We start from the raw sequence: 144179 nt of genomic DNA, 5'->3' as shown, positions 1-144179 counted from the left end.
TAGAATGTTACCACTGAAGAAGCAAGGGAAAGCTTGTCCGCAGCAAGATGGCCCCCTCCTCCCTGTGGTGCTCCACCTCTGGGCTTGTCTTGTCAGCCTATACTGTTTTGTTCTTGCCTGCCTCCTCTCGTAGTAGGTAGAGAGCTCCTCCAGGACAAGAACTGTGCTTTCATTTATGTCTCTCTGTGACCAACACAGTGTCTGGTCATTTAGTGATCGTTTTGTACGTTAAATGGAGGATCATAATCCAATTAATGAGAATTGGGGACAGTGAGTGGATCAAAGCAACTGGAACAGATGGGCTGGGCTGGGGAGAAATGATATAATTGAAGATAACCATTGACGTTCTGTCTAAGTCAAGTAAGATCCATATCTATCTAGCATCTGTCTATCTGTCTATCTATCTATCTATCTATCTATCTATCTATCTATCTATCTATCTATCTCCCTCGTCTTCCTTCTTTTCCTCCCTCCCTCATCTTCTCTTTCTCTCACTCTCTCACTTTCTTCTTGGTGATAACTTACATGTGCCTTTGTCTGAGACAGTGTTTTTTTTGGTCTTATAATATAAAGTAAAAGAAAGATGGTATGGTTTAATGGAGCGTTTCCCAAAATGTATTTTATTAATATAAACAAATAGTTACTAAACAAAGGAAAAAGTACTGTAGGAAATGATGCTGAGTTAAATAAACAAAGTTTGCATTGTTGCTTTTAATTGCAGGACTTCACAGAACCTTTAACATGTGCATTATTTATCTCTGGAGGCACATTTAGTATGGGAAATAACCCAAGTATATTTGACTAAGAAACTGTTTTTACAAATCTATCTCCTGTAAACCATGGATAATTCTTTGAAAAATGCTGGTTTCATGTATTTTATCCTGGACAGAGATCTAACTCATATATTCTTGTATTTTCTACTTGCTTCTGGTATAACATTCAACACCTCACTGAGCTTTACTCTACCTCTGGCCTGTAAATGAAAATAATGAAACCTCACCTTCGCCAACCTGTGATGAGATTCAATAAAATAGACACAACAAAACATAAAAAGCAGATATCATCCTTACTCCCCATTGGACAGGCTGCTCAACAATAATAGGGCATAGAGAAGCATTTCCTAGTGCTACCTTTTAAGTCACTTAAAAACATAAAAACCAAACTGATTCCAAAAGCTACTGCAGTGTGTTTAAAATGAACATTAGAGAAGTAGGAGACAGACATATACAATTATATGTAACTGAGAGGGAAGGACCAGAAGGAAAGAGGACCACTGTTGAGTATCACTGTTTTTGCCAGTGTTTTCTGCTTCTCGGTTTGCTTTCAACTTTAGTTCCTTTCAAAGATTGCCTGAGGAGAGGGGTCACCTTGAGTAACTTTATTCTGCTGAAAGGAGAGTGCTCCTCCCTAGAACCCATTCAAGTCCCGCTGAGGCACTTTTTCTAAAGGGACTGCTTTTCTATTACAAGCCTTTATATTCACTAATGAACTGACTGAAGGATCAGTTGACTTGAATAGGAGTCAACCAATAATAAATCTCAAGTGACAAGACCCGAAAGCTGAATTTAAAGAATAAGTTTAGAGGTGAAAGTATAGTTTTTTGGGGGACTATATTTGGAGGTGGTGGAACACATTCTAATTCCTCACCCCCCACAGACAGATTTTGGAGCAAGTCCATGAACTTGCTTCAGTCCCACTTTGAATGCTTTGTCCTCTGTCAGGAATGAGTCCAATTGTAGCTCTGCTGGTGATTGGGGCCTTCATCTCTTCATCTTTAAAAAGGAAGTTTTGCTCACTTTGCAGCCTTGTTATGAGAATTAAATGAGATAACCTAGATCAACCAAGGGCACTTAGCCGGCATTTAATAAATGCTAGTCTTGGGTTTTCCTTTAGATTCACAGGGTTCATCTGATAAAGTACTTCAGGCTTGACCGCAGGAACTTCTGAAATCTAATTGCTCTTTGACAATGGGAAGGTGGAATTCTGTTCCTTGCAAGGTTTGCCCAGTAATTTATGTAGTCATTATTTCTTGACTAGTGCATTTTTATTTTTCTATAAAGAGTTTAGATTATCATTTTATATTGCTTTTATGAAGTATGAGTTTTAATTTTAATCTCCTGTATGTAACAGAATAACCCTCTGTATGTGTGCTTTTTATGAATATGTGTGTATTGTATGTTAATTATTTGTTGTGGTTATTACCCAATATAATAAAGTATTACCAAATTGTTGTCTTATAAGAGACAAGATTACATGCTTTAGGTGAGATGTAGGCTCCCATCTGTGCCAATTGTTTACTGAGAGGGAGAGTCTGAGGAGGCTAGAGTCTGAGTTTTTGTCCTTGCTCTGAGGGCCAAGTATGTCCAGGGATTGTGCTTAAGTGGTAGGACATATATTGCTATAGAGAGATAGATGGGACGAATTACAGACATACTTATTCTGAGACATCAAATCAATGTGTTTTAGCCTCCAGCCACCGCAGTTCGTAGGTGTCTGGTTGTCCAAACCACTGAACTAATGAACTAACCAGTATCCAAGCACTGGTTAATGAAGAAAGCATAGCCCTTTTACAAGCAGGGATGCATTGGCTTTTGATTTAAAACTAGGATATTTTTTATAGTCTGAAAACAAGCACTTTTGATTTTTGCAAATGGCTGGCTCGCTTGAGAAGAGCATGATTTTTCTCAGAACTCCCAAAGCAGACATTTCAGCTTGAACAGCATCCGGAAATCTATATGATGGAACTGAAATAGGAGTAAAAGGATCCACTGCAAGGAAGTTTCGTGATGCTAGGAGAGGAAAGCCCTTCTGGTCAAAGAAAGAACCAAAGATCAGGCCTTAGTGCTCTCATTTTCCCCTTCAGGGTGAATCCCAAAGAAGGAATTAACAACATCTAAGTAAGTCTGAGGATTCCAAAGACCATAGGGGCTGATGCCCTGCTTTCCCGGGCGTAGCCTGGAAAATGGAAAGTTCCACGAAGAAGTTCCATGCATCTGAAATGTCAGGAACATTGACATAACAGTAGTTGAAGGACATATCAAAGAGGGTGAGCCTGAGTGAAGTGTCACTTTGGTGTGGTTAGAGAAAGCAAATACAAAATCTTAGGTCTCCAAGGCCATTTGTGCGTGCTACATGCCTCGTGGTCAGCAAGACTACTGTACCACATAGACTGTAGAGTATGGGATCTTTGTGCTGGAGGCTAGGGCATGTCCCTGGACATCAGCAAGGATGACATGAGGCAGGACAACTTCAGCTCAGAAGGACTCAGTGGCCACATGGTGACACCACTGAAGAAGCAGCCAACTCAGAGGCCAAGCAGTGTGTGATATGTCACCGAGAGACTTGGATGCTCCACCCCTGTGTCCGAGGACATGCCATCTTCATTCTGCACCCAGATACTCTATTTGGATGGAGAATGAGAAGAATTTAAACCATCAAAGAATCTTAAGTACAAGATATAAATGTATATTCTGACTTTTGTGATAAGAAGGCACCTACATAGAATAGATAGAACAAGAGAGCTATGAAATGAAATTGCATTTTTGAAATCTGAATGTATTGCTTGTTAAATTCATATCTGTCCTATAGGCAAGAGAGGTGTGAAGTTGAGTCAGCCCTTTTAGGATGGAATTCACTTGTCTTGGAACAAGAAATATGGAAAACTAAAAGTTATTAGAATATTCTGTAACTAATTTATTTTGTTTTTTCCTTGGAAATTTAAAATTATCTTGTGTGCCAGGGTAGCGTAGGACTGAGTTTTAAAAGACATATTCACATCTTCTTACAGGCTGCATCTGAGCTTGTGGGAATCAAAGTGAGAAAATGCCGATGCCAACATTGTAGTCTGTGGAAATACTTTAGGAACTTCTCCACTCATGGAATCTTCTAGAGCTCATGTCCGCTCAATGTTGAAAGGACTTGCATGTTGCTTATTCATGGAGCCCATTCCTTAATAATCTGCCAAGTCTCCTCAGCACTGGGGAGGAGAAGCCAGGGTTGATTGTAAGTACAATACGTGGATGGCCACGGGACTGGATTGAGCCAGGAAGAGGTAGGAATTGAGGTCTCGTCAGAGGTAGAGGTCTGGAATATAAGGCCCTAGGCAGGAAGGCAAGGTGAAGTCCAGAAAGCTACTAAGACAAGCCTAGCCCTCAGTAAACCCAACTCTAGGTGAGGGGGTTGGATGGTGAGCATTGACTTAAATTTAATACTAAGCGAAAGGCTGAGGAAGTCAGTGAACCCCAAATTGCTTCTTGTTCAGCTATAGAGATGTATCGCGTATGGATGGGCCTGAAAGAAAAAAATACCAGAAATAGGTATAAAAAGTGGAGAAACCTGTTAACACGGTGAATGGCTTCCCCTTGTTTTATCCCCTACAGTGCATGTCTGCAGGCATGAATTCATCTGCCTCCTGGTTGAACGCAGACCTCCTTGCCAACCTTCAGAACCAATGTGATCCACCCAGATAAACTTCTGCTAGTGATCCCCTCCCATACTCTGGCTGTTGGCTGTTTCCTGCCCTGTATCCATACTCAATGCTGAATAAGGAACTTCTGCCTGGTCACTGTGCCTGAAGCCCTCCTCAGTTGTCTCCTAGTGCCAGGATTCTCTTCTGTTCTTACTGTAATTCAGCCCGGCCCTCAAAACGGTTTGTTTTTGGTATCCATAGTGTTGGCATGCCCTGTTAGCAAACACTTTCAAACTCACAGTGCTTATGACATTCAAATGAGGTCTCATGTGAGAGGACTGGAAAGCAAAATCACTGTATACATTTCTTAATTGCTATGTGATATTAACAGATAAAAATAGTTTTTTTGTATTGTTTTTTTTTAATTCTGTGACAATAAGCCCATTAAAAAATGAGTATTCTAGTGGTAAACATATTAGGGTTATCAGTGAGTCAATGACTAAATTGTGTTTAGTTCAAACTCTTTAACTTTTCAGAGTTCTAAGGCATCTCTTTGTTTTTCTCAGAAGGACACTTTTCTTGCGAAATGAATGTCTATTGGCTACTCCTAACCCTCTTTCCTAATTGTGAAAGAAAACCAAACAGTAAGTCACATCACTCACTGCTTCTCTCTGTGCCAACTCTCTCAGACCACACAGAAGCAAAAGCTGGATGATTTGGCAGAGTTATCAGACTTGAGGAGAGATTCAGCACTGGGGCAAGCAGAAGGGAAGTTGAATATGGTGTCACTAGGCCAGGACAGAGGGGTGGTTACAGGCAGTGATGGTGAACCCCCTACACCCTGGGTAGAAGCAGTCCATGAGGAACTTGACCCTGTGAGGAGAGAGAGGACATGTTGGTGCCAGATAAAATGCAAGTTGGAATTTTAGGGAGTTATTGAGACCACAAAGATTGCTTGTGATTGGAGAAGGAATAGTGCAGGTATGATGTTTATGGTCTATTGTAAGTTGCCTTACGTACTTGATACTGCCACTTTCTAGGATTAAGGCCAAATAAAATAATGCTATCTGCATACTTTCTTGGGATCAATTCCCAACTCAAAACAAAACAAAAACAAAACATTAAAACAAAAGAACTTTATACAATGATGCCTTTGTATATAAAATATGTCTTTGTATTATGTTTGACTTTGAAGAAGTCAGTCTATTTAAAAACATACTTTAAAGCATTTTCATGTTAGCTAAGATAGATCCTGTAAGGTATATCATTATTGGGGTGGTCATTAGAAGTAAACTTAATGTAAGTTTATAACCCTATACAATATTTTGAAATAAAAATAGTAATATTAGTTAAATTTTATTGAACACTTACAATGATCCAGGTGCTATGTTTAATGTTTGCATTTATTTTCTCTTCAAAACAAAATCTGAAGAAGGTATTTTTATTGTCACTTAACAAAGGAGAAAATTGGAACATAGAGAAGCTAAGACAACTCGTTCATTGTCACACATATAGTAGATACCAGATCTGGGATTCAGATTCATGTGTGATTCTTTTGTTAACCCTTTTAACTAAGATTCTCAGTTGCTAATTTAATCTGCTTCAAAAAAAAAACAAAAAACACCATTTCATAAATTTTTGATATTAACGCCTTATCAGATGTATTATTGACAAATATTTTTTCCCATTCGGTAGGCTGCCTTTTTGTTTTATTGATAGTTTCCTTTGCTGTGAAAAAACTTTTTAGTTTGATGTAATCCCATATGTTTATTTTTTTTCTTTTACTTCCCTTGCCCAAGGGAATATATCAGTAGAAAACACTCATTCAATTCAAACCAAAGAAATAAACAACCCAATTAAAAAATCGGCAGAGAACATGAAGAGACATTTCTCTAAAGAGGATATACAGATGGCCAACAGATATATGAAAAAATGCTCAACCTCACTAATCATTAGAAAAATGCAAATAAAAACCACAATGAGACATCAGCTCACTCCGGTAAGAAAGGCTGTTATAAATAAATCAACAAACACCAAGTGCTGGTGAGGTTGTGGAGGACAGGGAACCCTTGTGCACCGTTGGTGCGATTGCAGATTGGTGCAGACACTATAGAAATCAGTATGGAGGTACCTCAAAAAACTGGAAATGGAGCTACCTTATGACCCAGCAATTCCACTCTTAGGTATCTATCCAGAGAAACTCAAGATGCTAATTCCAAAAATATAGTCACCCCTATGTTTATTGTAGCGCTAGTCACAATAGCCAAGACTTGGAAACAACCGAAATGCCCATCAGTAGATGACTGAATTAAGAAATTGTGGTACATTTATACAATGGAGTATTAGTCATAAAGAAGAATGAAATCTTACCATTTGCAATGATATGGATGGAACTAGAGAACTTTATGCTAAGTGAAATAAGTCAGTCAGAGAAAGAAAAATACCATATCATCTCACTTATAAGTGGAGTCTAAAGAACCGAATAAATGAGCAAAGTAATCAGAAATAGTCTCAGAGATATAGAGGAAAAACTAATAGTTGCTAGATGGGAGTGGTGTTATCACATTGTGAGGGGTGAAATGTCTAACTATTACATTGTTTTGTACACCTGAAACTAATAAAAAAAAGTAAAAAAAATAAAATAAACCATTTTCCGGATGCAAATTAGAACTAGAACAATAACCCACTACATACTCACTGAAACGACTAAAATTTAACAAGACTAACAATACCAAATGTGAATAGGATATGGTGCAGCCGCAGCTCCCATACACGGCTAGAATTGCATGAAAGGGTGCAAACTATGGAGAACAATTTGACAGTTTCATGTACAATTAGCATACATTTATACAACCCTATAATTCCATTCCTAGGTATTTACCAAGGGAAATGAAAATGTACCTGTACACAAATGTTCATAGCAGCTTTATGTATAACATTTGAGAACTGGAAACAATTCAAATGCCCATCAATTGGTGAGTTGATAAACCATTTGTGGTAGATATATACAAGGGAATATTACTCAGCAATAACAAGGAATGAACTACTGAGGCTTACAACAATGTGGATAAGTCTCAAAAGTATTATGGTAAGCAAAAGAAGACAAAGAGTTCAGATACTGTGTGATTTCATTTATGTGAAGTTCTAGAATTGTGAAAGAAAACCAAAACTAATCTATAGTGATATAAAGTAGATCCGTGATTGATTAACTTTATAGGGACACAAGTGAAATATTAGATGGTGTAAATATCTATGTTTTCATTGTGGTGGTGATTATACATTGTACACCACTTTGATTAGATATTGTCAAAACTCACTGAACTGTACACTTAAAATCGGGGCATTATATTTTATATAAATTCTCCCTGAATAAAGTTGATTTTAAAATATGCTACTTCTTATACTTAAGTCCCTACCACCTAGAGATTCTCAGCCTTTATTTTTTGAACTTCCTGCCTGTTCCATTACATATATGTAAGTATGTATGTATGTTTGTAGTATGTATGAATTTATTTATGAGATTGTTTATAGACTACATCACTTTACAGAACTGAACTAGGTATTTTTTTCTGTTTAGTCTTTTCTTATGCTTGTTTAGTCTTCTTTTGCTGACTGAATCACAGTTATAACAGTTTTTATTAATCTGATTGTGTGAAAAACTATGTATCCTGCCAGAATTTCTAAAATACAGTGCATAATGCCAAATATTCAGATACAAGCAAAAAAAATCAGCAATTCATATTTATTGACTCTATTGACCAAAAATAAAAAATAAAAAACCCCAAAACCTCTTAAACCAGCACCTCACATATACAAAACAATAGAATAGAAGTCCTTAATGGTGACTTTGAAGGGTTAACCCCCGAGTTGTCTTCTCGTCATCTCATGTATATTGAATTGCAGTTTTACAAGTTTCAGTTACAATTGGAAGTCAGCTGCTATCATAGGAATAATCTGAGTGTTGAAATCAGTTCGCCTGGCTTGAATTAGAATTTCAGTTTCACCACTTACCTGCTGGGTAATTATGGGCAACTGCTTAAACTTTTTGATCATCAATTTAATTATCTGAAAAATAGAGATAATTTCATTGGATTGTGACCAATAGGAAAAGTGCATGATATATAATAGATGCTAATATCAAATATCCATGAATGTTGTTATTTATTCTATTAAATGTAATATGGTAATAAGAATGTTAATTTTAAAGTTAGTCTTAGGTTTAAGTCCCTATACTTCACTCACCAGCTTGGTGTATGGGGCAAACTACTGAAACTCTTTGATTTTTTTTATTGGCCTTTTTGTAAAATAAGGTTATAGTAATAACACTGGTTTATTTTGAGGTTTAATTGAGACTATAAGTTGAAATATATAGACTACCTGGTACACAATAGGACCCCATAAATGTTAGTTGATATTAAATCCAATATTTATTGAAACTCACCTACAGTGTATGACAACTCTATTATAAATTAGAGTATTAATAATAGAATACCATCAACTAATTGCACTTAAAGGTAGATAAGTATTTGCATAAACTTAGCTTAAGAAAAAAGAAACACTGAGATCATAGACTGAACTTTTCTCATTTTAGCCAAATCCTCGACATTTAAAAAGTACAGCTAAATAACTGGCCAAATAATGCAGAAGGCATTTTATGATCCTGTACTCCAAATGCTTGATTATGTTTTTTGTTAGTTAGATTTCTATGAAAGTCTAGAAGGTGGGAAACAGAAGGCCATGGAACTAAGAATAGTTCAGCACACCGATCACTTCTTTTGACAGCACAACTATTTCATCATAGTTGGTTATTAAGCAGATGAATTGAGCAGATGTCAAAATAGATTTGAAGCTCCAGGGACTCTAGCTCTATAAAATTATTCAAAATGCAAATTGAAATGATATTTTGCATGATGGGAATAATGTTATGAATTATTACCCCGCTGGGAATGCCTTTTTCAATTGGATATTTATTATCACAGATAATAAAGAGATGTAATAAATAATAGATAAAATAAATGAACACATATAATAAATAAACAGATAATAAATCTTGTTTGAAAACAAGAAAGTAAAGGCTAAGAAAATAAAGCGTAATAATAAGCCATATATTCTTTAAAAAGTGAACATAGAAATGTTAACACATTGTCCTGTAAAAATTTTAGGTAGCAGCACATCTTCCAAACCTTTGAGTGAGAAAATAATATATTGTTTGGCTTATTTATTTGTACCTGACAGGTCATGGCAGTAGGCCAAGCAGACTCAACAAAAGGTCTACATTTCTGCATAATACTCTATCTGCATACCTGCAGGAATAATTATTCTGATTTGGGAATCAGTCTGTGGTTAGATGTCAAAATGTGTTGGCACCATAGTGATTTTTAGTTAAATATGCATGTGCATGTGAGACCTATTAATTTCCAAGAACTTATTTTTTTTTGCATTTAATTAAGGAAATATTTTGTGTCTTTTCTTAGTTTTGTTTGGAGAATTCAGTTTATTTCATATAAAATGATAGAAGTAGAACCACTGGTATTTAAAATAATATAAGTATCAAATGCAGTTTAAATAATAAGTTAAACCTCACATATAGTTATTTTCTAAATAAGTTACCAATATAACAGCTTTCATCATCATTCATATTATTGCCATCTTTCATTTTTTTGAGAATTGTTAAAGAAATCAAATGCAACACAATATATTAGAGAATACAGAGCATTCTAGTTTTGTCATGACAGGTTACACAATAAGATAGCCATAAAGAGTTAATAAGTCATAAAGAGAAATTCATCAGAACAAAATAAGTGAATAATAACAAAAGAACACTAACTAGATAAGAATTCCCAGGAGCAGAATTAGACATACATTATATGGAGAAGAACCTTTGTTTTATGAATCTATGTTTTATAACTACTTTCCAAATAATATCCTTTTGAATATTGTGCAACATTTGAGAATAGTTACTTGCCCAAGGTTGCATAGCTATAATATAGTGAAATGTTTACTGAAACCAAAAGATTCTGACTTTGTGTTTACTGGTTGTTGGTGTTTTTTTTTTTCCTATCTTGGATAAAGTCAAAATCATGCAGAACTGGAATTGCTTATTTAACCAATAGATTATTCATCTTTTTTAAAGATAGAAAATTTATGTTTGTCAGGTAACTTGGGGGGATTCATGTTTACTATCTAGCCAATAGTTTATTGCTTATGCTCATAAGCACTTATACTCAGCAAATATACCTCCTCCTATATTTGTGCTTTAAATGAGGATCTCTGACTTGAATCACTGTTAATATTTGAATAATGGAGTTCTACCAGTTAATCACGTTGCCGCAATGCAGTATCACACAAAGGTGTGAAAGGCTTAACTTTCTGTTTCTCAGTTCACTTTAATGGTACATTTGTATGAACTAAAATCACCCAACTATTTTTTAGGTTAGAAAAGGACTTTTGATGGTATTTAAATTGCCTGTGTACAATTCAAATATAATTCAATAACTCTGACTTCTGACTAATTCCAAAAGAACTTGGAATGTGGGCATAGCAGACAGCCTTTGCATTTTTGCCTGTCCAGCATCCGTTTTCCTTTCTTCTGGTGTAAGAGTATCTTGACTTTCCCTTCGGGAGCCAGCTCTCCTTACTTTTAGTCTAGGCTCTGGAGTGGGCGCTCCAGGCCTGGTCAATCAAAATCCTTTAGGTTTATGAGAACAGAAGTGCTCTTTCTCAGATGGAAGAAACTAAGATGGAAGAAACAAAGCCTGAAGCTGTTGGGCCCATCTTGCTACCGGATGAAGAGCGCTTAGTAGCAAATGAAGTCAACGTAGAGAAAAGGAAAGCTAAAACATGGAGCGATATAGATTCCTGATAGTATTTATTCACACCAGTTGTAGCCAGGTTGACTTTAGGACGTTAGTGAAATTAGCCATTAATTAATTAACTAATTAATTAACCGCAGAAGCCTGTCTGATTTGAGTTTCTGCTACTTGTAACTGAAAATGTACTAATTGATACAATGTGTGGGTCGGTGATCATAATCTTAGTACTTCAACATGACTGAGTTCAAAGTTAACAACCCTGAAAATGTCATGAAGGTATGTTGAACTTTAAGCATGTTATCAGGGCCTTAAATATGTTGCTGTGCAATAACAGTGACTCATTCGTTCAGCTGTAGCTTCTGGTAACCAGATATGTGAATACCTATGGTAATATGTCAATTTAGTGTTACACAAAGAAACATAGGAGGATTTCCTTTGAGAATACCAGGTGAGGTCGAGAATGCTCAAATTATATGAATGAAGGATTCATCAAGACAAATAAATGTTATTTACAATTAAAATTATATGACATTTTTTCTAAAAGTAGATCCAGACCTACTCTTTGTATCAAATAATACAAAAGCAATGTGATCCCATAAAGAGGCCAAAATTTTTTTAGAACATTTATTTAATTTCTTCTCTAAGACAGCTTCAGCAATTTGCTCCTTTAAAAATGACAGTCTTCATGTTTGATTGCTAAGCCTCTCCTCCCTTCCTTTCCACTCTTCCTTAGTAAATACTTATGTTAGGCCAGTCGGCGCCAGACACTGTGCTAAGTTCAAGGGATGCAGGAATGAACACGTTTAACATGAATCCCCTTCTTATAAATACTTCTAAATTCTGTTCTAAAGTTAGTACAGAAAAGACAGAAAGGTATTCTAAGGTCTTCCAAAATTATGGATGCTTCCACTCTCTAGGCAAGACTATATTGTCATTATTTTGTTCTAGACAATGAGGTAGAAACTGCGTAACACCATTTGCATTATGGTCAAGTTAGGAAATGGATCTTTAGGAAGCTTCTTCTTAAAAAATAAGGTGGGAGTTTCATTCATGTTCTTTCATTACTCTTCTCAGGAATTTTGGTCCTGGTGACAAAAAAGTCACAACCTACTACTAAAGAATTTTGGAGACTGATAAGCAAGTTTCTCCCTATTATGCTATGTTCTTCTTTCTCATTAGATATATAGGCTATTTTTAAAAAGGGTCAGAGTTCTTAGTCATGATGGTCAATAGCACTAGTTTCCTTTGATAGAAAAATTATCTTTACATGATTTTGTAAGAGGGTTAGGTCCTTTGTAATGATTATTCTCAAGATTTTGGTTTGAAAATGACATGGTCAGAGAATGGTTACTCTAGTCCCTTGGCTAAATCCATGCTAATTAGCATTCATCTAATCCTGGGTTAAAGTGCTTGTTGATTCCTCTATTTACTTTGGGATGTCTCAGAATATTAAATATGCTAATGTAAATAATCAGTGTTCAATAGGTATAGTATATAACATTTTCCCAAATTATTTGATCACTGACTGTTTTTAGTTTTCGTATCATGGTATTTCCTAATAGTAGTTAGTTAGTGTTCTGCAGAACAATTATTGTGAAGTTAGTTGCTGATCTAAAAAATGAGCAATTTCGTTAAAATCAGTCAACTCTTCCCATTTCAAATAGTGTCAGAAGTAGTGCCATATTTAATGTGAAAATTAGACTGTATGAAAACAATGACTATAGTTCCTTTCTTTTTTTTTCTCTCCAGCTTTATTGAGATATAGTTGGCATATAACACTGTGTAAGTTTAAGGTGTACAATGTAATGATTTGATACATATATATTATGAAATGATCACCACAGTAAGATTATTTAACACCTCCTTCACCTCACATAATTACTGTTTTTGGTGTTCTTTTTTTCTTTTTTGTTGGTGGTGAGAACATTAAAGATGTACTCTCTATGCAACTTTAAAATATATAATACGGTATTGTTAATTATAGTCTTCATGCTGTAAATTAGATCCCCAGCATTTACTCATAACTAGAAGTTTATACACTTTGACCAACAGCTCCCCATTTCCCCCAAACTGTAGCCCCTGGCAACCACCATACTATTCTTTATTTCTATGAGTTTGACTTTTTTTAGATTCCACATATAAGTGCAATCCTTCAGTATTCGTCTTTCTCTGTCTGACTTATTTGACTTAGCATATTGCCCTCAAGGACATCCATGTTGTCCCAAAAGGCAGGATTGCCTTCTTTTTTAAGTTTGAATAATATTCCATTGTCTATATCTATATGTCTATATATCTATATCTATCTACCTGTGTATCTGTCTAATCACATTTTCTTTCTCCATTCATCTGTACATGAACACTTAGGTTATTGGCATGTCTTGGCATTCGTGAATAATGCTACAATGAACATGCAAGTATCTCTTTGAGAAAGTGATTTTATTTCTTTTGGAGATATATATCCAGAAGTGGAATTGCTGGATCATATGGTAGTTCTATTTTTAATTTTTTTGAGGAAACTCGATACTCTTTTCCATAGTGGCTGCACCAACCTACATTCCTACCAACAGTGCATAAGGGTTCCCTTTTCTCCACATCCTCACTGACACTTGTGATCTCTTGTCTTTTTTATTATAGCCATTCTCACAGGTATCAGGTAGTATCTCATTGTCGTGTTGATTTGCATTTCCCTGATGATGTTGGCCATTCATGTATTCTTTGGAAAAATGTCCATTCAGGTCCTTTGCCCATTTTAAAATTAGATTTTCTTTTTTTTTTCTATTGAGTTATATGACTTTATCATATAACTGATCTTAACCGCTTATCAGATATATGATTTACAAATATTTCCCTCCATTATGTAGGTTGCCTTTTCATTCTGTTGATTGTTTCTATTGCTGTGTAGAAGCATTTTAGTATGATGTAGTCTTATTTATTTTTCTTTTTGCTGCTTATGTGTTTGGTGTCATATCCAAAAAGATCATTGTCAAAGCCAATGTCAAGGAGATTTTTCCCTATTTTCTTCTAGGAGTTTTATGGTTTCAGGTGTTACATGTAAGTCCTTAACCCATTTTGAGTTAGTTTTTTGTGAGTGATGTAAATAGGGGTCCAGTTCCATTCTTTTGCATGTAGATATCCAGTCTTTCCAACACCATTTATTGAAGAGACTATCTTTTCCATATTGAGCATTTTTGACTACCTTGTAAAATATTAGTTGACCATATATATGCATGGGTTTATTTCTGGGCTCTCAATTCTTTTCTATTATGGGTCTGTTTTTATGTCAGCACCATATTGTTTTTATTACTATAGCTTTGTAGTGTAATTTGAAATCAGTTAAGTGTGATGTCTCCAGCTTTGTTGTTTTTTCTCAAGATTGCTTTGGCTATTCAAAGTCTTTACTGGTTCTATATGAATTTTAAGATTGTTTTCTCTATATTTGTAAAATTTGTAAAACGTGTTGGAATTTTTATAGGGAACACATTAAATGGCTTTGGGTATTACGGGTATTTTAACAATATTCTTCTAATCCATGAACATAGGATGTTTTTCCATGTATTTGTGTCTTCACTTTCTTTCATTAATACGATGTAGTTTTCAGTGTGCATATCTTTCACCTCTTTAATTTTATTCCAAATATTTTATTGTTTTTGGTGGTATTGTAAATGGAATTGTTTTCTTCATTTCTTTTTCAGATAGTGTATTGTTAGTACATATAAATACAACTCATTTTTTTGCCTGATTTTGTATCTTGTAACTTTATTGAATCCATTTAAGCGTTTTAACAGTTGAGAATTTTTGCATCTATATTCATCAGGTATGTTGGCCTGCACTTTTCTTCTCTTGTAGTGTACTTATCTGGGTTTGGTATCAGGGTAATGCTGGCCTCTTAAAATGAATTTAGAAGTGTTTCCTCCTTTTCAATATTTTGGAAGAGTTTGAGAAGTGTTGGGATTAATTATTCTTTAAATATTTGATGGAATTCTTCAGGGATACTGTTTCTATTAATGGTATCCCATAATTCACTCTTTTATTGGATGATTTTAAATTGTTTCTCTACTAGTTCACTAATCCTTTCTTATGCATGGTTGAGTTTGTTGTTGATGCTTCCTGTTGAATTTTTCAGTGAAGTCATTGTACTCTTCAACTCTAGTATTTCTGCTTCTTTGGTTAGTGCTTTCTATTTCTTTGTTTAACTCTAATTTTGTTCATCCATTTTCCCCCCTGATTTCATTTAGTTGTCTGTGTTTTCTTGTATGTCACTGAAATTCTTTAAGAGGATTATTCTGAATTCGTTTTCAGTTCATAGATCTCCATTTAATTTAGGGTCAATCACTGGGACTTTGTTTATTTCCTTCAATGGTACAATGGTTCCTTGATTAATCATAATCCTTGTGGTCTTGCATTGGTGTCTGGACATTTGAGGAAATAGGCATTTCTTTCAGTTTTTACAGACTGGCTTAGGCAGGGAAATTCCTTTACGAGTCAGAGATTCCACCCAGAGATTCTGAGTGGGATGTCTGGTGCCTTCTCTGGGCAAGCTTGCTGCTGGAGTCTTTGGGCAGCCTGTCCTGAACCTGGGTCAGCAGGTGAGCAGGCCTGGTGATGGGGTCCATGTGGCCTGGTATAGGTCTTGGGTACACAGGGGCATATCTAGGGCCTTGTTTCACTCTGGTGTGCCTGGCTCTTGAGTCTGTGATGATGGGCCTGGGACTTGAGTTCACATATGCAGGCCTAGATCCTGAGTCCTCAGGAGTCAACTAGGTGCAGGGGCTGACTAGAGGTGGGCCTGGTGTCTGTGCCTGCAACATCTGCTGGGGCAAGTCTGGAGCCTTGGGATCACAGGAATTGGCCCGTAGCCTGAGGCCTCAGGGGCCAGCCTGGAGACTTGGGCTATAGGAGACAATCTGGCACTTGGTAGGCCAGGATCCTGGGGACAGAGATGTCAGCCTGACGCTGGGATCATCAAAGAGCCTAGGTTTGTAGAAACCTGCCTGGGGCTGCAGGAGTAAGGCTGGCACTGGCGTAAGTGGGTGCTGTGGTTCATGGTCAAGTCAGGTGCTCATTTCACTCTCCCTCCCACACAGGGAGGATGTGTGTCTTTGCACAGGGCTGCCTGGTGTTGGGAGAGGGTGACGGGAGTAATGTGAAACAGTATTTGCTACTCTCTTCGATGCATCTTATACCTTTGCTCCATCCAGGTGCTGTAATCCTTCACCTGGAATCCTTAGCTCTTGTGGAGGTATCGTCATGCTTGGATAGTTGTTCAAATTGATGTTTTGGGAAGGGGATAAGCACTGGAAGTTCCTACTCATATACGGCCGTCTTACTGACATCACTCTCCATTCCTAAGCCTCCTAAAATACTCAGTCCTAAGATGGTTTTCAGCCTGGAGCAATAGGACCTCAGAAGAAAGAGTTTGGAAGTATATTATCAAAATCAAGTGTTGGTGGGAGATAGAGGGAGTGCTTTAATGGCCATCTAGAAGAAACTTTAACTTTTTTAAGGAACCCCTTTCTTTGGACTGCTGCTAAATATCAAATCCACTTTGAAAAGATAAACATTTGATTTCCACTTCTGGTCAGGATGGAAGAATAGGGACTGGATTATCTTCTCACCTCCCTGAGCTTATTCCTTCAGGTACTTATTGCACCTGCATTCTCTCGCCTCCTCTTCTATTCCAGGTTGGTCTCTGTTTTTCCACATTTAAAGACAAATTTTTCTGGAAGCATAAGAAGAGCCGTCTTAGAAACCTCCATACTGAAGCATTTCACATACTAGCTCTATCTCATCCTGCCTGACTACCTCGCTGGAATGGAGGTAGGTAAGAGGAGGTCAAAGCTGGGGCCACCTACAGTTTCTTACACTTACTAGTAGATTGAAATAACCATTTGTTAAGAGGAGGAGTAAGTGAGTGAAGAGTAATAAGGTAGTATTTTTGACTCTTCCTTCAAACTCTTTTTGGCGGTGACAAATGTTGCAGATTTTCAAGTGGTATTCCACTGTGTACAGTTGCACAGCCATACCAACTACAAGCAGGTCCTGAGAAGTACAAGGCTCTCTTTCAGTTTCTGGCCTTTGCATATGTTATTCCTCCTTATAAAATACTCTTTGCCTCACTTTTCACTTACCCATCTCCTGTCATTCCTCCAGTTATCAACTCAGATATCACTTCCTCCAGGAAACCTGAGATGTTACTTCTATATACTCGCCAAATACTCTCTGCTTACATTCACTTATGATTCTGCATTGAAGTTGCCTATTCTTTTCTGATTCTTCTATGAAATTTTAAGCTCCTTTGGACAAGGATTGTATCTTGTTTATTCTGGCATACCCATGCTTAGCTCAGCGTCTAGCACGTTTCAGCTGCTCAGTAAAGTTCTGGTGACTAGTCCAAGGTTCCATAGCTCATAAGTGACAGATCTGGGACTCAGATCCAGCTCTATCTGCCTGTGGGGCATTTGCTTTGTGCTGTGCTGAGAAACACTACCTCTCCCTCCCACATATACTCACTTAAACATATAGTTATTAAAATGTAATCTTGAAAGTATTGCGTGGTACAGACTGATGGTCATTGTTAGGGAAATAGCCACAGCTAAAGTAAATTATTCTAAATCCCTCCACTGAAGTGTGACAAAAGTTGGCATCACATGTGGTGTTTCTACTGCTGGCTGCTGTGGCCGAGGAATGGGCCTTGATTTGTTTCTCATGTGATGGAACAATAATAATTCCTACAATCCAGCCATGTGGAATGAATAGGTCACGAGTGAAATGCACAAATATGTCCTTCCTCAATCAAATGATGTTATGCCATAAAATGTGTCAAAAACATAGTGACTTGTTTATGTATGTTAGCAGGAATTAACTGTTTCATGGGTGTTTCTAATGAAAGGAATTACATTTTAAATAGTTTCACTGAAGTGTTTTTAACTGAATTTCATTATGTGTTGTAGTTTATAATGCATTTGTACTACAAGACAATGTGTCTTTCAGTCTCAGCCATAATGTGTATTATGCAACAGTTTCTAAGTGTTTTCTTCTTCTTAATCATTTTGATGTCCAACTGTCAGATTGTGGTAGTCTTACAGACTGCTGCAGCTTGAAGGAGAAAAGAGAATTTGACAATAATTCTACAGCGTAGAGTGTATTTTATACTCTCATAATGAGAAAGTGCTTGTAATTGAGATGGCACAGGTTGCACACATCATTTGTAATTGTTCATCCCTTTTAATGTGTTTAATGTCTCAAGACCTTAATTGGCAAGTATCTACTTAGAACAGAGGTAGTCAATCACATGGTATTTTAAAAAGCAATTGAGATAAAATTTGTCGATTAGGAGATTTAGCCTCAGGATAAATATTTTTGAGATCTTCAAAAAAATCAGGTGATCTGGAGCCAGGTGCTCATGCAACATACAACCCTGGATAGGCAGGTGTAACACCTGCCTGTCCCCTTTCAGGTGCATGTGTCTCTAGTCCCTTTCACCCACACATTTCCTCCTGTTATGTGATCTCCTTGGTCCTCTTGGAATTGATTTCTTGATCTCTCGACTAAAATATTTCTGTTTTGTCTAACTAATAACTTTTCAACAAATCAAATGGATCCAGACAAAATCTATTTTCAAGGTTAATAGCAATTGAGTTCTTTAAGTGCTGGGGAGTATTTTTTTAAAAATAGGATCACATCCCAATGGGAATAAGTGAACTTTTGGCCTATATTATTTTGCAGAGAACATAGTTTAGTTAAGAGTTTATTGAACATCTGTGGAGCCCTGGGGATGCAGCCATCTTCTTTCAAGTAACTTACGGACATTCTCTGCTTTCAGTCAACTGTCAACAAGCCAGGAACAGGACTGTGGGCTTGGGGGAGGGTAGACCAACCTGTTAAATAAAACAGAGTTGTAAGAATTCAACTTTTTAAAAGTTACCTGTTTAGAAATGTTAGCTCATAAATAAAGATCATAGAGTTATCATCAAAATTGAAGGAAACATAAATCCCTAAGATTATATTCTTTATTTTGGAAAAAAAAAAAAAGTGTTTTATGAGTAAGCATTTTTCTTCTTGGAATAAAAGAGAGTCCTTGAAAAGTAAGGTTCACTTATTGTCTCAGTGAGCATAGTTACAGAAAGTAGGTCATTGCTTTCCTCACCAAATTAACTAAATATGTTAGCCCTTGAACTGAAAGAAAAAAAAAATCACATTGTTAATGCTAGAATGTCCATGGTATTCTTCATCTATTCCCTAGTTGGGAAAGAGCTGTTTACATGTTCTTTGTCCTGCTTTATTGCCTTCAGAAAGCTTTAGTGTTTCTTCTACTTTCAAGACAGAAGAACAGAGATTTGCTGAATCCTGGCACCAACTCTCCTGGCTACGGCCATTATGTCATACTTTGACTTTGGAATTCTTCATTAGTTTGATCTGATTTTCTGAAATCATGGCAACATAATTAAATGAATCCGGAACAAATAGGCACAGTTATAAATCAGTTATCAAACTTGAAGTCTATCAACTTATTTTTTTACTCCAAAACTGTTTCTTAATTTCCTTTAAAAACTCTGTGGTCCTTATAACTAATACCTCTGCCCTATAAGATGGTCTTATAGGTAAGAAATTTTATACTTACTGGTGTCTCCCTATAGCCACGTTGACTTTCTTGAAGCCTCTAACAAGTTCTGCACACATAAATTAGTATTTTTGTTCCTGCAGTTCCCTCTGAATGGAACCCCAGTACCTTCTATACATTCAGTGAATGCCAAACTTTCTTACCACTTCTACTTTTACCATTCCACCAATGGATCTGCTTTAGCCGCCGAGGTCTCTAAGGAGACAAACATTACCAAATTCAATGGGTCCTTCTCAGTCTTTCTCTTGATCTTTCTGCAGTTGACCATCTTGAAACGTCTGTTACCTTGTGTGACACTACAGTCTCCTACTTTCTGTTTCCCTTCTTACTCAGTTTGACAGATGCCTCTTCCTCTGCTAGCCCTTAAATAAAGTAAAACACATTTTTAGACCTTTCATGGACTCAGTTCTTCCCTAAGTGATCTACACCATACTTATTGCTGAAGACGCACTCCTACGCCACTAGCCCTCAAAGCTGTATCTTCAGTCTAGATCTTTCTTTTTTGCCCCACACTTTTATGCCCAACCCTTGAATACACATATTCATTTATGTGGACTACAGTACTTCAAATTCAACCCAAATTTTTGCACCCAAGCCTCATCTTTCTTTTTTATTCCAAATCCTAGTGAAGAGTATCTTTATAGATGCAAAAAACCTAAGCTGAATCCTAGCACTGATCGTGATTTGCTTCTTCTTAATCTTGAATCCAGTCATTTACTCCGGGAGGTGGAGAAGAAGTCCAGAGAGCACTCACGTTCTGTTCCAGTGGCCTGCTGTCTTGAAATGGGCTCCTCAGATCTCTAACCCTGGCAATCGAATTATTCTTAGGATCTGACCTTGAGTTTCTTCCACCTCTACTGAATGTCCAGTCAATGACTTCTTAAAATGTAAATCTCTTCTCACTACTCTCAAAAATAAACAAAGAAATGAACAAACAAACGAAAATCAAAACCCTTTCACAGCCTCATTACCTATAACAGAGGTTTTGAAACTTGTTTCACAAAGGAAATATAAAACAGATAAAAGCTAAGAAGGTTTATTTCCCAGCAGGCCCTGAGGAGACACTACTCTATAATTTGAAAACCACTGGCCTACAGTGTAAACTACAGATTCTTTCATAAGGCAACAAGTAGGCTCTCCTTAGCTTCCCTTCCCTGCCCTCACATCCACTTTCAACCCCCTGTCCACCACATTGATCTCCTTTCCTTTCTCTAAACCAGCCACTTTCATTTGGGGCCTCTCTGCTGTTCCACACCCTCTACTGGCTGCCTGGATGTTCTTCCCACCTTTTATGACTGATAACATCTGGTTTGTCTCTGAGACCCAATTAAACTGTCCCCTCAGAGGCACATCCCAATGGTCCCCCTTCCTGCCCACACCCTGTCCCCTAGCATCAGTGATTATTCCTGTTTCTATTTACCATAGTATTTTTACATGCACTTATATATGTATATATTTATATATCCCTCTATTTTATATATACATTTATTTTAGGTTGTTTATTTGTTAAGTTCTCCCATCATATTGTGAACTCCTGAATAAAGCAAGTGGTGTATTCATCTTTGTATTCCCAGCCTGCAGCAGAATGCTTGGATCAAATTCAACAACTTGTACCTTTTACAATGATCTCAGGTAATTTTTCTTTTTCTGGATATCTTACTTACAGCATCTAATCCTTTTCCTCAAAAGCACAAATGCACTTACTCCCTTCTGCTCAGTTCTGCAGTGTCCTACTGTGGTTCCTTTAATTATGATACCGGTAAGTACCAACCAAGTGATTCACCTTCATAGATTTTTATTTAAATTTTTGGAAGCTTTTTTAGATCATCCATTCATTTGTTAATTGAAGCAGCAAGCCCTTATTGAGAACCCAGAGTGCACTAGGCATAGAAAAGTGGAGAGAGAGAGAGAGAAGCTGGGATAGCCATTTCCCTATGTTAAGTCTTTCCATGGTGACACCTTTCAACCTAACACTTTATGGATCTTTTGAAGAGAAACTAAATTTGGCTTTTAATACACGAATCCTTAGAATGGATGGTGAAATTCAAGAAAGGGAAAATAAAGCCTTCACTATTCTGCCTTTCCTCTTAAATGTGCATACCATATTGAAGTCAGTATAATTTCAGAGGAGTAGACTCGCATGATGCAAAACTAAGGCTAGAATTCATTTCTGTCTAAAATCTCTATTGTGTCTTCCTTATAGTGAGGTAACTATGAGGGTTCCTTCAGATTTTAGTATTTCATATATGTTATTCACATATATGAACAAAACGGTATTATCCATTTTGGTGTGGTGATTTAGTAACTGTAGGTGATTAAATGGGGAATTAAAAAATAATTATTGTTATTTCCATAAAAAGTCTCCTAAACCTGATTATTAAAAAAAAGACAACTCTCTGATTAAAGATTTCTCATGGTTGCCAAACTCAAGCTATTTATTGCTTGACATGTTCAATTTTTTATGCAATAAGCATAGAAAACACTTGACTTTTCTTGGAGTACTTTGTATTTTTAGGAAAAGAAAAGGAGAAATTGCTATTTATTGAATGTCTGTTATGCAGTAGGTGCCAAATGCTTTTCCTTTAATTCTCCCCACGAACCTTGTGACAAAAGACATCACCTTCATTTTCGCCAGTGCAGAAAATGGGTCTCAAGGGAAGTACAGAACTGTGACCCAGATTCCTCACTAGAAATTGGCATAGTCTGATTTACAAGTCAGCGCTCTAATGTCTAACCATACATACTCTTTCTCTGTGGAGTGTTTCCTCAGACACACATGCTCAAGACCAGCGATGAATAACAATACCCAAGAAAATGGACTAATTTGTGACATTTTAAAAAGGATGACACTTCAGGCCTGACCTTGTTGCTATTTGTCTCAGTGCCATATTCTATCTATTTGTGACTGTAGTTCACTTTTCACTATCCACAGCTCATTTCTACTTCTTTCCTAAGGCTTGTTAGAGTTGTTTTCAGGATGTACTGTATAGGACCGAAAGGCCTGCTAACTAGAAATCACAATGTAAAAAATTGTTTTGGCCACCAGTATAACAACCATATGCTTTTTTTTTTTTAAATTAGATCAAAGGCAGCATGGAGTGAATAATACCTTTTCCTGCTTTATTTGACCCTTATGCACAATTATCCTTCTAATTTCCGTTCTTTTAAATTATTTTATCTTTTATGGTCACTAAGGCTTTCAGAAATATCACATTATTTTGTGCTGGTATAGTACACTGTAGTCCAGTTTTTATATATCATGGAAAGATATTTACTGTCCAGATATGAGATTGCTATAAGGGAAGTTAGTTCTAGAGCAGAATATACTCAGGCGTGGAACTATTGTGAAGTTTGAAACTTTTTTTATGAAATGGGAAATTTTATATTATAATTTTATTTCAAAGCATTAAGATTTATTGCAGTTGGCATTTCAACAGTGGAGTACTGTATACAAATTTTGAAAGATGCGTCTGTTACCGTGATTTTCATTCTTTCTCTCCAGTTCATATTAAATAATGTTGGATCTCCAAATACTCAGATGACAACTAAATATGCTTCACTACCACTCATTCACAAACTTTCTATACTTCCACTCATCTATTATGGGAGTAAAATGTAAGATAACTAAAAGCTTTTATTAAGCAAGTAAAAATAAGAAAATTGCAGTTTGTTCTTTTCATTGAGCTTCTAAGTGATGGAAGCCTGTTATTGAAACAAATTGTGCTCTGAAATAACAAATGGGAGGAATTAGGTCTGTACTTCTATATGCTTACTTTTTTTAAATGTTTCCTTAAGCTTTAATTTAAAAGCTTAAGTTAGCAATAGTTCAAATTATAAATTAATAACCGAGTATTTGAAATATACTTTATTATTGTTTAATAATAATAAAGTTGTTTATTAATCAACTTTATTAAACAACTTCATTATTTTCTACAATTTGAATTAGATTCTGCTCTGAATACTTATCAGTTTTATTTTGCAGAACAGAAAATGAAAACAGGAAACTCATTTTTTATAGATAGTAATAGAATAACAAAATTACCTCAATGCTTATCCTGTCCTTCTCTCTGCTAGTCACCACTAAATTCCGGGCTGTAAAGATCTGTTTAAAGACACTAACTCTCTTCCCATGCTCTCCCCGCATAACCCTAGCCCCCAAAACAAACAATCTGAGTCGGTAGCATAGGCAGTTAACAAGGTATAAATTTTAGTGAAATGAATCGAGCAGAGCAAAGGCTTACCTTATCATCCATGCCATTTGCCATATATGAAAACCATACCCTTTTTGCCTAAATTCTCACCATTGGTGGCAGAACCAAGTCTAAAATCTAGATCTTCAGGCTAATGTTTACACCACATCACACTAAGTTCAACCAGTGATTTGTCTGATGTCTGTTCTTTGTGTAAAAGTATAGTGCCTCAATATTTCACAGATTTTAAGGGACATTTATTCATTCCACAGATATTGATTGAACACTTACTATATGCTAGATATATAGCTATAAATGAGATAGACAGATTCATTGCTTCACAGGGCTTAAATTGTAATAAAGAAGATAGACAATAAATAAACTGACAAATCTATAATATAATAATACATATTCAAAGCAGGGTAAGGCAATGTAGTATTTTGGATAGTAACTTTGTGAATGAATTGTTTGGCTGTATTTCTTTTTCGAGTGAAGATGGACTTAAGACATTTTGGGGGAAGTATTAACAGAAAGTATGCTTTTGTCCATCTTGGCCTTTGGACTTAATTCAGTATATTCACAAACTCATGAATACACACACAGTGTGTTAGTGAGATTAGCATAACAATGGTTTTTCTGATGAGTTCTTAAAATGCTATTTTAAATACAGACTTATTTCTTCATTGTTAGTGTTGCCATTCTCTCTTGCTCCAATTTATTTCAATGACATTGTCATCTAACAGTGTTCATTCATCTAACTGTTGATGCAAAATTTGAAAGGCTAAGAGATATAGAAAAATCACACTAGAATGACTTTGTAAAACATAAAATGTGGGACACTCAGTACAACTGTGAAGAAGCTTTTACTATTCCTGGGGAATTCCAGTGTATTGTGGAGAAGAAACTTCCCTCATATCTGCGTCTCATCCTGTTTTATCAGGGAAGAGTAATGATGGTACACATAGCTCCAGAATGGCCATGAGGCAAGTGGAAAATTTTTTCTTTTTTTTTCCTCCCTACTTTTTCCAAATACCTGGGAGTTTACCTCTGATATTGAAAAATATCAGATTGTTAATGATGATAACAGTATCAAGCCCTTACTATGTCCCAGGCATTAGCGAGATAGGGAGGGGACAGGGACTCCAAGAAAAACCACTAACAACAGCTGAAGACAAAGGACCAGTAAATCAAGAACAGACAAGGAAACCAGCCAGCTAACACCAAGATGGCAACGAAATTCACCTCCACGTAAATTCCATCCACATTATAAGATCATTGGAATACATCTCCACACTAAATGACATACCCACCAGTGTCATGACATCTCTGGAGAGGACCATATAAGGACAAAAAAGGGTGTATCCCAAATTCCAGGAAAAACCCACCCCATCCAAGTACTAATAAGAACATTCCTCTGCTTTATTCCCATATTAAAAAGTTTAATAAAAACCACAGCCGTAAGCAGGGTCGGTGCTGTCTTTTGCCTAAGGACAGCCTCTACTCTGTCTGTGGAGTGGGCTGCCCCACAACAAACTACTCCTGCTTTTTTGTTTGGTTCACACGTGAAGTCCTTCCTACGTGAAGCCAAGAACCCTCTTGCCTGTAACACTAGGAAGTACTAATCGCTAATCACTTCCTGGTACAGCACATATACAAAGTACTTTACATGAGCTATTTTATTTAATGAAAACAAAAACCCCATGAGTTAAACATGATTATGTTCATGCCATGGGTAGGAGTCCCAAAGAGGTTAAACATCTTGCTCAAGGTCACACATGTAATCACGGGAGTCAGACATGGACCCTAGCAATTGGACTCAGGGCCTCAACTTTTCAGCACAGCCATCTGGGTGAGTCTTTTATTCTGAAAAATCATCTTGTGGATCAGGTTCTCAGTGAAAAGTGAAAAGAAAAAAAGAAAGAAATGAACTGCATGGTGTGAAGCACAAAAGATCTGGGAGTAGTCATTTGTCATGGTCAGTAGGAAAGCAGTCTAGTGTGGTGAAAGATCGTGGTTTTTCTAAGTATCTGTCTACTCTTCCTGAGGGCGATCCCCATGAACACAAGAGAAAAGTTGTAGAACTTAATAGCACAGGATGACACATATAGAAACCTTGGAGAAAATTAGATAATTTTTTCATTGCAGGAGTTTTTTAGACAAGTGCTCTCAGTAAAGCATTTGTAGGTTGTGTTTGGAAAGACCAGGGAAAAGCCTTACAAATATCAACCAAAATCAAAAGGGTACTTGTGGTTGGTGGATACATAGACTTTATAACATGACTTTCTGGTGCCCCTTCTTCTTCTTTCTCCTGTGGCTGCTAAAAGTGAAATTATTCACATTTGCAGATGTTTCTCTGATTGTGCATTCATTGAATTAACCGGGGTATGCTGTACGCTGGAGAAGGGGTATTCATATTTATTGAATTATCTGTGTCAAGCATGGATCTATAAGATTGACATATATAAAAATTAAAGGACGAATTCCTGCTTTAAAAGAGTTTATGGAATGTTCCTTCTCTCCTTCCGAGAATCATTTAGCACATATTATGAAAGTAAATTGTATGCGATATAATGCTTGCTTCAGGCTTACAACCAAGAGCAAGGGAGACTATCTTCCTGAACTTATGCACTAGGTGTTCTAAAGAGGAGACAGGAAATAAGTGAACAAATACAGACTAATTATTATTACTACTATGATGGGATTAAGTAGGGTGCTGTGAGAGAGAATAATAGAGTCCCACTTTACGGAGGGGAGAGTAAGAAAACCTCTCTGAAGAGATGACATACAAGTTGAGACGGAAACATGAAGTGGAAACCGTCATTGAAACAGTCAGTCAGAAAGAAGTCCAGACAAAGGAAATGAAAGACTTAACATGGGAAGTAAGAGGAATAGGACGAGGGGGATTTAGTGACTTAATACAGATTCTGAAAAAACTTTTTTTGCAGAGGCAAAAAATAGGTTTTTAAGACACTTATTCCTATGATTTCTGTTCTACTTTCCTGTTTACAAGACAATGAGATGTGCATTACATCGACTGAAGAACCACGAAGAGGCAAGAGGAAAAAAATCTCAGATTTTACCAGGTCTTCAAGATACTAGAGGACAAGTTGTATTTCCAGAAAATGAATAACTCGCAGAATAATTTATCAAGGTAAAGTCTTAGGATACACATTTTTAACTTGCAAGAATGCGTTATTTTCCAACAGTAAACTGAGACACTGGGGATGGCAGATTTCTTATAAAGAAGCATTCTGAAACTTTAGTTAAAAGCTTTATTGAAAATATTTTTCATGCCAATACCCTACTTAATGTTTCAGAAAAGTCATTGCTGAGGTCAATATCTATGGAAAAAAGTGACATAATTTTTGTTTCAGTTCAAACATTACAGAAATAAATTTTAACTAATGATTACTTCCTCATATTTAACGAGGTACTTTTTAGTATTGTCATCGTGAGGTGCTGACACCTCATTACTTGGCAAATTTATATGGTTTTCAGAACTCTGAGTTATAGAAAGAAGACATGAAGCCCAAATTCACTCAGTTTTGTTATTTATATGGTTGATTAAAAATTAAGTCATGTAGGAACCACTAACAATGTGATTGAAACTCTGTGGTCAGCTTCTAGGTTGTCAAAAGAATCCGATGTATATGAGCTCTGACAATTTAGTTCATGAACTTGTTGCAATGATGTTGCTAACCTTTTCTGATATCAGAGGGATTATTCATTATGAATTTGTACCAACTGTTTGTAACAGTTAACCAAGTTTACTGTTTGGAAGTGCTGAAAAGGCTTTATGAAAAAGTTACAGGACCTGAACTGTTTGTCAACAATTCATGGCTCTTGCATCATGACAATGAACCAGCTCACATGGCACTGTCTGTGAGGGAGTTTTTAGGCAATAAACAAGTAACTGTATTGGAACACCCTCCCTACTCATCTGATCTGGCCCCCAATGACTTCTTTATCCAAAGACAAAGGAAACATTGAAATGAAGACATTTTGATGACATTCAGGACATCAAGGGTAATATGACGACAGCTCTAATGGCCATTCCAGAAGAGTTCCAAAATTGCTTTGAAGGATGGACTAAGTGCTGGCGTCGGTGCATAGCTTCCCAAGGGGAATACTTCAAAGGTGACCATAGTGATATTCAGCAATGAGGTATGTAGCACTTTTTCTAAGATGAGTTTGCAAACTGAATTGTCTGACCTTGGACACACACATACATGTGCACACATGGCCACACACACACACACAGACAAAGCCATGTTTTCATTGAGCACGTACGTAGGAAGGGTAAGAGGTTCAGCAGTCCTGCTTCATGCATGCACTAGTTAAGACTAATCAGAAGGTTCTTCTAGTGTTCTCCAAAGAGCATTGGAATGTCCCCAGATCACCCCACAATCCTGCCTTATGCGGCTCTGCTGGGGAAGTGACTCATTACAGGGGGCAAAGAGGAGCTCTGTCAGAGACTCTGGTTTTCATCTCTCCTTTCTTTGACACAGCTTCAATCTCTTTCTTTTTCTGATACCTAATTCTCTGTATCTTTGCTTCTCAAGGTGAGGTCTGTGAACCAGCAGTATCACCTGGGAGCTTGTGTGAATGCAGAATTTCAAGCCACACCCCCACACCTGCTGAATCAAAATCTGCATTTTAACCATGTGTTATATATAATTTAAAGTTTGAAGCTCTCCTTTACATTCAAACATGCACAGATTTTCTCTATCTTGTAAGACTATCAGACTGTCCCCGTCTTTTTTTTTTTTTGCTATAATTATATGTTTTCCTCTCTTTCCATGCCAGACTTCCATGCTGCTCCATTCCAATTCCTTTTTACTTTCTGCTCCATAACACCCTGGAATCTGGTTTTGTGTCCATCTGTGGTGCACACGTACAAGTCATTGACCCATAGCATCCTTGTACCTTATCTCACCCAGCATCCTTCACGCCTCCCTTCTCAGCACACGGGTTTCACACCCTGCCCCCAGGGAACAGCGTACCCTGGTTAAGTCATACAGTTGACCACATTCCTCCTGGTCAAGGTATTGATGCCTACAATCGGATGGACTTGTGGTCACTTTGAATGAATGAGGAACAACCAGATTGGATGAGGACTTCTGGGGAAGGAGCTTTTTGCTTTGTTTCTATGGGGTTTCAGGATGACAGGATGTATGTTCTGGAGTTTCTCCTGCAATCCTTCCTGCCTTAGATCCAGATGCAAGTGGCCCCTGCCCTGGACCCCATACTCTGGTCCTCCTCCAACTGTGTTTCTTCTCATTGGTCAATGAATCTCCAAGGCCATGGGGGTGGACCAGGCAGAGTCCCTGACACCCCCTTATCCAGGAACCCAGGACTCTGGAATTCTCTGTCCAGTTGACCCCCAGCCTCCTTGTAAGGCTTGTGCCCGTCTTGGCCTATCTCCTGAAATGCTTTCTGCTGCTACTGTTGCTGCTGCTGTGTGTAGTTCTCACCTGAGGGGTGACTGCAGGAAGCTTTTTGTGAGGGGTGTGGACAAAGCTTGCTCCAGTGGGCTGTGAGATTTCCCTCACAGGGATGGAGCTGGAGATGAAAAGAGAGGCAGCCATCAACAGCCATCACCATTCATTTACTGTTGGTAGCACATGAGAACTATTCCCCCCATCTCTGCTCTGGAATGTCACTGATGACTTCTAAATTGCCACACCTTTCCCTCTGTTTTAGTTTTCTTTGGCCTCTCCTTCATTCAGCACTATGAACTCCCTTAAAACCTAGAAAACTCTATTATCAGTACTTGTATGGTGTACATGTCCTAAACCTGAGCATCAACATGGACTTTTCCCTCGGCCTCAGGTGTCCTCTGCACCCTTATGTCCTTCCAATTAAAAATTGTTTTTAATCAGTAACATCTTTGTCTGTGCTGTAGATATCCTGGATTCCAAACTAGTCTCATTCCTCTGAAATGAATCTTCTACATAATCATAAGAGTGACCTTCTAACAGAAAATCAATTACATATATTTTTCCTACTTATTCATCATCAGTGTTTCCTCTCCACCTATTGAATACACACAATCTTGATGATAGCTTACAAATACTTTCATGCTCTGTCCCGTGCTTACGAGTCCAGCCTACCTCATTAATTAACCAATAGTTATTGTCTACTTTGTGGTAGGCAGTGGAGAAACTGGTGAGCAAGCTAGGACCCCTGCTTTCAAGGAACTACGGGGACAAATAGTCTGTAAGCAAATCAACAGATAAGTCAACAAGGGAAATGTAAAACTATTAGTAAAATCTGTTCACAGAATGACAATAGGTTATTTGCTGGAGAGTGACAGGGTGGCTAAATTAAGCTGTTAGTCTGAGAAACTTTTCTAGAGATGTGACATTTAAGCTGAGAGTTGACAAGGACACAGACCTGAAGTACAGCCTCGTGATCCTTCTGAACAGAGCTCACAGAGCGTGCAAAGCCCCTGAAGGAAGAACTACTGACCAGTCTTTGATTCACATTGTGTGCCTCAACTCAAACGTGCAGTGCTTCAGGCATGCCCGGCTGTTACAGCTTCCGTGGCTTTGTGCACACAGGTCTGTCTGCTTGGGATGTTCTGTCCTTCATTCTGCCCAGCCGAATACTACTCATCTTTCCAGTTCAATCCACCTGTTACCTCGTTTGTTAAGGCTGCTTCCACTGCCATCCGTAGCCAAGCAATGGAGGTGCTCCCTCTTCTGTGCTCCCATTTCTTTGCATGAATTTCCACCCTAACAACCCTGTTATAGTTTTGCAATTCTCTTAAAGACCGAATATTTGTATCACCTTGTTTTTCTAGAGTTTTGCATTTATCACACAGTCAATGAATATGTATGTAAATGGATGAAGGAAACATTCTTTTGAAAAATCTCTCATCTATTCAAATCTCCATGCCTCTCTGTTGTAATTCTTTTCAAAAACCTCCCAACTTCCTTATTTTTATTTTTAGTAGGGTCTTCTTTCTCTTTTGCCTCCCCATCTATCTTTAGGCCTCTCTAGGGCTGAAAACTCATAACTTTCTAGTTCAGAGATCCCTTGAATTTTCAGAACTTCAACAACCATTTCTGTGTTGATTTAAATTTTTTTTATTTTTAATAAGATGCTAGTGTTTTCTTTAAAAATTTCTTTATTCATACTAATTTAGTTGACTTTCAATTCTTTGTTTTATTCCTTGTCCTTAAGATCTTAAACATTATTGAAAGGGATAGTAGGCAAAAGAAAATCAAAGTCAGTGTATATTTTCGAGGAATCCCCGGTATTTACATGTGTGATAATCGTCAAGTAGCTTTGAATCAGACATGCTAAGTGCTTTATAAGTATTAGTCATTTAACCTTCAGAAGGGTTTTATAAAGTAGGTACTTTTATTACTTCCATTTTACAGTGGGACATATGAGACTTAGAGAGATTGGGAATTTGCACTGAGCCACCAGTCAGGGCTGCAGCCTGGATTCTAACTAATTCTCATCTGTTTGATTTGACATTCAACCAGTAGGCCAAAAGGGCATGTGAAGATGTAGCTTAAACATTAAGCATTTTATGATAAGTCTGTGCCTCCTCAATTTATCACTGTATAGCTATGTTTCAAGTAAAGCTAGGAATGCAATGGGTCTGAAATTCCTGCAACCATTTAGTAATTGGGATTTGCCAGCCTTTTACTGTCTTGTTTTGTCTCATAAATAAGCAACTATCTATATAAAAACATTCTTTCCGAGTACAGCCACAACACAGCACTTGTTGTGTTTCTTGTACACATTTTTACTACTGGAAAGGGCAAGCATAAGACTCAGATAGTGGCTTGCTACAACATTTGCTGTATGATATATGGGGTGGAAATTTGGAATTCATAAGCCTGCTAAGAGAGGTACATTTTGTAAATCAAACAATGCTATAATCAGGATTCATGTATACTCAGTGGCTTCTTTCAGACAATGTTTCTGAGATTAAATATGCTTTCCCTGGAGAGTTATACTAGAATGTGACAGCAATCAGATTCCTTGGCTGATTAAATACTTAGTGAGCATTGAAATCAACTTCACATTTTCCTCCTGCATAGTCAGGACAGAGGCTTTTGTGGGGGCATCACAGCAGCCATCCTGTGAGGATAGACACACCACTCCTGGTCACTAGAGTAATTCAGGTACACAGGAGAAACCCACCCACAAGCAGAGTGGCTTCCACCCTCCTCAGGCAGAGGTGGCACAGTCAGTTGTGCCTTGTGACAGCAAGTCATCCACAGACACTCCAAAACTTTGATTTCTGAAGAAATAGCTTGGATCCATTGTTTGTCCTATTTTCATCTGGGTATTCAAAACAGTTGACTCTGTAGTGATGGATTCTTGTGACTGTAGACGTCAGGGCACATTTGCACCATAATGGTTTTGAGGATGGTTGTGACGTTCTGTGTTGTTGCAGGTTTTGTAGAGAAGCTTGCTAGAGTAATTGTGTCTTTTTGAAGTAAAGAATGATGCAGACCATGCTCATCTCCAGCTTTTGTTCTGCCTTTCTTTGTCAGGACAGAGTGGCATATGGATATTAGGGAATATTTTGGGAAGCTGGATAGCACATTTGGGAAATCTGAGACTGGAGTTAGGGGAGCTGGATAAGAATCTTGACTCTCACTTACTGGTTGTGTGACCTTGGATGAGAAATTCACTACCTCAGTGTCTTCACCTATAAAAGGAGATGTCAAAAATACCTGTCTTGTAGCATATTGGGAGGATCAGAATAAAAGACTTACATGAAAAAGGAGAAGGCCTCCAGATGGTACATAGCACTTAGTGATACCCAGTACATGTTACTTCTCTGCAGTTGGACTCCCAGATAAAATGTAAGTAAGCTGGCTTTGCCTCAGGTCACATTTGATAGTGGTAAAGATGACAACCACATTATTCCCCATACAGGAAACACTCAGTACACATTAATCCTGTGATGTACCAGGGCTCAAAGAGAAGTATGCTGGACCCAGTTTATGTGTTTGTTTGGCATCAGCTGTCTTCTTAGACTTACATCTTGCTTTGGTTATCGAGGCCATCACAGTCATCACCTCATTTCTGAACGACACCAGTTATCTTTGCCTCCCTGAGATGAGATGAAACCTGGACTGCTGGAAACCATCAGAGCTCATCTCCAGAACCTAGGTCCAATCTGACTACACCCATGAGGCTCAGAGTTGTCCAGTAGATGCCCAAAGGGGCTGGGCAACACACTTTGGAGATACGGGAGTTCATGTCCTGTGGGGTGACTCTTGACTAACAAAAGAGAGAAGGGAAGAGTAAGTAAAGCACTCACCTTTCTTTTCTAGATGGCCTGGTCTGAAATACGGTGGTTTCACATGGTCAGTTCAGTAACAAATCACCTGCTATTTACTTCACTCGTTCCCAATCACTTTACTTTCTCCTTTACTCTTGTTTCCTTGGGGTTATACTCCTCAATAAAATGTTAGTAAGATAGCTTTGCCCCCATTCTCTAGGGATCTAGGGACTAGAGGCAAGAAACAGCATTTTTCCATAATAAACTGATAATACAGCTTAATAAACATAAAGACATTAACAAATTTTCAAAACAATGTAATAATGGCTATTCTATTACCATGGCCACAGAAAAGATGTATTCCTCAAAAAGGAAGGAAGGAAAACTCAAGCAGGCTTCCCTGAAGAGACTTTTGAAGGACGAATATTTTTGAAGCATGAATAAACATGGGCAAGAAAGACACAAGGAACAAATTGAGTGAGGGCAAAGCAAAGGTGGTTGAACAAATGACACTTGCATGTAAGAATAAGGGATCCCATATGACTAGAGTGGAGGGCGTTTAGATGAGCAGGAAGTGTCTGCTGACTCAGACTGTGAAGGGCCCTGGAGGCCATGCCAAGGAGGCATTTTGCCATTAGACTCTATACCTAGGGAGCTTTCAAAGGTTTTTAGTTGGGAGGTGATCTGATCAGAATGTAAGATATTGGAAGCAAGTGACTTACTTAGCTGGCTACTTACTACAGTGCACATGTTGCCATAAGAACCTAATCTAAGAAAGAGGAGGGACTGGAAAGTGAAAGATAAATTCCAGAGATGTTTTGGTGACTGAATCAAGGGGACTTGAAACACTTTGCCTGTGGAGTGAGAAAGGAGTGGACGATGCTCAGACGGTAGGCAAACAGCAGAATGAATGATGATATCATTATGAAGATGGAGGGCTGTCGCGTCCTGCACGGCAAGAGTTGTGAGGAGTGAGGAGGGCGGCGCAGGGTTAAGAAAGACAGTAGCCAAGATAGTGTGCAAGTGGGGCCAAGGGACTCCAGCTTCAAGGGCTGAGCCCTGAATCGGGCCAACGCATAGCTTTTATTAGTTAGGTGGGGAAGTAAAAGAAGTAAAGCTTGTCAATCTCAAGATCTGTGAATCCCATACATTATAATAGGAAATTGATTCAAGCCAATCACCCTTGCCTGCAGGCAGCTGAACTGTAAGTCTCAGGATAAGTACTTCCCCAAGGGACAAAACCTTCATGCATATGACTAGATGGAGAGCACATCATTGAGTCACTTCCCCTGCAGGTTGTGGGAAAGAATGCAGCCACACAGGCAGAGGCTCTCCTTAGCCGGGGAAAGGTGGGGGGCTGTGCCCACCTCTATCGAGCCCGTGAGTTCCCCAGATGGTCCCCACACGGCTGTGTCTGGCTTGGGTTGCCCATTCCCTCCACCCTCTGCTGTGGGGAATCTTACTCATCATTGACTAGTCAGCCATCTTTTGGGGCCAAACTTGGAGACATAGGTGTAAGCACTAAGGTGAAGCAAAGTCCCTGAAAGGATCCGTCTCACAGACTCTTCTTTCTTTAGGGGCAGGTACGAGGGGACAGATGGGTAGGCTGCTGCATGGCAACAGAGGGCAGAGGGAAAACATGGGTTTTGGGAGGGAGCTAATTTTATAATAACATAGTTAAGTTTCCCCATGAACATCTAGGCAAAGGTTCCTAGAAATTGTTGGCAGTACAAATCCAGACCTAAAGAATGTTGTTAAACTACAGATAAAGTTGACTGCTGACATTCACTGGTAATAGATTCCAAGTCTTTTTAGAATAATCAAATTTGTAAATACCAATTTAGCATGTAAGCCTTGCCTCCAACTCCCCCCACCCCCAGCAAATGCATTGAACTGCAATGGGAAGCTCTAATAAGCTTGAATAAGGATGTTAAATTATGTGATTGAGATGTGAATGATGTAAATTCACTAGGTCATTAGGTTCACTCTTACCTGAGGATCCGGGCCCTTTATAAAACAGGAGAGACAGATGTTGGCCTCAGAAGAACAACAAATTATTATGTCTTCAGAAGGACCTTTAGGGTCCTTCATGAATATTTCAAATTATGATGATTACAGTTATTTATAAATGTAAAAGACATTTATATTCAGGTGCTGAATAAAGGCAAAATAGACCAGGGATAGTTTGCAGAATGAAAACATTTATTAGGGAGGGAAGAAAACCTCACATATATTTATATTTCAGTAATGTATGTGAATTTTATAAATAACAATTAGCATTTAGTAAGACATCTTCATAATAAGCCAGACACCATAGTATGAACTTGACATGTATTAACTCTCTTAACCTTTGCAAAATCCTGGTGATATCGGAATTACTTCCATTACTTTTGAGAGGAGGGCACAGGAGGGTCGTAGGTCACGTGGCTGGTGAGTCAGGCTTAGAACCAGGCAGCTCTGTTCAGGCCCTCTTCCTGGAATCATCATTCCGTTCACCTCTCTAGTTCTCGAAGAACAGCAACGCTATTACTGCCCACAAATTTACAGTTCTTGATGCATTATTTCATATTGACAGAAAACAAACTTATAACCTAGAAAATACAAGTATCATTAAGGGGCGTGAGGCTGACAAGGTTTGTATTCTTGAAGGTTACCCAGCTTTTTCGTAGCTCTTCTGTGACATGAGCTGACTTTGAAGGCAAATACTATCAAGGCTGGAGAGTGCTTACTTCTGAGTAGAAAAAGTGAAAAACCCAAAGCTGAGTGAACCCACAGCATGGTGAAGTCAGAATAGAATCTAGGAAGTGTGATTTATCCTTCCTAGATTTGACCATATTTCCAACAGCTTCCGTGGGGCCTGTTCTTTAGGAAAGAGAGCCCCACATTCCAGACTTTTCCATTGAACACAGTGTACCCCCACAGCTTGCCAGAGGTATACATGTGTTCTGAGAGATGAATTAGAGGAGACAATTCTGCAAATCATTTCACTCAAAGGCCACTAAGACTTAGTGGGCAATCACTTTGCCCCTCACTGCCCTGTGTAATCCGGCCTCAGGCCTGCTCAGAAAATGGGACCGTTTCCCTTTGTTGCTCCAAGGAGGTTTTCTTGGTCACTTTATACAAACACAAAAGGAAATGTCCATCTTTCTTCATCAAATGCACTTCACTAACATTGTATCCTTAATGTTATTATGGTTTAGGTATTGATAATTATAGTAGAAGATGGGGTTTCACATATTTACTTAACAAATATTTGTGTCCAGTAAAACATAGCATTTAAGAGAATGCACTCTGGAGCCAGACTGTGTTCAAATCCTGAATCTGTCCCTTTACTGGCTCTGAAGTTGATCAATGTCACTCTTTCCTTGTCTGTAAATTGTGGCGAATAATAGATCATGGGCTGTTATAAGGATGAAATGCCTGGCACACACATGCTTTGCTAGTGTTAGTATGTTCCTGAGTGCCAGGGCTGCTGTAGGGACCTGGGGTACTGTCATGGTCAAAGGTAGACAAAAGCCTTGTCTTCACACATGGCCTGTATTCCATCATTCTAGTCTGGAAAACAGATAGCCCACAAGCATCAAGTTCGGTATACATTATGATTTCCAGTTGTGAACTAAATTGCATTGCATAATGGCTGTCCATACTCATATGCTTAACAACATAATACTTTATGTTAGATAACCCTCCACTGTTTTCAAGCACCTTCCACGTCTTGTATGATCACTGCAGTTTATTCACTGGCCCAGAATTTGTTTGGCACATATTATTTTCACTCCTCCCCCAAAACCCGAAAGGCAAGGACCTTAGACTTGGAGAAATTCTCTAAGTTGGTAAATGGTGGAGGTAAAATCCAAACCTACGTTTGTCTCACTTTCAAGTCAATGTCCTGTACCGGCACTATGCTGCCTCACTGCCCCGAGAAGGGGTGAGACGGACATTACACCCGTTTCCAGGTGTGTCCTGGATCAATGTCACAGAGCTTAGTAGGTGGAAGAGTTGGTGTGTGAATCTAGGTGTTTGGATTTCTTTGTCGATGCTTTATCCACTATAGCAAAATTGTAAAATTCTACAAGCATGTCAAGAATGGTTAGAAATGCCACCTAGTCCCTCAAACAACTCTCATACTTTATTGTTATTCATGTCAGCCGCAGGCTTAAAAATCCTTATCAACTGTGTGTGAGTCAATTGTTTGGAATCTGAATGCAGCTTCTCAAAAAATAATGTCTGAAATAGTGGTTAGGTTCTTAGATCAGCCCGCAAATGTCTCCTTAACATTTAGGGGCATGAACCACAATGTTAATGAAGCTACTTGGTACTAATGATTTGTTAATTCTTCTGGATTTACACCAGCAGGGTTTCCTTTCTAGGACAACCTCAAAGCCCTGAGATCAGTGCTCAGCTGGGAAAGATGGAGGGTGATTATGCAGGAGGGTCACTCTATCACCCAGTGGGCCATTTGTTAGTCAAGGAAGGCCTGCATTTTCATTCTCCTGGAACAATGCCATGACAGAATTAGCATAGATGTTTCTGATTTTTGTATGTGACAATAGTCATGTTTTGTACAATTTTTAATGGTTAAAAAATAGCATGACGGTCTATTTTAGTCTATCCAGACAGTGATCTGTCAATTCCCCGATGCCACCCCCACAGTCTCCCAGAGAGATTATGTGTGGAAAGAATCTTTGCAAATCACTTTCAAATCTTGTATTTCTTTGATACCCCGACGTTCTCAGTGATGTTGGAAAAGTTGGCCAGGAGAGAGACCAATAGGCAAATCAATTGCAGCAGCATGAATATAAAAGGAAATTGTGTGGCGACACCACAAACTATCCTCCTAAGGCCATTAATTTGGCCAGAAACATTCTTTTATATTATGTGGTTTACGTTTTGGAAATGCAGGCAAATGTATCTAAATGAGTGCCAGAGCTCTTTCATATTTCTGAACTTTTACTTTCATCTTCCCACCAGTGAATATGAAAGGGACTTTTCTCTGTTTAATTTCTTCTTTGGAATCCTAAACCATTTCTGTAAAGGGTTTTTGATCCTCAAATACTTTTTTGAAAATTATTTTTACCCTTTTAATATATGGTTCCTTTTAACCACTCATATAAAACATTTATTTCACAATATGCAGTATTACGGTTTCCATAGTATTGGAGCATTGATGATGCCAGAAAGATTATATTAAATGTCTTCATGGTTAAGTAGAAAAAACACTGAATTAGGAGCCTAGAGACCCAGGGTCCAGCCTGGTTCATCCACTATGAACATTCTCTTAGATCTTTTGAGTCTCAGTTGCCATGCCTGATACATTGTTGTGTGTTATAATGTTGTATGAATTTGCAAAGTAAAGATAGTCTCAAACCTGAGAAATTCTAAGTAACTCTTTAGAATTTGAGATTCTCTTTTTTAGACTCTACTTTAGCTCCTTTCTAATAACTTTCATGATACTTATGAGTGACTAAGGCATCATTGGAAATCTGTTCATTAGCATCTTCCCTCGATAATGAGTAAGCTATTATTCTTTTGCAAAGATGAATGGAATAGGAGTAAATCTATTTTATAAATTTTGATATTGATTTTTATAGGTATAAATAATAGAAGCAAACAATGTTCTTATAGTAGCACCAAATTTCACTATAGGCGTCTCCAAGAAATTAATGCTTTAAAGTGCTAAGGAAAGTTCAAAATAATTTAATTACACCAAGTAATTAATGTGAATAATATCCCACTGATTTTAATCTGAAACATGTTTGATATTTTGTCTTTCTTGGATATATTAAAATTCCTTTAGTCATGTTCATTTTAAAATGCGTTATTGATCATTCATGGACCTTAAACATATATTTGAATCTTAAAAAATGTAAAATTTCTGGTGTCTTGTCCATTATTGAGAAATTAACTCTTTAACTTCACATGCAAATTGTACCGTTTATGTGTGAAGAAACATAGTTATTGAACGGCATTTAAAATTATACCACAGGAATCTGAGTTAGTATATATTCAAATTGAGATAAATTATTTTCCTCTTCCTGGCAGCTTCAGTTCTTAGGATGACTACCTTAAATTATCAGCTTGGAATTTAGGGTGACACATTAATCACTTGGGTGTGGGGTAACTTAATTTCATTTTCCAGAAATTCAGTGAAATCTGCAGGCCTGTATTTATTAAATGTGGCACCCATGACTTTAAACTCTTCTTTTGGAAATTCCTAAATTTCTTCTAAAATGAAGAGGGGGAAATTATTCTACGAGTGTTCCAGTTAACTGATTTTTTTTGTTTTGTTTTGTTTTTTAAATATAAATGGCCATTTGGATGTTTCTAGTCTCTACCCTAGTATCATGTTAGAAGATTGTCCATGACATATAATTGGGAAAAGATGAGTACACTGTGTCTCTTTTATTAGTAAGGTTATTACTAATAATCTCATAAACAAGTACATTTTAGCAAAAAGTTCTAGTCCTAGAAAATATTTCTTTATGAATTTCCCTAGTGAGAAGGACCTCAGTGTCTCTCTCTCTCTCGCTCTCTCTCTCTCTCTCTCTCTCTCTCTCTCTCTCTCTCTCTCTCTTTCTCTCAGAAACTTTAAACAAAGTTATAAATATTGTTTCCACTGAAACCTAGTATACAAAAGGAATTCAAAATTTGCCATTTAGTTATACATTTAAACTATATTTAATACACATCTGCTGTATCCCAGACACTATGTTAGCAACTGGGAAAATAATGAAGAAACAAACACTGGCCTCATGGAGCTTACCTGAACAACAAACATGAATTATTTACCAAAATTATCATGGAATGAAAAACTTTATGTGGATGTTCAATGGAAGACTTTCCTGTGGGTGGGCAAGATCTAACGGGAAAGAAGGAAGAGATTATTCCAATTAGAGGGAATGTGCAAAGACTCTTTGGTGGAAGAAAACTTGGAAAATTCCAGGAAAATTCCAGAAGTCTTCTCTGGAGCAAAGCAAATCACTGAGTGTTATATTATGAGCATGAACAAATAGGAAGGAGTCAAGAAACCATGAGTTATTTTAGCTTTACCCTGAGAGCAAGGGAAAGCTATTTAAGAAATTTAAGGTGGGGGACTTGTATTTACATTTTGGAAAAAACTTTCCATTTTCAGAGTAAAGAATGGATTGAAGAACATCAAAAGTGGATAAGCAGAGGCCAGTTAGGCTGTTGTTTAGTTCTAGGCACAGTATGTGGTGCGTTTGGAGTAGGGTAATGTGTCAATGAACATGGAGAGAGGAATATGGAGTGAGTTATATTTAGGAGGTGAACCTGACAGGGGCTGGTGATAGACGTCATGAACAGTGAGAGAAGCAGAGCATCTGTCCTGGGAGTTTGACATCAAATTGAATGGCTCCTGGTGCCACTCTCTAAGGGAGGAAACATGGGCAAAGAAACCATTTGGGGGCAAGTTTATGAGTCCAGTTTTGGATTGAGATGTACAAGTCGAAATGAAGAAGAGTGGAGAGCTGGATGTCTGGGTTTAGAGCTCAGAGAAGGACTCTGATGTAAGTTTAAAATTATTAACGTATAGGAGGTAATAGAAGCAGTGGCAAGGATGAGATTGCCCAGGGAAAGAAATGAGGTGTGAGGTCAGTCTGACTAGGGGAGAATGAGCCTGCAAAGACGGAAAACAAGAGCAGCCAGAAAGAGAGGAGAAGGATCAAGTGTGTGGTCTCTCAGATGATGAGGGACAGTAAGTTGCATGGAGGGGAGGGGTCAGGGAACCTCCTTGTAGGAATTTCACCCAACTTATCAGAGTTTTCTACCTCTTCATCTATAGGGGCATGCTAACAACTACTTCCTAGGTGAGTGTGGCCATGTCTTCAGTTTTGACTGAAGAATTAAGAGCGAGAAGGCTGTGTGTTGATTCTAGGCACAGGCAACAATAGCCTGTGTGAAGTTTCCCCGGGCTCTCCCTCTACCAGGACAACAGGCAGTGTTCAGAAAACAGGCTTCTCTGAAGATCTAAGTCCCTGAGTGATTAAGATGAGCAAAGCCCTCCGGGTGACTCTCAATGGACAGGCAGAATGAGCAAGAGAGAAACCTTTGCTATGGTGAGCCCGAAGTCTTGGAGTTGTTTTTTTCTGCAGCATAATGTAGACCATTCTGACTGATTTCACTATTAAAAATCTGCTGAGAGATCAAGAAAGATAAAGATGGAGAAAAAATCCATTGGATTAAAAAAAATGGCTGTAAGGAGAGCTTGATGAAAGCAGAAGTCAGATTAGAAAGGGTTGAGGACTGAGAAGAAAATAAGGAACTGATAGCAAGTACATATAGAGAAACTCTATCGAAAGCTTATCAATGATGGGGAGCGAAGGTTATCGTGGTTGCTTGAGAATGATGTAAAAGTTTGTTGTTTTTATGAAATGGTGGACACTTAAGAGATGTGTGAATAAGGAAGGGTTCCAATGAGAGAAAGGTCTAAAATAGAAAAAAAATGCAAAGGAAAATAAGAGATGATTGATGTTAAATGTTTCTGGAACAGGCAGGATGAATATGCCTTGAGAACTACTAACAGAATTAGGCAAATTTTGCCTAACAAGTAATTCTTGGTTCCTTAAAAAGCAAATCATTTATTGGAGCAAAAATAAATAAATAAATTTAAAGTAATAAATAAACAAATAAATATTCTGCAAAGTAGTAAACCTGAAACAGTGATGAAACCTTCATTATATTTAGTTACCTCATTCTTCTTTTTTGGTCACAGTGCCATCTGCAAGAAGAGACAAGCTCCTACTTGAACCCATTCAGAATGAGAGCTCTGTACGTTTAGAACCAGTCCAAGGCAAAACTTGAAGTCATCAACTTTTAATTTGGGCCACATTAATTAAGGTCTTTCATGTTGCAAGAAATACAATAATGAGGGATCTGAGAGGATAGAGAACAAAGTAAGAGCACAGGAAGTCACTGTGACGTTTGTACAATCAGAAAGAACTGAAACATAGTTTAGGGTGTAACCCTTAGTACACAATTCACTGGAATGTAGCCTCTGTGAAGGCATGGATTTGAGTCTGTTTTTCTTGCTGCAGTATCTCCAGCTCTTAGAAAAGTACCTGACATGTAGTAAACACTCAGTAAGTATTTGTTGAATGTGAGAATGACTAACAACTCACCTTGCTTTGGCCTTATAAATGGGTCTCTAATACTTTTGAACTCTGTGATTCTGCCATTCCTGTGACTAGCCTTTCTCTTTGTTTCTTTCTGTCTGTTTCTACTCTACCACCAATCAGCAACCGTCCACCCTACTGCTCTCTCCTCCCACGGTCTCTGCATATTACTCAAGTTTTTGACTAGTTTGTGGTTTCTATTTTCCGTCTTGTCAAGATGTTTATCTTGGTTTTGCAATACTCCCAAGCCTGTAACTCTGTTTGAAGTTTTTCATTTGCATGTCATAAAAGAGATGATTTGATTGTTTTGTTCATTCGTTACTATTCAATTAAAAAAATAAGAAAATAAACCCTGATAGGAAATACCTCCATGTCAGAATACCTCATAAGACCCCTGTTTAGCTCTGCAGCTTTCAAATTTGCTACAGAAAGGAAAACATTTTGTATTTGACCCAACATTCAAACATCCATACAGACACATGCATGCACATACACACACACATTTACATACACACGGAAATGAACCCTTCATGAAACAACACTGACCTTTTTAAAATGTGTTTTCTTCTATTTATTCCATTTCATCCCTTCTATTCTGTTCTATTTCCATATATTCTATTTCACTGGAAATGTTGATGAATTGACTGAAGACCACAAACACGTCTAACACACAGTGTGAAAAACCCTGGTCTAGTTTGCATTTGGACAACTTCGGTTTGGACATTAATTTTCAATCCCGTTGTCCATGATTAATCACCTGTGGTCAGTCAGGACAGAGTCATGTGTTAGAAGGCTCGCAAAATGGTATCTGTTGCTAGAGTCTCTCGGGAGTCGGGAGAGACCCTCCTTTCTCACGTGGATGTGAGCGAAACTTGTGTAGAGTTTCTGCTACAGGGGATCCTGTTCAGTGTCGCGCTGCCTTTATCCGCCCGACTCCGCCCATTTCATCCACTAACCCCTACTAGAAAGGTGGTTGATGAATCCTTGCCATGGGAACCCTTCTAAGGTATATTTCCATTTTAATAAGGACTTATTGAATTAATTTACTTGCTCTTGAGAGCACTTCCTTTTAGAACTGAATCATGGGTCTCTCATAATGAAATAGTGGGTAACAGTGCAGAGGCAGGTGATGGTTGGAGGACCCAGGGCCTCTCTTATGCCTTTTCAATTACATACATTCTCTTAACACTGGTCCTGTTTGCACATAAAAATATTTTCTCTTGATTCCAGTGACAAGTTTGTAAGGGACCCAACTCTACCCTTAGAATACTATATAGATAACTTCCTGAAGTGGAAACTTGGCGTGGTAGCCAGAATAATGGCCCCTCAAAGATGTCCACACCCTCATTCCTAGAACCTATGAATATATTACCTGCCATGGCAAAAAGGGCTTTTTAGGTGTGATTAAGGGTCTATACTTTAAGGTGGGTGGGGGACGGGGGTTAGAATCCAGGAGGTCTCGTGTAATCAGTGAGTGAGTTCTTCACAGAGAAGCTCCCCCAGCTGTTGTCAGGGAAAGAAAGGGGGGAAAAGGAGGGAGAGAGAGAAAAAGGGAGGGAGGGAGAGAGAGAGAGAGAGGGAGAGACAGAGAGAGAGAGAGAGAGAGAGAGAGAGAGACAGAGACAGACAGAGACAGAGACAGAGACAGAGACAGAGACAGAGACAGAGAGGGAGGGAGAGTTGATGTGATGACAGGATCGTAAAGATGTGACTTGAGAGGACTCAACCTGCTGTTGCTGGAGGAGGGAGAGTCTAAGCTAAGGAACACGGATGACCGCTAGAAGTTGAACAAGGCAAGGAAGTGGAGTCTCCCCCAGCATCTTCGGAAAGGAATGTGGTCATAATGATGCTGTGGTTGCAGCCCAGTGAGACCCTGTTAGCCTCCTGTCTTCCAGAACTGTACGAATATAAATTTGCATGGTTTGAGTCACTAAATTTGTGGTAATTTGTTATGACAGCAATCGAAAACAAATACACTCAGAATGAATTTGTTAGCACCAGGAGAATGTGTGGAAATACAAACGGCCAACCTCATAAAGGCCCTGACATCCCAGATGGGAATCCTTATGTGGTAGAGGATGATTGGCTGAAGACAGTCTCCTTCTATGCTGGGGAGCACCAGATGTTTGCATCTTGTCGGTAAGCCTGTCTGTGTCTCTAGGGAGTTCAATCTCTTAAACCCAAGATAGAGAATAGATCACACTGTGGTTTAATACTTATTAGAAAGATACAAAATAAGTGGCAGTATTCCCAGAATATGAAATACACTGCTACCTGCTTTCAGAGCATCAAACTGACAGAAAAATGATTTGAAAAATTCCATTGATGGTGTCCACAGCACACAGCAGAATGTGAATGGATGTTAACATTAAAAAATGTTTTGTTTTTATGTGCAAAATTTAAAAATGTTTAAGAAACAGGTTGTGTGTGTGTGTGTGTGTGTGTGTGTGTATGCTATCTAAACTATGTTTGCACACAAATTAGGAATATCTGCCATCCCCTTGTCTTGGCTTGTAGATTATGAGTTTTAGAGAACACAATCAAAAGCTGGTATTTTATTCTCAAATAACTTACAATCTAGTATACCAGGGACTCAGAGTAAACTCTTTTATTCCCCCTAAAGTGGGTGAGGTAATTTGTATGCTTGTACACACACATCTGTTAATGGAATGCACAAATCACTATTTTAATCAAGAGACACAAAAGTCCATACATTCCTAGGACTTAGACAAATATACACTTTGAAAATTTTCTGGAAATGCATGTGAGATCCCAGGAAGCTGATGTAAAGGCAGCTGAAGATTTTTCCAAGGCGCGGTCGTGGTATGAAAGTGGCAGTTGTACCAATAAAAATACAGAGAAGTCAATAAATAGACAACTCTTTAGGTTATGAGGCAAGTACTCCATGGACGTTCCAGCCAAAACTGCACAGAGGGTTCTCTGTTGTTGATGAGTAGCAAAAGGGCAGCATGGAAATCTAACTCTTGGAAGAGCTGGCATGGATTTCCTTGTGTTACCCTGAAAGCAAGAAGTGAAAGAAAACAGTGATGAACTTCTAAACTGCAGCTTGGTGGGGGTCAATTTATGGATGACTCATCTTACAGTTGGAATCAGGAGCCAGAAAGAGGTAATGAAGGAAAATATGAAATTGTAAGAACAACTTGGCTCGCTTTCTTAATCTAGGGAAATAAGGTCGATCTGACCGAGGTTAACTTTAGCCGTAACGTTTTACTATAATTTGAGCTATTCACTGAAAGTAACTGGTAAATGGCACAGTTATTAACTATTTTTGGAAGGTTACCGTGTGATCATGACTCAGGGACAAAGTGAACCAGGATGTCAGAGGCAACATACAGACTGAAACAGGACAGAGAAAAAACTCCAGGGGGGACTTTCATATAAGCTTGCTAATGTGGCCTTTCTCTTTCCAAGATAGCCTCATACTGGAAAAAAATCTGAGCACGTGGGGAATATGGCTGTTTCCTATTACTCTTTTTGGTATATTTGTGCTACAGGGACCAAACAGGAGTGACATTTAACATAGGTCATTGAAGGATACCAGGAAAATCCCCTTTTGATTATTAAGTAACAGCATGGGCATATTTAAACCACTTTTTGTGTGTTTGATTTCCCCTCCGGGTGCAAGAATTCACTTGTTCTGTTCCCTAGTAGATACCGAGAGGGAGTCATGTCCAAATTCTAAACTAGCTGCAGCATTAATAGAAAAAAAATTACCCCTGCATTAATATGTAACTAACATAGCTAACAGCTTCCATGTGGTCAGAGAATTTTTGAGGTAGAAGGAACTTGAAGCAAAGCTTCCCCATTTTGCTGGTCAGTTCAATTTAGGTCAACAAATCTGTACCATGGGTAGGCACTGTGGAGCTTTTGGATATTTAGAGATTAAATATGACCCAGTCCTTGATCTGATGGAGTCTAAATATTGTGGGGGAATACTGCCACTTATTTTGTATCTATTACAGTGAGGTAACAGTTGCGTTAGATGTAGCAGTCAGAGTTTTTAGCTCCAAACAATAGAAATAACTTTGGCTAGTATACACTGAAGAATGACACACCAAACTCCAGTCCCACAATTGCTGGGAAGGCTGGAGAATCGGGCACAAGACTTATGAAGCCAGAGCAGCAGCCAAAATACAGTAATGCTACTGGATAAATTAGTTGTTTCTGCTGAGAAACCTCAGTGTGTATGTCCATCACTGAGAATCCTGGGCTGTAGTCTCCACGGCTGCGACAGCCACATCCAGAGCAGGGCACTGTTTTCACAGCTGCTTTTGTTCAACACGACAGTGTTTCTGCTGTCTCTGCTTCTGTGTCGCCAGTTCCTAATTCCAGCTCCCAGATAGCTGTGTCTGTTTAGCCACTTAAGTGCTCTCTTCCCCCTTATCTCCCAGGCTGGCCTGAGTCACTGGCATTTCAGCTTGCATGTTGGTTGTCACCATTAGAGTGTGGATGGGGTGAAGCAGATTTTAAACTCCCAGTTTAGTCCACCATAGTCTTTTTTCTCTTCAGTAATCTTTTGGGCAAGTCCTTTTTTATTCTCAATCTTTCAGTTTCGCCGCCTCCTCCTCCATCTCCAAGACAGTAGCTCAGTGTACGGCAGGAGGACAGACAAGGCATTATGGTATGGGGTTAAGGGGGTTTGAAGCCCTTGTGTTGCCATCTGGGTCCTGGCTGGTCACGTGCTGTGGAGGTGTGATTCTTCTGCTTAACCAACAGGCCTTTTTGGAACATTGTATAAGCAGGCCATCCATTGATGGGCGATTCTTATCATTTTTCTGGCACCACCAAGGCATAGTGTAGCCTTTTTATCCTACCCCTGGCTCAAAATTTATTTTACCCTGTCCCACCCCCAATTTTCTTGTCTTGAATTGTAAGCAATCGGAAATAATGCTGTAATATGCAGAAGGAAAACACAAAATGAGGAAATGGAAGGGAAAAATGGAAGGAAATATCATCCATCTTACACTTTAAAGCACATTTTGAAAACTCCAGGGCATTTTGGAAGATGAAGGGTTAAAGGTCTGCATTATATCGGTGGCCCCTCTGAGTGACAATTACAGTGCTGATGTAGGAGGAATCAGAAGCTTTCCATCCCCATCTGGAAAGCCCTCATCCACCTGCTCGGTGGGCAGGTCGGCAGTGAGGCAGCTTTAGCTCTGAATCACTGAAGGAGAATCTGGTGGGGCCGGTTCCACAGCTGCATGAGCATTTGTTTGCACGAAGAGTTTTCAGTTCTTGCCAACACTGAGGGTGCCTGCTTACTCTTTGGCAAACATCAAACCACTTTTGTTTCCTTTTACAGAAATAAGTTCGTATTTACAAATTGCCCTTAGATCTACCCACCTGATACGTATTTTTTTATGTACTGCTTTGCCTTTCCAGTTATTTTTCCTTCCTAGGGTGAAACTGTAGCCATCCACCCTCTTCTCCTGGTTTCAGGTGAGGAGTATGAATTGTGGGTGTTGTAGTTTTGCCTCTTAGGGTTTCTGGTCGGGCAGCCTGAAGCTACACGGGGAGGACTTCTAGTCCCAGGTGGCTCAGTAAGCAGCAGGTCAGGTGCCGCACACAGAGCAAGACACGCTTGAAGAGAGTCCTTGCTTGTCGTAGAGTGACTTTCATTCACTAACATAATGTTCCTGGACTGATGAGACTTGGGTTCATTTCCACAACTGTAAGTGTTGTTTTTAAAAATTAATATTCTCTTCACTATTGATATATGGTACATATAGGAAATTGGGCTATTTCCAGAAGAATTGAACAAACTAAATGCTTCTTCCCAGGCCCTGCCTAGAAAGGAAAAAAGGAAGGTAATTGATATTCTGTGAGTTTGTGGGACGTGGTGTAGAACAAACTTCGACACATAGAATAATACCTTGAGACACAGACTACAATAAAATAATTTATAAAAAAAGGAGAAAGACATGCAACATTCAAAATCAAATGTGAAAAAAAAGACTCTGGTTTGCTTCAAATATGTATATGGTTGAAATCCTCGGAAAATTTTAAATATTTCAGGAAACAGCCAGGTGTATTGAAGAAACTGTGGGCATTGAAGTCAGATGAAGTTGGATTCACTGGCCCCAAGCTTCAGATGTGTGTCCTCTAACTATATGCGTCACCTTGTTGAGCCTCAGTTTCCTCACTTGTGAAGTCGATATAAAACCTACTTCATTGGGTTAATATAGTGAAATCAGTATAGTGTGTTGTACTAAATAAATGGTTAGGCACTAACAGACGGAGGATAAACTTGGCTTCTTCCCAATTAAGTTTCAATTAGACTTCAAAAACAGATTAAAGAGACACAAATATTGTATGAGTCCACCTATGTGAGGTATTAAGAGTAGTTGAACTCATAGAAACACAAAATAGAATGCTGAGTGCCAGTGGGTTGGGGGAGGTGGGAATAGGAAGTGTTTAATGGGTACAGAGTTTTAGTTTTGCAATCTGAACACGTTCTGGAGATTGGTTGCACAACAGTATAAATATACTTAACGCTACTGAACTGTACTCTTAATAGTTAAGATAGTAAATTTTATGTTACTTGTTTTTCACTACAATTTAAAAAAAGATAGAGAATGTAGTGAAAATTCTGGTGCCTCCTATTTATTAAGGCATCCCTGACTCCAGAAAAAAAATATCTAAGTCCATTTTCAGTGGGTCTAATTTCAGGACCGATATTGGATCAACTATGTTCATGCCTAAGTTTTGCATAACAATAATTAGCTATGATGATGCATTTCTGGTATATTCTTAAAGTTTCCTCAACTTTTGTGGTGATCCTTTTATACCTTCCTTAACTTAATCATGTGATTATCTCTCATTCATAATAGGGATTTTTAATATGATTTCATAGGTACTGTACAGATAGAGGAATTATGAAGTCATAATTATTTGGTGCAACTTGTTTGAAAACTATATACAAGTAAATATTATTTATGCCAGTTGTCTCACATTCCCTGTAGCATTTTGTAAACAGATTATTTTTATGTGTCTCTGTCTTAAAGATAATAAAGACTATTAAGATGGGATGCGCCAAACACCATCTTATCTTAAAGTGGCTAATTTGGAAGACAAAAGACAATTTGGGGTTATATTTATTTTACACTTGAAAGCATGTCTGAATTTTTGGAAAATCTTTTCTTAAAAAACCACACATATGCCTAACTATCTATTAAAACTAAGTATCCTCTGTGGTATTTGGTGATAGCTGAAGGTGATAGCAACCTGTATTTGTGATGCATGTAGAAAGTTTTGCATGTGATGTACTATTTAAATTAAAACTCTCTGAGGAGCTATGTCAGCAAGTGTAGGGTAGCATTAGAATGAAAACAAAGAAGAAGGGAAGCTGCAAAAGCACTTGATAAATATGGTATACTATTTAAAAGGGCAGCATTGGTTTGCTGTGGAATGCCATCTATGGTTTACTCTCTCTAGGAAGTGTCATTATTCGACAATTATTTTTAGCACTTCTACAGTGTTCTTCCATTGGACAGGGCCTTGGGGTTAAAGAGTGACAGAGGCATAGCCCTTGAGGGGATCCTCTTCTCCTAGAGGAGATACATACTTATAAAAAGCTAAAGGGAGGAGATGCGACTCCATCAATCACTCATGCCATTCCCAGTATCACTGTTGGTCCGTTTATCCACTCCTTAGAAGGTGTGATGCTCAGTATTATGATTAAAAACATGCCTCCATAAATCTTTGCTTGAACTATAATCATTGGAGTTCAGAACAAAATAAATTCGAAAACTTGTTTATGGGTCACTCAAAAACAGAGTGGAGTGACTTCCCAAAACATGAAAAAAAACATGTGCCCAGATGCCAGAGGAAGGGGAGGTCATGGAAAATGAATATCAAGATGATATCCTGGGAAGTGGTGGAGCTTAAGCCAGGCCTAGAAGGATGTACAGAGTTGAAATCAGCAGAAAAAGATGAAGAGAATATCTCATCTAGAGCAGTTTCCCAACATTTTTATGGATGAAATAATTTTAGGCAATATCAATAACAATAATGTTGAGTTAGCACAGTGAGAAAGTTATATTTTTCAACTTACTTTTAATTCTTCAAGGACTAAGTTTTGTTGTTGTTGTTATGACTTTAAAATTCTTCTAACACATGTTTAATCCTCATTTTTAACAACAATAGAGTAAGTAACAGGTTTAATGATTTTAGCAGGCAAAAAGTATTTAGTTATAACTTAATAACTTAGAAAAACATTTATTTTTATAGTTATTGCGTATTTATTCCAATAGACATGAGTTTTTCCATTTCTGGTACTAATAGAAATTTGCTTTTAAAAGACTTATCTGAGCTAAAATCAGAGTGGATTTACAGAAAATGTTAAGTTAAAAAAAAGTTCAGATGGTACTTGATAATGGAAAAATCATGAGGTACTAGAATGTCTGAAGTTTGGGACACATTCAAGTAGAGGCAATGTCAAGTACAGAAATTAAGATGGGAAGTTGAATAGGCTGTTTTTATATATAGCTGAAAAGGAGGGACATTGGGTATTCTTTGAAGGGTCTCCTAGGGAACGTTGGGTGATGATGCTGGAATAAGGTTCACGTTTATGGAAGCTTTAAAGGGATTTGTACTTTAGCTTCAAGTTGGTGGCATTCCAAAAGGGTCCTAACCCAGGGACAATATGTTGAAAGCTGTGCTTGAGGAAGATCATCCAAGGAATGGCATACATGGTTTGGAGCATGGGAGCATGAATTCAGAGAGCACTTTGGAAACAGGTTTTAGTAGTCTGAGCATCAGTGGATAACGGGTGCTGGGAATGAAAATGGAAGAGAGGGATGAGGAAGTCATGCAAAAAAATAAAAAAAAAATTAAGTAATAATAAAAATGATGATGATGAAAAACAACAGGCAGGATGTTCTTGAGTTTCTCAGCTTGGTGGCCTGTGAGAATGACAATAACACTGAGTCAAGAGGTAGAGCTTCTTCTTGTGGGAAGAAACGTTGCTTTTACTTCAGGACATTTGAAATGGAGATGAATAGACCCTCGGTGCAAAGGGAAGCTTCATTGTTAAAAACGTGGGACTGGAATTCGGGAGAGCCCTCAGAGTTGGCCAGAAAAATGGGACAGCAGCACCTCCTTCACTAAAATGCAGCTTAGTTCTGCTTTTCCTCCTGCTCCACTCAAGAAGGAATGCTGAAGAAAGAGAATCTTCAGGTGTCTAAGGTTGCGAGGGGGAAGGAAGAGGAGGTTGACTGCTTCCTCCCAAGATGTTACTGTTTCTTGGAGGCTCTCTCCAGCACCTTCCTCAGAAGTGACACTTCGTTATAGGATCCTTCCTCAGAATAAACAAACACATCTTTATTTCAAGCCAGGACAATAGCCACCAGATTTAATTTCTAACAATGGTAGAGGGAAATTTGCGTGTCTTCTGTTTCCATTGGGAAAAGCACTGAATTCAGATATTTTCCTAAAAGGATTACAATACATAATAGATAGATGTTTAAATATAGATTATCAAAAAGACTTGTGCACTCACCTCCCAGCACACAAAAAATAAAATATTAGAAATTGTTTTAAAATGAAGGGTTCTTTTTAATCCTATTCTCTTTTCCTACTGCAGTGGCTACTGCTATCTGTCTTTGTGGATTTTCTCTCCATTGTGTGTTTTTATTATTTTATCTGTTTTATTTTTTCTACTGCTATGTGAATGTACCCATAAATAGCCTATGCCATTGCTTTGAATGTTAAAAAAATTTATATAAACATCAGAGTACACATTATTCATCTGTTTTCTCTCAATATTGTACTTTTGAAATTAATTCATGTTGATGCTTGTAGCACAACTTAGAGTCATATCTATGTGGTATTTTGTTATCATAAGTAGCACTCGAATAAATATTCTTATACATGTCATTTGTGTACAAATGTAAGAATTACCCTAGTGAATGTTTCTAATAGATTTCCTGGGCCATACACACATGAATCTTCAACTTTATGAAATATCTATACCAGGTTATATTTCTAGCCAAAATGAATGAGCGTTTCTGTTTCTCCCCAATCTCAACACACTTATTTATGTTCTAATTAAATAACCTTTTTACATATGTAACTGAAAACTGGGTGCTTGTGGCATCTGGGAGAGTCAGATATGTTTGGAACACTGCAATCTCTAAAATATAGTATAAAATTTGACTTCAAATCAACTTCCTTGCTTCTCAAACTATGGTGTAAGAAGTTGACTGACTTTTCCATTTAATAGACATTTGCTTTAGTATTACTTGTATTAAAAATAACAATATTGTTAACAACTGTTGACATTAATTGAATGCTTATCACATGCCAAGTACTGTCCTAAGCACTTTAATTACATTATCTTATTTAATTAATTTGGGGGGGGCATATAATGATGTCAAACAAATTTTAGAGGTGAAGAAACTGAATCACAGAGACATTATGTCAATAGTAAGTAGGGGTGGTGGATTTCATATCTACTCAGTCTACTCCAATTAAGACAGATAAAAAAGGATAGGTGGGAACAGACTGGAAAGAGAGACATCAAAGTATCATAGTCCTTAACTCCTAAAAGTTTACAATCTAGTTAATATTTAAATAACATCAAAAGAGCTATGTAAGTAAGGGGATGTATCAAATAAGTGCTATATTTCTACTGGGGAAAATTTAATTTCCCTGGGAAGATTGGGACATGATTCTTGTAGGTGATCAAACTTTATTGATCTTGGAAATGAGAGAAAGGGAGTTAAAGAGACAATAAAATGAAGGGAGTAGTTTTTTTTAGCAAATATGGGAAAGTGAAAAGTACAAGAACATTTAGTAAAGTTAGTTTATCCAATCATTAACTCAACAAATAATTTCTGAGCATCTACTAAGTGTGAGGCACTGAGCTAAGTTGTGGAATACAACATGAACAAAAAAGACACCATCCCGCCCCACAGATGGGTGTGCTTGGACGTGTAGAATTCAGGAAATGGGGGCAAACGTATGAAGGAAAAGATAGGTTGCTGCTAATTTTGAAGGATCTTCACCTATCAGCTTGAGGAGTGTGCCCTTTGTCCTGAAGGCAGTGAAGGATCAGTGTGAGTCACTGTGAGATGAGCTGCAATATTCATTTATTCAGTAAATAGTTACTCTACCTGTGCTTTGCTTAGTGCTGAGGAAATAAGGGTGGAGGAGCTCATATTACAGAGGCAGCGAAAAATATATATATAAAATTGATACGTAATACAATGTGAGCAATAAGGCAGGGGTCGCACAGGGGAGATGCCGCACCCAGACTGGAGAATTGTGGTGAGAAGACGGATGAGCACAGTGGCAGATGTTCCAAGATGTTTTTGGGGATAAAGAAAACTGCTTGAAGAAATTTGACAACTGAGTTTAGTCTTTTATAAAACAACATTTTCTTTTCTTATTTATTTTAAAAATCTTACATGTTCATTGTAGAAAACTTGAGAACTACAATCATAATTACCAATGATAATTACATCTTTACATCTTTAAGATCTGTGTGTATATCCTGATAATGTTTTTATGCCTATAATATGTTAAGAATGAATCATTTACAAAAAATGTTACGCAATCATTTTAGTCACTTGACAATATACTACACATTTCCCTATCATGACATAGTCTTCTATCACATAATTTTAAATTGCTCATTTGTTTATGATATAATTTAACCAATCCTCTACTGTTAATCCTTTACTCTCACCGGTGTCTGCTATTGTGAGTAGTGCCACATTGAACATCGTTGTACAAACATCTTACACAGATCTGATTGCTTTTAAAGGTAAATGTGTAGAATTTGAATTATATGTCATATTACCCACGAAAACTCCTGACCATATCATACTAGAGAAGGAAAACCCTTATAGAATATTAATAAGAGATTGAATCGATGAAACCTGGATTTTAGAAATATCATCCTTAAAATATTGGACGGGAGAATAGAAAAGTTGGAAGCAGCCAATCAGGTAAGATTTATTGTGGAAATCTAGGTGAGGAAAAAATAAAGCCTGCACAAATGAAGTCACATTAGCAATGTAGTGTTGTAGATTTTAGAGATATTAATTTTGCCGAAATTAGTGGATTAGAGACAGTGACTCAGAGGCAGGAAAGGGGTTAAAATTGTGGATTACTTCTCAGTTTCTGACATAGATAAGTAACCATAGAGGGGATGGTGGTATCCTTGTTCCTCTAGATAGGGAAGATGAGAAACAGGTTCAGTTGAGGCCAAGGGACTTTGACATGCGTATGACCATCCGATGGAGAAATTGGTTAAGCAATTGGACAGGTCTGGAATCAGGAGTACAGATGGGTTAGAGATAGGTAGTTGTGGGAGTCATTGATCCCTAGGCAGTGTTACAGTCATGGGTGTGGATGGGATTTCCCAGACGTGTTAAGGATTGCAGCATAAAAAATGTAGAAGGCACATGATGGTGTCCTCCGACGTAGTAATAACATTAAGGTTTAATCAGAGGAAGCCACAGCCATACTGGAGACTGAGAAGGAGAGGCCAGAGAAATAGGAGAAAATCCAATGGAGAGTAGAACGAGGGAAGATAAAAGAGAACGTTCCAAGATGGGAGAAGTTAACAATGTCACATGTCACAGAGAGGCCCTAATAAAACTGAAAGGTGTCCTTTACATTTCACTGGAAGTCTTGTCCAGAACAATTAGAGTAGAGTAGCAGGGACAGACACCAAAATACCGTGGTTAGAGCTGTATTTCAATCTGCAGTGGTAACAGAGCTTAGGGAAGGAAGAGATGAGAAAGTGGGAAATCAGTCCCATGGAGATGGACTGGGACTCCAGAAAGGAGGTTATAGGAGCTAACCCAGGGCATTGGATAGAAAGACTGTGGCAGTAGGATGTATCAAGTAGAGGGATGTGATGTGTGAGGGAGAGGACGGAGGTTAAGACAGCTCCAAGATTTTAATCTGATATGACTAACAAGATTGCGAAGCCATCAACAAAGGCAGAGTTGAGGAAAAGCAACACGCATTTTTGTTGGTAGAGAGAAGAAAGGAGAGATGAGTTAGGCATTGGATATGTTGATCTGAGGTATGTGTGGAGATGTGTAGGATATGGCAGCATCCACACGGAGACACTCTGAAGCTGTTATGATCCTGTAGCTCAGGGCAGAGATCCAAGTTAGAGACAAAGGTCATGGAGCTTTTCCTATAAAGGTGGTGTATTAAATCATGAGGAAGGCTGCAATAGCTCAAAGAAAAAAAAATCACTGCACGTGAGAAGTGCAAGAAAACCATCGGCAATGTTTAAATAAGCAGGTAAAGTAGGTGGAGCTACTGAAAACAGGGAAGGAATGATCAAAGCAATAGTAGGAAAACCACTGGGGGATAATTTAAGAAAGAAGAGGTGGGGGAGTTTTAGGAAGCCAAGGTCGTGACCAAATCAGCCACAGGCAAAGAAAGCAGGAAGAGGACCAAGGAAGGCCTTTGGGATCTGGGCTAATTTCAACTCTTGCTTTGTCCTGAAAAATACATTTTTAGAATATTTATTGTAATGCTGTAATTTATGTTGTCTTCTAAGTTTTTATTTTCCTTCTCAATTTCTTCTTACTTTTGTATGGAACTAAATACCTAACTTTGTTTAATTCTATGACACAGCTTTCAATTTCTCTTCTTGACTGAATTTACAGGAAATACTTTATGACAAAACTAACATTTCTAGAAACTAGCCAGTTTTGACCTCATAAAAATTTATCAGAGGTAAAACTTTATGTGGGTTTTTCTTCCCATTTTTTTTTTTTGTGCCATTCTAAAGAAAATAAATTGCGTTGATTCACATACCAAACTTTTTTTAATTTTCCGTAACTTTCTCCATGATTTATTTCTAGACCTTCAGACTAAGGGGTTAGAAGGAGCCTCTTTATTCTTTGCTAATTAAAAAGTAGCACGTCTCCAGCAAAGTGAGCAGTCATTCTCACTGGGCCATTTCTTTGTGGATGATTTTGATAAACTGAAAATTCAGTAAAAATATAACTTGATTTTGAATATCAAGAATCAAGGCTCATTTTCCAGGTGTAAAGGGTACGACCATGGTTTTATGTTATACCTGAAATCCAACCTATGTTTATGTATCCTCCTGGGAAAAGAAAGCATGTGTGGTATATAGCTCACCTATTTACTGAAAAATATAGACTCATTTATTCTATCTTTGATGTTTCATTCAAGTTTCCAAAGGTTGATGTTATAAAGAAGCAAGTCAGTCATTTGGGAAGTGCATTTCACTCGGGCTATGATTTAGACACAACTGTGTCAGGATGTCAGGGTTGGAAAAAAAGATGTTGGAGCCTTTGTGCCAAATGAAAATTTGAAAATAGTATTTTTAAAAATTGAACAATGAATAGAGGCCTTAATATGTACCTAAATGTATTTACAAAGATATTAAAGACTTAAAGTAGTTCTTACATACAATAAAAAATCCAAATAATATAAAAGCATATAGACTGAGAAGTAAGCTGAAATGCCAGGTTGCAGTCTGTGTGTCCTCTCCTTAGAAGCATAGCTTGCTAAGCTTTCAGTCTCTTTTGAATGCTTCCAGTTATAAATATTCTGAGCATATGGGGTATCTGGCGCCTTTCCTATTTTTGCTTAATATATTTTGGTGATTGACCCATATCATTGCATATGAAGATACCACATTATTTTTTATTATTTTTATTTTTCAATTTCAGTTGACATTCAATATTATTTTATATTAGCTTCAGGTATATCGCATACTGGTTAGACATTTATATAATTTACAAAGTGATTCCCACAATTAGTCTAGTACCCATCTGATACTATATATAGTTATTAAGGTATTACTGATTATAGTCTCTATTCTGTACTTTACATCCCCATGACTGTTTTGTAGCTACCAATTCGTACTTCTTAATCCCTTCACCTTTTTCACTCAGTTCCCCAAAACCCCTCCCTTCTGGCAACCATCAATTTATTCTCTGTATATATGAGTCTTTCTGTTTTGTTTGTTCATTTATTTTGTTCTTTAGATTCCACATATAAGTTAGATCATATGGTGTTTATCTTTGTCTGACTTACTTCACTTAGCATAAAACCCTTTAGGTCCATCCATGTTGTCGCAAATGGTAAATTTTCATTCTTTTTTCTGGCTGAGTAATAGTCCATTGGATATATGTACCACTTTTTTATCCAGTCATCTATTGAGAGGCATTTCTGTTGTTTCCATAACTTGGCTATTGTCAATAGCACTGCAGTGAACATAGGGGTGCGTATATCTTTTCAAATTAGGGTTTAGGATTTCTTTGGATAAATACCCAGAAGTGGAATTGCTCAGTCATAGGTAGCTCTATTTTTAATTTTTTGAGGAACCTCCAAACTGTTTTCCATAGTGGCTGCACCAATTTGCAACCCCACTAACAGTACAAGAATTCCCTTTTCTTCACATCCTTGCCAACAGTTTTTTGTTGATTTGATTATATCTATTCTGACAGTTATGATGTGATATCTCATGGTGAGTTTAATGTACATTTCTCTGATGATTAGAGACCTTGAGTATCTTTTCATATGTCCATTGGCCCATCTGTTGTCCTCTTTGGAGCAATGTCTGTTCAAGTCCTCTGCCTGTTTTTTGTTTGTTTGTTTGTTTTTAAATTTTATTGGGGGATATTGGGGAACAGTGTGATTTTCCAGGACCCGTCAGCTCCAAGTCAAGTCGTTTCAATCTAGTTGTGGAGGGCTCAGCCCACTGGCCCATGTGAGAATTGAACCGGTGACCTTGGTGTTATGAGCACTGCGTTCTAACCAACTGAGCCAACCGGCTGCCTCTATGCCTATTTTTAATTGGATTTTTTTTTTTTTTTTTTTTTTTTGGTGTTGAGTTATATGAATTCTTTATAAAATTTTGGATAATAATCCCTTGTTGGATGTATCATTGACAACTATTCCCTCCCATTCAGTAGGTTGTCTTTTCATTTTGTTGATGGTTTTCTTTTTGTGTAAAAACTTTAGTTTGATGTAGCCCCATTTGTTTATTTTTTTCTTTGTTTTCCTTGCCCGAAAAGCTATCAGAAAAAAATATCACTAAGAGTAATGTCAGAGAATTTACTGCCTATGTTTTCTTCTAAGAGTTTTATGGTTTCAGGTCTTCACCTTGGAGACTTTAATCCATTTTGAGTTTATTATTGTAGATGGTATAAGAAGGTAGTCCAGTTTCATTATTTTTGCACATGTCTGTCCAGTTTTTCCAGCATCATTTATTGAATAGACAGTCTTTACCTTATATATTTTTGCAGCCTTAGACATAGCTTAAATGACCATATAGGTATGGGTTTATTTTTTGGCTGTTTTTTCTGTTCTATTGATCTATGCGTATGTCTCTGTTTTTTATGCCAGTACCATGCTGTTTTGATTCCTATAGACTTGTAGTATAGTTTGATATCAGGTAGTGTGATATCTTCAACTTTGTTCTTCTTCCTCAACATTGCAGTTGGTATTAAGGGTCTTCTGTGGTTCCATATACATTTTAGGATTATTTGTTCTAGTTCTGTGAAAAATGCCATTGATATTTTGATAGGGATTGCATTGAATGTATAGATTACTTGGGGTAGTATGGACATTTTAATTATGTTAATTCTTCCTATCCATGAGCATAGTATATGCTTCCATTTATCTGTATCTTCCTCAATGTCTTGTAATTTTCCAAGTATAGATCTTTTACCTCCTTGGTTAAATTTATTCCTAGGTAATTATTTTGATGCAATTATAAAGGGGATTGTTTCTTAATTGCTCTTTCTGATAGTTTGTCATTGGTGTTTAAAAATGTAACCGATTTCTGAATATTAATTTTGTATCCTGTTATTTTACTGAATTCATTTATCAGTTTTTTGATGGAGTCTTTCAGATTCTCTCTGTATAGTATCATGTCATCTGCAAATAATGATAGTTTTACTTCTTTCTTTCCAATTTGGATGCCTTTAATTCTTTTTCTTGTCTGATTGCTGTAGCTAGAACTTCCAAAGCTATTTTGAATAAAAGTCGTGAAAGTGGACATCCTTGTCTTGTTTTTGATCTTAAGAAAAATACTTTTAGCTTTTCACCACTGAGTATGATATTAGCTGTGGGTTTGTTGTATGTGGCCTTTATTTTGTTGAGGTATGTGCCTCTATTCTCACTTTGCTCAGAATTTTTATCATCAATGGATGCTGGATTTTGTCAAATCTTTTTTCTGCATCTATTGATATGATCGTATGACTTTTATCTTTCATTTTGTTTATTTTACCACAATGGTTATGTATATGCCAGAGTTTATTTATTAGACTTGTATTGATGATTTTTAAATGTAATTTCTAGTTTTTAGCTACTATTAACACAAGTGCAGTGATCAAGGATGTTAAATTGAAGATTTTGTAGGGTATCCGATGGATACTTGTCTCATTAGGGAGACCACCTCAGGGATGATGTAGATGCCTGATCATTGCACTATACACCTGAAGTTGAAGCTGAACAATAATGAATGTCAACTACAATTTTATATATATTTATAAGAAGTGGAGTACAGCATTAGGAATAGAGACAGTGGAAATATAATGGTTCTATGCAATGTCAGGGGGTAGTAGATGGGGGGAGAGGGGTTATCACTGTGTGAGGGATATAAATGATAAATGTCTAACTATTCCATAGTTTTGTACACCTGAAACTAAAAAAAAAAAAAAAAAAAAGGATGTTAAATTGGATAATTTTGATGTTAAATTGGCTAAAATTTTAAGACAATTGATTTCAGATACAAAAATGAGAGGTATCTGACTAAAATCCCAACTGGGAGTATTTTCACAGTTCTTGACCTCCTTACCTACTTCCAGGTTATAACAAAAAATAAAGGGAGAAAAACCACTGAGAGGATTTTGCGAGAATGATTTTTGGACAGCTAACCCAATGTAGAGAGGTAGAACTATGGGATCATTTTTTTTTTTTTTTTTTTAACCTTAAGCTTAGAGGAACTGGCTTCCTTGTACAATCCTGGAAAGCTTCATATGTTTTCCTGCTAGAAAACCGGAGATGAAGGAGGCATAGCTGACAGAAGAATTAAATGCATTGTTCAATCCACAGGAAGTTGTAAGCTTCTGAGGGTCCCCCAAAGCTCATCCGTGTACGTGTGTGTACACACACACACACACACACACACACATTACATGTAGTATAAGCAATAAACATTGCAGAAGCAAAGCCAATTTTCAATCTGAGCAGTAGATTAAAAGTGTTCTATTTTATTTCTCCCTTTCCACCCTGATTCTCGAATTTTGGAGGCTTCAATAACAAGAGCTTGCATGCTGGGTGACGGAAGAGGTGAGGTAGAAAAAGAGAAGATGTGCATCGCACCCTGTCCCCATAAGACTGTAGAATTGCACAGCAAGGGGGCAGGGAAATCTGTCTTACACTGGGAGATTGGTATGCTGTTGGAAATATTGGACGGGGCATTCTAATTTATGAATCAAAACTGCATTTTGCAATTTAAAATAACCACAGGATTTTCTTTAAATCAAAGAGTGACCAGAAGCTACATGGGGCCAACTGGGGAATTTTCATTAGTGGTATTAGAGAAAACTCCCCCCAGTGAATACATTTTTAAAAAGAAAGTGGTGGGTAAAAATGCAATTGCATTCTGATTTGTCTGGCAAATTGTGTATAAAATGGTTATATATTATCTTTGCCTACATATAAGGGAAGCACTCATTCTTAAACAAAGACAATATTCTATAGGTTTTCAGAGCAGTGTAGACTCAATTAACTTGCAGTAGGAATAATTGAAACTAAAACCATATCCTAGAGCTGCATTTCCAATGCGGTCATCACTAGTTACAGGGCCTTTTAAAATTTAAATTAATTAAATTTAGATAAAATTAAAAATGCAGTTCAGTTGCATTATCCATATTTCAAGTGTTCAATAGCTACATGTAGCTATTGACTACCTGATTTGACAAAGCAGATGTAGAACATTTCCCAAATCACAGAATTTTTGTTCCTTATCACAGGCGTTAAACCATTTAATTCTCACAAAACACAGTGGAAAAGGTATAATTATTTTTCTCACAAATAGACATAAAAATCAAAGATCCGACAGTTTTAGAAACTTGATCAAGTTCTCTGGTTCCTGGTGCCATGTTCTTTCCTCTAAACCACACTGGTTGACCCTCAAGACAACTACAAAATATAAAACTGATTTCGCTATACTTTCAAAATACAACAGGGAATATTCTGAAATCTAGAAATTCCTAAGGGAAGGAGGCTTTTGTTCATCGCTATATCATTATTGGGTTGGTGAGAAACACAATCTCATTTGTAGTTTCTAATTCCTCCCATTTTATAATCCATAAAATTTATTCACAGAAGGAGATTCAACTAAAAGACTATTTTAGTGAATGCCAAAGGTTTTAGTAGCAATAATGAGTACTAAATAATGGCACTTATCTATATTATCCTTTCACTTTGGTATGTTTCTCTAAGAAACTACTCACAGACTTGTTTATGCGAAGATTGCTTTGAGACCAGATTTACATTCTGTTGTCTTTTACAAATGAAGATAAATGGAATTCATAATAAAATTATTGCTTCACACAAAATATCTAGTAGTGTGTGGGGATAACTGTTTTATTGGAGAGAGAATATATAGGACCAATTGCAAAAAAGTAAAGATAATTAGCAGTCAGTGAGATATGAACACCTCCTCCCCTATTCTTTGTAGGAGGCCAGAAAGGTCCAACTGGTGTATGGATTAAGTGTGTTACCTCCAAGTTGTGTATTCATAGAGCCTAAAGCTCAAAAATAGAATGCAAGGAGGTCTTGAGTGCAAAACCTCAAGAGATTATTTATAATCTTTAGGAGTTCAGGAGTGGAAGATGAGGAATGAGTTGGGTTTTGTCCCCTTCTCTCCATTCATGTGATAAACTTTCCTAGTTCAGGCTACTACCACTTCTTGTCTCTAGTCGGCTCCACCTGTTGCTTTCCATCTTTCATAAACTGGGGCATGCCATTCCCTTAACTTAAACTCCTTTGTGTCTTCTTTCTTTTAAGCTAAAGTTCAAGTTCCTCAGGATGTCTCGTAAGGACATTTAGGACCAGTCCTTGCTGGCTTCTGCATTCTTTCCTCTTGAGACTTTCCCAGACCTCCTACCTCTGTTGCTACCAAATTGCTGTGGCCCAGCCTTCCTCAACTACTTCTGCTTCCTGAATGAAGCATGCTCACTCTTGTTTTCCACATCCTGTGTATCATATGCTTTTTGCTTGAAGCATTCTTTCTCTTCTTTTCTCTACAAACACCAAGGTGGAGCTGGTGTTTGAACCCAGAGAGCTCAACCTCAGGAACCCATTTCATAAACACTACATGATATATGAGGTCTGACAATTAAGTGTGCTACATTGGCAGCACTGTACAAACAGCTCAGCAAGGTTTCATAACCTTGGTATATCAGTGTCTCACAGCTGTGTTCATGTCAACATGTGGCAGTGTCTTGCTGAGTGGTGTTCATTATTGTTGTGTGTTTTTGTGCGCCATCACGAGAATGTCTGAGCTTGAATTAGAGCAACAAACAAACATTAAATTTCTTGTTAAACTTGGCAAGAGTGGAAGTGAAATCATGGACATAGTAGTCCAAGTTTATGGGGATAATGCCATGAAAAAGTGTACATGGCATTATCCTGGCAGTATATAAGTGGGTTAAACGTTTTTCTGAGGGGAGAAAATGTGTCACTGATGAAGAGAGGTCAGGGCAGCCTGTAATGAGCACAACTAACAAAAACATTGCAAAAATTCACCGAATTGTGCGTCAAAATTGTCGGCTGACTGTGAGAAGCATAGCAGACCAAGTCAACATCGATAGAGAAACAGTTAGGAAAATCTTAACTGAAAATCTTGGCGTGAGAAAGGTATGTGTGAAAATGGTCCTGAAGGAGCTCACCCATGAAAAAAAGCAAAGGAAAGTTGAAGTTTGCCAATACCTTTTGGAGAGGCAAGACGATCCTTACCTTTTGGAGAGGCCATGTCATCACTGGTGATGATACATGGATGTGCCAATATGACCTGAAACAAAGCTTCAAAGTGCACAATGAAAGTCAGCCAATTCTCCATGACCAAAAATGTTCCGTCAGCCCAAATCAAGAGTCAAAATTATGTTGCTAAACTTTTTTGATATCAAAGGGATTATTCGTTATGAATTTGTACCAACTGGAAAAACAGTTAACCAAGCTGACTAGTTGGAAGTGCTGAAAAGGCTGCGTTGAAAAGTAAGACAACCTGAACTTTTCGCCAACAATTCATGGCTCTTGCATCACGACAATGAACCAGCTCACATGGCACTGTCTGTGAGGGAGTTATTAGCCAGTAAACAAATAACTGAATTGGAACACCCTCCTTACTCACCTGATCTGGCCCCCAATGACTTCTTTCTTTACCTGAAGATAAAGTGAATATTGAAAGGAAGACATTTTGATTACATTCAGGACATCAAGGGTAAGACGATGACAGCTCTGATGGCCATTCCAGGAAAAGAGTTCCAAAGTTGCTTTGAAGGGTGGACTAGGCGCTGGTGTTGGTGCATAGCTTCCCAAGGGGTGACTGTAGTGGTATTCAACAATGAGGTACGTAAGCACTTTTTCTAGAATGAGTTCGCAAACTTAATTGTCAGACCTCCATGGGGCTAATAAGTTCAAGGGCCTTTCCTGTCCTCTTGTATTTCATGAACCCATTTGCTGCTTTCATCCATGTCTTTTGCTATAACTGCAGACTGTGTTCTCCTTCCTCTAGGTCTGACCAGCACCTATCAAGGTCATCTTTATATTTGATTCATTGATTCAGATGACATAGTGCCAATTCTCTCCCTTTATAATATATATATATATATATATATATATATATATATATACACACACACACACACACACACACATATATATATATATATACATGTGCATACATATACACACACATGTGTATATATATATATATTGTGTGTGTGTATGTATGGATATGTGTATCATATATATATTTAAATTTTTATTGAATTCATTGGGGTTACATTGGTTAGTAAAATTATATAGGTTTCAAGTGTACATTTCTATAATACATCATCTATATATTGCATTGTGTGTTTGCCACCCAGAGTCAGTTCTCCTTCCATCACTATATGTTTGATCCCCTTCTCCAGTTCTACCAATCCCCCTCCTCCCTTACCCTCTGGTAACCACTAAACTGTTGTCTGTGTCTGTGAGTTTTTGTTTCTTTGTTGGTCTTGTTCGTTTGTTGCTGTCAGTTCTATAGCCCACATACGAGTGAAGTTGTGTGGTTCTCGATGTTTTTCTGACTTATTTCGCTTAGCATGATAATCTCAAGATGCATCCATCTTGTCACAAATGGCAGTATTTCATCTTTTCTTATGGCTGAGTAATATCCCTTTGTATATATACTACATCTTCTTTATCCAATCATCTCTTGAAGGACAATTGGTCTGTGACCACTGTAAATAACGCTGCATTGAACATAGGGGTACATATATCTTTACTGAGAAATGTTTTCAAATTTTTGGGATACCCAGAAGAGGGGTTGCTGGGTCATATGTCTTCTTGGGAGAAGTGTCTGTTCAGGTCCTCTGCCTATTTTTTAATTGCATACTATGTTTAATAGCGGCTGTACCAATTTACAGTGTGTGAAGGGTCCTACTTGTCTTGAACACATTTGTTAGAATGGCTGTTATCAACAAAAAACTGGGAGTAGAAGAAAAAAATTATTAGCTACGAAAGTGGTAATGTGGTTTCTCAAAAAAATAAGAATAGAATTATCATTCTAACAGGTGTGTCCACCTTCCTCTGAGTGGTTTTGATTTGCATTTTCCTAATAGCTAGTGAAGTTGAGCATTTTTTCATATAGCTGTTGGCCTTGTATAAGCCACATAATCTGTCTGTGTCTCAGTTTCTTATCTGGAAAAGGAGCTAATGACCCTGGCTGGTTTCCTCCTAAGATAGTCCTAAGGATTAATAAGTCAGCATTCAAAAGCACAGGTGCCAAAGACGAGAGACCCTCCGTAAATTCAAATTACTATTATTAATACCCTCCCTTTTTACTGTCAGCAGAATAAGTCACACAGGATCTAGTATCTATAAAGCACTTTTCATTCTTAAATGTGTTTTATAATGTTTAATAATTTAGAAAAGCCTCTCTGCAGTCTCAGCATCATACTTCTATGGACAGAGAATTCACTAAGAGTCTTTGGTAAATCTCTCTTTTTCATGAACTCTTCATTGTTTTCCAGTTCAGATCATTATGATTGAATTAATTGGATAAAGCAGTTCTGCTTTGCTCCTTGTTTACATTCTGGACTAGTATGACGCACTGGGGATCTTTATCCCTCTTGATCTCCCATCCAGTGCCTAATGCTGGTCCAGAAAAGTCCCTGGGACTTTACCCAGGCACTAGTTTAATTAGTGCCAGGTTTTTCCCAGCACTCGTGAAAGGGGATTAGACATTGCTTTGATCAATATCTTTTTGGTGGTAGTTTGCTTCTCTTCCCATCTCTGTCCTCCATGTCCCGGATACCTTGTGCTCTCACAGACACTCAGACATATGTCATCTTCATGAGGTTTTTGCTAATATTCAAACTTCAGACCTTCTTATTATTCCCTTCTCTACCTGGATGAGTCTGTGTGGTAACTGGAAGACAGCCTGTCCTCATGACTTTGTTATTTCAGGGTTTTACCCCTAGAGAGTGGTGTTTTCTTCTCACGATCCTTGAAACGTTTTATGTTGAAATGGTTTTTTATTAAATAAATATTTCTACAAATGAAATCACTTATATATTTTAGTGGACAAAATAAGCCTATATAGTATAAGGAATAAAAATGAAAGCAAACAATAAATGTTAGCTTTGGAAGCATTTTTCCTAAAAGCCATCATCATAAGTCTACTATTCAATGATCAAAATTTGATTTAACCTTTTCTGTTTCATCTGAAAAATTGAATGTGAAGAATCATGACTTGGAAATTTGCAGGTCAAATGTGGCTTTTAAAAACTTGATATGATATATCCAAAGCTTGTCTGCAATACTTGTGCATCATGCAATTGCATTCTACTTTCTTAGTTTTTATCTGGAGACATTTGTAAAATAAGCCATGCTCCCAGGTTTATTCAGTCCTCAGTTCATTGATAGTGGGTACACAGGAAATGCGCAGCTTTTACTAACAGGCAGAAGAATTTGGTTTGTATAATGTTAAAAAATCAAAGTCAGATCAACATTTAAAAATGGTCAAGAAAGAAAAACAGGTTGTCACTAAGGTTCCACAGAATCTTTACCTTAGCTGTGCTTATTTAATATACAAAACACCCAGGGTCACATGATACTTTACTCAGAGGGTCAAAAAACGTAGGTACATTAGTTTTGCATAGGGAATAGGCAAGAGGCAGAATTAGTTGAAAGAGAACCTGACAAGAAGAGAGGGCAGCCCCTTGCTGGGTAGACCTGGGAGGAAGAAAAAAGAGAAAAGATAATGTTTGATGCCTTGCTGAGTTTAAGAAAGCCTTAGACTCTCTTTAATTTTTAACAAAATCCCAAATCACTCAACCCTTTTCAAACACAATTTTAGTTTTAAGCGAGTACTGGGATTGACTCCTGGCAGTTAGGGAACCTGAGATCTGGTATTGACCTGATCACCAACTAGGTAAGTGTTTTTAGAAGCTTTAGTGTCCCAGTTTCCATATTTATAAAAAGAGAAAACTGACGTTTATCAGTAGCGTTCAAATGTGTACCATGGAAAAATGTGAGCTCTGTGAGGGGACTCCCGGGCTCCCCACTGCAGTGAAAAGGGGTGAGGATGGTGGGCCATTATCTCCTTACCTTTCAACCAAATGAACTTTGCTTTTATTTGTTTACATTCCAGCTGTATCTCTTTAAGTTTTGGACAGTATTTCATTTGAAGAAATAGGTTCTCCATGCATGAGAGAATTATGTTTGTAACCATTCAATTAAATTGTTGCCAAGCTCTTTTCAATTCTAAAGATATGTTTTCTATGACAATTAATGATAATATATGGTGTATTCAACACACATATACATATATCAACACACATTGTTGTATATGTATATACTACCTTTCCCCAATATAACTTGCAGTACCTAATCATAAAGATATGTATACACTAAAATTGCAAAACATTAATAAAAGGTAAGTCTCATGTAATAATGGCAAGGTACGGTGGGTTAGAGAGCAGGTTAAAAATTAAACAAACAACTGGGGACGTGAGAAGTTACAGCAAATGCACAAAAGCCCAGCCTAAGCTTCCTTAGTAGCCAAGGTAAAACCCAAACCATGGGGGGTACCAGTCTTTTAATAAGAGAAAACATAAATTGGGAGGAAGAAACATTTTCTATCCTCAAAGTAAAAAAAAAAAAAGCCCTACGTGGCTTTTTAGGATAACATAATGGGCAAGTTCTCTGATTACAATTTTACAAAAGTATAGGAAAATGTCTCCTATGGTCACATCTCACAAGTAAAAACCAAGAAGGTAGTGCTAAGCCATCACTCTGTAAAGGCCGCTTTGATACTGTGGGAGTCTGGAGTAATATGCTTTACTTCCAAAGCTGCATTTCGATTAGAATTGATTTAGTGATAAAGCTAGAAGAATTGTGTGCTGTGAATGGTTCACGTATTCCCTTTTAGTATCGGCATGGCTTTTAATGGAAACGACAAGGTAGGCAATTTTAAATTCACACTGTGCGACATGTCTGAAAGGCAGACTTTCCTTACTGTTCTTGAATACAGCAAAATGATGTTGGTGGAAAAAAAGTCCCTGATATGGTCTTGCTTTTAGAGTTGTTCACTGGACATATCCAGAGGAGCCCAGAAGGTGTCAGGTGTACATTTCTTAAGGGTGCAGTGAAAGGAGTGGGGCCTCCTTAACAGGCTCTGTATACCTTTGCCATGGGGCCGGATGAAAATGTCTCTCCCTGCATTTCTCTTTAATAAAAACTAAAAAGAAAGAAGAAGGAGGGGGCTACAACTTTGTGGTACTGTTTTCTGAGTTTGAAGAAAAAAAAAAAATGCTGGATTCCCTGCCTCTGGCACTACTGAGCTGTGAGTCAGAACCTGGCTTCCTTTTTAATTCTATTCTATCATTTAAAATTGTATCATCTAAAAGTCTATGATCTCAAATTATGATATAAAAAGAGGTAAAACCCAGTCAGAGCATCTTGGCTTCATACATTCCCCGGTGTTTAAATGAACTCCATTTCATTTGTGGACAGAGACCGATGATGGGATCACACTGTGAAGATCCCCTCATTTTACAGATGGAGACATGGAGGCTCCCAGCCAGCGAGGGGTCACTGCAGGTCATGTAACTGGCGGGCTGCAAACCCAGAACCAGCCTCCCGATCTGCTACTTCTATTCTTCCACTCCACAATATCCAGAAAATGATGACAATAGCTAATGTTTTCTTCAAACATGTCCTCTTGTATGTGTGTATGTGTGTGGGGAGGTGGGGGCTGCATATCTGTTTGTGTAAAGATGGCAGATACAGGGATGGTAAGCAGTGTTGGCTCTTTGATTTCTAGCTCCTGACAGTTTTATGTTGCCACTCACGAGGTGAAAAGAGAATAGAAAGAGGCCGAACTTCCCTAAAAGCCTGAGTTTACCTTCCTAATGACAAGTGTATTTTTACCACATTACATATATTTTGCCAACAAGTGAGAAGTGGCCCTCGACAAGTGGGCCTGCATTTCCTAGCATATTGGACATTATAATAATTCCCTTAGTTTAGCTGCAGCTTTTCCAGGATATCTCTTTTGAAAACTCAGAAGCTGATTTCTGAGAGAGCTTGTATCATTTTCCAGTGACTGTATCAAAGTGCAACTTAAATGAGAAATGTGAATTAAAAAGAAAATAAAGTCAAAGTTGTGTCTTGTGACCATCACCTCAACGTAACTGTTTTCACTTCCCCAAATTTCATTCCTGTTTTTATCTGTAATATATACGTTTTGTACTTGCAATGTAGTTTATATAAAGTTTCAAGATGAGCTTTTTTTACCTAGACAGACTATACACAATCTTTCATGTTGTTAGAGACGCTGAAACTATTTTATTAAAAGGTGACTTCATGCTCTAAGATGATAGCTTGTAATTTATTTAATTATTCATCTATCGTGAAACATTTGGGTTATTTTCAGTTTATTTTTCTATCAGATATAATGCACTGATAAAGATTTTTATATACGTAGCTATCCTTTCCTTTGGAATTATTTTCTTGGGGAAAATACAAATTACTGATAAGGCCTAAAAGAGTTTTGTGATTATTAATGTGCATTCCTCAGGGATGGATTTTCTTTTGTGGGCCCTAAAATGTATACAACCTGGGAAAGGGGCTGTTTGTGTAAAAGAATGCAGAGTTACAAGCATAAATTGTTAGGGCCCCCTCAAGGGACCCATCAGAGTGAGGGGCCATAAGCTCAACTTGCATCAGCTTCACATTGCTCAAGAGGGTCCCTTAAATACTGTAATAATTTTCAATTTCATTAGCAAGATATGAGAATACTTTATCCCTGAAGCTTCCCTGAGTACTGTTTTGTGATTTAATTATTTTTAGCTGATTTAGCTAGCATAGCCAGGATCCATTTTACATGGATAATTTGCTTTAGTGTTCATTTCTTTGCTTATTAGAAAGATCATATTCCATTATCTCTTGCTACATAACAAACTACCCCAAAACAATGGCTCAAAGCAAGCATTTTGGTGGCTGAGAGATTTAGGTAGGGATTGGCGGCGTGGTTTTCTGCTCATCATAATATAGACTGTGGCTCTCAGCTTCCAGATGGGTCCATCTGGAGGGTTCCAGTTTCACATTCATTATCTGGCACTTTGCAGGGGATGGCTTGACGTAGGTGCTCAGGTGAGACTGTTGATCACAGCACTTACATGTAGTCATTCCGGCATGGTGACCTCAGGGCAGTCAGACTGAAATGGCAGCTGGTTTCCCCTAAGGCAAGTTTTCAAAGAGACCTAGGCAGAGACTACAAGACATTTTGTGATAGACTTGGAAATCCCAGCACACGGCTTTTCCTGCACTCTATTGTCAAGCAAATAACTAAGGTCAATCTAGATTGACAGGGAATCTCAATGACAGGATAGCTAAGAATTGAAGTAGAGGTCATATTTAATATACCACAGGCTCATTCATTTTCCTTGATTGTGTACTTCTTGCATAAATTACCTGTTCAACAACATCACGTATTGAAATTTCAACAGAACTATAAAGGTTTAAGTAGAATATTAACATGGCTTTATGACAGTAAGAAAAGAGATTTAATTTAGTAACTTGCATAAATCTAAATGTACCTTTATTTAGATTTATAAAATTATAATTTGTTTAACAGTAGGCTTAAATAAGGTCACATATAGTTTTATATTACATATAGCAGGGGTGCCAAAAAATGTATACAAGTGGACACTTTGGTCAATGTTGCTCAAGCAGTAGTTCCCTATAATGAGAAGTGTCTAGATGCTAATGGTAACCACTTTGAGCACCTCTGGTAATTGCAGATGTTAAATGTGACTTGTATTAATCTTTTGTTGTCGGTATATATTATTATAATTTTAATAGTTTTTCCCTTTCTTAAAATGTGTATACATTTTTTGGGCCCCCGCCTGTACATATTGTATTCTTTATGTTACATCCTCATCTTCTATGTGTATATATTTATTATTTTATTCCTTTAGTAAGATGACAAAAATGAGATACCAAATTCTCATTAGCAAATTGAGTCAGAAAAATTGGCAGAGAAGGTCGGAGATGTACCAGCCATTTGCCTGTTTGCCCTCAGCCTTCATTTCTGTCTTCTGCTCTTCTACGTACTGTGGATTTCTCATACCTCACAGATTACCTTTCAGCTTTTTATAGTCAGCAAGATCTCAGTTTGTCAATGGGAGGTCCTGGCAAGAGACTGAGAAACAAAGGAGGGGAAAGTGACTCACTTCCTAGTTTCAGCCTCTGGGCCTCCATCCACAGCAGCAAGAAGCTATGAACTCCAGCATCTTTGGGCCATTCCAGCCGCCATAGACTTCTGCCTTGGTTCCAGCAGCAGCGCCTCCTCAGATATCCCTGCACCTGCCAACTGGAGCTCCCCTTGCGATACCAGCACCTGAAGCAGAGCCCCTGGGGAGCCTGGGTTCCAGCCAGTGGTACCTGCTCAGCAGTTCCAGCACCACTTTCATAGGTCCCAGCTGTGTTTCCCAGCTGGTGTGTGTAACGCACCTCATCCCAGCTGTGCAAGCACCTACTTCATGGCACCTCATCCATGGCCCAAGTCTGCCAGAGGGACCCCTATTTGGTGTTCCAGGACCTCTTGAGGCACCCGAGAAATGCAGTGACAGTTGGGCTCCTGGGCTCTACCACCTCCTCCTCCCTTTTGTTTCTGTGGCCCTGGGGGTAGTTGCTTCCTTCAGATGTCAATGTCTAAGTTAGTTCACAGTCTGCTTTTTGTTCTTTCAGCCTTCTGCTCCCCTTTGCTTCAAAGACCTCGTATGGTTTCTATTTTCCTTACTGGGTCCTGAGTGACACAGTAGGTGCTGTATTGCTGCTAGTCAGTTGCAGGTATGGATTAAAATGTCCATGAAGGAAAAATGTTCAGATTAGTGCAGCTGGTGTGACAGAAAGGCCAGCAGGCCATTCCTGAAATACTGATGCTTTGTTTTCCGAGTTTTTAATACCCTTTCTTGTTTATAGGCTTCATGTACACAGTACCAGTTGTGTTTTGTAAAGAAAAACTGTATTTTCATATACACAAAAAAACAAATGTTATTAGGAGTAATACTTGTTTTTCTTGTCAGGGTCAAGTTGAATTTTTAACAGGAGGTGTGATAAGAATATGTCTACTGATTATCTGTCATTAATAGTTCACAGACAGGCTCTCAAAAAAGAAAAAGTGGGTTAATACTAGGAAATGGGCTTGTGATGAAAACCCTTTGATTCTTCTTGGTTTGACAAACGCTAACAAGTTTTGGCTTTGTTGCTGTTTTGAACCCATGAGCTGCTCCAGAATTTAGAATTATCTGTGCAGGCTGTGGATATGGACAAGGTCACAGCCAATTCCTTTTTGAATGAAAAGATCAACAGAGAGGAATGTTTATTTGTTATGCCTTGACTCTTATATTTGTCAGCTCTGCGAAATTTGTACAAGAAAAAAATTGTTATTTAATGTCAAGATCCAGTAACAATTTATTAATTTTGGGCTTTGAATCTCATACAAATGCTAAATAATAATAAAAATAGTAAGGTAAAAGTGCTGTGAATAAAGGGAGCTAAGAGGAAAACTGTTTAAAATTAAACATAGAGTTTGACCTCACTGTGATTATCTTTGCTATTCGGCAGAAAAAATGATATGGTATACATATATTTGAGCAAACATATAAAAACCCATGATTTATTTTTTACCACCTTAAGCTTGGTCAGTTGGATAGTTATCTTTCTATCTTTAAAGTACCATGTATTTATAGTTATTCCAGATCCTTCTTCTATTAATAATAGAAGATGTCCTTCTTCTATTATTAAGTCACTTTGGGATACAAAAGACTGGCCTGAGTCAAGCTAAGAATTTATTTATTAAAGCCAGTTGGGGCTTATTTAGAATGTCACTTAATGTGACTGTCTCTGTGAGCTTGGAAAATAAATACATGTTTGACATTAATAATCGAACTAGGTCAGGAGTGAGCTATTCAAGTTTTCACAGAATGAGGTTTTAGGATGGATATAAACTAAAGAATCTAGACATTTACTAGCTCTCATATGTATGAATCTGAAGATAATTTAGGAAACTGAAAATATTTGTGGTCTACTCACAATGAGCCACTTTAATCCTCTAATATGGCATTGATCATAGTATAGATTAGAAGGTAGAAGGATAGAGTCTCATATACTGACCTGGATTGGTGTCTCTATCTCTATCTATCTCTATCTCTATCTGTATCTCTTTCTCTTTCTCTGTCTCTTTACCCCATCTTATATTTGCAGGCAGTCTCCCTCACTTTGGTCTAGAACTAACAGATGTTGGAATTTAAATGTTACTTCTTGGTTAGTCTTTCCAGAGCTTTGCACTGTGGCTGGCATTTTTTTTAAAGGTAGCCGTTCATGTAAACTACCCACATGCCAGATTTGCAATAGATTTGCAAACTACCTAGAAAACCTTCAAGAGTTCCACTGATCTGTTGCACATAACTTTTGGTCTGTTAATCCAGTTAATTTCTCTCTCTATTTTCAAAGGGAAATAAAAGTCATTCAACATTCACTCTACAATTACTTACTGGGCATCTACTATATACTAGAAACTGTCCTAGGTTCTGGGGATACAAGAATGAAAAAAATAGGCAAAGAAATAAATCTATACCCTTATGGATCTTGCATTCTAGTGTAGTGAAAGTAGGACACAACAAAATAAATTAGTCATATATATTGCATGTTAGCTGTTGTAAGTGGTTTATGGAAAAAATAAGGCAGAGGAATCAACAAGGAGTGTGTGTTGAGTTATTCATTTTAAATTGGGAGGCTAGGGAAGTCCTCATTAATGAGGTAATATTTTAGTAAATAGCTGAGATGCTAAGGAAGTCACCATAGATATCTAGGAAAAGGGAAAACAGCAAGTACAAAGGCCCTGAGGCAGGAATGTGTCCCATGTGTCTGAGGAACAGCAAGTAAGGTCAGTGTGTCCAGTAAGGCTAGAGACATGTGAGGAAGGTGAGAAACCTCAGACAGGTAATGAGGCCAGATGTTACAGAATAGGGCCAGAACGGGATCTGACTGCTTTTGTTTAGACGTCATTGCAAAGTTTTGAATGTGGATGAATGATACGACCCCAGTGTTATGATCTGATTGTTTCAAAGAAAAGAGTGATGAGCTCGATAGGTGAAGTAAGGTGAGGAATAATAATTTACTGTTGAATTTGGCAACAGGAGGTCATAGGTGACCTTAACAAGAGCATTTCTGGTGGAATGGATATGGGCAAAAATGATTCCAGGGTGTAAGAGAAAGAGGAAGAAAATATTCGTGGATAAGGAGAGAAGGTATTTTTGTGTGTGTCTCTTTTGCTGTGAAGCGAAGGGGGAAATGGGGTGGGAGCTAGAAAGCAAAGCAATGTCAAGACAGGTTTGGTTGTGTTTTTGTTTCAGATGTCAAAAGTATCAGCATGTTTGTATGCTTATGGGAAAGATGCAATAGAGGGGAATGCCCTTGTAATGCAGGGAAGATGGAGCAGAGTTTTGATGTGTTTTCTTTGAATGGGTCAACAGGAATGGGACCTGCATACATGTGCAAGGGGAGACGCGGCTGGCAGCACCTACAGTGCATCGACAGTAAGTGGGAAGAAATCCAAGTACATGGGTGCAAATACAGGTAGTTCAAGAGATGTGTTGGTAGGAACAGGTGGGAGTTCTCTCTGATTGCTTATTTTTAAATACGTACTTTACTGAAGTATGAAACAAGATCCTCAGCTAAAAATGAGATCAGAGAAGGTTGTTAGAGATTTGACAAAAAAGGAGAGGGAGGTGTATGTGCCAGGGACATTAAGTAAGATTGCCTTATAACGTTAATTTAAGAACCCCCTTGGAGTTAATTTGTGTGCTTTTCATCACCTACAAGCAGGATTCTGGGTTAGGACAAGTAGGTGCAGTGTTGGATTTCACCAAGGTATGGTCCCACTAGTTACTAGGAGAAAGTTGTGAGTATTTAGAGAGTTAAGGGGGCATGCAGGAAGGTGATTATAACTCCTTGTCATTTAAGCTGTGGATAGAGGAAGAGAAGGTTTGCGGGGAGACAGTGAAAAGGTAGTAGGATTGGTAGGTTGCTGGTCCTATAGGGTGAAAGGATTGTTGAAATCAAGGGATTGCCATGAAATACTAGTTCATGTTCGAGTTCATCTCAATTTTAAGAATTTGCTTTGTTCTCACTGTGGTTTCCTCTTTATCCTGTTTTTCTTTAAATGTATCCCTCTTAGAACCTAGCCATGAATTAATCACTATTGCCTCTCTATGTAAAATAATATTTTTATAATCAAATAATATCTGCTCATTAAAAGTTGGAAAATGTAGAAAATGAAAATGAAAATCAGTATCAAGACTCTTACCACGTAAACACATGTACTGGTAGTAGTTTTGAATATGTCATTCCAGTCTTGTTTCTCTTTATCTGATTTGATTACAATAGTAACCATTCTATGTATTTAAATTTTGTACCATGTTTAAGTTTTTTCATCTTACCGTAATTTTATAAGCATACTTCATGCTGGGACATACTTTCATCAAAACTATCTTTAATGATTGCATAATATTCCAATAAAGGGATATTTCATAATTCAGTTTTGTCTACAGAATATCTGTACTAATTTACTATGGCATTAAAATTGTGTGCTGATAAATGTCTTTAAGCATAATTTAAAAAATATTATTTAGATTATCTAAGTAATCTTTATAAGTTCATTTTTCCATTTTTTTAAAACAGAATAATCCAAATTCTTCAAACTAATTCTTAGACATTTTTTTCTTTATGTGAATCCCCTCAAAGTTTCCACATAGTATTTTAATTACTTTCCAGTGGATTTAAATATAACAGACTGATTTTATATTTTCAGTATTTTGGGGTCCTATTTATTTATTTTATTAGTTTATCCACTTTTCAATATGATGCTACATTTTTAATGGTGTTCCATCATGACCACAGCCATAAATTCACACAGCCTACCTGTTTTTCTGTTGATTAAGATAATCATTTATTTTAATTTTAATTACTTTGTTCAGTGAATAGATATTTTATATTTATGGACCAATTTTTCCTTTTCAAAGTTGCCAGAACCATTCAGAATGTTGGTGGTAATTGGCTCACCTTATGTATATTGGAAAACTCCAAAACCTTCCCAGTTAGCAGGTCCCTTTGAGCTTGAAAGGATCAAAGATGCATTTAGATTACAAGGGGTTATGGAGAGGCAACATGAGGAAGTTAACAAGAAAAGCAACAAAACAAGCAACGAACGAGCGAGGCGTTACTGAACCGGAAGCCAGTTATGGATGTAGCAGGAGCTCTGGCCACGTGCTGATAACTCTTGTAGTTGTTCCCTCAGATGAGCTATTTAAGGCCTTCTGCGTTAGGGTCTTAGGGACCCCGTCCACAGATTACTCTGCATGTGGTCACTGAGAGCGTGGGTGGCAGGGTCAGATTCTTGGGCTTTGGCTTCTTCTGACTCTTCCTAGCTGTATTAATTAATTGTATCAATTAATTAATTAATTTATATCTGTATCTCAGTTTCCTTAACTGCAAAATGGAGACAATAATATACTCTACCCGAAGCACTGCTGTTCTGGTTAGAAGAGATAATGGATGTGAGGTACTTAGAACACTGCCTGGCACAGATTACACCCAATAATTGTTAGCTATTATTAGTTACTGCAAATTTAAGTTAACTTACATTAGACAATATCTTTCCTACTTCTGCCAGGTTCCTATTGTTTTCAGGCTCTTTATTTTCTTTTATTTTATTATAATGACTTTCAGATAGTTAAAGTATTTTTTTTTCCACTTTGTTCTCTGTTTTCATCCTCTTCCCTTTGTAACTAAACAGTCTGAATTCTCTTTTTTACTTTATCTTCGTAGATTAACATCTGTTTAAAGGCATATTTTTATGTCTTTCCATATATTTTGTAAGTGTCATCTCATTTTTAGCTAGGACATCTAATCCAATCATAAGACATTCTTATTTCTTGTTTCTCTTCTATAATCACGTGTCATTTTCACTCAGTTTATTTCTCTTTGGGTGAGTTTAATTGGAATGCTCATTTTGGTTACTGTTTGAATACCAGGAGATATATTTTAGAAAGATAAACGTTTTAATATGGTCTTATAAAAGTTACAATATGTAATTGGCTGGGATACTGATAGAATTTTAAAGAGCAATCTGTCTCTTTCTAGTTCTTATACTAGCAAATTGTAGGCCTTTGTAAAAAATCACAATTTCTTGGTGATTCAGATTCAGTTTTTCTACATTTTAGAAAGGACTGATACTATTATCCTTCATAGTCTTACCAGGAGGTTGAGGAGAAATGTGATGAATGTTTAGAAACCTGAAATAGGGACCAAAAGGGAATGTTGAAATTTTTATCTACCCAATAGAAGGAAGAGAAAAATAAAAACAAATAAATAAAACACAACAGAAAGTGGTAGAAATAAGTAAAAATCATGAGTTTTTAAGTAGTTATAGAAGGGTAGAACTCAATTATTTAAAAATAGATTAACCATGAATTTTTCAAAAAGTCAGCTATTTGCTATTTATAGTGGTATATCTAACTAACAACCAGACAAAAGGGTTGAAATAAAGAGATAGAAAAAGATGTCAGGTAAATACTGTATTTCTTTAAATTTAAGACACGCCCTTATTTTATGAAATACCCAAAAGAAAAATAAAGCCATCTAGACTCTGACATCAGTTGCACATGCATCTTGATTTCAGATGTTAAATTGTGTTTAAAATGTGTTTTAAATTGTAAAATACAATAATAAAAAGAAAGACAGAATGGCAATATTAATATTACATAAAACATAATTTAGGTCAAAAAGACTTATAGGAATAAAGAGAAACATTATAGAAAAATAAAGAGAAAATCCAATAAGAAAACATAACCTTTACATACTTATATGGTCTAAGCAAAACCTGACTGAATTACAAGAAAATTCGACAATTTCAAAATCATGGTTGGAAATTTTATAACACCTCCAGCATAAAATTATAATCAAATGTAAGGATAGAGTAAAATAAGGATAATAAGGATAGAATATATTTGAACAACATAATTTTTTAAAAACTTAATTTAATGGATACAAAGAGACTCAAATATTTCATGTATAAAGTTAGTAATTTGTTGTTGAATTTCAAACACCCTTTAATTTCACACTCTGTGTTTGTATATTTCTAGTTTTTTAAATGAGAAAATGATAACACATTACACACACACACACACACACGTCACCCCAAACCCTCAAAAGCACACTAAATACCGCACAGTCAATATAGTTATATACTATATAAAGAAACAATAGTGCTTAGTGCCAGTAGCTTCAAAATTCATATTCCCTTTATTTGTACTATGTTGATTTTGAAACGAATGCTTATAATTCTAATGTTCTACTAGTTGGATTTAAAATGAAACTTTAGTTTTTCTTGACTATTGTTTAGCTAAAAATGTTCCTTTGAGTTTAAGGGAAATAAATATAATTTTTTCCTAGAGAGACATTGGCCAGTATGTCATAACGAGAGATTCATATGCTATATAAAATTTGTGTATTAAAACTGAAAGACTTTTACTGGAAAATATTAATTATGAAGATATTCTTTGTGTGTGTGTGTGTGTGTGTGTGTGTGTGTGTGTGTGTGTGTATTTATGTATATAGTGAACTAGAAAATGCCACCTGGACCATAAGTAAATTTTTTTTGCCTAAGTACAAGTAGAACCAAGGCTTATGCTAAAAGCAGGCTTTTATATTATGTTAACATCCAAAAATGTGTTCATCTGGATCTTATAATTCTCAGAGAAAGAAACAACAAGGAGATAATGAATCCCAACAAGGAATACTGAGGGAGATAGTATTTTCCCCTAAAGCCTACGGCAGACCTAAAGGTGATTGCTAGGCTACACCAGGAAGATCCATGCCACTCAGAGCAAGGGTTTTTTCCTTTATCACCCTGAAATCCATATCTAGCACAATGTCCCAATAAATGCTTTTGCTCCTAGAACGATTGCCTTGTAGGGGTGGGCTGCCATATATTTTATTATGTCTAGTGATATGTTTGTCTAAAACAACGAAACGAAACAAGTTCCAGTCACCTTGTAATTATGATTTAGTGGTTCTCAGTCTTCTGTGTACCTCAGAATCTCCTAGGGGCTTTTTATAAAAATAATGATAATTGGGATCCACACCAGGGTCATGGGATAGGACTGGGCATGTGTATATTTTGTTCAAGTTCAACAGTTGATTTTGATGCAGAGGAATAGTTGAGAACCACAATTTCACACTAGAGCAAGATGAGCACATGGCTGTAGGACAGCAGGCCAGGAGGTCACCCACCTGGCACCAGGTGGTGCTATGGGCACAACTCTGAGCCTCCATCCAGTTTCCTCAGCTGAACACAAGGAACCCATCAGCTCCCACAGAGCAATGCCGGGGTTTTAGCAGAGGGACACACAACTTCCATCTTTGTGTACTTACTTCACCTGCTTTAAATGAAATGAGATGGAGAGGAAGGGAAAGGAAGAGCTCCTTCTGGAAAGGTTGGGCGTTCATTTAGGCCTCCAAGTGAGGGGGTTCAATTTTTCAGGCCGATTTAATGAAATACAAAGAACCATGGTAGTTCTATTTATTCCATTCTGGATGGTTCCTTTGTATTTAATTTGCTGTTTCTATTAGAATTTAACACTTGAACTAAAATAACAAAATGTAATTTAAACATTACAATTAGTCTTTTCTGTATAGCTGTTTCATATGTATATGTAAATATTTGATTTTTTCTCCATCATCATGGTTTTAAATATTTTAACAATTTGTTCAAATAGAAGGAATTTACATTGAATATTTCACATCCTCCATGTAGGACCATACACTTATACCCTAATGTGTGTGATTACAGTCACCAATCATCCTGGTTTTCACTGCATTGAGAGATTTCACAGTTTGAAAATGGGACAGTCCTGGGCAAACCCGGGTTGATGGATGTTCCCCCTACTTATACCCCACTTATTCATTCGGATAGCTATGTTTTCCTGTTATTCATGCCTTTGAGTGGGACTCAGTACCTTTTGTTATTCACTATCATGTTTGTTTTGTTTTTTTTTTGCATCACTAAGTAATATGATATTCCCGAAGGTTGTATGGGAGAAGTAGGTGGTAGGCTTGACAATGCATACCCCTCAGTTCCACTGAGCTTCTTCTCATTACTTGCGTCTTCTTAGGATTATCCATCTCCCTCTTAGACAACAGTCACCCAAAGTCCCAACCCCCAAGTCCCTCAGCTGGTTTCCTTCCTCACACAACAAAATTTGATCTCTCGTAGCTTTTCTTCAGACTTCTTGTACACTCTATCAGTACTTGATACTGTCTTCAAATAAAGTAAATTTGGAAGACTTAATTGTCTCTCAGAAAGAAAATGATCTTCCAGTTTCCAGTATTCAGAGAACAGTGAAGCATTACTAATAACAAAAATATTTCTTGTTTGACAAACTTATATATATATATATATATATATATATATATTTATAACTATATCTACCTACCTATCTGTATACTGTATGTGTGTGTGTATATATGTATATTCACATATATATCCATGTTAGTATTTTTCAAGTTTGTGCTTTGATAAATATTTCATACTTTGCTCATGAGTCTCAGTTTACAAAATTGACAAATAAAAACACTGTGATTCCCTGAAACATTAAAAATTAGACGGGGTAAATTGTTGAGAATTTAAGGGAAGCTCCGATTTTACACATTGGATGATGTGGTTAGTGTTCGCTTCTTTAATCTTATCACTTCTACTTACCTTCCTCCATGGGCTTCTTCTCACTGCAATTATTGGTGCATGAGCACTCTGCTGTCATTTAACAGTGACCAAACATTCACATTTACCCTCTGTTAAGAAGGCACGTTTGCCAGATGATGTAGAAATCATTCATTCTCACCATGTTCTAAGTTCAAACCAACGGAGACTGTGGATGTGCACAAAATATTTGTCAGGATTTTTTTCTCTTGGCAAAGAATATTGTGACTCTTATAATGAAGTCTATTCAGAAGCAGTGTGGCAAATGTTAGGTTTTATTGCAAAAGGACTGATAGAATCTAATTAGCAAGTAATACAGTAATTTTTCAGTTATCCTCTTTAGAAAGGAATATTATCAGGTTAAACAATCAATTAAGCTAAAATGATAAACTTCCACAGTGGTTTTCCTGTTTCCCCCTTTCCAATAATCCTTAAACGTCTGTCAGCAGCCACTCGTTACTCTTGCTAAAACCAACAGAATTGGCACAGACGTGAAAAAATATAACAGACAAGAACTATCAGTTTAAACAGTAATTTGGTGTCATTGGGGATTTATGGTATTTAATCTCTATAATTACTTAAAAGCATCCCAGCTTCATTGATATGTAATTCACATGCCATTGCTACAACTATTTAAAGTAGATATTTTTATACTATGTTGATGAGAAAAGTGAGGCTCCAACCAGTGAATTCATTTGTAATCTTTGCTTTGAACCCATATCTGTCTAATTTCAAAGCCTGAATTTTGCCTTTGTTGTCCTGAGCCCAGCACTCTCTTTGACAGACATAATGCAAATAGCTGTTAAAATGTTCTGTGAGGAGTGACAAAAAGGACATAATCCTTGTTTGATAGGAGGTATGATTCTAAGGGTGCATGAGGCTACGGACCACTTTATTTCACTCTCGTTGAGTTAAACTTTTTATTAGTTTTGCTTCAAGTTCTTAAAATCTAAGCTATTATAACTTTTGACATTATATAGCATGAGAATTTCAAAGGATCTCATTATTTTACTCTTTAGAATTCATAGAATGGGTAGAACTTGTTATTATTACACTCCTCTTCTTATGGAGTTCACATCTAGAGATCACAGTTTGATTTCTGAACCTCCCAGTGTTGAACTTGCTACCTTAGGCAATTCATTTGACTCTCTGCAGCTCACGTTCATCATCTGTAAAATGAGTGTCCTTCATCTGTATAATATGCTTTTCTTTTTTCTTCATGATCCCTTATAATTGCAGGCATTCTCCTTGGGTCTGAAGGCTCCGTGTTGCCAACTCCATGAACCAGGACTAGCTACATAATTTGCAATGCTCAGTAAAAAAATGAAAGAATGGGATTTCTTTTCAAAACATATTAGTATTTCAAGATGGCAACAGCAGAGCCTTACACCAAGCACAAGGCCTTTCTAAGAATCGGGCCCTGTGGCTGCACAGGTCACATGCTCATGCATTGGGCCCTGCTGTGAACTTGGTGAAGATCTCCTGGGATCAAGAATGAGGCCTGATACTCTCCGGCAATAGGCCCAAGGCACAGTCCCAAATCTACTTCCTTTGAAGGGAAGGTCTGAACCATGGCTAGGAAGCATGGTGTACGGTTCCAAAGCTTGTTCTCTAGAGTCTGAGATCCCTGAACTGAAACAGTGGCTCTGCTGCTTAGCACCTGTATGATCTCGGGCAAAGTAATTCCTTAAACCTCATTTCCTTCCCTTTAAATTGGGAATAACGATAGAACCGACTTTCCAGAATTGTTACTAGTTATAAATAGGAAAATTCATGCATGGTATTAAGAATGTAGCAAGTGTTCAATAAATAGTAACTCTTATGATGAATGTGTTTTATTTTATAGCCCTGAAATATTCCTTTCGTGTATCTATTTAGAGTCCTTTACACTTTCCCTTACAGACTGAAGTTTCTGGGAAGGTTATCTGGTTACATCTTTAAGCCGAATGTAAAACAATTTCCGGTCTACTGTTTCTCTGTTCCTGACTTGTGCTCACTAATAAGATGCTATCCAGTACAGTTATCACAATTTTCTCAAACTTCAGTTCTGCCAGGGATGGAAGCATCATAAGGTATAAATGAAGTGATAGATGGCTTGACATCATGATATTAAGATGATGTATTGATGGAATGTTTTGAGTTACTAAGATTTGAGGGATCATTGAAATTAATGTGCATTACTACTACTGCTTAATGCATCAGGGTCCCTGGAGAATCTTATAAAGCCTTTTTCCTGAGAAAAAGTGACTGCTCACATTTTCCTTGTCAGATCTTTTAAATCTTTAATCATAATGGCCAGAGATAACACTCAAACTATTTCATAATTGGTGGGAGGGTATACATAGTACCAGTCAGAGATTGCCACTAGCCCATCACAGGATGCCCTGGGGTGATACCCAAAGGTCACACACACCATGATCACGTCCAGTAAAATCACATGTGGTGAGCATCATTGGCTGATTATAGTTTCTTTGTGATCCACTCAGGCATTTTATACCAGTTGCATTTACAAGGGAATGCAAAGTTATTTGAGTGGATTTAGCCTTTGGGGGCTCAAGAAGTCTACTGTCCGATAATTATTCTTCTGACAATTTATCATATGCTTTCACCTATATGAGTGACAGCCTGCATGGAAGTATTTTTAACATAATGTAGGTCAAGAGTTAAAAAATAGTACAGATCATGGAAACATAAAGGAGATCTGAGGTATTCCAGGACTAATTGGAAAATACTTGGAACCTGCTGGGTGGCTAAAAATAACAATTTTCACTATATAATGCCTACCATAAATATAATGATTTCAAAGGGACACATTTTAAAGGAATAATTCGTTTAAATAGTATTGCTTCCCTGGTTACTCTTTTGTAAACACACCCTGCCCTGTTAAAAATCTGTGATCTTTTGATAAATTGTACAGTTGGTAAATGTTACAATTACTTAAGGCCTAGTTTAAACAGTAAAATAAGTGAAGAGCAAAACTTTATTCATCATTTTCTTAAGAAAAAAAATAATGAATCATGTAGAATCATTATAAGTAGGTTGTAAAAGGCATATTGACCAAAAAAAATGTGTCCCCAATTAAGTGGGTAGTACACCACTCTTTTCCCATTTACTTATTCCCACAAATACTGACTCATGCTTCTTTGGACAAAGTTTTAAAAATTCTAGATTAGGACAGCACGTGTCACTGAGTCTGAAGTTGAATTAGAAGAAAACAGGGAAATGACAAATGTGGTTAGCTATTTGCACCTGTGTAAACAAGCACTGCCCTCCATAGGTCAGAATCACGGTCCTTCCAGACAAGGGCTTTTCTCTTATACTGCCTCTTCCTGTATCCGTAGGGGGAAACAAAAAAAAAAAATCCAGATTTAGGGTGAAGTCCTGTGAGGGGTGTGTGTGTGCATAAAAAGATTGGGAGAAGGAGGATTTGTTGGGGGATAGTCAGAGAATAGGCAGAAATCCATTTGGTCAGGAAAAGAAATTAGCACAGTGGTTTTCAGAGTGTGGGTCCCAAAACGTGTACCCCCCCTCCAGAACCAGAGCATCACCTCACTTGGCCACTTTGTTAGAAATGTGCATTCCCACGTGCAACCCTAGAACTTCTGGATCAGAAATACTGGGGTGAGGCTAGCAAACAGTGTTTGATCAAACCCTCCAGATGACCCTGGTAAGGCTGAAGTTTGCAAGGCTTGAAGGACAGTGAAAATCTTCTTGGGTGACTGGGGAAGAGGGTTACTCCACGAAGTTTCAGCTAATCACAACTTGTGCCTTTGTTTCTGAGATATTATGATTCTCCATGATCATAGTTGCATGAGGTACCATTCCTGGTTCTTAGGTGGGTAAGGACTTCTAACTGTATTTCACTGAATTATAACTATTTTTTTGCATCAAAGGTTGTTTGCTTCAAAGGAATGCTGGGTACAAATTATACCTTTCTACTCTTTTCTCCATAAGAAACTAAAGAATTTAGGTAGCTCTAAATTGGTTTTCCACTTAAAATTTACTTCAACTTTTTGTTAAACACTTTTTCATCTAAACATCCTTTTTTCTTATTTCATTTTGATTTACTTAATTTTGAGGAAGGATGTGAACTTAGTTTTCCTATCTCAAAGTTTTGGCCACCTATGGTATGCTTAGTTAGTTTCGGACCTTGTATTTGGTAAAAGCAACCAAAGAATTTTGAAGATCTTCCAGGAAACTTGAGATTTTGATGCAAATTACATTTTGCATAATTCAGCTTTTCACCCAATCTTGCCATGTCATTTCATTTATCAGAAGAAAAAACTTGCTATTGCACCATTTGATTTTTTTTTAAGCATGGTACCTTATGAGATAAGCGTTTGTTTGTTTATCATGTTTGGAAAACATGCTTTCCCTCTCCTTTCCTTTCTTTCCTTTTCCTTTCTTTCCCCTCTTCTCCTCATTTAATTGTTCTTTCTTTCTTTCTTTTTTTATACCAATAAAGGTTTTTGATTTCTTTTAAAAATAAAATAAACTTTGAAACAAACTGTCAAAAACTTGAAAGAAGAATATGACAAAATATAAAAGTCAAAGGTGAAAGAGGTGTGGTTAACACATGAAGGAGAATAGGAAATAACAGTTTGCAGGACAGAATGACTGTAAATTTCAACTAGAAGGTGAGATAGTCTTAGGATTGGGAACCTTGCGTCTGAGAAGGGGTTTACAGCGCAGAGTTTTGGCTCTGTGGGGTAGCTGTAATATATATTAGTAATTATTTCTGAGTCTATCACTCACCAGCTATTTTACTTTGTAGGTTAGTTATGTCCCATTATTGCAATTAATTTTTGTGCTCTGTAAACTCTGATTTGAAATACCTTTTTAGCAGGATACAAAATTAATATGCAGAAATACATTGTGTTCCTGTATACTAGTAATGAACAATGAGAAGGAGAAATTAAGTAAACAATCCCATTTACAATTATATCAAAAAGAATAAAATACCTAAGAATAAATTTGACCAATTAAGTGAAATACCTTACTCTAAAAACTATAAGACACTGAAGAAAGAAATTGAAGAGGACACAAATAAATGGAAGGATATACTGTGTATATGGACTGGAAGGATTAATACTGTTAAAATGACTGTACCATCCAAAAATTTTAAAAAATTAAATATTTAAATCTACTAAAAATTTACTGCAATCCTTATCAAAATACCTATGACATTCTTCTAGAACTAGAACAAATAATCCTAAAATTTATATGGAACCACAAAATATAGCAGATTTCAAACTCTATCACAAAGCTATAATAATCAAAACAGTATAGTGGTACCACAAAAAAATAGACAGGTAAATCAATGGAACAGAGTAGAAAGTCCAGAAATAAATTCTTTCTTATATGGTCTGCTAATCCATGACAAAGGAGGCAAGAATATACAATGAAGAAATGACAGTCTCTTCAACAAGTGGTGTTGGGAAAACTGGATAGATACATGCAAAAAAAAAAAAAAAAAAAAAAAAAAGAAAATTGAAACTGGAGCACTCTCATTCACTGAATACAAAAATAAACTCAAAATGGATTAAAGACTTAAATGTAATACCTAAAACCATAAAACTCCTAGAAGAAAACATAGTAAAGTTATTTGATATCAACCTGAGTAATATCTTCTTGGATATGTTCCTTTGAGCAAGGGGAAGTAAAGCAAAAATAAACAAATTGAACTTTATAAAACTAAAAAGCTTCTGCACAGCAAAGGAAACCATCAACCAAACAAAAAGGTAACATAATTAAATGAGAGAATATATTCACAAATGATATATCCAATAAAGAGTTGATATCTTAAATGTATAAAGAACTCATACAACTCAATAACAAAAAATAAACAATCTGATCAAAAAATGGGCAGAGGACATGAAAAGACATTTTCCAAAGAAGACATACAGATGGGCAACAGATATGAAAAAGTGCTCAACATCACTAATCATCAGGGAAATGCAAATCACAACCACAATGAGATACTACTTCACACCAGTTAGAATGGCTATCATCGAAAAGTCAACAAATAACATGTGGTGATGAGGACGTGGAGAAAAGGGAAACCTCGTGCTCTGTTGGTGAGATTGCAGATTGGTGCAGCCACTATGGAAAACAGTAGGAAGATTCCTCAAAAAACTAAAAGTAGATCTACCATACAACCCAGCATTTCAACTTCTGGTTATTTATCTGAAGAAAACAAAAATGCTAATTTGAAAAGACATGTGCACCCCTATGTTCATTGCACCATTAGTTACAATGGCCAAGATATGGAAGTAACCTAGGTGTCCATTAATAGATGAATGGATACAGAAGAAGATGTGAGATGTATATATATATATATATATATGGTTATTTTTTCCCATTCAAAATGGACTATTATGCAGCAATAAAAAAGTGAGTGAAATAAGTCAGACAAAGAAAAACAAAAACCATATAGGTTTGCTTATATGTGAAATCTAAAAAACAATACAAAACAAAAACAGACTCATAGAAACAGAGATCAAAGGGATGGTTACTGTAGGGGAAGAAGATGGAGGATGGATGAAAAAGGTAAAGGCTGATATAGTCAATAATATTGTAATAAGTTTGTAGTGATGGATGATTACTAGAATTAGTAGGGTGATCACATTGTAAGGTATAAAAATGTTGAATCACAAAATTGTGCACCTGAAACTAGTATAACTGGTATAACATTGTATACCAACTCTACTTAAATTTAAAAAAATAAATAAAAAATAAAGGAATAGCTGTAAATGTTGAACGAAGAGGTGTGTTGACTGAGAGAAAGGAGAAGAACTAAACCAAGGACAACCGTGCACTGCTACTGGAGTCCTTTGCCAAACTCTCTGCAAGGAAGCTAAACATTCTGGCCAGCTAGTGTGGTATGCCAATATGTTTCCAGTGGAAATTCCAGTGGAGATACCAATATATTTCCTTCACGTTAAGTCCCAAGGTACCACTCCCTCATCCACCTAATTTTACAGTGCTCTTCTACTCTGACTCTGGGCCTGGCCATGTGACTCACTGTAACAACAGAATGAGGCAGAAACAACAATGTACTTGTTCTTAATCTGTGTTTCAGGTTGTACATGCTTAGGTTGGTTGTTGGTTCAAGAAGGATGAGAGATAGGTGCAGTTGAGCCCGACCAAGATCAGTCAACTCTCAGCTGATCCCAGATGTGTGAGCAATAAAGCTTAATTATTTGTTGGGAAAAAAAATGCCTGCTTTTCAGTGTTGTTGTGGGACTAAGAGAAAACATATATGTAAAGAAGGCTGAGTCTCAACAATGGGATACCTACAATGAATACATATTGATACTTACAGTTGTAATTCATCTGTGTTCATAGTTTCATGGTACTCCATTTTATTAAAACACCCTGATTTATTTATCCATTCATATGACAAATGATATTTTGGTTGATTTTACTTTTTTGTTAAATAATAGAGTGAACATTCATGTATATCTCTTCTAATACACATGCCAGGTTTTACTAGAACTAATAACTGGGATTGGAATTGCTGGGTACTAGGCTGTCAGCATCTTTCCTAGACAATGCCAGATTGATTTCTAAGTAGTTGTATATATTGACACTTCCACTAGGAGTGTATAGGATTTCCCTTTTCTTCAGGTGTCCACCAGTAATTGGTGCTGCCAGATTTTAAAATTTTTGCAATTTGATGGGTGGTAATTGTATCTTGTGTGGTTTCATTGAGCATTTTCTTGATTACCAATAAATACAGCATATTTTAATATATTTAAGGGTCATTTGTGTTTATTTTTTGAGAAATGCTTGTTCAAATATTTTTCCCAAAATTTTCTCTAATGTTTTTATTTTGCTTAATGATTTGTAGAAATCTTTAATATGTTTTGGAATTCAGTCTTTTTTTTATTTTTTACCCATACGTAATGGATATATCTTCTCCCAGTTTTTGCTTTGTAGTTTCACTTTTTGTAAATGATGTCCTTTGATATATAGGATTCCTCAGTCTCATTCTTTTTGTTTGTTTGTTTTGCACTTTTTTGTGTTTGTGCTTATTTAAGAAATTCTCTGTTTTCCAGAAATCATAAAGATAATTTCTTAGACTCTGTTTCCAGTTTTAAAGTTTTGCTTTACAGCCGTTAAATCTGTTAGAATTGATTTTGTGTATGCTCAATGTCATTTTTGTTCTTCTTGGACAGCCAATTGTTTTATCACTGTTTATTGAATTATCTATCTTTCCCATATTACCCTGCATGCCCACTTCTGTCATATATCCAATTTTCATTTGAGGGTGTGTCTACTTCTGGTGGTATTCTGTGTCCTTAGTCTATTTCTGTCCCAATTCCACGTTGTCTTACTTAGCACGTAAAATAAATGCTGATACCTGGTGGTGCATGTTATTAGTTTTATGATGTTCTTCCTCTTGATTGTCTTGAATATTAGCCTTTTGCTTTTCCATATCCATTTTAAAGTAGCTTCAGAACTTACAAACACACACATATACGTATATGTTATATGTTATATATATATAACGTGATTTTTCTTGGAACTGAATTGAATGTATAGAAGGATTTGGGGACAAATTTCAAGTTTTGTGATTTTTTTAGTCTTCCAATCTCTAAATAGGAAATGCCTATTAATTGAAATTTCAACTTACTATTCCTTTTTATTATCCTTGTGATTTTCATTATTACTTTTTTATAGGATCACTAATGTATTTCTAGATTTGCTTGTTGGCATTAATCCAGGACCTGAGCATTTGCCAGTGGAGTGTTTTTACACATCTAGTAAAGCATCCTACTAGAAATAGATGACCTATGGACAGTATTTTTATGTGTAGTTTTCTATTTAAATATGTGTGACTACCTTGAGTTTGGTTTCTCTGCCAACACGTATTTACTTACATACTTGTTGCTCTATTTTTCACTTTGTAGGTGGAAAATGTTAACCAGCGAAAGAACCCATTTTTGGTCAGGAAGAATTTCACAAAGCAGGTCTGAAGGAAATCTGATTGACATGGAAGCTCGAAAAAACTCAAATATTTGTAATATCATAGGTATGGGAATTTATAACTGTTGTTATCTTTTCATCTATTGCAGGTCTAACTCCGAAAAGTGCTACATAAAATTAGAAGAAGGATAAAATCCCAAAATTATCATAGAAATACTTACATTAAAAGATGAGCAAAATAGTGTAGCCAACAGATCATAATAAATATTATGAGGAGGCAAAAACTCATCATTAAATGAGTGTTTTATATGCAATAAATATATAATGAATTTGGGGCTTAAAGACATCTCTGGAGGTTGGAGTGGGCTACAAGATCTTTACGGAGCGTAACACAATTGAATTGATCCTCAGAGGAACAATAGTTTTAAGAGAGTTAGATGGGACTGTATTGAAGAAAATATGGAAATAGGAGAAAAGCAGCCTTTTCAAAATGCATCTCCTAATTTTTAATATATGCCACTTAAAACTTATTTCAATCAAGATAATAGTTCTCTATATATTAAGCAAAAGAAGTCTGGCAGTTTACCTGAATTTGTTTTTCTTTTGGCTGGCCTTTTGACTTACACTTTCTCTAAAGCAGCACTAGCTTCACAAAGTGCACAGAATCATTACCAATAATTATTGGGAAATGACCAAGTACGGGTAGCTCTAAATATCAAAACAGACTTCAATATTTGTGACATATGTAGAAATTCCTTATAGGTGATATGTGAATATTTTAATGTGTTGCTGATTCTTAAAATACTCTCCAAAGTAATAGCATGTTTTCATTTCATAGTGATAAACCTTTTTTTTTGTCATTTAAACCTGAAAAAGCTCAATGAATTCCTTCAAATAGTAAATCTAATGTTTACTTTAAGTGAAAAAAATTAATGTTATTAAAATTTATCAATACCAAGTTATTAGAAAATAATTAAGAGATGCATAATTGTCTAATATGGCATATTGTGTTTTTTAAAAGTTATTTTAGCTGTTAACAGATGTATTTGATATTTTTCACATGTTGAATATTATCAGAAAAGAAAAACAAGCGAATATTGAAAACAACTATTCAATGTTTAGAAAAATCTAGGGAATTGACTGAATTATTCTGTTTGTTCAGAGGTTTTCTTTTGTGAAAATGAGACATAAAACTATAAGGCATAGGTATATGTAGTCTGGGTCATTTTCAGGAAATGTGTTAAATTGATTATTATCTAAATTGTTAAACATTTATTTATTTATAAATTATATTTATAAACAATAATGTAAGATTACATATGGTCAAAATAAACTGGTAGAACAATTTCCCTTTCCTCACAACATACAAATTTGACCAAATTTAAGATTAATTTTGCAGCAGCACCTATTAGACTAGACATCAAAAAGCAAAATAAAAAGTCTTGAATTTTTAAGTGTAATAAAAATTAATCTTGGTTGTATCTCAGAATGACACTCATCTCTGTTTTGCTTTGCTTTCATTTAAATAACAAGAATGTCCAGACCCAGGTTTGCTTCTCAACTGGCCAGATGCTTTCACAAGTCATGGCAATAATGCCTCCAAAGCTACAAATCCATTCTGGAATGAGCTGTCTGCTTCTAACCCATTTTTGGATGACATAACTCAGCTAAGAAATAACCGGAAGAGAGATAATATTTCCATCTTGAAGGAAGATCCTTTTCTTTTTCTTAGAGAAATAGAAACTGGAAATTCTTTTGATTCCTCTGGTGATGAGCTCGATGTACAACAATTGCTTAGGCAGTCTTCCTCCAGGAAGTCAGGGAGATCTAAAAGTGTTTCAGAACTTTTGGACATTTTAGATGATACAGCACGTGCCCCTCAGGATATAGATAACTCTGACCAGGTCCTAGAACAAGACCTAGAATGGCTTCAGAATGATCGAGAGGCTTATAAGATGGCTTGGCTAAGTCAGCGCCAGCTGGCTCGTTCCTGTCTGGATTTGAATACAATTAATCAGAGTCCTGGATGGGCCCAAACGCAAGTTGCAGAGACCACGATAGTTTGTAAATTAAACCATGAAGGAGGGTCAATACAATTACCTGAATCAGATATTACTGTTCACGTGCCCCAAGGTCATGTAGCTGTGGGAGAATTCCAAGAGGTATCCCTCAGGGTTTTCCTCGATCCTCCACAAATGCTTAACCATGGTCTTTCATGCACTGTAAGCCCCCTGTTGGAAATCACGTTAGGCAACCTTAACACAATGGAAGCCATTTTGCTGGAGATGAAAATCGGGGCTGAAGTGAAAAAGGATCCTTTCAGCCAAGTCATGACAGAAGTGGTGTGTTTACACAGCCTGAGTAAAGAAGGCCCTTTCAAAGTGTTAAACAATTGCTACATTTATAAAGACACCATCCAAGTCAAGCTAATAGACTTGAATCAGGTGATGTATCTAGTGGTTGCTGCACAAGCTAAAGCGACTCAGTCACCAGCTGCCACCGTTTGGGATTACATCCACAAAACCACCTCGATTGGAATTTATGGGCCAAAATATATCCATCCCAGTTTCACTACTGTTTTCACAGTTTGTGGACACAGTTATATGCCAGGAAAGCTTACAATCTCTGATATGAAGAAGGGGAGGAACACGTCTCCAGTTGTGTTTCAGCTCTGGGGGAAGCATTCGTTCTTACTTGATAAGCCACAAGATTTAAGCATTTCTGTTTTTTCCTGTGATCCTGATTTTGAAGTAAAGGCAGAAGGAGGAAGAAAAGAAATTAAACAAAAGCAGTTGCAAGCAAATCAAATAGTTCATCAACAGTTTTTATTTTCTTTAGTTGACTCCAGAGAGATGCACTTATTTGTTTTCTGTGTTCAGTTGGAGCCTCCCAATGGTAGACCAGTTGCACAGTTCTTTGTCACTACACCTGATCCAGCCCCGAACTTAAAAAGACTCTCAAATCCACCAGAAAATTTGCAGAAGAAGGAAATCAATTCTGCTCCTTCATTACTGACAGTGCATGTTAAATATCCCACATTTCAAGACAGAAGATTGAACTTGACCAACTATGGGGTAACCCTGAAGACAGTGCTAAGACAAAGCAAGACTGACTACTTACTTGAATATTTCAAGGGGGACACAATAGCTCTTCTTGGAGAAGGTAAGGTAAGAGCCATTGGTCAGTCCAAAGTGAAAGACTGGTATGTGGGAGTCCTGAGAGGTAAAATTGGACTTGTGCATTGCAAAAATATCAAGGTGATTGCAAAGGAACGCGTAATGCCTATGTCAGATAGCGTCTTTACAACCAGGAACCTTCTTGAACAAATTGCTCTGCCCTTTAAAAAACTGACTTATATCTATTCAGTTGTATTGACCTTGGTGTCAGAAAAGGTTTATGATTGGAAAGTTTTAGCTGATACCCTGGGTTACTCACACCTGGCACTGGAAGATTTTGATCAAATACAAGCAGACAAAGAATCAGAAAAAGTTTCTTATGTTTTAAAGAAGTTAAAGGAAGATTGTCATGCAAACAGGAATACCAGAAACTTTCTTTATGAACTTATTGTGGTGAGTATTTCTTGATCACAGTAATGTATTTACCATAGAAAGCTTGATTAACTCGGTAATATTTATAACCAAACATATGAGAGGAGAAGCTGAAAAATTCTCAGCAGTCTCAAATAAATTGAAGTCACTTTACTGGAAATATATAGCTTTTCCTACAAGAGCATATATTTAGTTTCTTAGATTCAGTAGTGATTTTCGCAGAAACTAGGCCCACAAGGATCTTCTTTTAAAGGAAGATTAAAGTTTGTTTGTGCTAGAGCGTAACAGTTAAGAGATTCTTTTCCTCTCTCAAATATTTGGATGGCTCTTAAAATATCATAGAAACTCCAATAACATGAATAAGAGCAAACTGAAACAAAACTAATTAACTTGGCCTTCGCTATAGGTCCACTTTTAGTGTTTTTTAAAACATATAATCTGTGTCCTTTACTTAAGCAATTTAATATTCTTCTTCTGTATGCAATTCATCATAATCCCAAAATAATATTGCTTATTCTCTTCATAATCGTCATGCTTTATTAGTACTTACAGGATCTTTTTTTTTTTTTTCAAGACAACATTCACCCCAGTGTAAGGCTCAGTGGAGAGTTATACGAAAGATGAAGAACTGTTTTCCCTTTAAAATGGAAATTCAGTATTTTATAAAAGAAAAAAAAAAATCAAGAGCATATTCCTAAAAATGGCTAAAATGTGAATGTATAAGTAATAAGAACGATAACTATCACTCCTCTAGGATTCTCTGTTTGGCCCTGTGCCGAGCACTCCATACACACTCTCTCATTCAGTCATGATAACAACTCTAGGGGGTAACTCTAGCTAGTCTTCATCTTACAAATAGGGGAAACTGAGTCTTGGGAGTTTGGGCTCCACAGTTGGTTAGTAGCAGAGATGGAATTTGAAAACTTTTTGGTTCCACAACCATGTTTAAAACCACTATGCCTTCTGAAACAAGTTGTGTGTGGGTGTGTAAAAATGTTTCAGTACGTGTGTTAGTGTGTGTAGTAAATACCATTATAATTGTGCAGGGCTGGTGCTCTGTAGGAGATGAGTGGTTCATCCAGATGGGGCAGGTTCATGTAGAGGAACTGAGTTTTAATCAAAGTGGAGAAGGAGAGAAATTTCTGGAGAGGAATTTATCCAGTGATATTAACAATAATTTATATGATAAAGAAATAAGTATATATAAAACATTTCCTCTCCTTCAATTATTTTTATGATTCTACAGTGATACTGAGAGGGGTTAAATTTTCAAAGCCCCAATATCCAGTTGTTAAGTGGATAGCTCTCTGGTGGCATGCAGCTTTATCACTTAACCTGGGCCATTTACAATCATTGGCTGATCCACCTGGTCAAAGCTGCACATGCATTTTGCAGCAGCTGATTACCTCCGGTAGCTCATGTTCAGCATGGACCCATGGAGGTTTAAATTGAAAGTTGCTTTCTTAGTGGCAAAAAAAGGTAATGTTGGCCAAATGGCCTGAAAGTTAAGCCTGATCATACCTACGTTGTATTGATGTATGATAATTAATTGAATAGCTTTTGTGACTAATCAAGGTGGTGCTGGTGGAGAGCTCATTCAAGGGAATAAATAAGTGGTTCCTAAAAAACTCATACTGTGCCTCAATAGAGGCTTCAGGACTTCTGAAAGGAAGGGGCTTAGGTCTGACCAGAAGATGGTGGAGCACATGGTATAGAGTCTCCCTCTTGCAACTTAATTTGCATAGTAAGTATACAGTTTTTCTTGGACTGTATACTACTTTGAGATAGCTGGAATGCAGCAAGTAAAGATTGTGGGTTCTAAACCCCTTAGTCATCTCTAGACATTGAGACCTGCTATCCTTATATACTTGAAACTTGACACTAAGTACCTCAGCATCTGATTCAACTTTCATAATGATTATAGGGAGCTAGATGAGGTGTTATTAACACTGTATTCATTTCAAAAGTTAGTAAATAGAGATATTTTGTGCTTTTCCTAAAGTCCTCTACTTTGTGGAGCTGGACTTTAAACTCAGGTTTGTAATTCTAAATGCATATTGTTTTTCCTTACAACAAGGAACTGGAATCAGAATTGCTAAACCCACTCCACTTAAGGTTCTCTTATTAAAAGAATCTTCAGGGGCCTGCTGGGTCAGTACTATTTCTCCCTAAGATCATAACTCCTCACTATAAAGTTATGGATCAATATATACTGTATGTACAAAGACCATGGGCAGTCCTGCTAATGGTTCCATAGGAGTGAACACTCTATGGACTTTAATAGTTGTCTTACTTGCTCATTCATTTTTACTTACTGTTTCATAATGATAGATAAAACTTTTTAAGTGCCATTAATTGAGGGACTACCAAACATGTTTATTTGCTTATTTGAACAGAAGAGAGATATAGAGAGACCTAATCCCACATTTTTAAAACATACTCAAGGCAAAAAGAGAAAGTCATAGACTTGTTTGAAACACGTAGGGTGATTGACAAAGCTCAGTCTAATTGAGGAAGAAAGAAAGAGTCTGGTGATGTCCCATTTTGCATTGTAGAAGACTTAAGTTTTTTATCTTTAATAATTTGTGGTTTATATTCAGCGCAATTACACTGGTGGTGAAGGGACAGAGTTAGTTTTTATAAAACTCATAATTATCAATAGCTTTGTTCAAAGTTGTAGGAATGTCTCACTTTCAGGCAATAGGCCTGATTCTGGGAAATTTAAAATCACATTTTGATAAAAAATAGAATAATGTTTACCAGCACCAGTGTATTCACTCCTTAGAGAAGTCCTGTAGCCAGTTCTCTGGTAGAGTGAATAATCATCCCTGGGTGGATAAGTCGTAGACTGCTACAACCTCTTTAGAAGTATCTAGTTCAACATCCTTCTTTTGCAATTAAAGATATTAAAAAATATTAGGTAAGTGGTTTACCTAAGGCCCTATAGTTAGCCACTGAATTGGTCCTAAATCTCCCCTAATTTTGGTCAAGTTGTGTCTGTTGTCCTTTGCTGGTTGGATTTTCTTAAAATTAAATCAACTTTTTTAAATTTTAGGAAACTCAAATATATGTGTGGTGAGAAAAAGCATGTCAGTTTCTAGAATATGTAATGAAAAATTTAATTTCTTGGAAAAAGCCCAAGTTAGTTGCTTTTAATTATGACATGTAATTATTGCTTCAGGCTCTGCTAAAGATGGATTGCCAAGGGTTAGTAGCACATATCATCCAAGAGGCTGCGATTCTGACTTCAGCTGTCAAGCTTGGTAAAGGCTGGAGGGAACTGGCTGAAAAGTTAGTACGACTCACAAAGCAACAAATGGAGGCATATGAAATTCCTCACCGAGGAAAAGCTGGAGATCTTGCTGTTGAGGTAATGTTTCTGTTTGTCTGATTCAGTAGTGAAAAATTGCAGAGCAAGTAAATCAAATGTAATCAATCCTGAACCACTTGCATAAATTAATTGGGTAGTGGTCTAGAGGATCCACTAACTGAAGTCACCGCCCTTACAATCATTGATATTATCTGACATATACACACATCACTGTTTAAAAGCATCGAGAGCTTTTAAAATATATTGATGTTTCTCCTATTGGATTGCATATTAGCATGGCCTTTGATCAGAAGAAGTGATCCGTTGGCTAGCTAGCCAGTTGGTAGGCAGAGCAATAATAACTTGAGACAGAGAACAGATAAACTTTGAAGGGAGGAGATGGGACCCCATCAAGGCAATGGAAAAAGATATTATAGTAATAAGTATTTATCACCCTCAAGTATAGACTTAGTCGTTTGTGACAAAGTTGGGTGACAAGCATTAAGAGGGTGGATTGTGTGGGATGACTGGTAACGAGAGCTAGAGGTATATAAGAGCTTCTTTATCGCCTTCATAATTTTGCATATAATAAGAACTATAGACATCAACTACAGAATGATAGCATGTAGAACAAAGTAAGTATTTACCTTGCAAATATTGTTGTTCTTAATATTAAAGCAAATGTTATGTTAGGTAAATATGTTCTCCACTTACCATAAATAAATGTGAATCAATTATTATTGAATTAAATATTTCAATGACAAGCACCTAAAAAATGTTCTATATCTTTCTTTCACAAGAATTTAAGCATTTTCAAGGTATTTCAGTTAAGGAAAGATTATCTCTCTTAGATGATGACTTTGTAGGAGGCAGAAGCTATGTTCTCCACTTCCTTTTTGGGCACAGAGCTGGGAATTAATTTCTTGAGAAATTTTCTGACTTTGAAGCCACTGTGCTAGTTGGCTGTGCAGGGCAAGGCAGGAGTCAAATGAAGTCTGTTGAATCCCAGGGGAGGTCTCAGCAGCCAGCTTCTGGGCCCCTGGAGCCTGGCTCTCCAGCAGGACTCTTCTAAACAAGACAATTCAGCCAGGAGACGTAGCCAGAGGCTGAGGACATAATTCCCCCTCTTAGACTGCCCCAAGAAGGCATTATAACCCACAAATCAGTTTTTACTGAATGAACTAAAAGATGAGATGTTTTTTAAGAAGAAAAAAGGAACAATAGTATGAGGGATGTGTTGCTGTAATATTTCAGTTAACTGATTAAAAAAATGTCTGACTAAGATACCACTTCGCACCTATTAGAATGTGCGAATCCAGAACACTGATGACACCCAATACAGGTGAGGATATGGAACAGCAGGAACCCTCATTCACTGCAGGTGGGATGCAAAATGGTACAATCATTCCCTTTGGAAGGGACTTTGGCTGTTTTGTACAGATGAAACATACTCTTAGCTTGCAATCCATCAGTCATGCTGCTTGGTATTTACCCAGAGGAACTGAAAACTTACTTCCACACAAAAACCTGCATGTGACTCTTTATGACAACTTTATTCATAATTGCCAAAACTTGGAAGCAACCAGATGTCCTTCAGTAGGTGAACTGATAATTAAACTGACAATTCCAGACAATGGAATATTATTCAGCACTGAAAAGAAATGAACTATCAATCCATGAAAAGACATGGAGGAAACTTAAATACATCTTACTAAGCTAAAGAAGCCAATCTGAAAAGGCTACACACAGCATTCTAGAAAAGGCAAAACTATGAACACAGTAAAAAGATTAGTGGCCATCAGTGATTGGGAGGGAGGGGTGAATAGGTGGAGTCCAGAGGACTTTTCAGGCAGTGAAAATACTTGGTATGATACTATAACAATAGCTATATGTCTTTATACATTTGTCCAAACTCGCAGTATGTGCAACACAAAGAGAAAACCCTAATATAAACTTATGGATTTGGGGTGATTACGATGTACCAATGTAGATTCCTCCGTTGTAACAAATGTCCCACTGTGGTGAAGGACGTGGGTAATGGGGGAGGCTGTGCATTTGTGGGGACCGGTATGGTATATCTCTATATCTCTCCCTCAATTTTGCTGTGAACCTAAAATGGCTCCAAAAAAATCTTTTAAAAAATGGTCTAATTGAAAGTAGGACTTTTTTTTCTTAATGTCTCTGGTTTTAGAAAGGTTTTATTGAGTTGTTTATCAAAGAGTTATTTATTCTCTCAGCTTTGTTAAGCATCTGACTTCTCTGTAATTATGGTTGTTTCTAGTTTATCTTCCTGCAAATCTTGATGGAGGCCAAACAATTAGGCCACTCTTCCATTGTTTACTTTTGCATAGCCCAGGTCACCGTGACTAAGTCTATTCCAGAGACTATTCATACTCAGAAGCAGAAAGGAAAGCCCCTAGGTGGCTTTCTTGGGGCTATTACTTAATTTGTTGTTATTAATACTAGCAGTCGTCATTCTGATCCATGTTGTTAAATGCTTAAAACTAATCTGTGGTGTATTTGACCAAAAGCCATCCCAAATAATCTATGGGAATCTTTACCTGTTAGGCCACTTAAACTAAAGATAAATGTATGCTAATTTCCATCTCCCTGGGGGAAAAACAAAACTGTACAATTTTTTTTCTTTCAGGAAGGAGATGGTTCTTAAGTATAATTAATTTACAAATCAAATGGTTGATTTCAAAACATGCTGATATTAATTCCAGGTGGGGGATGCAGAGGGAGGGAACTGGAATTGGGGCAGGGAGATAACAAGGTCTCATGGTTCCCATGCTGCCTTATTTCCTTTATCTCACTACCTCAGAGGGCACAGTTTGGAAAATTTCCCTCTGTGAGTGCCAATGCCCACAATGCAGCTCTTTCTTTCACTTTCCTTTCTTTTCAATTTCTCTCTTTTCCCTTTGTTTTGTTTTTATCGTATTTAACAGTTATCTGGCACTTATTCTGTGCCAGGCACTATTTCAGTAATGTTTCAACTTATTTAATTCTTTCAACAGAAACATATAGAGCAGGCACTAACATTTTCTAAAATGTAAGGAGACTATGTTACTTGCTTAAACGTGCATGGCTGGAAAGCCATGGAACCAGGTTTGGGGCACATGCCTTTGACTTTCGGGTCCTTGTACTTTACGCTCGTCCTTTACGCTCTGTCCACCCACTCCAGATCCAATATCGTGGCTGAGTGGCAAAGCCAGTAGCTGTGATCAGGACACGGGGATTTAAGCATCTCATTTCACTTTTTCCTCCTATTTTTCAAGTTATGATATTACCAAAATTTGTTTCAACATCTTCATCAAGCCTCGAGCCAATTAAAGCATGGAGATTGCTAATAGTATGTCAGCTTTCTCTTAAGTACTTTAGTCATTTCTTACTCTTTTATAAGATGAAAAAAAAGCCTCTCTAGAGACTTCTGAGAACGTCACTTTTTAAATTACCCATCTTCTGAAGTTAAATTTCAAGAACTGTTACTCAACTTTTCTAACGACATTGCAATTCCTACATAAAAACAAAACTATAAAACTTGACACATGTTTCTCAGAGTATTTCTTTTGAAAAAATACTCGTATCCTGTACAAAGATGGTCGTTGCCAAGGTTTTCTTGTGAAAGTTAGTAAAAATTAATTGGTATTTTTCTGAAGATATTTAGAGCTTTAATTAAAAAAAAAAAGAAATCAATAAAATATTAGAAAAATAGCCCATTGTTAACAACAGTTGGATTTTACAAGGGGTGATGCTGGGGATTTCAGGGAGAAGGTATTCACAGGCCTAAATTAGGTATTCTTCTCTTAGGCCTCTGGGGATCATGACCGTATATGACAATGATTTACCTAGCAACTCTCTCCCGCTGGCCCCCTACATAACAATAAAGATTACGATCTTTCCATCTTATTCAGTGTGGACACTTATTCACCGAGGACACTAAAGGTTCACTTTGCCCTTTAAGTTACCTTTTACCAATCAGTGCTCACGGGCCTTTACCTCAACCACAGGCACCTATCGATAGATAGGCCTGTTGAGACTGATTTCTTACCTGACCTGCTACAATGGGCCACCCCCCACCCCCCTGCCCATGGAAGCCCAACAAAGTCAACATCTGTAATTGTAATATTTATTTTTCTCTTAGAAACCTCTCACCTATAGAGAATTATAACTGGCAAGGTGTGTTTATAAGCCTTTATCATTAACACTTAATCAGTGAGGATCTAATTCTCTGTTTCACCTTCTAGCCAGAGTCTATCCTTCCTCATTTTTGACTGGCAACTCTGGTGTTCAAAGCACTTTATTCTAAGCCTAGGTAAAAAATGAGAGTACATGATCCTCAAACAGCTAATTTTATTAATTTTTTATCAGTCAATGAAAATTTTATAAGAAATTCTTCCTACTTGTTTAGTTTTTTTTTTTTTTTCCTCTAAATTCTTGTTCTCAGTGTTTAATTCATCCGTATACTTAACACATTTTCTGGGACTGTCAGCTCTTGGCTTTGGAGCATTGGGAGCTACAAAAAACCACAATGATTTTTTTTTTTTTCTCTCTAAAGCCAAATCTTATTTGGCCTGGGAATTGGGATAAACTGTTAATATTTGAATTACTATGTTTTAAAGAAGTATATTAACAGATGCTAAAAAAGTGAAAATAACTAATAATGCGAATGATGATAGTTGTGCATTATGTGTTTTCTGAGTGGCAGGTAATCATTATGAATGTTTGCTTCCCAATATCTCATTTATTTCAACCAACTTTGTAAGGAAGAAATTGTACCATCTGTTTTTTACAGGAGTGTAAACCAAGAGTGAATGAATTTGTGTAAGTTATCCAGACTCACATGATTATTAAGTGACAGAATTAGCATCCACATTCAGGTACTTTATATACAGTCCTATCCACTGGTGATACGTCCTTTCAGGATCAACTAAATAAAAAAGTCAAAGTGGGAAGAAGCCATCAGCAAATACATACATCGTGGTCCTGAAGGATGGGCAGCACTTGAATAACTGGAGAGGACCCGGAGGGGATTTCAGTGCTTTTGGAGAACATGTGGGCTGGAGGGTAGAGTTAATCCTAATAATCATTGGGGTATGTGGTCGGATGTATATTATTTGATAAGGATGGAGGAGTCTCAAGTGGTTGCCAGAGCACAGAAGTTAAGATTCCTGGCCTGGATTCCTGTTCCAGCTCTACCATCTATTAGTTCCAGGACCTCGGGCAAGTTACTTGATTTTTCTAGGAATCAGTTCTTTTTAAATGTGGCAAATAATACTCTTATTCATCAAATATTTGGAAGATTAAATGAGATCATATATGTAAAATATTTGGGACAATGCTTTGCACACGGTAATAGGTGAAATATGTGTAATCTACTTTGGACTAAGAGGAAGAGGTGAATTTGGCAACTGTGTGCCATTGAGTGATTTTAGAAAAGAGAATAAGGTACTATACTACTAATTTTTAGTAAAACGGCTGAAAGTAATAATAGAAAGAATATCGATAAGGGAAAAATCGGCATTGATTTCAGGGCTTTTGTTCTGAGAAACTGGCAGAATTGTAAAGTATGGACAAAAATGGGACAAAGTCTTGGCTGATAAGCTTTTTCTTATTGGCTAACAACATATCATTTTCCTTTGGAAATATCTCTTGCAAAATATAAAAGGAATGTTCTTGGACTTTTATAGTTTTCTGGCTCTCGTGGCAACTCCTGGATTCTGCTTACAGGGATGTGGGCATTGTCTGATTTAGTATCTGGACCTAGTTCAATTCTAGCCTTGGTACTTAAATCTTTAGTTTGCTGTTCTTTTGCAGTAAGAAATATATTTGCAATTTCTTTAAAAAGGAAAAAGTATTATATCAGAATTTATCGATGTGAAAATGTATAGAATAATTTTTCAAATCTTTGTTGTTTGTACTAGAGATTTTGCACAGTGACATAATATTTAGATTATCATTGAGTAGCTTTTGCAATACTTTAAGGCTTGTTGCTACAGTTTTTAATTCCCGAAAAATACTCCATTTTTTGAAATAATGGAATAAAAAAAAAATCATAGTAAAATTAATGGTGTAACACATTGTATTCCTGCGATCTTTGATTTTCTTCTATATTACATGTCTCATTACCACTCTGAAAATCAAATATTAACAGAAACAATAATCACATTAGAGTAAATATTATAAAGATATTTTAAAATGAATGTAGAGACATTAATATTTGACTTAGATTATCTTTATCAAGGTTTATTATTAGGGATCACAAACAACAAGGAATTTCAGAAAACCAAAGTCCAGCTAAGTATACCTAAATCAGCATTTATTGAAATGACTTAATATTACAATAGATTCATGGCAATACCTTAGTGAAATGGCCCTAGGTTTGTAGCTAGTGGGTGACCTGGATTCTTTTTTCTAGATGTTTGACCATGGTTTGATTTGATATGTTAATGTTAATGTTAATATCCAACTAACATTAATTAGGCACCTAGTGTGTGCCAAGACCCTTCATACCTGTTTACTTTGTGTACTTAGCCATGCTTTTATGGCACTGGGTACACTTCCCTTCCAACCCCTGCTTTACAGAAGGAGAAAATAAGGGGGCAGAGAAGTTTTTTAACTTACCCAAGATTCTGGAGTTAGTAAGTCAAGAGTCTAGATTCAAACCCACAATATGGTTTTCTAAATCCAGAGCTCTCACCACTATGTTTTCCCTCATTTACTTCCACATTTACATTGAAAGATTAGATTGGAGAAGCCCAGTTTTTTAAAACGTCAATGTTCAGATGTCTACTAATAAATGGTTGTAGTGGGGGGTGAGGGTTGCGTGACAAGGAGGCAGTACGGAATCCAACTAACCAGGAATTGATGAGGATGGTTTGACCAGCAGGTTTTCCTAGGACGTCAGATTGTTTTGAGCAGATATACTAGCTAGGAATGGATCCTCCGTTTTCCTCTGGTTCATGCTTAACCGATGATGTTCCAAGTGGTTGGTTATGCCTAGAACAACCAGAGCTGGCTGTCTCTAAAGAGTGTTTTCCAAGAGAATCTTATGTCAAGTTTTAAGCAAGTACCATCTCCCTTCTGAGGAAATAAGAATCCCTACTATGTTCCAATTGCAGGTGATGGACGTTCCACCTGGATATTGTAAAGATGTACTGAAGATAGAATACATGTAATAGTCATTAATAAGGCAAATTTGCCTTAATACATCTACAGCTAATTGCACTTAAAATGAAACATCGCTTCTATAGTTTTATGAGGAAAGTAGGTGGATTATTAATCCTTTAATGTGGCAAAATGTAATTACCCAAAGGTAATTAAAACCAATTGCATTCGTTATGCTATTCATGTTTTGCAGGCTAAAAAAAGACATAGATATTATGCTCAAATCTAAATTGCCTTTATTCATGTTGCATTTCACTATCTAGGACGTTATCTAAAGTCTTATTGGCTTCTGGGAATAAGTACTCTAAATTTGGAAAACTTTAATTTTTTAATCTCTATTCCTGTTTCATTTCTTTTGTCGTTCTACTTATTACTTTTTCATTGCTCTTTTACCTTTGTTTTTGTACAATAATATCTAGAAGATAGACCAAAGCAAGACATGTTCTTTCCACACAAGTGCTGGGACTTTGGAAAATAGCTGAACTTTAGTAGATTAAATGCTTACTGATCCTGCTGCCCTTTCTATAGAGACCAAAACACATAGATGAGAAATTAACGACTTTGTGTTTTTATCAGCCTCATGCTTCCTCTTCAAAGATGAACCTGTCACACCATAAAGTTAACATTAAAAAAAAAAAATCCAAGAGTAACAGGGTAAGAACAATGCCTGTGTATTCAATATTTGTGATAAAGATGAGAAGGCTGGGATAATTTATTTTGTGGTTAAGAATAATTCCACAGAAACAAACCCTCAGCAACATGCTTTTCTTGTGATTCGTCAAGGCATTAGTGCAGAGTTTCTACATATCTTGCCTTAAATCATAACATTGAGCAAGAGTGGGAGAACTATTTTAATACCACTGAATATAGATATAACATAAACCTGGGAGACATTTTGGCAGTCCACAACTCATTTCCAGCTTTTGGAGGATTTAACTTGGGTCATCCTGGAAAGAAAATTGTTTATTCTACTCATTTTATTCATTCGATCATTTCCAGAGAAAATGACTTCATTTTTCGCTTTAATTTACCACCCACAGTTTAGAATCCTTTGTGGCCTTAATGTGGATATATTTTTGGACATAACTTTATAAAGTTTATAGTTAATTAATGTATGTAAATTACCTCTTATGTCTTTGTTTTTGATAATGTATGTTCACTTGCTGAGTAGGAAATCTAGAATGACATAAGGTAATAAATGCCAAAGAAATAAAAGTGTAAGTATTTAAGGACTTGAGTTCAAATGTCACATATCTATACCACAAAAGAAAACAACTGATGAGACTATTTATTGCATTGATAAAAGATGAACTTTTATTAGGCATTGTTAAGGCAAATTTCAATATAGAAAAAATTATATTTATTGTACCTGGCAGAGTTTTGTTTATTAAAGGAAAACATAGTACCCAAATTTAATGTTTTTTTAAATCAGTGTATCAAGTGCATAACTATAACATATGCTTTTGATTCCATTCCTTTTCAATTTTTCTTGATACTTGCTCCCTTAGTTACATTCCACAATTCCATAATGCTTTTAATATTCGCCTGCATTTATGTTTGCTGCCTAAAGGAATTTAACTTGTCTTGAGTGTTTTCTGTATGCTGTCTCTTTAATTCTCAACAACTCTAAATTGTCCATCTAGCAAAGTTAGAATCTCAAACAAACTCTCCTTTCCATTGTAGAATATTACTTTTTACATATTTTTCCTTTTAAAAACACTTTTATTGTCCATGGCTTCTCCTTCTAGCGTTTTCTCTCTTCCTTTATTTTTCAAATTTCACATGTGACCCATTTGTTCTGTGGCATCCAGTTCCTTGGCACCTGCTCATACCTGCAGTTTGCCTTCCACCACTTTCTTTAAACTTCTTCCTCCAAGGTTTCCAAAGACCTACTAATTGCCAAAATCCTGTCTTTTTCCAGTTTTCCCTTGTTTCTACATTGCATGATGTCAGAGGTAGCAGAGGAGGTACCAGAAGAGCGATGTCCTCAGTGAGTGGCATGTTGGTAGATGTTTAACAACCAGCTCTGCAGTTGTAGCTTTTGGCAGTTTCTGTGGTATCAGTACTGCAAGCAAGAAGGATGTTAGCCTCCCATTGTGAGGTCACTGAACAAGTCCAGGCGAACAGTCGGCTCTGGAGAGCTGGCTCCCCTGCATATCTGTTTTGGGATGCTATTAGACCTTGGCTTTTGCAACATGAAGCACCCTGTTTTCATTTTCTATCACTCTGACTCTAGCTGCTCTCCATTCTTTTATTGCTTCTATTTCTTACTTGTGGCCCTTCACGGTAGACTTAACTGAGGGTTAACTGTGTCTTCCCTTTATTCTCGTCCTTGGCGTTTTCCTCTGCTCTCATGCTTGTCACCATTACTTTATCCTGACTGCTCCCTGGAGATCATCTCCCCATTCCAATTTCTTATCATACAGCCCCTCCTTTACCTCATACTCAGTGGGGCTAAAACTAGACTTCTTATCTTGCCTTCACCCCCCAAAGTACTTACTTTCCTACATGCCAGGTCCTACACGAGGTGCCTTGGATGCAAGACTTGGAGGTGAGTACCCATATTATATAGATGAAAAAATTCAAAGTTCAGATAATTTGATTAATTTACTCAACTTGACTCATTTAATGGGAAATGGAACTCAGATGTGAAGCCAGGTTTTGTACTGTGACACACCAAAACCCACCTTGCTTTGTATTACACTGTAATGCTTGTCAGCTAATGAAAACTATGAACACTATCTTTGTTTTTAATCTCACACTGAATTAAAATATGCATTTTTGCTTTTTTCTTACCTGTGAATAATTACCAAGTCCTGTCTGTTTATACATTGGGTCATTGTTTGTGTAAGTCTCTATCTCCCTACTATGCTGTAAACTTCTAAAAGCAAGAGTCATACTATATTAATAATTTTATGTAACAAAATTCCTTGTACTGGTAGGTACTCAATATTTCTTGGTTTAATAAGTGAAATGATTACTTAATGAACAACAATGTATTTCAGATATTTCTATTGTATTTGTGCTACAGTAGTTCTTTTCTGTCACCTGTGTTAAGAGCAACCAGTGATATTATATTCAGCAAATCAAATTTTGCACTGAAAAAATATTCCGGTTTAGTTTGTTGCAAAGAGGGAAAAAATAGGATGCAAAATATACTCATATTTTAGTACAAATCATGAAGTCTACCGTTACCCTAATGTTTTCAGCCCATTGCTACTGTATCTGTTTCTAGGCAGCTTATAGTTTAGACTTCAGGGAATCTCTAATGAATTCAGGGCAAAATCCCTCCTTGCATTTCGGAGTAATTTAGGGGACTCCTCAGAAGTCTTTTTACATTTTCAGATCTTAATTAGGCCCCAGGACACAGCAATCTATCCAAATTTCTCTGAATTGCAAGAGCTGGCCACACTGTTCTGCTGTAAGTACAAATCGCCAACTGTGAGGGGGTCATCTTTCCCTCTGCACAGGTGAGTCATGTCATTGGACTTCGGAATCCAAAGTTTTCAACTCCCACATCACTATGGTGTATTTCCTGCTCCGTACAGCACTGAGGGCTACTCCCGACTGAGTGCACCGCGGGCTTCATACATAGCAATGCGCGCTGCAGCAAGCTATGTGACGCAGGACTTACCCACCCAGGAAAGTCGGTGGCACCATTTTGGCTGCCTCTGACTATGAAGGTACTCTGAGTCTGTAGAATAGTGAATGACCCCAAAATTACCTGTTTGTGATTCCTGCGAGACACCTGTTTTCTGTGATAACTGTGCTATCACCTCAGAATTGAAACATTCTCGGTTGCTGTATATCATAAAATAGCCTTAAATACATCTTTTATCAGACTCGGTCACTCAAGGCCTTAGATGCCTTTAGCTGGAAACACCATTATTTTAAATAATACATGACAAATTGAAATAATGTGTGTACCCGTTAGTTCAGCATCAGGAGAATTGAGTGCAATAGAGCATGCAGGTCTCAAAGCTTTTGCAGAGCTTCACCCACTACAGAATAATTTACTTGTTTAGTGCTTCTTTGCACCTGAGCAGTAACAGGCAATATTGAGTCTGGCAAAAAAAAAAAAAAAAAAAGCGCTATTAATATGCCTCACCTCATCTTCCATTGCTGAGCTATTAGTGGCGACCTGCTCTTTTAGGAAGCTTGGTTTCAATGTGAGTATTCAGAAAAAGAGAAAGGTAGATGAGAGAACTCCTCATTCACATTCTGTCAGTGGTAGAAGACATAATTCTTTATGAATCAGATTGGTGAGGGTCAAGCTTACATACAAAAATCTGGGATGGTTTCTGTCGCCGCATCATGACCACCTTGATATGCTATCGTTTTGCAATTGTCTCCCCTTCTCTACCTTGCAGAATCCAGCTTTGTCAAGAGAGGCGAAGATGTTGGTGTTCATGGCACCCAAGGAATGCCAGTTTGGACAAATAACGTCAAATTATCTTTTCAGCCTGATGCCTAACCTTTTATGTAGACTGAATTGAAGCATAATGAAATTCCTTACTTTCGTTCTTTTAAGTTGTAGAGTATATGAGGATATAAGAGGAGTGTAAAAATTTATATCCCAAGGCCCTACTTCATGTGATATTACTGTTAATGGAGGCCCTATTTTAAGAAGACAGTTCTGCATAATGTTTAGCTCAGCCTGTGTTCCTGCATTTTGCAAGGGATAACATTACAAATGAATTAGTTTAGTGAGCCCAAATAAGTAGCAAGTAATAAAGTTTATATTCCAAATATTCCAATTATAACTGCATAGTTCATTTAGTAGTTGTTTCCCTAGAGAAAATTCATTTTAAGGTGTGTGTGTGTGTGTTACAATTTGTCTTATGGTCGGCCTTTGTCTCTATTCTCTGGTTGCCTGGTTGCCTTGGTTACCACCACATACACGCTTGTACATGAAGATCCTCTTTGACGTACATTTATTTCTATGGAAACAATGACGTCTTTGGTATGGGTAGGTGCTTAGAGAAAGAATAATAAAGTGTTGAATATTGATCTTTCTTGTGGTAAAAAATGTATCATTAAATCACTTTTTTAATTAGAGAACTATATTTTTGCTTTCCTTTTGACTCGATCATAAAGCCACGTTTTTCCTTGTGTACAGACTTGCTCAAATAAAATGACTTAAAGTGTTAAACATACTGTATAGCTCCTTATGACATGTGGTGTCATAAAGCTCACCACAAATAGATGTAACAATAGAAGAGTTACTACTTTAACCTTAAAAGTCTTTCAGAGTGTTACAAGTTTATCTCAATAACATTTTTTATCATCAGAAATTGTGCAAGGAATTTTGTACTCACATTAAGGCAAGGAGCAATGTACAGGTGGTAGATCAAGAGAGAAAAAGGCCCTACTTGTAGTCCTTATTTTTAAAATCTGTTGGTTTAGAAACACAGGGCTATAACAGGGAACTGATCGTTATTAAAACATGTTTTCTGTGACATTAAATGAGTCCATGTATAATTGATATTCCATTTTCTCTTAAGTCTTAAGAGATTTTAAAACTTTTTTAAAGCATCTGTCTTACTCTCTGTTTTACTTCCATGTTATAGTCTATTTTTTTCTTCTTTATAGATGATGTGGAAACCTGCCTATGATTTTCTCTATACTTGGGGTGCTCACTATGGAAACAGTTACAGAGATGTGCTACAAGATCTTCAATCAGCTTTGGATAAAATGAAAAACCCTGTGACCAAACAATGGCGAGAGTTAACGGGTGCTTTAATACTAGTAAATTCTTTAGATGTTTTGCGAGCAACGGCCTTTTCCACTTCTGAGGAAGTATAGAAATGAAGGGTATGTTTGGGGGGAGCAAGAATGATAGGGGGGAAATGGTGTGTGTATGTCAAAGAGAAAAAGCTCAGAAAGTATTGCTTATTTTTTTCACGTTTGGAAAAGTATTTTCCATGTGAAAGCACAGCAGAACACAAAATCCACGGATAGATTTTATAATCAAACATGTATTTTTGTATATGTTTTAAATGCAAACATTAGGCTGCTTTGTTGTTGAGAAAGGAAAGGAAAACCCTCTCTCCCTTACATAGTAGTTACTTTTAACTTATTTAAGTTAAAACAAATGACTACTAACATAATTATAGCACTCAGATACCAGATAAACTATCGTTTACCAGATACCAGATAAACTATTTTTTATCTGTTATCTGACTCTCAGTTCATCTGGTTCTCAATGTGAACACTGGAGTTTGACCAGGAGACAGGTAGGGAGAGAGGAGAAGCAAACACATATTTTATGGATCAGCAAAGGGCTATAGACTTCTGATACCTGCTCTCTTATTTCTCAGTGGAGTTTGCTAGCATTATTCCCATGTTTCATGTGAAGAAACTAAGAACTGGAGAAGCTACTCAGGGCTATATAGCTAATGGGAAGTAGGTTTTCCTTTCTGCAAAACCTGGTTCTATTTTTTTTAAAACAACCAGAATACATAGCAAAATAGTAAAAAAATAAAATTACATATTTAAACTTGTGGGGAAATAGTAGCTATTTCATTGTAATTGAAGCTCATTGCTCTTTTCCACCATCTTTTGAAAGACTGTCAAAAGGAAAACATGATGTATCATCAGAAATCTGTTGCCTGAAAACATGGCCTGGAGTTTTCACCACCTCCCTCCAGCATCTCGCGACCTAGCTGATCCTGGACTGTTCTTCACAATCATAGTGCAGAGTAGTTCTTTAATTCTCAGGGATTTTGAATAAGAAGGCTTGTTTTTTTTTTTTTTTTTTTTTAAGTTTGATTTATCACTGTTGAATGAAGTAATCTTAACCACAAAACAGTGATGTCTGCATGTATGCATGCTCATGCAAACACTCTGTGTGTGTGTGTGTGTGTGTGTGTTTGAGTGTGTGTGTGTATGTGTGTGTGTGTGTTTACCAGAGTGTTTTATAAAGCTTTTGGAAGACAAAGACTATATGCGGATTTGGGCCAATATAAAGGATAACGGCTGGCAGAGTTCACAAAGAGATGGTCCGCGCTTACTCGTGTGTTCAGTCCTCTGGCCGCCTGCCAGTGTTTATGTCTTTTGGACAGTCATTCATTTATTGTCATTCAGTCAATAGATGGAGTGCATGTTCCTGCTCTGTGGAAGGCACATAGATGCTTGAGGTTAATAATGGAAAAAAAAACACACACACAAAAAAACAGCATGATCCCTGACTTCGTATTACTAAGTGATAGAGACAATGTTAAAAAATTAAACAGGTAAATGTAAAATGGCATCTGTAATAACAGCTGCAGTGGAGAGGCTGGGATGCCAAGAGATACAGATATGGGGGCCATGATCAGAATCGGGGATCAAGTACGTTTTCCCTGGGAAAGAGATGATGAGTCTAAAGGAAGATTAGGCACTACTTCCATTTTGGGGAAGGTGAAGACATGATTCCTCAACCTACTGAAGCTCTCAGGCAGGAGGGGAGCGAAGGTGTCTCAGGGAACGGGGTGAAGGGCCCCAAAAGGTGAAGGAATGAAAGAAGAACAGACACACCCTCAAAGGTAATGTGGACAAGCTGAAGAAGGATTTTGTTTAGGGATCCTGAATAAAACATGTCCATTTGGTGAAAAAGTAAAAGCAGAATCTCTTCAGAGCTTTTAATACGCCCACCCTGGGGTATGTGGTATGCTGGCAAAGGTGACTTGAATTAGGGTTTAAGAACAATCTTTACGGCTTTCAATATTTATATTTGAGGAGAAGAGAATACAGCCTGCCCAAGGAGTTATATACACACTGAGGATGGAATTTATTATAGTTGAAAGTAAATTCAGGGAGAGGAAACAAAAACAATTTGTAAGTTCCGGACACAATCATTTTAGTGGTAATTTTGCTTTCTTTAGAACATTCTTGGAATCTTATTAACTTGTCCACAAAACAGAATTTCGGGAAGAGATAGTAAGGAATTAATAACTGGGTTTCTCTAGGTTCCAAGATCTGAGAAGACAGGGATCATGTTAGCTGATTAGGGTAGTAAGATTAAATAAATCACTTCAAGTTTACATTGCATCATGTGTCGCGATTGTGGCTGGGAACTTTAAGAAGAGTTTAAAAAAATGAAAAACATCTCTGTAATTTAAGAATGAAGCAACAGTTTAAATATTAATACACACACAGATATTTTATAATCATAATAAATCCTTTCAGAGGAATTTTAAACCCATGTCCAAACAGTCTGTTCTTATAAATGCATTCTTATATTTTATAAATCATTTCTACTTTTCTGAATTTTATATTTTTCTTTCCATAATGGGTTTTCATAATCAGAAAAGATTAACTCAGTAATCATGAATTGCCTTTAATATTTGGCAGCAAATCAAGGGAATTAATAAGGCACTTAAATTCCATCTCTGACATCATTGAAAGCATCAAAAACCATTAATCTAAAACTTCTTTAAGCATTTTGGAAGTAAAAAAGTGTAGACAGTTCTTTGAGTTCCTCAGGCTTTGCCTCTAATGACGCATTAGTTCAGTGCTCAGCTTGCAACATAATTTTTTCTATGCAAGCCACAATTCTCCAATTCCTCCTGCTAAAGCCTGAATATGAAGGCCAATTAAGGAGGTGCATGCAACAGTGGGTCATTAACTGTTCATATCAGTAATAGATACAGCACACTTTTATCTCCTGTCATGTAGGAAATACCATATGAAGTTTGAAACTTGGGGATAACTAAATCTCTGGAAGGAGTAGAATGCACTACATTAATGGATGGTGTTGGTCCAACACATGTCACTACTAGTAAACAGCTTTGAATATGTGATATGAAAACACAATAGAGAAACGACACTTGAAATTGCATGGTGCTGTAATTGGAAATTTCAAAACTTGAATTTTCTTACTGTGCTACTGTAAATGATATTCTCTGTAATTTTTTTTTTAATGCAGAATATTCGAGGCAATACAAAGGAAAAGGAGAATAATGCAACCTTGTGTCTCTGGAGGCTTTTCTAATTAAAATGGGTCTCTTTTCTTCGCATACACTTAGATTTTTCCCCACTCTTCTATGTGAAGTTTCCTCCCTCATGCCGCAGTAGAGCTTACTGAGTGAAGTCCCACAAAGGTCAGAGGTTGCCGCTATGCTAGGTGGGTAAACCCAAAGATTTTCTTCAGAATAAAATAACCACCTGGAGGGTTTATTGGAACACAGACTGCTGGGTCCCACTCCAGAATTTCTGACTCAGCAGGTGTGGAGTGGTGCCTAAGAACTTGCATTTCTGATAAATTCCCAGGTGATGCTGAGGCTGCTGGTCCAGGCACTCCATTTTGAGAACCAATGCATTAGTTTCCTTCATTTCTAGAGAAATAAGAGAATCTTTGTTAAACCAGAAAAACTCACTTTTATATGAACAGATTTTTATGTCATTCCATCAGAGAAATTGTTTTTAAATTGTGAAAAACCCAGAAATCACTTTATAAAATAGCTGCATTTATTTATATAACGTGAACTTCTTTCAAACATGCATTAATAAGAGCCTGAAAACTAATTTTGATTATAAAACTAATTAAAATGATTAAGATCTGTGTCTCATCTGAAATGTAAACATATTTGAATAAAAGTAGATTAATAATTGGAGACATTTATTCAGTGTGTTAAGATGATTTTGCAAATGTATGTAATGATGTACTTTTTTCCTGTAAAATATGTCTGGAGAAAGTCTTGTTTTTACTGATCCATCACTTGTTAAACTTCTTGTTGAACTTTTCCCCATTGAAAAAAATGTTTTTGACTACTGTGGTCATTAGAACTATCTGTATGCCTCACTTCCATTGTAGAATTACAAAGTGATTACAGGCACTTGTTAATAAGGTAGCCAGATGTTCTCTTCCTCAATGAATAGTTCTGCATACGAGGAATGGTGATGAGCTGAACAACCTTGCTCTGACAGTCATGCATCATATCTCGTCCTCTGCTGTAATTCTCCTTTTAATCATTCTTCTGGGGGTGCCTAGGAGGACCTATGACTTCCTTTGTTCTGTTCTTAGAGGTATTTGAGACTGTCCTTTTGTGCCTGGAAGCAGATTTTAAATGTTCCCAATATTTAAGCCCACATTTATAGCTTTGGAATGTATCAAGATGTTTAATATATTTATATAATATGATCAGTAGTTGAAAACCAACTTAGTCATGATGAAATTACTGGATTTGGGATTGGCAAGTTCAATGTAATGTTGACCTTACACAGGTTAGGTTAAATGGCATAATGCAATTAGCTACGACACTCCTTGGAATAGTAGAAAAGTCCATTCTGTGGGAGGAAATACACTCTTTTACCCCTAAGAAATATTATGTGTACTCACCCAATCCCCTTCCATCAGGAAAGTGTGAGGGGGACATAGGAAAGAGTTTGATTATGTTTTAATGAAAGAAGACTATTAGGGACAATGGAAACTTTGTTTTCCTCTCTTTGTGCTGGTCTTTTTAAAACTGGAAAATATCTCCTATTCTTTCCCATTATCTAATCAATAATAAGATACAAATTAACTGTCCCTTGGTTTTCTCCAGGATTGATTTAATGAGATTTAAAACTACTCTTTAAAACTACTAGGGAAGTTCAGCTAAAGAAAACACCGCAACCCTATGTTGAGATTGTCATTTAGCAGCCTTTCAGGAGCTGGTGTCAGAAAACCTATTTCACACTGGCTTAAGCACAAAGAATTTATTCTCTCGCAGCTGAAAACTCAAGGGTAGTTTCAGGCATCTCAGGATTCAGGGCTTGAAGGGTATGAACAAATTGCTTGTTTGTTATTCCCCCTTCTCTGCCTTTGATTATATTAGTTTCATCCTTGGGCTCTACAAAGCAGCCCCACAGCTCTGGGCTCTCCCGTTATGGGGCAAGATGGCTGCCGCAGCTCCAGCCACCCATTTTCCATGTTCCAGTTTCTGGCTGGCATGGCTTTATAATGTGTCAACTTAGCTAAATTAAACTATGTTTCCCAGAGTTCTCTTCACTGAATATTTCTGGTTAGGGTTGACCACAAGAGAAATCTGTGGAAAATTTGGGAGATCCCAGTGGAGAAGTAGACATTGGGACTCTTGGAGGTCAGACACTATTGCCGCCCCCAACTCAGCTTGTTAGGGGTAGGGGCAAGCAGCTGCCTGGCCTGCAACTCCAGTTTCCCTGGGTTCTCCTTTCTCTTCTCCAAATTACAGCCAGATGGAATGTAAATCTGCAGCAAGAGTACCACTTCTCCTGTGCGCTATCCACAGCAGCAAGGCTGCAGGCTTGAAGTCAGGGCTCTAGAAACCAATATGGGTACCAGAGACTGATAAATGTAGATTCTAGCTATCTCTGCTCTTCTCCAGTCCACTTCTATCTTTTTTTTTCATTGAGCCTGACCTATGTATGACTTAAGGTTCAGCACCACAGACAGAAGAAAGAGCCAGGCAAGACCGACCAGCTCTCACAAATGGGTCTGGTCAAATTGCTGTAATAAAACCTTATTGTACATCATGGCTGCTAGTTCATCTTTTCTCAGTGAACCTTGATTGGTAGGGAGGGCAAGAAAGTATTTCTTGGTAACGCCACAAAATGAGTTCCTCTGATTGGACCAATTTAAGTTTTATGCTCATCCCTCAGCCAGTCATTAAGGGCTGTAACGAGTGGTCTTTGATTGGCCAGGCCTGGGTCACATGCTCCTTCCTTGACATCCCATCGACCATCAGTTTTGAGAGTCATTGATCACCTGGTGAAATGGAGATCTGTTCCTGTAAATGGAAACAGATAGATGTTGGAGAGGCCAACAGCAATTTTCCACTAAAAATGTGAGTAAAATTAACCGCAGCACTATTTTCTGTACCAGGAAACATTTATCTATCAAGTGTAATACAAGAAGCTAGTCATATGAGTCCTTCTTATGAGACTGGGCAACAGGCCTGCTTCTATAAACGTCTGCACTAAATCAAATGCTAAGTAAATGGAACCTCACCAGCAATATCTATCCTCTATATACCATTAATAAGTTGCTGGTGATCTCACAGAGCCACTTAAAACCCCAACAAGACTATGGGTTCACTTGGCCCAGAAGGCCCAGGGGCGATCTCCTTAATTGCTCACTCACAAGCAGGACCCATAACCTAGTTGATACATCTCACCTGCTGCCAGAAGGAAACTGGGAGAGAGGTGTAGAGGAGATGCTTCCAGAATGACTGGTTGAGAAAATTGAAGTTAGGATCGTATGGCATGACCTGCCAGTGAAAAACAGAATGGCGAAATCCTTTGAACAGTGTCTGAATGCAGTTACGAAAGCAAGTCCAAGGTCAGTGGTATTCTGTCTTTCTCAGCCATCTGACTTTTCATTGAAGACCTTTAGCTCCTCTTTTGAATCAGTAATAACCTCTAAATACTACCCAAGGGAAAGTGGAACACCCATGTGAGCAAGGTGAATTAGATGGTTCTAAGACAGAAAAAAATGGGCAAAATGAAAGGGATTTACTGACAAAGGCGGTGTATGTGGTTGTTTTATATGCATAACAGCTCTCATAAGATATAACTCACATATCAGACATTTCACCCTGTCCATTTATAAGAACCCATAAACATTTTCCTTCTTAAAACACAGTTCCTGTTTAATATATGTTCAATTTTGTTCACAATTTACTCTGTGTGGAGAAATGCTTTCCAGGATGGAATGTCATACTGTTACATTTTTCAAGGTTGAGTGGAATGCTGTGGGTTGTGGTGAAATAAAAGATTAGTAATCAACGTTATTCAAGAGAAAACGAGTAGAGAGCACTTGATGTTACATTCCTAAAGCTATTTTCAAGAGGTTTCACTGACAGTTTAAGGGGAAAAAAATCTACAGTCCGCCTTTCACTCTTAGAGAAACTTTGTATTTTTTCCCACTTTGATTGCTGAGATTGCTGTGTGCTTAGGGATACGAGTCAAGGTTCTGATATGAGAGCTGCAAGTAATTAATCCACCTGCCCTGGGTTCCTGCCTCGAGCGAGATTCTAAATTGATCCTAATGAGAGCTCTGTACTGACTAGTTAGTATATTCTGTGTTTAGTTACTAGAAAATTCTATGAATTTGCTAGTACTGTCAGTACCACAGACTAGGTGGCTTGAATGACAGAAATATATTTTCTTACAAATCCAGGATCAAAGTTTTGTCGGAGTTGGTTTCTTCGGAGGGCTGTGAGGGAAGGATCTATTCCAGGCCTCTCCTGACTTGTAGGTTCTTCTCCCTTGTAGGTTCTTCTCTCCAAGGCTTAACCTTGGACATGTGTCTGAGCCCCACCTCTCCTTATTTAAAGGACACCAGTCATTGTGTTAAGGCCCACCCCACGTGACCTCATGTTAACTACCTATTGAAAGATGCTCTCTCCAAATACAGTCACATCCCTGGCTACTGGGGGTTAGGACTTCAACATGAATTTTGAAGGGAGACGCAAGTCAGCCCATAAAAGTGATTTGGTCAGCTTGTTTTTCTTTTATTTCCTGAAATCAGCTACTTTGTTCAATTGTCTTTTAAGCAATCATGCAGTGAACCTTTTTAAGGTTTATGTCCTATTTTTCTATCACAGGCAAATCACAGATGCCCGAGAAGTACTGGGCACTTCAAAGCCACAGAATGAGCAGAATGGTCGGGAGGTGGCATATCTAGGCAGCTGGAACTATTATAAGACATTGTCATTTTCCTTCAGGCCAGTTATATCATCAAACACTTCTTATCCAAACTAATAAAAAATATCAGTGTAGATAACACGTATTTGTAGATAACGGTCCCTTGGGTTTTCTCTGTTGTCACTGTAGGATCTCAGTGCTGCAGATAAAGAATGCTCTTTGGACAGGTGGGAAATGATGGAGATGGTCTAAGAATAGACTGGATGTCCTGGGTGGGAACTACGACATGAATCTCGGTCTCTCTATTTGTTTAATTTTGGGTGAACAGTGCCATGCCTGGGGTCATCATCTGTTATTGAGCAAGCGAAAATAATTGAAGGCTTAGATAACCCAGAAGGCACACTGAGCAAATCTGGGAAATTTGTTTTGAAGAGTGTGGTGGGTGGGGAAGAAAGAGTGTGGTGGGTGCGGATATACTGGGTGAACTCTGTGGGGGCCGAGTAGATTCTACAGAACAGGGATGTCAGAGAAGAGGCAGAAAAATGTCCAACTGGGAACTGCCATGAAGTCTTCCCCAGTTGTCATTTTTTATAGTCCTTTCAGTGCAATTTGGATAAACAACCTTTCCCAGTTTGCCTGGACTGAGGGGTTTCCTGAGACTTGGGAATTTCATTGCTGAAACCAGGAAAGTCCCAGGCAAATGGAGACAGTTGGTCACCCCAGGTACAAAACACTAAAACCCGCTGTTAAAAATAAAAGTGTCAACTGGAAGGGTAAGACTTCAGATCGTTATCAGGATTTTTGCACCGTAGCTCACATAATCACAGCAGTTAAACCTGTGCTAATAGAAGGGACATGGGATATTTTTATAGGTGGAGGGAGTCACGACAAGTACCAAGAATGTGTCACTGACTTGGAGTCAGGCTGTTTTGAGAAAAGGGCAAAACTTAAAGTAAATACAAGGTGCAAACGTTGATAGGGAGAGATACCAAGAACAAACCTTGCTAATTAAAATTTTGGCTGAGGACCAGATCTGACAAAGCTCACATCACTGGTAGATAATCTTTGCAAGGAAAGCCGTAAATTTGTTACTCCATCACCAGTTTCTCTGATTATAAAACACTGAATTAGTCACAAAAATACAGTTGTCAAATCAATTTGCAGCGTTACTGGCCAGTTTCTGGAAAAAGTATTTGTCAAACTGTTGTTTGGTTTACAAAGACCAGTTGTTAGGCATATGAAATTTAAAACCTGGAGATGGTGTGAAAACTTTTACTTCGCAATCTTTGCGAAGGGTGTTTGGAAATCCTAAGGATTACTGAGAACATGGCGGTGACTTAGTATGGATACAGTGATCAACCAACTTATCCATTAGCATTTAAGGTACACTAAATTGTGCCAAGTCGGGCACCAGATGTGTGAGCAATAATCCAAGTACATTTAAATGGGAAACAATTACTTTAATGATAACAACCCGGTCAATGTTAGTTTCCTCCTTGTTTTCCCTTTTTCTCTTTCTCACCTTCCTCCTCTTCCTTTTTTTTCTCATTGGCAAAAGCGATAGAAGTAGACCTAGTATTCTTAGAACAATATGAAGTAACTACTTGCAAGGAAACAATGTCCATTGTCTGTCATGTCTAAAGCATTACGCACAGCATGAGTCATAAACAAAGAAAATCCATTCTTCATTTTCTACCTCGTGGAGGAGCTGGCATGTAAACAAGAAATTACAGAGATGGCAGAAAATAAATTGTTCACACAGTTGAATTTATGTGTAGAAAGGCCTTGAATGAATGCTCACTTTGTTAAAGGATTCATGAAACATACTGAACATGAAAAGTCATCATCATTACAATTCATGCCTGTTGCTTCTGCGTTTTTGTGATATAACAACAGACATGGCTCATGTCAACCATAATTTTATTTTTCTATTTACACTTATCTAGATTCAAAGCTCATTTGACAGTTAATTTTAACTGTGTACGTAGTGAAAAAAAGTGGACTTGAAGACTTTTCTTCTCTCTGGACTACCTACTTTTTAAATTCCATTTTTCTATGGACTGGGAATGCAGAGTTAGCATAATCGACCAGCTTTCCTTCCTTCTCAGCCCTATTTGTATATTGATAGCTTCTGTATTATTTAGGAGCAAAAAAAACACCTTCAAATGGAAAGTTTCTAAAATCTTACACAAGGTTTCTTATTAAATATTACAGTGACAACTACATTAATGCACTCCTCGATTCCTTGGAGGCAAAGGGCACTTGGAACGCAATATTTAAAGCTCTGGGCAAATTCAGGAATCTATCAGTAAGTCCTGACTCAACAGAATTAACTCCAGTTTACGGGCAATGCTCTTACATTAATAAAGGATTATTATTTCCAAAACATTCCAGTGTTTAAAAAAGTCTTAGAAAAACTACAACCCCAACTAAACAGTGCTCAAGTAGAAACAATTCTGTGTGACTAAGTACTTAGTACAGGAAAAGACCTTGAGAGAGGCCCAGTTATATTAACTGTGAAGATGTGACTTTGACAGTTGATCCTTTCTTTAGAAAAGCAAAGGTAAATATTTTAATGGTTGGGATATAAAAAATAAATAATTTCTGCATATTGGATAAGGTAGTTGGACAGAATCCTTGGAGCAAGGGGATTGATAGATCCCCCTAAAACACTCCAAGAACTAAAATTGTAGACTATCAAAGCCATCTGTGAAAGGATTATCTAAAATTATACAGGATTATACAGCATGGCCCATTCCCATCAGTTCACATGCTATAGCAATTTTTGAACAGAAATAATGTAATGCATTAGATTTTTGATGTTATTTATCTATTTGTATAAACAATGTTGGTTTTCCATACAAAAACATACTTTGTTTGAAGAGCTTTATGAAAAATAAAAAAAAGAGTCTAATAGAATACCTACTTTGAAGTCTTCTTATTTCATTGTTTCTTCCTCTGGCAGTAATGATGGGTTGAATTCCTGTCTGTGCTTTTTTTCTGGTGTTCCCTGGATAAACACCATGATTTCCAAATGGGGAGATAAACTCACTGGTAAAGCAATTTGGGTGAATATGTCACATTCATATTGAGTACAGATATAAGAACCACTTCACCCAGAAAGTAAAGAGTAACTGATTGGAAGTCTAGTGCATAGGACAGAAAATCTCACGATTGAAAGAAACCCACTATATGATCATACAAATTGTATTTCAACAGCCTACAGGCTGAAAAACTCACCACTCAGATAGGCAGGTCATTTCAGTTTTGATCATTTCTCCTCTTATGAAGGTCTGCCTAGACTCAAACCCAAATCTACCTTTTGAACCTCATTCATTAATTTATTCCTTCATTCCTTCATCTCTGAATAATACTGATTGAGCGCCTAACTTGTGGCATATGTGTTGGGGACAAAATGATAAGTAAGACCTATTCCCTGATTTTGCAGCCAGTGGGAGGAGCCTATCCCACCAATACCATTCGACATTTGCTTCCTTCAGACGTGTGAGACCACTATCATTTCTCCAACTGGAATGCATTTCCTTGTTAGTCTACACACCCTAGTTCCTTCATTTCAAATAAAGGATTTCCAGATTCTTCCCTGTATTTGTCACTTTCACTGTGGTTTTCCCATGCTCCTATTCAAATATTTGCCTAGTACTAAGCATGGTTGTCTTAGTGAGGTCTATTCAGTCATTTATTTAGAACACTTATTTAGCACCTGTCAGGCACATGGGAGTATGACCATATTCCAGTTCTCAAAAAGCCCATGTTCTAAAGGAAGTTCCCGAATGAGTAAACAAGGCAACAGCTTCTCTAACTCTGGGCAACACAGTCCTGTTAATTCAGCCTGGGCTTTGCAGATGAGGAAATGGGTCTTCATAGGCTTATGATTTAACTCCTCTGGTGTTCAATTAAAGAGTTTTGTCCCCAGGCCTACCCTTAAATACAGCAAAATTCACTGAGCTAAGCCAATAATCTGCAACTGAAGAGCTGAAAATGACATAAATTACAAAGTTATCTTTATATGCAAAATGGAACAATTGTGACATAAACCATTTTAGGGTTGTGATAAGTTGTAACAAACTCATAGATTTCTAATCAGCATTAATTTGAAAATAGAAGAGTTTGTACAAATATTATAAAACCAAGTAGCCTTACATGTTGCCACCATTATGAATTAATAATATTTTTGTTTCCTGCTCTCCCTCCCAAGGATTGACAGCTTCTGAGTCTGTAACATGGTCCTGTCAGTGATATCTTGGATATGAATGACCCTTCTCTGTTCTCTTAGCTTCTCTAAATAGGAGGAGGTTTCCTGCCCACTCTGTGTTCTGTGTGAAGGCTTTTCATTTTGAGTATAGTTCATACTTGTGCTACAAAGACAATTGGTGAGCCAAGTGGCTTCATTCATTCATTTACTCATATTCCTACTCAAGTTGTTCATTACATTTTCAAAATAAATTTAGTGACTGGCTCATGTTTGGAACTCAATTACCTTTAGTGGAATGAATGAATGAATGGGTGAGGACATAGCCGACCAACCCCTCGTCTCAGTAGATTAAGATTCATCTGCTTCATAGGCAGGAACAAGACCAGGGTTTGTTGCAGCCTCCGGAAGCGATAAGTCTGTGATGGAGCAATGATACCAACAGTGTCGGGATGTCACACAGAACAGCAGTCCCATCACAGATAGGGTGGCTATAGTTTTGACATGATTCTGTGATTCTCAAGTGACTAGCAAGTGTCCCAGTGTTATGCCTCTAACAAAGCCAGGCCCTGTAGGAAGACACTTGATGAACTTAAATGTTCCTTTGGGCCTTTCTTACGATCATTTTGAGGATGATTCATTAATTGCTACATAACATTAGGTTTCAGTATTGATGGTCTGTGCCTATGCCTTACTTGTTATTAAATATTTTAACTATCACCCCTGCCACCGTGAGGTTACCATTCAGCTCAGACACCATTTGGAAATGGCTCTTCCCACGAGAGGTTTACAATGACCCTCCTGTCCTCCCAACATGACAGTAGAAAAAGATGCAGGTGTTCAGGTCCCTGAGCTGTGTTGCTGAGTTGAGAAAACAGGCCGGTGTCATTTCCAGGGCAATAAATACACAAGCAGCCAAGGTTTTCCATGATGAAAATTCTTATAGATACCTATGGCTCAATGTTGTTCTTGTGTACATTTAAAGGAACTAGATAAGCAAAGATTGCAAAGTAAGGATCCAAACACAGAGAAGTGACATACCCCAAAGAGAAAAGAACAGCATGGAAAACAAAAACTCAATGAAGAGGAATTCAGGCAGGATAAAATAAAAACTTACCTTGGTTACTGATTATCACTAGTAGCTTAAGAAAAAGAAACCGGAAACTGCAAAGTAATTTTAGAAACCAGATCTAAGGAGTTGTAAAGAGATATTTTTTATGCCAAATTTAACTGTGTAGTACTGAGTGGTAGAATAAATTGTCTAAACCTTCTCAAAACCAATTCAAGGAACTTCTTGGAGCATGTTCTTTATGAAAGTTTAAATTACAAAAGAGGATGGTTTCCTCAGTGGAAATCACAGGGAAGAAGTTGGTGGACATATTCTGTAGAGTGACACATAGAAGATCTGATGACAGGGGTTACTTTACATGGAAGAGGTTTGATTACCTCGTAGGTAGTGTGCCCTGAGACCAGACCAGGCAGACCATTTCTTCTCAGTGCTCAGGTTCTAAAGCTGCTGGGCCTGTATCAGTCACAAGTACCTGGTGTATACAGGATGATGAACAAGCCGTCTGCAAAGCCAGGCCAAAGAAGAGGGAAGGTCATGGTAGAGGATGAAGCACAAAGGCTGAGATGAAGATGTGTGAGAGCTCAAGACCCCAAGTGATGCTTTTTTTTTTCATTGCAGAGTAGTCCATTTTGTACACTTGAATTATCCAGAACTTTTGTTGTTTTGCCATTGTATTAGTTAGCTGGGACTGCTGTAACAAAATACCACAGACTTAAACAACAGAAATGTATTTTCTCATAGTTCTGGTTGGTGGAAATCTAAGATGAAGGTGCCAGCATGGTTGGTTTCTCCTGAATCTCTCTCATTGGCTTGTAGATAGATGGCGACCCTCTTGCTGCCTCTTTACATGGTCATCCCGCTGATACCCCTTGTGCCTCTTCCCCTTCTTACAAGGACGTTAGTCATACTGGATTTGGGACCCACCCTAAAGGCCTCATTTTAACTTACTTGCCTGTTTAAAGAACTTATCTCCAGATACAGTTACATTCTGAGGTGTGGGGGTTTGTGACTTCAACCTATAAAATTTGGGAGGACACAAGTCAGCCCATAACATTGCAATGTGCGGCTTCAAGAGACAAGTGAAATAGAGTAGAGAAGACATGTCCAAACCCCAGGCATGATCCAGACCTTTGTGTGGAATAAGAGACATTCCCCAGGTGCCAGTGTGTATATGTGGCTAAGAGACAGAACATTTATCATGGGTCACAGCAAACCTCACTCTTATCAGGCACCTGTGGCTGAGGTTATAGGAACACAGAAGAATCGCCTCTTCCAAGTGTAGATTCTGACATTCTCACCTGATCTTATCTTAATGCAGTTCAGAAGTATTAAACTTTGCAGATATTATTACAGATATCTAGGTTAATTAGGCCTAATTTCAATATCTCATCAAAATGTCAGCAGCCAAGGGGTCCTTGTCAGAGGGTAAGCAGGCCCCTCTTGAGAACACTGTCTTCAAAATGCGTATTTTTTTCAGAGTGCTACCATGTTTTCCTGAAAATAAGACCTAACTGGAAAGTAAGCCATAGCATGATTTTTCAGGAATGACATCCCCTGAACATATGCATCTTTTGGAGCAAAACTTAATATAAGACCCAGTTTTATTTTCGGGGAAATACGGTATATATTTACCTTTTTGATTTGGAGTCCAAAGGCAAGCCTATAGCCAGCTTTTTTTGTCTCAACACTCTATAATGGACAATAAATGTGAAGATAGAGGCAAATTAGAAAGAAGAGTCGTCTACAGCTTTAAATATCACTTTTTTTAAAAAAAACCATTTCCCTGTTGTGAACATCAAATAAGGTAATGCAAACGAGTGATCTGTAAAACTATTAAGTGATTTCTACACAAGCAAATCATTACTTTGGATAGATTGGCCCCTGTGGTGGTGTTTTCTGGCATTTATCTAGTTTTTTGGTGAGTTAGAGACCAGCACTCTGATTGGTGTCTTTTTCAGATTTTCTTATTAGTCTTTTTACCTATTTATAAAGTCAACACCATACATTTTACATGGTATGACAATAGAGGTCCTGGAGAAATACCACTCAAGAAGCCACCAAGATATTAAAATTTCTTATAATTGTTTATGCGTTAGCCATACAAGAACAGATATGGGAAATGAGAAATTTGTGTCAAAAGGAATAAAATGCCTTGAGGAGGTTTCTCAGGCTAAAAGGAAGAATCATGCAACAAGTAAGAAGTGCAAAATAATTTGTCAAAGGGAGGACATTTGCAAGAGAGCTCCTGGGGCTGGTGGGGGCCTTGCTAGGAGATTTTCTAGGGTGACAAAGTTTCAAGGGAAAGGAAACCGATGAGGTTCTACTGGCATTTCCTGCCAGGTCTCAAACTCAGAACTGGGTGGAGAGAGGATAGAGCCTTCGCCAGTACAGGGGATGATGGCAGGAGGGGACAGGAGTACTGGAGAGGCAGTGAGTGGGCAGTAAGCCTACAGGCTGAGCAGGACTGGAATCGGGGCACATAGGGAATGCTCTAGCCTTCACTGATGGGGCTTTCTTACCCTAGATTCTCTTAGGGTGCTTTACAGCTTGGTTCTCTGCATGTACTATTTGGCATTGTTACATTTCCACTCCAATTTTATTATATCAATTTCTCACCTTCAAGAAGTATACCACCTACATTAAAGATTACAAGATGCATAATTTAAAATACACAGTATTCTTTGCCTTATAGAGATCTGCTATTTAAATATGTGTTATTCTTTCATAGTCACATCTTATGTATGTACTTCTCATTCATTTTAATGCCTTAACACCTAAAGGGAATAATTCACAGAACTACAGACAACACATTTTAACTAAAAGCTAAAGCAGAAACAAAGTTGAATGCAGAAAATAGTTGAAAAACCTTTCATACAATATGTAACACTTAATATACATTTTAAGTGTATAAATTATATATAATCTATGATTGCATGCATATATACAAGTATGTGGTAAAAGTATAAAAGACATGTATAGGGGAAATGCATGGCAATTTCAGAAGAGTGATCATATTTAGAGAAAAGAAGAAACATGCGGAGTGGGGCATTGGCTCTTCATTACATTTTTATGTTTTCTAAATGCAGCTTTGAACCTTAGGCAACAAAATATTAGCATGTATTTCATCTAGGTAGTTTTACATATGGATGCTTGTACGAACAATATATTTTTTACTTTTATATTTGAAATACTTGGTAACTAAAAATAAGTTAAAAACTTAAACAAACAAAAAATTGCCTAAACCTCCATTTATCCAGTAGAAAAAATCCTAGCAGAATTTCTCATCAAGCAGAATATTGCTTGAAATTTGTCATCAAGTAGAATCTCAGATCACCTCTTGGCTAACCTCTCCACTTAGTAATTAAGAAACAGGCTTTCATCCAACATTAAGTGGTAAGGATGCTATATTTAAAACCGTTAGTTATTATGTATTCCTGTTTTAGAAAGGAGAACTCATATGCCAGGAACTGAGTATTCAAGGCGCTGAGAACCTTTATAATCACTATGGTTTTCCTCTCAAACATTAATACTGCACACAAATTAAATGTACAGATTGCCTCCCATACAGGGAGGTATGCTGTAGCTAAAGAATTCTGAGTTCAGGGCCAGAAAACTGGATTCTAGCTCAGTTCTGCCATTTCATAGTAGTTTTAGCATGGACAAGACCGTTTCCCTCTCTGGGTTTTCACCTCTTTATCGGGAAATTGAAGCTTTGAAATTCTTTCCAGCTGTGGGTCTGTTGCATCCATCATGATGTGGGTTATGGGGAAGGAGAAGGGCGGCGCAGGGTTAAGAAAAGACAGTAGCCACAAATAGAGTATAAGCACGGGCCAAAGGGAACAGTCTCAATGGACTGAACCCCAAATCGAGCCAACGTGTAGTTTTTATTGGTAAACTTCTAAAGAGGTAATGATTGTTAATCTCAAGATCTGTGTGTTACGTAGCCTGCTTGCTGTCTCTCCGAAAGTTCCCATTGTGTTCCAGCCTGAACTTTGCCTTCACACACATGCACATGTCCAAGGAATCCATTGAAGGGGAGGGACTGATATAATTCCATCCGGTCTCAGTTTGCTGAGGCACTCCCTTGTGAAATCCTGGGAAGAACGCTGGGGGAATAAACGGCTTGGCAGCTGTAAGGCAACATGGTCCTCTCAGTAGGTGGCAAAATAGCAGAGTGTGAAGGGTTGGTTCTGAGGTGAGATGGGAAGGACTGTGATCCCTTCCTTACAGGGTGCATGTGAGGACTGAATAAAACAATACAAGCATAGCCGTTAGAACCACATTGCATTTGCTGTTTTGCGTAGCTCTTTTATGACTGCAGTGCCCAGTGACTATAAAAGGGCTCAGCTCTTTGGATCGCCGTGATTCTGTGTGCCCAGAACCGTGCTAGGCTTATGGACACAGAGGATACCCAATGCTTTATTTTGGTTCACTGCATGCATTTTCACACTCTTTCTTGCATCCCAGGATTGAAATGACGTATATGCTCTGGCCCTGGGCCTCGAGTTAACAAAGTAGTTGAGATATAAAAAGTAAATACGTGCGTTAATTACTAATCTATACAAGGCTCTATGCAGCCGAGAGCTGGCTGGTGAGGCTCACACCCAATCTAGAGAAGGAGACCAGAACAAGACACATGGGTGTTGGAGTTTGAACTGGAACAAAAAAATATGCCTTGAGTAACATGGGAATTTCTTAAGTTTCAGGATCCATTGTTATCTTAGTCTCTTGTCAGCCATTGTCATCACTGCTACTTTAACAAAACAGAAGAACATAAAGTCCGGAGTGCTTTCATCACTAACAAGGAAGCCTCTGGGTTCTGGGAAGAATCTGGATTAATTATTTACAATTTGGGGCATGGATTGATATCTTCTTTCTTAAGCAAGAAGTTGTGTGCCAAAATTTACATTCTTCCACTTAAAAGTATTAATTCAATTCTATTCTCAAGTTCAAATACTCTTTCCAAGCAAGCTATTTCCTTTTTAATCCTTGCTGCCAGGAATCCTTCTGCATGCTCATTACTGATATCCTGCTCAATGAGGCAATGCATTTCGTTTTAGGCTTCTTAGGTTGAACCAGGAGGATAATTTGGCTCTCACAAAAGAACGAGGTAAGCCTGGTCACCATCGATATCTAGAATGGTTAATGCCTTCCCCCACTAGAAAGAAGGCAGCCTCCCTTAGAGAGCCAGCCCTTAGTTCTTTGTAGGAATCAGACTCTGGAAGATTTTATCCAGTCTCTCTGGCTGACTATGCAATGTGGTGAACTGCCGTAAGCAAAGGTTCACAGGCAGATGGACGTGGGTTGGCCTCTGCCTCCTACAACCACTGAGTTTATTTTGGCACATGACTTAGCTTCTCTGAGACATTTTCCTTACTTGTAAAATAGAAAAACAAAAATATACCTTATTGGATCATTGTCAGAATTAACACGATAATTCATGTTAAGTACTTAGAAAAGTAATTAAAAAGAGTTATTTATTTGTGTGGTACATAGAATTAAAAATATCCATAATAGTTCCCATTGCCTTACCCCTTCCTCTCTTTCAATAAAATATACATCATTTCAAGATAGTGATATTTAATGTTTTATTTTTATTCTCTAGAAAATGTAGAGGAATTTCAAAACTCAGATAATTGAAATAAAAACTGAAGGCGTTAGTTGGTCAATAGAGAGACGATGGATACGAGCAGAAGAGACACACAGTGTTCTTGTATACCACCTCAGCCAATTAAAGAAGTGTGGTGTTGTTCCCCCAGCTCTCTCTCGCTTTCCCTCTCTGCCTGCCTCCCTCCCTCCCTCCTTCCCTCCCTCCCTCCCTCCCTCCTCCCTCCCTCCCCTTTTCCCTCTCCCTCTCCCTCTCTTTTGCACGCTCATTAACATTTTGTTTCTATGAGGATCATAGCTTTCCTTTGCTGATAACCTCGAACATGTCCTCCCAACATCTGTTTTGTTTTGCTTTGTTTTATAGTTATTTGAATTTCTCAAGTTGTTTGAGATAAAGGTTTTTGAATGAAAAGGATTTTTACTGAACTGAGTCAGGTAATCGCAGAAAGCTGATTTAGAATCCAACCTGAGTCAGTAATCATTTTTTTGTCCCACACTAATCATTGTTTATCACTCCAGCTGGCTCTTTAGTCCATGAAACTAATCAAATTTTATCCCCTCTTTTGTGCTGCTTTTGATAAGGAAGAACAAACAAAGAGTACACTATATTTGCCTGAAAGGAAGCTACACAGAACTGATAACTGACTTCTGTTTTTCCATCCTGGTTCTTTCTGTATTGTTAGTGTGGCGTTGGTCTCAGAAGAGCAGTGGCTAGAAAGCAGCTCTTCAGAGGGTGGCCCCAAGCATCTGATAGCCTTTCCTCAGTGACAGCATTACTAGAACTAAAGTATTTTCTTCTGCTATCCTTACTTGGCTTAAAACAACATGACATTTCCAGGCCACTTCCTGAAATGAGCCTGATGGCTAAAGAGACTAAGGATATAATTGTGTGCTCTCTAATGTTATCAGCTAAAGGTATCGAAAATGGATTCCACAAGAGATTTTTAACTTTACCAATGCCTTCTTTTCTATATAACTACTTATCTTCATGATAGAAATAACTAAAGTTTATCAAACATTAACTCTATGCCAGGCATTTCTACTAAGTGCCATAATGTGCATACCTTATTGGTTGTAGGTACTATTGTCGTATGTGCTTTACCAATGAGGACATTGAAATACAGAAAAGTGAAGTAAATAGCTCATGGTTACACAGTTTGTAAGGTTAAGGGGCAGGCACTGGACTCAAACTTGAGTCTTTGGACTCTAACTCCAGAGAACCACATTTGGAGAGTGTTCTCACAATTGGTTTCAATTTATCCAAGGATGCTGTTACTCCTAGATGCCATGTGGATTGTGTGAACATGACAGTTTTGAAAAGTAGGCTCCCCTCCCAGATTCAGAGTCCATTTGGAGTAGCCTTGTTTCAGTTACAGTTACTTCAGTGTTTCTTCTTTGCAATGGGGCTCCCAACTCTCTTTTCAAGATCAGATGGCTGCAGGGATTATTAGAAAAGGTATTAGTCTAGTATTGGCTGAGGATTTATTATAAAACATTATTTTATGAGTTTATTATATATTTCCCAGGCATGTACTAGGTATCTTTGTTATTTTAATGTTCAATTAATTTTTGAAAAGATTTATTCTTTTTGGAAGAGAAATTGCAAGATGCTACAGAGAATATGTATTTTCACATTCAATGTGTATTTCTGATATATATATAAAACGATAGACAAAATGGTATTTTTGGGGTGGGTGATGCTAAGAAAAGGGCTACATGAAGGACCTTAACTCACAGAAATGTGTCATGTGTAAGCAGACACACTGGAGGAATGAAAAAGGACAGTGTGAATCAGAAATTTTTAGAGGAAACTCACTTTTCACCCCTACTTGGTAATAAGCAGTGAAATGAAAGGTTTTTGCTAGGTTTTTAGCTCAGAAGGAAATGAATAGTGATATTATTCATCCTTTAAGGAAATATCTAGTTACTGCTAAGAGAGAAAGTGACCCTTCAGCAGTGAAAATATTTTCTCCGTTTCTTGTGACAATACAAAGCACCCTGTGAATTTTTATTTTTACAGAAATGTACATTAATAAAAAAAAAAGATGCCCCTTTCCCCAAATTTTGCCTGGGAACTATACCAAGTCATGGAATGTTCTTTTTGGCTACCATTTCCTTCAATCAAGTTAATTATCATTTATCTTTACTCCTTTATGAACTCTAATATCTACCAGAGCACCTGGAAAGTCCCTATTTCCTGATTTTCTTGTCTTAATAACCTCATAGGTATTTACATTATAAAATATCTATGCTAAGACTTTAGAATTATACTTGAAACAAACTGAAATTGGTATCCTATATGGAGACCTGTGCTTAGACTATTGAAATACAAATATCATGAATTGGTATAGATGAAGATAAAAACCTATGAATGACACATAAACATTTTTTACTTTGAAAGGTATTGTAAAAATTCAATAAAATTAAGAAAGAAATATATGGTCATTGTTTATTTAGAATCTTTCCTAAAATCGAACAACTTCATTCTTATGTGTCCAGACTTCCAAATAAAATACTATACTAATCAAGCAATTATTCAATAATTATGCAATTATTCTACATAAGTATAATCTGTTTAGATAATAAAGTCCTATTCTTTATTACCTCCACCTTCATGATATTAAAAAGTTTTTAAATTTTTCTTGTCTTTTTTTTGGCCATTGTTCAGCTTTTCCTATTTTAACACTTGCTGCTAACCAGGCCTTCTCTTTTCTCAAACTAGCTATTTCTTTTCTCAAACTAGCTATTTCTAATCTTTTATAAAGACAGAAACCAGATCATAGTTCTTGTCTAAAGTTAGAGTTAACAGGCTCTAAATTAGGTCTCTCTTTGGTTTTTGTAATAGTGATTTTAGTTTATTTGGGGACCTATTTAAATTTCATCCAGATTAGTCTTTATTCTGGATGATTGATATTTTTTATTAGTTTCAGGTGTACAAAACAATGTAATAAACATTTACACCCCTCACAAAGTGATAACCCCCTTTTCTCAGTCTACTATCCCTCTGACATCGTATAAAGCTGTTAAAATTCCATTGACCCTATTCCCTATGCTGTACTCCATATCCTGTGACTATATCTGTATCTATATATCTATCTATATATATATACATATATATATTAAATTATAGTTGACATACAATATTATTCAGCTTCAGGTGTACACTGCAGTGGTCAGGCACATACACCATCCATGAAGTGGTCTCCCTAATAAGACAAGTGTCCATCGGACACCCCACAAAATCTTTACAGCATTACTAGAGAACATTATGCTAAGTGAAATGTGTCAGACGAAGAAAGACGAGTACCATATGATCTCACTTATGGTGGAATCTGAAGAATAGACTAAATGAGCAAACTAATCAGAAATAGTCTCAGAGATATAGAGAAAAAAACTGAGGCTTGTTAGATGGGAGGGGTGTGGGGATGAAGGAGAAGGTGAGGGGATTAGAAAGCATAAACTGGTAACCACCAGATTGGATGACTGACATTTTCAGATAAGTGACCTCAGGGAAGTAAAGAGGTGGATCTGTCCCCAGGCAGCTCCAGCAACACGAATAGAGGCAAGCGTGGGTGTTGAGAGTACAGTGTGTTTTAAAAATTGCAAATAGTTTAGGAAGGCTGCTGCCTCAACTCTTTTAAGACAAAGAGAAGGTATGTGGGTTGTGGCAACAAGAAATGGAACAATATGCAGAGGCAAAACAACAAAGGCTCTTATATTTCATGCTAAGGAGTTTTAACTTCAACAGTGAGGTGTGAGATGCCCTGAAGTGTTTTAAAGAAGAGAGCATCAAGGTTAGATTTGCATGTTTGAATGATGACGTTGGTGTCGCTATGACAATGTTGCTATAAGTAATGAAGGCAATCACATATTATGTATTACATGAACTGGCAGAATTTGATTCAATAGCTGGAATAGTGGAAGGGGATTATGTTTAATCCTTCATTATAACGTGACTTTTTATCTTCATATCTAGAACAAAAAAAAAACACTATACAAACTTGAGCTGCAATTCAAATGTGACAATAATAGATAGACTATCTCCCACAGGAACACAGAGAGCAGAATCACTAATATTCTGGATGGCCTCTTCAGAGAGATCCAGAGTGCTCTGATATATGTGTTGTTGGCATTTGGCATATAACAGTGAAGACTGGAGACAGGTCTAGAGTGCCCTCCTTTATGCAAAGCATTTGAGAAAGAATGCAAAAGGGATATATGTAGAAAGATGAGTTAAAATGTCATGAAATGCCAATTACCAATTATTAAAAACTTCATCATTCTGATCATTATCACTATACTGATGCAGTGACCATTATCTTAAGTTTCAAGTGATAAAAGAGATGCCAAGAAGGTCGGTGGCTTGCTTAAGAAATATACAGCAAAGATAAATATACAAATAGTCTTCACTTAAAGTTATGTCAGAATTTGGTCATAAGAGGTGAGTTTTTTCTTCTGTACGGCTCAAAAACCATAAGTCCCAGGTATACAGATTGCTGCTCTAAGAAACTGAGAATGGAACTCCGAGAAATATGTTGCTATGTTGTCATGAACATGGTAACAATAACAGTAACAAGATGATGATGATGATGATGATGACGATGACAATGGTGGCCGTGGTGGTGGTGGTGGTGATAAGGATGATGATTACTTACTTTTCCTGACTGGTAATTCTGTCCCTTTGATTTCAGGGATGGGAAAATCCTAAAAAATAAAGGATAGGAGGAGCTAAATATATAAAGTTGATTCTAATCTGCTTATTTAAGGAGCTAGATGAAATCATTAAATTCCATCCTTTAATTTTACTAATTAGGAAACCGAACCTCAAAAGGCCATTTAGGTGGACTGTTTCAAAGTGTCTTGCTTCATAGATTTCAGAATTTAGTATGTGTTTCTCATATGCTGAATGTCCCTTTAAATAACTGGCCCTTTGGGGCTCACTTCCTAAATCATTAGCGATATTGAATAATACAGCAGTGATTTAACACTACCGAAATCCATTCCTAGGTTGGCCCTACTTGGCAGCTATGTGGATATCCTGAGTTAACCATACATCACTTCTCTTCAGAAGGGCAGGGAATGTAAAGTTATGCTAATCAATGCCCAGAGGGGTGAAAAGGCATAGCTAAAACACCCAGGGCCTGTAGGTCCGTGCCTTGTCTCTTCTTGCTTATGTGTTTCTTTAGGTGACTTCAAAATTCTACTGGGTATCATTAAATATAGTCAAATGCCATAAGTTTGATCACCCAGTGCTACAAGGGTTTTGGGGCAATGTCCTAGGCTTAGATTTTGTGAGATTGGTGTCAGTAATCTGACACTGGAATATCTATTTTTGCCTTTTGGCTGTATTGTTTATTAGTCTGCTCATTTTCAATCCAGAATGAGAGCTTTCATTTTGACCTATTTATACTATTCTAGTACCATAGCATCAGCTTGATTTATTTCAATAAGCTTATAGTGGTCTCTGCTTAACTGGGAAAAATTCTAAGAAAATATGATTTAAAAGTATGACATGATCTAAACTTTGTATGAATGGTTAAGTATTTCTAGGATTCTGCTGAAAACGATTTGTGGAAAAAATGTGTGCCTATTCATGGCATGCATCTGAGGGCAATTTTGATAGAAAATGTTCCATATCCAAGACATAATGTGCTTTATATTGTACATTGTAAAATACAAATATGCTTATTGTAAGTATTAAAGCTTAATCAATTTTCTTAGGAACATAGTTTCATGAAATACATGGAAGACGTGTATCAAATCAGCCTGTCTAGATGAGACTAAGAAAGTTGTATCAGCTTTATTTTAAACCATCAACATCGGTGACCTTGGTACAAATCAATAGAATTTGTTCAGCTTGTCTTTGGGAAATGGAGTTAAATCAATGTCTAATTCAAGCCCATTAATATCTATGAATCCTTCACAATGTTCCTGAGTCTAGGGATACAATAAATGGTTAACTTTCTCTTTCCTGATACCCCACCAGCGAGCTAGGAAACAGATTAGTACACACTGGACTAAAATACAAATTTTGTCTATGACCATGACACATGCAAAGTATTGAAGGGAAATAGATGATGGACAGGGCTGAAGGGAAAAGCTTCACAGAGGAGGTGAAATTCAAGTTAGATATTTAAGTTAGATATTTAAGAAAGGGTGCCTTTTTCCTTCCTTACAAAGTGCTCAAGAATCCTGTAGAATCATATATTCTTTCTTCTTGACTAAACAGATGCACCCAGCATCCTAGTATGTGAACTATTATTGCTAGAGAATTGATGGACTAAATTGACTTTTTAACATATAATTTAGTATTTATTTGTGAAGAGTGAAGTTGGGAGGAAATAGCTATTCTTGTTTCTCAAATGGGAAAATTGAGTCAAAAAGATAATTCAATGGAAAACCGGAAGAGAATTAGCACTTCTGTCTCTACAAAGATGAAACATTTTTATTAGAAAAACAAAACCAACAACAAACAAACAGAGTAAGCATCTCACTTCAATTTCTTAAAGGATTATATGTCTGTATAAGGAAGGGGCATTAGACTGATTCTGCTCTGAGCTGCAGATGTCAGACTGGAACCTATGATTTGTTTCCTGGGTTTGAGATTCATAAAGCCAACCTTATAACAATAAAAAGGGTGCAAAATTCAGAGAGCCTTGGGAAATAATGAGCTATCAGTTTTCATATGGAAGGATGATCACCCCCCTTCCAAATAAAGTCAGGTTCAGGGGTTATGGGCAAAGCGTAACATTCCCTCAAGAAACAGCTTTGGATTGACTCAAATAGTCAATGCTAGCAATTTCCACTTCATTGAGTAAGATTGAGATGACCGGCTCAAACATGAAAAATAAAATGAGCAGCTGAGAAAAAAAAAAAAGAGCAAAGAATACCATTTCTGTTTTTGAACCATTTGGGAACGTTACATATGCACAAGATATATAAAAAGATGGGCTGAAAAGAAAACTGGCAAATCTTTTTTTTCCCCTTTCCATTATGAATTAAGAACCATCTGTACAGAACAATGTTCTATCATGCAATAGATGAAATGAGATGTATAAGGAGCTAGATGTATGTACAGATTTCTTTGACAAATACTTATAAAATACATTTAGAATGTGCATTTAAAATATCAGGAGTAGGTGTGAGTTAGCCTCTTCAGTGCTTTAATTGTAATTTTGCTTCATATCACAAAACTAGCAGTTGCTCAATTTAGAGACAAGCAAAGCAGCTAAACTCTAATGCCAGCCAGATTGCTCTAAGCATCATTTTTCAGGTCAATGAAAATGTAATGCTGAGCTGGATTTTTCTGTTAATAGCCATTGATGTGATGTTAACTGAGATCAGATGACTCCTAAATTTCTTCCTATCAACCAAAGAGAAGAGAGGATTTCTATCATGCCTACCATTATTTCCTGGTCAAAAGGAAAAGAGTACTTGTAACATTTGGAATATTATTTCCTGCTATGTCTGCTGACCCTCAGGATCAGACTCCTTATATTTCCACACAGGCTCTGACAGCATTTGTTTGGCTATGATGTCCTTTTTGTGTTTTCTAAGCTTCAGCAATAATAGAGTTGGTGGTAGAAGTAGAAGGGGCTTTATGAGTTTAAGTTCTGGATATTTGGCTTTGAGGGATACCTATAGGTCCCTGATACCTGTGCTAAAATGACTCTCTTCTCCCTGTCACATTCCCAGCTTGTGATCTCATATCATTTGGATTTTCTATTTTATTTGTTGAGGACAGGCAGCACAGTTGCCCTAAACTTCCACTCTATCCACTTACAGACTTTCTTGATAGAGAAATGTATCTTCATCTTGACATGATTCCAGGCAGTTGTCATTTTCATATTTTTTATCTTCCCTACCGAGGGTTATAATTGACTTTAGAATGGAGTTGTTTTCTATTTCCTGTTTGGTGTGGTTCCTTAAATATAACTATCACCTAATGAATATGTGATTGTCAAGAGATGTGAGGTAAGTTTGGTAGCAATTTGTTAAGAATATGGTTTTTTCAAACTGACCTTCTTTTCCTTTTTATTTCTTCTCTTTTCATGGATAACTGTACAGGTCAGTCAGAGGATGCTATTGACATAATACATCTGGTTGTAATGAGTTGTCATATGATATCTTTAAATAAAAATCAAAGAAACACAAGCTCAGTGATAGTATGGTTAGGTAGATTTATAGCTTGTTGAGCAATTAGACTCGACTTCTTGATTAATGGCTCAGTGGATGGCTATTTTGTAGGGGAGCGTGCTAGAATGACATTGTGGAACTTCTCTGTTGGGATTACACAAATCAGAATAGCATTCTAAAGGCTTATTTGTATCATTTAAAAGCACTCAGTAATATGCTATTAAAATAGAAAATCCAAATGATCTGTTCAAATACACTTTTATATCTTCAAGTGAAATAAAAGAAATCATTTTATAAGAGACTTTGGGGGGAACAGGAAGGGGAACAGGACTTTTATTGGGAACAGTGTGCACTTCCAGGACTTTTCCAAGTCAAGTTGTTGTCCTTCCAATCTTAGTTGTGGAGGGTGCAGCTCAGCTCCAGGTCCAGTTGCCGTTGCTAGTTGCAGGGGGCACAGCCCACCATCCCTTACAGGAGTCAAACCGGCAACCTTGTGATTGAGAGGATGCGCTCCAACCAACTGAGCCATCTGGTCACACGGGAGCTGAGTGGCAGCTCATTGACTTCATTCTAGTTGTGGAGGGAGCTCTCGCAGGCCCATGTGGGAATCAAACCCACAGCCCCATTGCCCAGATCTCGTGCTCTAACCAACTGAGCCACCCGTCCACCCAAGAAACTTTTTCTTTAAGTCAGTGTGGAATTTTTTCTCTCTCCTGGGTCACATGTTGTTCAGCCTTTTTCACAGACATTAATGGGAAAATAACTGAACAAATAACAATAACAGTAAAACTATGGATTCAGTATTTATTAATTTGGGACATCGCTGTAGCTAAATAGCAGCTCAGGTTCAACTCATAGTTCTTGGTATGTAGTGGAATGGTTAGTGAAAGATAGAACTCATCAGGAAGAATTAATATATGTTTTCCTTTCCATGGGACCCTTCCCCTTTCATTGTCTCATTCTTGTTAGATAATTAAGTCAAACTATATTATGGAAAACTCGTCTATGGTAATACACATCACACAGTAATTATTTCTGTAGATGGTGTAACTGGAAAGGCAGATGAGGTAGTTTTATGGGGAGTGGAAAATTCCCTGTACTTTGGTGTGAGTGGTGAATACATGAGTTTACATATATTAAGTAAAAGTTTAGTAGTTGGTGCACTTAACTGTATTTACTTTATTCCAGTATAAAAAAAAAATAGAAGGATAATATGATTAAAAGCCTTAGGCAGTAATAAGCAAATAACCAGCTATTAAATAAGTTTCACTCTAACAAATGGATGTATATAATAGGTAAGGAAGGAAGATTAGCGAATATTGTTTCATGCTATAAGTTCTTTGAGTCCTAAATGCCATGATGAGGAAATCAGACTTTATTCCTTATATCTTTAGAGGATTCCATTCTTGAACACTTAATCTTGAACCTCATTGGGGTGAACTGATGGTTGGTGATCGTCTGGAAAGCATATTGTTATCCATAATGGAAGGGCACCCTCTAATAAGTCATGATTCCTGATTGGAGGGTCAGAATCACTAACCTCCACCACACCCTAGGCAAGAGTGGATCAAGAATATCCTCCAAGAGATTCTATGATCTTTTGTAGCTGGTTTTAAAGTAAACTGTGCCTGGAGAATTAAAGGCCTGGAGGAGAAAATGAGAGAAAAAATGAGAGAGGTGTCTTCTGGGCGAGTTCCTTGGTACATGGCAAAGGCAGTCCAGGGCTACGTGGGATAATGGCCTTTCCGCATACGATGCCTTCCTCACCTTCTCCTCTAAGAGCCTATGGAATTGTTTTACTGGAATGGGGCCAGCACATAGTAGGCATTTAATAAAGTTTTTTGAATGAATGAAAGTTGGATAATGCCCTCCAAAACAATACAATTTTTGCAAAATAATTTTTTGTTGTTTTGGTTTTTTTTATTGGCAAGATAACTGAAAAATTGTGATCACTCTAAATCTAAGTTAATATATTAAATATTGCATTTCCTTGCTGAAATATGTCTCCAATGCCAGATGAAGACAGTTTGACAATTGGAGGTTTTATTTATTTATTTACTTGTTTATTTATTTATTTTATATTTGTGTGAGAAATACTACATTAAATAAACACAGAGCCATGCACTGCATCCTGATTTCAGAAATATTAAAAATTGAAAACTATGGCATTTTAGAAATGAGGGAGGTGGGATGGTCAAAGAAGGTAAAAGGGGGTCAAATATATGGTGATGGAAGGAGAACTGACTCTGGGTGGTGAACATACAATGCAATATATACATGATGTATTATAGAATTGTACGCTTGAAACCTCTCTAGTTTTGTTGACCATTGTCATCCCAATAAATTTTAATTATAAAAAGAAAAGAAATGAAAGAATAAACATGCATAAGTCTCCTTCCCCCACCCTTTCTTGAGGACTCCCATTGCATTTTCATGGCACGCCCACCTTTCTTGCCGTCTCATCTTCAGTGGCTCCCAGGATCAGCTGTATAACTGATACAGACTCTGTGGGAATATCCAGTAGATTAAAATCAGAGGGGAAAAAAAAGTGTGGCCACATACTTGCTCTGCACAATTTACAGGAAATTGATGCTGTCCCAGACCTTACACCTTTAAAAAAAAAAAAAAAAACAACAAGAAAACTACAATTGGGAAAGAAAGAAAAACTTGGAAGTCCCCTCCTCTAAGATTTTATTCTTGGCAAGATAAGTCCATGATTTCTGTTGTTTGCTTGAAAGTTGAGTTTTCCTGCACATGTGCTTCCAGTAAAACCTCCCAAAACATAAACAATCTCGACTTCACCTTACTTGTCCTTCTGTGGAGCTCCTACTGTGAATTTACCCTTTTCTATTTATACAGGAGGCTCATCTGCTACTCATTCCCACAACTTCTTCAGTGCCTTGGCTTGGCTGTTTGTTCTGATATGTAATCATTATATTTAATAGTAATAATATAATATTACATAATCATTGACATATAATTACCATATATAAATATAAAACTGCTTTGCAATTTTCAAAGTACCTTCATATGTTTTTATTTAATGTAGATAAGTCAGCTATTATTAATTCTATTTTAAAGAAGAACAAATAGCAACACACACTGACTAAGCAATTTGTCCATGGTCACAGAGCTATTAAATGCCAGCTAAGGATCCAGAACTGAGGTAGGGCAGCCCTTTGATGAGTGCTTAGGAAAACCCTTCTATACTTATGCTCGTAGCTCTTTGTTTCTTTGTGGATTGATTATTGAAGGAACCATCTAATTGCATAAAACAAGTGCATCTGACTGCCTCCTTCAATGTTTAATATCTTACAACATATCATAAATTTTAGCAAAAAATTCTATTCTTGACCTCTCCCTCTCCCTTTCTCTCTGTCTCTGTTCCTATTATCCCAGTCCCATTTCTTTCTTTCCAGTAGCTCGCAACTGTTTGAAGAGATATGATATGAAAGATACAACAGTGATGCTTCAATAACCCTTCTGTTTCATTTCTCTCACATTTGGACAGTTGGATGCTAGTCTCAAAATTGCCCTTTGATTCTTTTTCACATACTCCTTGTTTAAAATGCAGTCATGTTTTGCTTCCCATTGGAACCTTCTGGACAACAAGACCATGCTTGAGTGCTGAGACCAAGAATCTGCTCCTTTGATTTTGAATTCTCTCCCACAGTGGCCCAGACCTGTTCTGCTTCCAATTTTCCTTTGTGGGGAATGATATCATCTAGTTATGTAAGTCATGGAGCTGTGCACGGAGATGTCATTGATCCCTTTCTATTCTTCACTCCTCATATCCAATCCATCACCAACTCAGGCACTTTTTCCTCCTAATCAGCTCTTGAATCAAATCACTTTTCTCTACATGACACAATCCTAATTCATGCCATCACCTGCCTGCTAAGACGTCTGCAGTAGTTATCTAACCATCTCCTTATTTATTTCCTCTCTCTCCTCACCTGTAATGCTCATGTCATTCTCTGTGTACCGCCATTAAAATGATTGCAATGTTTCTCTTTGCTTTTGAGATAAAGATCTATCTTGCGCTGCCCATGGATTGTCACTTTCAGATCTCTCTGAAATCATGTTTTCCCATCTTTTATCTTGCTCCTTGTAATGCAGTCTCACTGACTTCTTTCAGTTATTTAAACAGGCCTGCTTCTTCCACATACCTACTATTTTCTCTGCTTGGAGAATTCTCTCTTTCCCTCTGATATTTTCAATCCTCAGTTCAAATGCCTGTTTCATTCAAATTTTCTCTGACTTCCTTGACGTGCCAATTCTCCCCTTCACAGGAGTGTGCACTTTTCCTTTGGGGCACTCACCACCGTGGTAGGTTTACTTTTGTTTGGCTAATTGTTTGATCAGGTGCTGCAAAGGAAAAGGTGAACCGAGAAATGCATGCGGCAGTTTTTCTTGTAAGTCCAACCACACCTTCTTGCAAATATTGACTGATGATATTTACTAGCACCTGACTACCGAGCTGGGAATGCTTTTAACAAACGTGCCTGACCTCTCTGGCCTGTCTCTTGTAAATATATTTAATTTATAGATTTATGAACTGCAGCTGTGCTGATAACTGCAAGTTAATTCCATGGCTAGACCTGGACTGCGAGATGAGATGTATAGATTGTGAGACCACAACAGTAAAAGGCTTTGGTTTGCTAATTCAAGTGATGCAGAGTGAGCACCATTCACTCCAGAACAAACACACATCATAGTACAGAAAGTAGGAGGCTGCATCTGATGAGATTAGGTCTGCTTAATATCATTGTGGCATCTTTTATTGATATTCTTTTCCTATAATCTTTGCTAATCATTAGTAGAGATTGATGCTGGGTAAGATGTGTATTTCATGTGAGTCTTACTGATAACTTTGGCTCTGGTTATTATATAGGTGGAATATCTATATTTCCTCCTCATTGTCTCGTGAGCTCCATGAAAGCAGAAAGATAATTGTTTTATCTGACAGTTATATTCCTATTATCTGACCCAATATTTAGCACGCATGGATGCATAATAAATATTTGTGTGGCAGAGATCACTAGAGCTCATCATATCCAATTTTTCTTTCCTTTCTGCACACGTGGGGAAAATATCCAGCTTCCTAGGCAATTAGGTTGAGGGCACATAGTTAATTTTGGCCAGTGGACTTTGGGCGGAAGTACATAGGAGGGGTGATCAAAAGAGATGGTGAATGTTTAAATAAAAATAAAAAAAATTATTACAGTAAAAGACACATTGCCATTAACCCCCCTCAGAATGCTTCCCCTCACTTCAAACACATTTATCCCATCATTCTTGTCACTTTCTGAAGCAGTTCTGGAAGTCCTCTTTCATGAATGTCTTTAGTTGTGCCATTGTGGCTGCCTCGATGTCCTAAATCGATTCAAAATGTTTACCTTTCATGGTCATTTGACTTTGGGGAAGAGCCAGAAGTCAAATGGTGCCAAATCCTATGATAAGGTGGATGAAGACACACCTTAATGTTTTTATTTGATGAAATTGCTGTACCAGAAGCGATGTGTGACATGGAGCCTTTCCAGTGTGATCAAAGAATATGGTGAATGCCGCTGCTGAGTGCCATCCAACAGAAAGGCAGGGATCTTCAATGTAGGAAGCAGCACGTTGAATCTTAGTAACAGTGTGTGACAAGTTCCAACCTGTTTGATGCAGTCAGTCGGGTGTGAGCCATAGTTAAGAAAAGGTGTGCTTTAAAGCATGCCATCAATCATCCTCCATTATGACAACACTCCATGTCACACATTACTTCTGGTACACGGCAATTTCTGTCAAATAAAAACATTACGGTTTGTCCTCATCCACCTTATTCACCGGATCTGGCACCGTGCGACTTCTGGCTCTTCCCCAAAGTCAAAATGATTCAGGACATTGAGGCAGCCACGACAGCGCAACTAAAGACCCTCATGAAAGAGGACTTCCAGAACTGCTTCAGAAAGTGGCAAGAATGATGGGATAAGTGTGTTCAAAGCAAGGGGGAGTATTTTGAGGGGGATTAATGGTAGTGTGTCTTTTACATTCACTGTATTGTTTGATCTGGCATCATACATAGAGTCAGAGTAGATGTAGGTAAGATCAGATGTGAACTGCCCACACTGTTTTTCCTTTCTCTAGCAAATGCTGAAACCTGTGTTGGGATGGCTGTATGGAAAGATGGTAGAGCTCCTGTCATTTCTGTGTTCCTGACTAATATATAGATGACAACCATCCTCCTACCTATTTTGGATATATTACATGAGCTAGAAATGACAACTGATTTTGTGAAGCTTCTGAGATTTTGTGTGTAGCAGCTTATGCTGTCTGATTCCTGAATGAGCAGTAGGCAGGCAAGATTATATATAAAACAGTCTGGAGTACACCTGGCTTTTCCTCCCCTCCCTTGATTCTTTACTGGGAATTCAACCGTATCTTTTTGTGTGGTTCTTAAAAACTTTGGTATGCATAAGATTCATCTCCATAGTTTGGTAAAAATAAGAATTTTAAGGTCTCTATCCAAAAATTCATTAGGTTTATGAGAGGCCGAGGGACTTGCATTTTAAATAGCACCCCCGGTATTCTCAGTTCCATGGTTCTGAAACTACACTTTGTAAACACTGCTATATACCGTAGTTGTGAAAGATCTATAATGTTGTCCCTTTTGTATCAGTGGTTCTCAACCCTGGCTATATATCAGAACTGCGTGGAGAGCTTTTAAAACAATATCAATATAAAGGCCATACCGCAGAACAATTGCATCTGATTATCTGGAAGGAGATGAATGTAAATGAATTTATATTTTACAAGCTATGGAAAAGTATTGCTTAGAAGGTCTCTGACTTACTGTGGCCATTACAGGCAATTGGTAAACAGGTCCTATGGCAGGCAATAGCCCCTTAACTGAGAACAATGGTGCAGTTTCCTGGGATGAGACCAAATAAGTACCATTTTCTTAAAACTTTCGAACATGGAGAGCAGAGCTTCTTGGTAAGATACTGACTTCATGGATCTTGGTTCCTCTGCTTCTAACTCCAACCCAGGCTAAGCTGTTGCTGCAATGAGCAGGCATGTGGGGACTGAAGAGTGTTTGCCTCAGGCTCTCAGAGCCCTGAAAGATGGAACGTCAGTTTGGGAGAACAGGCAGAAATCAGAGTTAGAGAATCCATGATTAGTATCTGAAGTCTGTGATTCCTCTGCTTAGCTTACAGTGATCTTGTTTTGCTGAGGGGCTTGCGTGAGAATGAGGATAAAGAGGCCAAGATAAGCCCACCTAAGTATACTTGGTTTCTTTGGCTTTTCATGGGTGGAGGAATAGTTGGCAAGGTAAGCTGAATTTTCTATCCCTGAAGATTGGAGGCCTGTAGACACCAGGGGACAGAAAGACTTCCTGCCAGAGAGATGGCCAATCTGGTGGCTCGAACACTGCCAGCCCACATGGACAGAGGCCCTTCCTGTGGGATGGCTGCTGTTTAGTGTTCCCCAGCAGTAGGTTTTGGCTGCAATGAACAGAACCCCGAAAACTACAACTCATCTACAGGGGTCCACTAAAAAGAGAGAGAAAGAAGTGATAGGTGCTCAAACAAGACATCTGCTAGACATTTGAATATATAAATGATTGAAAA

At 37.3% G+C, this 144179-nt stretch overlaps 1 protein-coding gene across 3 annotated transcripts; it reads left to right on the top strand.

The window, feature by feature from the left end:
• Window positions 1–47855: 47855 nt before the first annotated feature.
• On the top strand, window positions 47856–114112 carry MACC1 (MET transcriptional regulator MACC1). Of its 3 annotated transcripts, none has more exons than XM_019727460.2 (5): window positions 47856–48109; window positions 89914–90035; window positions 91463–93498; window positions 96659–96847; window positions 107300–109535. In XM_019727460.2, the coding sequence occupies exons 2-5, from the start codon at window positions 89921–89923 to the stop codon at window positions 107426–107428; spliced, it is 2469 nt and encodes an 822-aa protein (XP_019583019.2). In that variant the 5' UTR covers window positions 47856–48109; window positions 89914–89920; the 3' UTR covers window positions 107429–109535. The 3 variants fall into 3 exon arrangements, with proteins under 3 accessions (XP_019583019.2, XP_019583025.1, XP_019583000.2); XM_019727466.2 differs by lacking the exon at window positions 107300–109535 and adding an exon at window positions 109547–114112 and having other exon boundaries at window positions 47859–48109; window positions 91463–93096; XM_019727441.2 differs by lacking the exon at window positions 107300–109535 and adding an exon at window positions 109547–114111 and having other exon boundaries at window positions 47859–48109.
• The last annotated feature ends 30067 nt before the right edge of the window (window positions 114113–144179 follow it).

This window comes from Rhinolophus sinicus, linkage group LG09, assembly GCF_036562045.2.
Source record: "Rhinolophus sinicus isolate RSC01 linkage group LG09, ASM3656204v1, whole genome shotgun sequence".
NCBI lineage: Eukaryota > Metazoa > Chordata > Mammalia > Chiroptera > Rhinolophidae > Rhinolophus > Rhinolophus sinicus.
This window is presented reverse-complemented; position numbering and strand designations above follow the sequence as displayed.

Excerpts from the sequence above, each read along its gene's own strand:
- MACC1 (XM_019727441.2), top strand. The coding sequence starts at position 89,921 with ATGTTAACCAGCGAAAGAACCCATTTTTGGTCAGGAAGAATTTCACAA. Across the intron at positions 93,499-96,658 it reads TTCTTTATGAACTTATTGTG|GCTCTGCTAAAGATGGATTG; the intron begins GTGAGTATTTCT and ends TTATTGCTTCAG. Across the intron at positions 96,848-109,546 it reads CTGGAGATCTTGCTGTTGAG|ATGATGTGGAAACCTGCCTA; the intron begins GTAATGTTTCTG and ends TCTTCTTTATAG.